Below are 144,179 nucleotides of genomic sequence, written 5' to 3'. Positions count from 1 at the left end.
GCCAATGAGGTAGAAAACTTACACGCAGTTAGTTTCCACCACTACCCTGAGTAATCTCGCTTTAAGAGCAGAGTCCTCTCAAGGGCCAAACTAAAACAAAATTGACTCAGATTGTCGTGAAAGATTGGGCCTTGCCACAACAGTCCCTGCCCACGAAGAGGGAGTTGCCATGGATCCCCCATCAGAAGGCAACACAGATCCGTGTACCACAGCCTGTGCAGCTAATCCGAGCCCACCATAAGCACTATGCCTGGATGTGTTTTGCAATAACCGGCCAATCATGGGCCACAGTGGAAACACAGTAACTTCCCCTACGGCCAAGACTAAACTGGCACATCCCTTGAACATCCTTGGTCCAACTGTAGAATCTCTCTACTTTTGCATTCCTGCAACTTGCCATTAGATCCAGAAAGTGATAACCCCATCAATCCACAATGAGGTGAAAATTCTCGGGAACCAACTCCCATTCTCCTGGATCCAACTCATGACGACTGAGATAATCCACCCACACATTTGTCAATTCTGCTATGTGCAATGCTGTCAGTGACTACAAATGAAGCTCTGCCCACAGAAGAACATCCATTTCTAGAGAGACTTGCCGACTTTGAATCCCCCTTGGTAATTTATGTAAACCACTGCTGTTGTGTTATCTGACATAACTCTGACCGCTTTTCCTTCCAACGGGTCTGCAAACTACAGGAAGGCTAACCGGATCGCTCAGGCCTCTAACCTGTTGATTGACCTTGACGCCTCTTTGGGAGCCCACTGGCTTTGCACCACCAACTCCTGACAGTCTGCTGACCAGCCCTGGAGGCTCGCAACTGTGGTGATCACAAACCAGTCGGGAGTCTCCAAATCCATACCTTTTTTTGAGATACTCCATTCGTAACTACCAGAGAAACTTTCACCTCAACTTTGGCAGTAAAATCAATGTCGCATTGTACTCCTGAGACTCTGGATTCCATCGAGTCAGGAGAGACCGTTGCAGATGACAGGGATGAGCATGCACCCAAAGTACAACCTCTATCATCACAGCTATTGATCCCTATGTCTACAGATATGACCCAACGAACTGACTGATTGCTGACTGTAGGGTCTGGACCTGACCCCAGCTCTTCTTGATGTGAGGTGCCAGAAGAAACACCTTGCCTTGAACCATATCAAACCAGACACCTAGGTACTCAAGAACCTGAGATGGCAACAGGTTGTTCTTGGCTAAATTCACTACCCATCCCAGATGCTCAACACCACCCAGCTCTCCTCTTAACGACTGGGCTCTGATTAGCCAGTCTTCCAAGTACGGATGAACAAAAATGCCCTCCTTTCTGAGGGCCAGAGCGACGACTAACATCACTGTGGAAAAGGTCCTGGGTGCTGTGGCCAAACGTAAGGGCAATGCGTGAAACTGGTAGTGCCGATCTAAAACTGCAACATGCAAATAACGCTGATGGTGCTTGTGAATTGAAATATGCAGAGGTCCAGAGAAGTGAGAAATTCTCCCCGCTCCCTGCCACGATCACCCATCTTAATGTTTCCATCCAAAAATGACTAACTTGACCCCTTTGAGATCTAGAATAGTTCAAAACAAGCCCTCTTTCTTGGGAACCACAAAGTAAATGGAATAACGTCCTGTGCCCTCCTGATCCTGAACTGGAACCATGGCCTTCAGAGCAAGCAGCTGCTGCACCGTGGACTGGACCGCTGACATTTTTGCTACAGAGTGGCAGGGAAAAATTATAAAAGCATCAGAGAGGACGGATAAGTTGCAAGGTTGATCCGTCGTGCACCACTTCAAAAACTGGTTGAAAGTGATGTGGGTCCACCTCCAATAAAATTGACGCAGGTGTCCGCCTATCTCTGGAACTAGCAGATAGACCCCCAAAACGTCAGTGAGAGGAGCAAAAAGTTCCAGATCCAGAGGTGACTTCCTTACCGGGCTTCTTTGACCAAAAGGACCAAAACCTACTTGAACGTACAAGACCTTTGATTACTCGAACCTCCAGTGGAGTAAAAATGCCAAGAGCTCCAAAATCACCCCTTCACCTGAGAAAACTTGGGAGTTAACTTATCCTCTGGTGAGGAAATTAGACTCACCACCCACCAAGCTGCCATCTTCTCTAACTCCTCCCAAAAAATAAATGCCCCTTAAAAGGTAACTTGGTAAGGTTTGACTTTGAAATAATATCAGCAGACCAGTTTCACAGCCAAAGGAGTCTTCAGGCTGCAATCACCGAAGCCAACCCATGATGTGCCGTACATGCCAAATCATAGCCGGTATCCAGGAAGGCAGCTCCCAGTTCCCAGCATGGGCCATTCTCTCCCAGAGCTTCCTGGGCCACCTGTAACCCAGCCTTTGCCACCATACAACAGGAAGCACAGATTTGGAGATTCATTTGCCATGGCTTCAAAGACCTGCTTCGAAATTGCCTCAATCTTCTGATCTTGAGTGTCCTTTAAAGCCGCACCTCCTCCTATCTGAATGGTGGTCTGCATCATCACCATACAGACCAAGGCATCCGCCTTAGAAACCAGAGCTGCTGCCTAGTTTTAGGATCCACAGGATACAGTCTTGCTAAAGAGCAACCTTCTTTAAAATTAGCCTCAGTGTGCTCCGATCCAAATCTATCAACTCCTGGACACCCTCGTGCAGAGAAAAAAAAAACAGGATACCTTGCACAAGCCAAACATTACAGGGTTCTTTTTCAGATCTGTAGCCGCTGCTGGCAAGGTCTCCTCGCACCCAAGGGTCTTCAACGTCTGTAAAATTAAACTGGACATCTTGTCCCTGTGAAAGAGCCAAAGCATCATTCTATGAGGCTCAGCAACTGAGGCAATCTCCCCTCTTCCAAGAATAGCTCTTTGGGATCCTTCACCCGAGTCTCCTGAAGGATCCTTGTCTTCACCTTCTCCTCCTTCAGTCTGTCTCCTCTTCCCCCTCCGGAGAGGGGACAAGGACTCCTTGGGATGCTTCCTAGGACCCGAGGAGGGAGACTTCTGAAGCGGGCAATCCCTTGCTTCCTCCTGGGGCCCTTCCTGCCCCTGACAGAAAGCCTGAAGGCTCTTAAAAAAAAATTCCACCCACGAAATAGTGGAAAGATCCATCCCCAGGGTAGGCAAAACTTTCTCTGCGCTCATTCCCGAGGAAATCGGTAGGAGAGGTAGTGGAGAAGACTCCTCACCCTCCCTGGTAGGAGCAGCCACCATACCCTCTTCCTGTAAAGTGGGAGCTTCTGAAGTACCTACAGGAATAAATTCCCTTGAGGAGAATTCTCCCTGGGCCTCAATACACTTCTGGCAAAAACTGAGGGACCTACTGAGACTAAGGACCCTCCCACGGCATGCAGAGCAGATGTGAAGCTTCTTACTGGGGGGCGCCGCTGACATCATCTCTCTCTCTCTCTCCCCCAATAGAGCTGAGCAAACGCCCCCAACCACATCTCCTGCAAATCCCCAAAATGGTGCCTGCTGTGTATCCCTACATAGCCACGCTAATCCTAGTCTGTCCAAAAATAGACCCACAGCATTCTTTGCCCTTGTGGCCGATGTGGTAATGATCACAACTGCCTCTTTGATCGGCCCTGTGAGAAGCACATCAGTACCTGATCTCTGCACTGTCCGACGCACATGCTTTTTTTTTTTTTTCCAAAACTTTCCTGGCCAGTCATGCTGAAAAACAAAACAAAACATGAGCAGCCTGCAGCAGCAAGAACAGGAGAGGGAGGAAAGAAGTACCAGACAGAGGAATATGCAGTAGGGCTGAGCCCAAGGCCACCTTACACTACTAGAGCTCTTCTGTCAGAAGGACCAGGGCCTCAGCCTTCACCTCACTCTGGTCCTGATTTATCTCCTGAAATTTTCCAAACTCTCAACTGAGGGAGGGGTGTGAATGCTATCACCACAGGAGGTCAAAATGGCCTGTTCAATCCTGGCAGGCTGTACTCCACAAGTTAGGATGCATGTCCACCATCTGCTGGAGACAGAAATGCTAGCTGGTGCTTGTGCTGAACTATATGAGGGTGACCTCAGCAAGTCATAGTTCTCAGTCTCCATCTGCTGGTTGGAGTGCACAACCCACTGGTGTGGACAGGCTTGTGTGGCTGAAGAGGAAACAACTATTTCATTTCTCCCGTTAGAGCCTATGGACCAGTTTTGCAGAGGGATGACTGTTTTCTAATCCAGTTGCAAAACTGCCAAACGTTCAAATCCTGCTACTCCCATTTAATGCTCTGTGTGACCTTGGCCATGTTACTTTCACCTCTGTTGCCCAGGTACAAATTTAGACTAGACTGTAAGCCTTCTCTGGGACAGAGATCTACTACTCTTTCTGAATTGTAATTAATCTTAGGCAAATCATTTGGTTAAAAAATCCAGAGCTGAATTGCTGCCTGCCATGGAAACTTCAAGCTTCAACTTTCTGAAGGTCATGGATTTTCTAGTATTATTGTATTAAGTGCAGTGTTGAATAGCACCCAGCGTGCAGAAGTATAGTAGACTTAGATAAGAGTGCCAAAGTCTATTTAAAATAATTTGAAGTTTGGTTGTGGTTCCCATGCCAATAACGTATAGCTGAAAGTGTTGGGCTTTTAAAATATTTTTGTATATTGTATGTAAATGCTTATTGGCATATGATGTATTTTATTAAACTCTTCTGCTTTTATTCTTTAGCTGTAGATAAAAAAAGTTGCATAGATCATGTTCTAGAAACAATGACTTGTATTGCAACTGCTTCAGACATATGAAGCTTGTACAGGAGCCTGATGTAGCTCTAAATAGAATCCTGAATATTTACTCAATCTTTATAAAGCAAATTTAATAAGTTTTTACCCCCTGAGCAAGTTTTCATAAGAATTTGTACCAAAGTTCAGCATGGACTGTTTTCATCCCTTTGTCTTCAATAAATAGTTTTATTTTATAAAACATCCATCTACACTGTATGTGATTGATTGCAAATTACATAGGTTCAATAAGTTTAATATTATCTAAAACAAAATATGCACTTAATAGAACCTGCAGCTGTCCTTTATAAAACTAGATTCTTCTGTAAATGGTACTGGGTAGGGCATCTCTCTCTCTCTCCACTGCTGTAATTTTTTAATAAAGTTGAACTTTTGTTCAAGAATGGGTGCAGTGTCTTGGTGCAATGGGGGAGCAAACAATTTTTCATTGTGTGGGGGAGAGATAGGAATAGAAGTTTGTAAAGGTGCAAATAGTTGCTAACGATTCTACAAAACTCTGCTGCAGGATTTTCATGCATTTTAGATATTACAGTTAGACCCAAGCCCACTTGTATGTTGAATATCTTCAGTTATCAATAGGGGCTGGAACTGTGGAAGAAATGATGCTCATTACAAGTGCATTGTTATTAAATTCTCTATTCCAGTGAAACTCCCAAGACTTAAAAGTATTCCGGTCACATAATATGAATAGTCCCCCCACACGCACACGCTGTTTCGGCATGAAGGCTTTAGCGGGAGGGACGAAAAAACTGGCGTTTCCTAGCGTGTAGCAGATGGACTCAGGACCAATGGGTTATGTGCTCTTCTGCTAGCAGATGGGAGACTGAGTCAGATTTCAAAGCTGACCTCACTCTAGTTATACCCCTGCAGTAAGCTCAGCTCTTCAGTATCTCTCTGTCTCCTAGCAGATGCGGACACTATCCCACACACTAGAATAGGGTTAACAATTACAGCAAAGAAGAAAGAAAATTTATCTTGAAGATTGAGCCCCGTTCTCCTGTGGTGAAACCTAAGGGTCCCCTCCCCCAGTTGAGAATTCCTGAGGTGATTTCCGATGTCCCTCAGAGGTAAGCCTTGGTCCGGAAGCCGGTTCTTGGCGTGGACTTAGCCCCTAGTGGGGCTGAAAGGCAGCGGGTGCAGAACTGAGCGCAGTAGTGAAGGTAATTCCCTCTCCCCTTGCAGCTGGAGACCGGCACACGATCGGTAAGTGCCGAGACCAGGTAAGAAAAAAATCTCTTAATTCTGGTCTCCGGTCTCCAGAGCTTGGATTGCCATACCAAATTTTTCTTCCGGCGAAGTTTAAAGGGAGCACCGATTGGGTTGAGCAGCCCTGGTTGGGCTAGGCCCCAATCCGGTGCAAGGGTCCACGTGGAGACCCTATGGGGCGCCATCTTACGTACAGGGGTCAGCGCCATCTTCCCTCCTTAACCGGCGGTATGCGTGGGGCAGGCCGGGTGCCCAATGTGCCCAACTTGCGCACATCCAATAGAGATGCGCGTATAGCCATACACAACTGTGTGCACAACTGGGCTGCGCGCACAACTGGGCGCACAGCCGCAACTACATGCGCACATTGAAGCTAGAGGCGATGGCACTGGCACCCAAGAAGGCACTCTCTCTCTTTGTACAGCCTGCCACATAAGAGCCACGCAGCCTGAACGGGAGTCTTGCCTGTGCCAGCATTGCGAGGAAGCCCAGGGGGAACCAAAATCTGGCCCCTCACGGTCTGAGGATGGGTCAGGAACCACTACAGACGATAGTTCCCCGGCTCTTTGCATCTCTGAGATGACTTCTCCACATGAAGGCACCTCAAGGGCTCCTAGGCCAACTCCACCTGGGATTAACATGGACCCAGGGACCTTCTGGTTAGAATTTTTCCAAGGGCTGCAAGCCTTCGTTCAGGCACAATCAGCCCCGGCTGCGCCCCACACTCAACCCCGGCAGGAGGCATAAGATCCTCCTGGCCCTGCCCCGATGCCTCGAGACATGCCTTGCCTAACCAAGAATCCCCCAGACAAGGACTCAGACACCTCAGATGAGGATGGCAATTCCCTGGAAGGAGAAATTCCTCCAGGCCTGGAACCATACCGAACCATGCTTCACTTCTTCCACAGGGATGAATTACCAGCCCTTGTTTCCCAGACTCTGAAGACTCTGGGAATTCCAGGTACGGACCCAATGGCGGAATCAAAGAAGAACTCCATCCTGGTGTCCCTTCCTGAAGCTGCGCACTGGTGGTACGTTCCTGCTTGATCTTCTCGAGAGGCAAATAACTCCAGAACGTATACCGGTGACACGATGGAACCTGCAGAAGCCTTCCTGACGGACGCAAGCTCAGATCGGGTGCGTACCTCAGCCAGAGGCGTAGCCTTGGTAGTGGGAGCCAGAAGACAACTATGGCTACGGAATTGGTCTGCTGACACGATATCTAAAGTGAATCTCACAAGAATGCCCTTTAAAAGATCTCTCTTGTTCGGAAGCGAATTGGAGAAGTTAGCCAGCAAGTGGGGAGAATCCCCAGTGCCTCGGCTACTGGAAGATAGGAATAAAAGATCTCAGCATCCCTCTCCCAGAAGAATCAAGGGCAGAGGCTCACGATGCTTTAAACCCTACAGGAACTCACAGTTCCAGGCACCTCACCCCTCCAGAAGGTCCCAGCCCTTTTGGAACCGACAGACCAAAAGAGGAGCAGGACCGGGCTCCACAATGAGAATGGGCCGACCCATCCATTGGAAGAGGAAATAGGGGGTCAGCTTGCCCTCTTCTACCAAAGATGGGTCGAGATCACGTTGGACAAATGGGTACTAAACATCATTCGAGAAGGTTACTCTCTGGAGTTCCGCAGCATCTCTCGAGACAAATTTATGATGTCAACCTGCCACTCCCACACCAAGAGACTGGCAGTGGAAGCCACCCTGACAAGCCAGTCTGAAGGCAATAACTCCGGTTCCCACGCCCCAACAAAATATGGGGCGTTGTTCCATCTATTTTATCATTCCCAAGAAGGAAGGATCATTCCGACCAATCTTGGATCTCAAGAACGTCAACAGTCATCTGCGGATACTACACTTCCACATGGAGACTCTTCGCTCAGTCATAATGGCAGTACAACCAGGAGAGTTTCTGACTCCCTAGACTCTCCGAAGTCTACCTTCATATTCCAGTCCATCAAGATCACCAGCGTTTTCTACGCTTTGCGATACTGGGTCACCATTACCAGTTCCGAGTGCTACCTTTCGGCCTGGCAACCGCCCCCAGAACATTCTCCAAAATTATGGCGGTCGTGGCGCAACACTGAGGAAGGAAGGGATCTTGGTGCACCCTTACCTGGACGAGTGGCTGATCAGGGCAAAGTCTTCGGAAGAGAGCCAACAGGTGACCAGCAGAGTCAAGAGCCTACTGCAGGAACTCGGTTGGGTTGTGAACATGGGCAAGAGCAGTCTGCATCCCTCTCAATCCCTAGAGTACCTGGGGGCCCGTTTCGACACCAAACAGCACAAAGTCTTCCTCCCTCCCCTGAGGAGAAGGAAACTGATGGAACAATTACAACGATAGATGACCAATGCATGCCCCAAGGTATGGGACTATCTTCAAGTCCACTGCCTCATGGCATCAACCCTGGAGGTAGTTCCGTGGGCAAGGGCCCTCATGCGACCACTCCAGTGCTCTTTACTGTCACGATGGAACCCACTGTCCCAGGACTACACAATTTGCCTCCAACTACCAGCAGAAGTATGTTCTCAGCTTCAGTGGTGGCTACAGGAAGACCACCTAAGCAGAGGAGTAAACCTATCCCCACCAAACTGGATCTTGATCACTACAGCTGTGAGCCTGCGAGGGTGGGGAGCCCACTGTCAAGAACCGATGGCCCAGGGAAAATGGAACAAGGAAGAGGCAGAATGGAACATAAACCGCCTGGAAGCTCAAGCAATCAGAGTAGCATGCCTGCAGTTCCGCCACAGACTCCAAGGCAAAGCGATTCGAGAGACGTCGGACAGTGCTACAATGGTAGCTTACATCAGCTGCCAGGGAGGAACCAGCAGGTGCCGTTGGAGATATCCCTTGTAGGTTTATCTCTGCCCATGCCATGAGAGGGTCTATTGGTCTCCCACGTCGCAGGAAAAGACATCTCAGCAGACTTAACCTGGACCCAGGGGAATGGACACTGTCGACCACAGCCTTCCAGCCATGGATCTACTTGCTACATATCTCAATGCCCAAGTCCCCAGGTTCTTCAGCCGCAGACGAGAGCTACACTCCCAAAGGATAGATGCTCTTGTCCAGAGGAAGACTTACTGTACGCCTTTCCCCCGTGGCTGCTACTGGGCAAGATCATCCGCAAGATAGAACATCACAGGGGACTCTCTGTGTCTACCTCCACACAGGGTTCTTCTCTGACAGGGCCCGATTCTTCACAAAGAACTTCCTACAGGACAGTATGAAGAAAGTGTTGTCACTCTACTCCCTCAAGGTCCAAGTAGCCGTACTGTCCTGCTTCAGAGCCGAAGTGGACGGTATCAGACTATCATCTCATCCGGATTTGTCCCACTGCCTGAAAAGGATTAAACAACTCAGACCACCCCTAAAGTGGCCGGTGCTGCTATGGAATCTCAATCTAGTATTAGACTTCCTAGCAGGGGCTTCCTTCAGACCAATGCACGGTCTGTCACCACACCTCTTAACATTGAAGATGGTATTCCTGGTGGCAATATCTTCAGCTCGTTGCATTCCTTAGGTTCACTCCTGGAAACATACAGCTGTGCACCGTCCCCTCCTTCCTACCGAAAGTGGTCTTTGAGTTTCATTTGAACCAGGCCATCTCCGGATGAACATAAGGACTCTGAAGACTATGCCTTCTTTGCCACTTAAATGTCGACAGACTTCTATTGCGATATCTGGAAAGATTGGAACCAGTACGCAAAACGGACCGCATGTTCGTTCTTCACAGTGGGAAGAAGCAAGGAGAAGCTGCCTCGCGGGTGACCATAGCCCGCTGGATCAAAGAAGTAATCAAGGCAGCCTACATAGAGGCAGGAAAGCCCTTACCACTACAGGTTAAGGCTCATTCAACGAGGGCGCAGGCAGTCTCTTTGGCAGAAACCAAGCTGCTGTCACCTGCCTAGATCTGTCAGGCGGCGACGTGGTCCTCCATGCACACCTTCTCTAGGTTCTACCACCTGGATGTGCAGGCCCGAGAAGCAACAGCCTTCGCAAGGGCAATATTAAGTGGGCCACGGGCAGCCTCCCGCCCTGTCTGGGGGTAGCTTTTGTACATCCTATTGGTCCTGAGTCCATCTGGCTGTACGCTAGGAAATGGAGAAATTACTTACCTGATAATTTTGTTTTCCTTAGTGTAGACAGATGGACTCAGCATCCCACCCACGGCTGCCCCAGAGAAGGAGAACCTCTGAAGCAAACCGCGAGACTAAGCAAATACGGGTAAGCTGCGGCCTACCCTTAGTTCAAGACACCCACAGTTGTCCAGTGTCAGCGTTAATTGGTTAAGTGCACTGGCGGCCTCCAGTTTTGAATCAGTTGAACCAGGTTTAATCAAGTTTATTGGGCAAAGATATATCCACAATAGCTTTTCGAAGAGAATACTGAAGAGCTGAGCTTAGTGCAGGGATATAGCTAGAGTGACATCAGCTCTGAAATCTGACTCAGTCTCCCATCTGCTAGCAGAAGAGCACATAACCCATTGGGCTGGAGTCCATCTGTCTACACTAAAGTAAACAAAATTATCAGGTAAGTAATTTCTCCCTTCATATACTCTTCCTATTGGGCCAGATTTTCAAAGGGTTACGCACCGAGCCTATTTTGCATAGGCCCGGCGACGCACGCATGTCCCGGGGCTTTGTGGGCGGGGCGGGACAGAGGCTTCCGGCACAGCGGCCATGCCGGGGGATCACGCGCCAGCACTCGGCAGGCATGGACAACTTACGCCTGCCTGGAGGCAGGCGCAACTTAGTAAACAAAGGTTTTGGGGGGGGGTGGGGGGTGGAAGGAAAGTTCCCTCTGAGGGAACAAGGAAAGCCATCGGGGCTCCCCTAGGGCTCGGTGCGTATGTTATAAAATTGGCGTAGATTTGTGCGTGCCAGGTTGCATGCAGCTACTAAAATCTGGCCCATTATGTGATTGGAATACTTTTAAGTCTTGGGAGTTTCACTGGAATAAAGAATTAAATAACAATGCACTTATAAGGAGCGTTATTTCTTCCACACTTCCAGCCCCTGTTAATCATTCATTTAAGTGTGGAACTGTTCTCTATTTTCCTTTTAGAATATCTTCAGTTAAGAACTCTTGAGCACCTCTTTTAATGAGAATAAAGGAAAACAGGTCTCGTAATAAACAAGTTCCATCCTTAGAAAATGGTACTGCCCCTTTGGAAAAGGCAGGGGTGCTATATCCCAAACTTGCATTTTTTTTTTTTTTTTTTTTAAATAAAACGTTATTGTATTTTCAAGACATAAGTAACAATAGCAAAGGTATCCAATATCCACTCATCCAGAAATTATTGAACATTTTCAAAACAAATATAACACACTATACACTGTCAAATATCCCCTCCCTGTCCCTGTTCTCTGCCCTTACCAGTCCCTTCCATGTGCATGAAAGAAGCTCAAGTAAACTTTAGCAGTGAAGGTGATAAACAGAGCTGAAAACCCTGCATTTTTTATTTAAGATTGTAATGAACAGATGTAAGAATAGTAGTTTAACTAGTCTTTTGTTTCTCTTTGTGTGCATGGGATAGTGCAGGTCTAGGCCACGAGCTGAATGTTGGTGGGTGCTGAGTGTGTGTTCTCAGGCTCAGGGGCCAGGATTTTTAATTTGATGTGCTGTTATTGTTCAGCTTCTCTTTTGATTCCTCCTCTTTTTCAAATCCAGAACAAGAAGCCGATGTTCCTCTTGGTTGTCGAGCACAGCACAGACGCATCTCCCTCATGACAACTTCACACTTACTTTCCATGTAATTGTTAGCTACAATTGGGGGAAAAAAACACACCGTGAAACTTAATCATGAATTAGTAAGGAAAAGTCATAATGGGGATGCAATATGTTGTACATCTCCCATCTCCTCAAGGACCTATAGTGCCTCGTTTAAGATGAAGGTCTGGGCTTCAGGTAGTTGGTGCAGAGAAAGGGCCATACTGAAAATTCCCACATGGCATTCTAGCTTTAGACTGAATAACCAACCTAAGCACATGAAAAATTGTTCAGGCTATGCAACTGAGGCTGTAATAGCATAATAAACTTTTCTCCATCGACAACAGGGCCGAACTAACCATGAGCTATGGCTGTATGAGGTACTGCTGAACAAAGCCATCTATGTGAGCTCATCAGAACTCAGTGCTGGTGGAATTCTGCACTACTGCAGCGCACAGAATTCCCTCCCTGTGCAGAATTACCAGATTCTGTGCAGAAAAAGGAGACCCCCAGCATGCCATGAATGGAGTACATGCCATTTATGGTGACCATGAAGGCCCCGGCCTGCCACAGGATGCACTCCGCTCGCAGTGAAGATGAAGGGCCTGGTGAGAGTGAATGTGTGTAGAGAGGTAGGTATGTGAGAGCAGAAGGGGGGGGGGGGAGGGGGGGAAGAAATGCGCAAGAGAAGGAGCCTATATCAGATTGAAGGACTGATGCGTGAGAGAGCTCGTGTATATGAAAAAGGGATTGTGTATATGTGAGGGTGCTAGCCTGTGTGAAGATGAGTGAGAGACATAGGAAGCCTGTGAGAGGGACTCTGTATGAGGGGATGTGTGAGAGTGAGGGAGCCTGTATGAGGGGATGTGTGTGTATGTGTATTACAGTGAATTTCTAGGGCAATTCTCAAAATATTTTAAATTCTTAATACAGAAAGTTTTATTACAAAGTTGATTTAAAATGTAATTAGACTTTCATGTAAATTGTGTTTTGACCAATATAAAGTATGCAGAACTGCCCCAGCTGTAAGATCTGTTACTTTACTGAGCATGTGTTAGCCTCATGAGATCCGCAGTTTGTTTTTTTTTGTCTTAACTTCCACAAGGACATGTACACTCTCGCTCTCTGCTTTTTGGTACTTTGAACTACTGCTTAACCTTTTTTCTTCCAAACCTGCTGCAAGTTGCATTGCTATCTCACACAACTAGTCAATGCTGCTTAAAAAAAGAAAAGGCCATACAGCTCCGAGAAGGCCAGCTCCGTGGCTTCAGGGATGGCAAATGTGGCTGCAAGATGTCCAATACAGATAGCCATGATGTTTGTTACAGATGCCTGGAGCCAGACCACAGCTCAGCCAACTGATATTTCTGTTGCTAGAGGTCACATCAGAAGATGAAAGAACTTTGTAGGTCATGAAAAGTTAAGGGTCGTTACTCCTCTGTGCCAAGTCACACAGGAGCTTTTCAATCAAATCTCCCCACTCTGTGGCGCTGGCTCCTGGATCTGTCAGTGCAGGGGTCTCAACCCCTTGCTGCATGCCTTGCGAGCTCATTGGTATAAAGAGGAAGAAGTGGCACGCGTCTGAGCCGAAGGTTGCATTGTACCGGGCCTCGGCTCCCTACCCATCCATACATCTACCAGCAGTTTTAAATGGAGGTGGTTTTACTCGTAGTGTCATGCAGGCTATATCACAATGGCAGCAGATGCTGAAGCTGCCACACGCACTGCTGGAGTCAGCTTCCTTAAAAGTTCCTTACCTAGGAAAGTGGTGGTTCTAGTTGCCATCACTTCAGCTAGAAGACTCTGAACTATAAGCACTGGTTCATTCCTCTCCATACTGCAGTTTTGCAGGACAAAGCAGTGCTCCACCCTCACCCCACGTTTTGCCAAAAGTAATTTTGACTTTTCATCTGAATTGAGCCATTTTATCCACTTTCTTTCCAGGATCTTATGCGCATAAAGGGGCTTGGCATTTCAAATAAGGAAGGTCTCCTTGCTCTGTGGCAGATGTTTTTTCTGATGCAGCCCATGCAGGGCACTGATCCACTGTTGAGTTGTATGGCACTCTATATTTAAAGCCCATGTGGTTCAAACAGCTGATGCGTGAACCATGCAGGCCCCAGAAGAGAGGTGGCAGCAGCAGTACACTATTACATTTCTTTTTCTCACTATATCTTGGCTTGGTGCCTGGCTTTCACATGCCTTGTGACAGCCCTGACTATAGCTCTCTCCCCCATCAATCACTCTCTTCTTCCTGGCCCAGCCCCATCAGACTCTGCTGCTTGCCCTGGTTCAGGTTGATTCAGCATCAATGTTTTTCACCATGTGTGAGTGTTCATTTCCGCCCACCCCCCCATTCTCGATTTCCCCTAAACATTTCCATCACAATTCCTCCTAATCCCTAGACTTGGTAGACTGCTGGCTTTTGCCATTCCTGCTGTCACTTCTGCAGTTCAGTAGCTGAAGGTTAATATCATAGCCAGTATGCCAAATGTCTCGGCCCTCCTCAGCGGCAGTGGATCACAAAGCACCGAGACTCCTGTTGCTGATTGCTAGATCTTAGGCTGAGGTTTGTCATTGCTGTGGCCCTAGGCCTCAAATCAAGTCTCGCTGCAACCATGCCAAATTAATGTACATGCCTGGGTCAATTTGCCTTCATAGCTGTTTCTGATGGTGTGGCACCCATCTCCTGCCGCTGCCATATAGTCCTAGAGCTCCTACTGCAGATGATATCTGCTGCTGGCCCTGGTTTGGGCCATCTCACATTAGTTGCATGCTCTACATGTTTCCGCACTTCGACTCTGCAGACAGACAGACTATGTATAGGCACTGCAACCCAATGCTGTGTGAACATTACCCAGAACAAAAATTACCGACTCCCGCATTTTGGTATATATAAATTTACTCCAGATTTAACAAGGAGTTTAGGATACAAATTTAAACTTCTCTATGCATAGGCTTCAATCATGTTTTGTTCAGGCTGGACATTTAACTCCTGGTCAGAGGTGAAGTTAAAAGTATCTGGAGCTAGTGTTAGGCCATGAGGCTGAATTTCGAGTTCAGAATATGCAGGTCCTGTGGTTGGGACTTACCTAAAGTGTTGCCTTTGACATGGTTAATGCAAATACATCATGCTTTATGTGTGCTAAGCATTGTTGTGTGCACCTTTTCCTGCTAGCACGCTTCTTGTTTTAAACTCAATTTATTAGCATTCCATTAGCTTACTGCATAGGGAATTAACTTTTTTTTTTTTTTTAAAGCACTTGAGTAAAGAAAATGTTTGCTCAACTTCAGTGAACATTTTTACCTATGGCTTACTTACCTGGGGGGGACGGGGACTGTGTGATACATATGATACTACTGGCACTACTACAGCCATATAGGAACCAAATTAATACACTGACACGTAACTGAACCATGAGGCTGTACTAAATGCTCCATGCTGAACTACAGCTGAAGCAAATAAAATAAATGCATATATTACCTTGCAGGCATTTCTGTATTTGACAGGCTTGTTTCTGGCAAGGATCTTTCTGGCCCATATCAAAGAAGCTAAATACAGAGAAAGCTCAGATGGAAATCTTGATTGAAGTCTTTCAATGTTTTATGACTGAGTCATCTAGGCAAAGAAGCACAAGGGTAAAAAAAGGGATGGACTTGTAAATAAGTTTTATATCTTAAGAAGCTAAGACATGAAAAATACAGTGCTTTGCAAAAAGTATTTGAACGCCTAAAAAAAAAAATGAACAGGTGTGTGGATTACAAATAATACTAATACTTACTCAGATTGTTCCAGATAGTATATTGCTCCGAGGACAAACAGGATGGAAGTCCTCACACATAGGTGACATCATCAGAGGGAGCCTCACTATGGAAACCATGTCAGTTTCTAGAACTTTGACAAGGTACACTGAGCGTGCCCAACATGCCCTATATCACACATCCACAAGGGGTCCCCTCTTCAGTCTCTTCTTTTCTGCGGAGCTACAAGACTCGTGGTGTGATTGAGCCCACTTTGGCTGTTTTTAGCCTTGTGGAAAACATTTTTGCTCTTTGCATTTTCACGGTTTTTTCCCTTTGATTCTGTGGCCGGATCCCTCTCAGTGCCTTCCCATAGTGTCTCTAGTCAGGGTTTTTGGCGTTTCAGGTAGTTTCCTTTTGTAGTCGATTCCCCCCCCCCCCCCATAGTGGCGGTGCCTTGGTGCCCACTTGCCAACTTGCCATCGTTGCCCGCCGCCATTGCTTTCAAGTTTGCATCCCTTTTGTTTCACCCGTCGTGGCCACGTCCAGTTTTCACCTCTGCCCCCGGACCATGTCCATCAGTGATCCTCAAAGGCAAAACATCTGGAAGTAAGCGCAGAAGGTGGCTGAGCAGCTGCCTCAACAGCAGCACGACACCCTCATGTTGCTGGTGCTCAAGGGGCTGGAATGCGGAAAACATGAGGTCCATGTGACCTTGAGTAAATTCTTCCCACTGATCTCCGCACAGAGCCCTGCCAGTACAAATTTAGGAAAAAGCTAAAGACCTGGCTCTTTCAGCAGGCATTCCCAGCATAGGTCTTCCAGCATCTCCCTTGATTACCCTCCTACGTTATTATTATCAAGCTAATTTATTATATTATTGTCATCTCGTTATCTTCCATGTGATTATCATTATGCTATTTCATGTTTATTATTATACCTTTCATTATATAATATTATTTCTCTTGTTAGTTGCATCCATTACACTTCTTCTGTTATGCCTTTACCCTGTTATACCCCCGTTTCTTCCACTCCCCCCCCCCCCCCCCCCCCCCCGGTTCACTGTATTTCTCTTAGTTCCATGTAAACCGATATGATGTACCCACGAATGTCGGTATAAAAAAAGGTGTTAAATAAATAAATGTGACCTACGATATTTTTGAAACGGCATAGTCTCTGCAGCAGGAATCTGCGCCCACAGCATGGCACAACTGCGGGCCTTGGATCTCCATCAGAGGTACAGGAACTACTAGCTGACGGGCCGTGTACTGGAGAGAATCTCTTTGGAGATGGGCCACAGCATCCCTCATCCTAACTTCGGAACCACCATGAGACCCTCAAACAACTCTCCACCAATACTTTGGACCCATCCTCCTCATCCAGGAGGCTGTCGAGACCAGGGCCAAGGAAGTCTCTTTCGCCAGAAGTACTATCCTCCGCCTCCTTGCTCCCGTCAACACCATCAGGGCTCCGGCAGCCGTACCAGGCAGCAGAGAACCCCCAAAACCCAGCCAGCTCCTCAGTCAATTCAGAAGATGCAGTTTTAACTGGGCCATAGACAGCGTAAGCTAGTTGCCTGTACCCAGGACAATGGACCCTCCGCTCAGAGGCAGGCTGCAGTTTTTTTGCGAACCAGTGGCCCAGTATAACCTCTGACCATGGGGTTCTGTCCATCAACCGCCAAGGGTACTAATTGAATCTACTGGGTGTCCCACCAAATTGCTCTCCATGCCCACATTGGGGGCCAGTAGCGCATCAAGGAGGTACTGCAGATGGAGCTCTCCCTCTTAACAGCCGGGCAGTCAAGCCCATACCACCAGGGCAAAGAGGGTGAGGATTTACTCCAGGTTCTTCCTGATTCCAAAGAGAACAGGAGGACTCCAACCAATCTTAAAGGTAAGGGCCTTGAGCAAGTTTCTAAAAAGAGAAAAATTCAAGATGATTTCCCTGGGTACCTTGATCCCATGTTTGCAAAAGGACGCATATACTCATATCGAGATTTTCACAGGTCAAAGGAAGTATCTCCTATTTGTGATAGAAACACAGCACTTTCAGTACCGAGTGTTGCCATTCAGGCTGTGTCCGCCCCATGGGTCTTCACAAAATGCCTGGCCATGGTGGCAACACACTATCGCAGCCTAGGAGTGTATGTCTTCCCATAACTGGACGATTGGCTGGTCAAGAGCATGTCTCAGGCAGGGCTATCAGATCCATGGGCTTGACCATTTGGGTGTTGGAGTAACTAGGGTTCATTCTCAACTACCCAAAGTCCCATCTCAGCCCGTCACCTCAATTGGACATCATAGGAACCCTGCTAGACACGGCTCAAGTAAAGGCCTTTCTGCCCTGCCAGAAGGCGGTTGCCGTGGTGACCACTGCAGCAGAAATTCAACAGAGTCAGCAGGTGTCAGCCTGGCACATGTTGAGGCTGTTGGGCCATATGGCCGCAAATGCCCATGTTATTCCCTTGGCACATTTACACATGTGCAGAGCCCAATGGACCCTGAGGTCACAGTGGCACCAGACCACTCAGAGCATCCAGGATTACATCAGTCACCCTGTCTCTCTGGGTCTCACTGACCTAGTGGCGGGTACTTTCCAATCTGGAACAGGGGATCGCATTTCGAAGTTTCCCCACTCAAATTGTCCTAACCACAGATGCATCTACCCTGGGATGGGGAGCTCATGTAGATGGGTTCGGTAACCAGAGTCTTTGGTCCGCTCAGGAACTCTTGTCAAATCAACTTTTTGGAGCTTCGGGCAATCAGGTACGTGCTATGGGCTTTCAGAGATCGGCTGTCCAATGAAGTTGTTCGGATCCAGACAGACAACCAGGTAGCCATGTGGTATGTAAACAAGCAGGGAGGCATGGAATTGTACGTCCTGTGTCCGGAAGTGGTCCAGATCTGGTCATGGGCTCCGTCCCACAGGATGGTGCTAAGGGCCATGGACCTGGCCAGAACAGAGAATGTGGTAGCAGATAAGCTAAGTCAAGCCTTCAGACCCCATGGGTGGTCCCTAGACCAGGGGGTAGCAAATTGGATTTTCCACCTCTGGGGGAGCCCAGATGTAGCTCTGTTCACATCCCCTTGCAACAGGAAGGTGCCTCTGTTCTGCTCCCTGTAAAGGTCAGATGGCAAACCAGCCTCGGATGCCCTTGCCCATCATTGAGGCAAGGGTCTCCTGTTGCATATCCTCTGATTCTGTTGGTGGCGAAGAATTTCTTGAAGCTTTGTGAGGACAGAGGGACTATGATCCTCATAGCCCTTCATTGGCCGAGACAGGTCTGGTTTCCACTGTGGGAGTTGTCCATCCAGAAACCGATCACTGTGAGGAGTTGCCCAGATCTCTTCACGCATGATCAGGGCAGGCTATGGCATCCCAACCTCCAGGCCCTGTCGCTCACAACCTGGATGAAAGGTTGATTCTGTAGCCACTTGATCTTTCAGAAGATGTGTCTCGGGTCCTGGTAGCTTCTAGAAAGCCTTCCACTAGAAATTCCTTTGGACTGAAGTGGAAGAGGTTTTCTGTGTGGTGTGAGCAGAAGGCCTTAGATCCATTCTCCTGCCCCACATAAAAACTGCTTGATTACCTTCTACACCTATCAGCGGTTGGTTTAAAAACAAACTCAGTTAGAGTTATCGGAGTGCAATTGGCGCATACCACCATGGCGTAGATGGTACGCCCATCTGTGTACATCCTATAATTGTGTGTTCCATGCGGGGCCTGCTTCAGTTGAAGCCTCCCATAAGGCTTCCCGTTGTGTCTTGGAACTTCAATGTGGTGTTAGCTCAGCTGATGAAAGCTCAGTTTGAGCCACTGCCTACCTGTGACCTGAAATACCTGACCTGGAAGGTCATATTTTTTGGTGGTGGTCACTTAAGAATGCAGGGTCAACAAGCTCCAGGCCTTCGTGACTTATCCACTTTATACTAAATCTTAATACAACAGGGTGGTCTTGTGTACACACCATAAGTTCCTGCCTAAGGTGGTGACGGATTTCGATCTTAACCAGTCAATCGTCTTGCCAATATTCTTTCCCAAGCCCCATTCACACCAAGGCGAACAAGCACTGCCCAGTTCAGACCGCAAGCGAGCCTTAGCCTTCTATTTAGAGAGAACTGAAGCCCATAGATAGTCCTCCGAACTTTTTATTTCTTTTGATAAGAATAGATTGGGCAATGCCAAACAGACAATACCCAGTTGGCTAGCAGAGTGCATCTCCTTCTGTTATGCCCATGCAGGACTGCATCTTGGGGATCATGTCAAGGCTCATTCTGTCAGAGCCATGCCAGTGTCTGTGGCCCACTTGCGAGCAGATCACATGGAGGAGATCTGAAAGACTGTGACATGGAGTTCTCTCCACATGTTCACATCACATTACTGTCTGGATAGGGATGGCCGACACGACAGTAGGTTCGGCCAGTCTGTCCTTTGAAACTAGTTTGAGGTGTAGAACTCTGCCAACCTAGGGCCCATTGTTTGGGTTCAGGCTGTTTCCCCCCTCCCCCCATGTTACCAACAGCATGGGTGTTGTGCCCGTTGACACCTGGTTAGGTGTCTGTTGCTCCCCCTTTTGTGTTGGGGAGCAGCCTGTAGCTAGGGATTCACCCATGTGTGAGTACTACCATCCTGTCCTTGGAGAAAGCAGAGTTGCTTACCTGTAACAGGTGTTCACCAAGGACAGCAGGATGCTAGTCCTCACGAAACCCACCTGCCACCCTGCGGGGTTCGGTTTTTCCTTTTTTTTTTTTTTTAATGTAGTTCTATATTACAAGACTGAAGAGGGACCCCACATGGATGAGTGGTATAGGGCATGCTGGGCATGCTCAGTGTGCCTAGCCAAAATTCTAGAAACTTTGACATAAAGTTTTCTGCATCGGGGCTCCATCTCATGATGTCACCCATGTGTGAGGACTAACATCCTGCTGTCCTCAAAGAACACCTGTTTTAGGTAAGCAGCTCTGCTTTATTGGAAACCAGTATGTTCTTAAACTGTCAAGTCACAATTCATTATTTCTCTGCATTTTTGTGTACAATAAAATTAAAAACTGAAAAATGCTGTGGAAGCTCCAAGTTTACACATATGAAAGACACTGCCCTAACAATTGGCCTTTACATGTGAATCATTAAAAAAGGTCAGCTTTTCTGGATAAAAGACCCCCTAATTCCAGCACCCACTGGTCAGGCTGTGAAACTGAAGACCAAAGAGCATTCTAAGGAATTTAAAGATAAAGTTTTAGATATGCACAAGATAGGAAAAGGCTACAAAATAAGATCCAAGTGCTTGGATATCCCAGTGAGCATTGTTGGCTCGATTGTGAGGAAATGGAAAGTGCATCATATCACCCAGCCACTGCCTAGACAAGGCCGCCCCTCAAAACTCAGCATCAGAGCAAGGAGGAGACTTGTGAGGGAAGCCACGGAGAGGCCAACAATCATTTTGAAGGAGCTACAGAGTTCAGTGGCTAAGACTGGAGTGGAGGTGCACTAGTGAACCATATCAAGAGCTCTGCATACAACTGGCCTATATGGGAGGGTACCTAGAAAGCCATTACTGAAGAAAAACTACATCAAAGGATATGTGAAGTTTGTCAGAAAGCATCAGCATGACCCAGCTAAAATGTGGGATAGGGTTTTGTGGGCAGATGACATGAATGGAGCTTTTTGGCCAAAATTCAAAATATTATGTGTGGTGCAAATCTGGTATGGTGTTTGCGGAGGACCAGGTAATACTAACAGTAAAGGATGGGGCTGGCAGTATCATGTGGGGATGCTTTTCCTCAGCAAGGACTGGGCATCTTGTTAAAATTGAAGGATGGATGGATGGAGCAACATACAGGGATATATTGCAAGACAACCTGCTTCAATCTGCTACAAAAACTAAAACTTGGGAGAAAGTTCACCTCGCCGCAAGCCAATGATCCCAAGCACAAGGCCGAAGCAACACAGGTGTGTGTGAACAACAACCGGGTGAATGATGTGCAATGGCCAAGTCAAAGTCCAGATCGCAATCCAAGAGAGAATGTTTGGCACTATTTGAAAATTGCAGTCTATAAGTATCATCCAACCAATCGAACAACCTAGAGCAAATCTGCCAAGAATGGGCAAAAATTACTCCTAAAACAGTGTGCAAAGCTGGTACAAACTTACTGGTCTTATTAAAGCAAAAAGGTGGTTCTACCATGTACTAGTTTGAAGGGTTTGAATACCTTTGCAAGCAGCATTTTTCTTTTTTTTATATAGAAATGATGGCAGAAAAGGTCCAAATGATCCAACCATTCTGCACAGCAAGTTTATGCCAGTATGTGCTGCACTGTGCAGATCACTCTCATGCTTATCAGTTTCCCAGACCATAAAAGTCAGGGCCCTTGTTGGATGCTGTTTGAATCCAATTTCCTTTTACCGTGGAAGCAGAGCGTTATGTTGGAGCTGCATCAAAAGTATCAGGCTTATCAGTTAAGGGTAGTAAAAGCCACATCAGCAAGTTACCCCCATGCTCATTTATTCCCCACACCATAACAGTTGGGGCCCTTGTTGGTTGCTGTTTGAATCAGATTCCCCTTTTCCCGCTGCTGTTAATGGAATACCATCATTCCTCTCTGCTTCAACAGTATGAAGGCTTATTGGTTAAGGGTAGTAACTGCCACACCAGTGAGTTACCCCCATGCTCTCTTTTCTTCTTTTCCATCCTCAATCATTTAGGAATCCACAGTGTTATCCTCTGCCCCTTTGAATTCCTTCATTATTTTAACCTTCACCATTTCCTCCGGAAAGGATTTTATATAAAACTTGCTGCATTATTCATAAAGCAATTTATAGTCATAAGTCTGACTGGCTAAATTTTTCCATCCGCATGCACACACCACACCGTTCCTTAAGATCTGCTAATAAAGGACTTCTTTCGGTCCCATCACTAAATACCGCACATCTTGATTTAGTTCGTGATAGAGTTATTTCAATAGCTGGCCCAATACATGGAACACTATACCATCTGAGCTGCGGCTTGAAATTGAATTTAAGAAATTTAAGAAAGGCTTAAAGACCTGGCTCTTTGAGCAAGCTTTTGCATCCAGAGCCTGAACTATATTTTCTACGTGATACATAAATGAAGTTTTGATTTGATTTGTACTGGTTAGCTGTTTAAAATGTTGATTTTATTGTATTTTATTATATTATATAGAAAACATTGTCATTTTAGATGCAAATATTTGTACACCGTTGTGCTGTAACCACGAACGATGGTATATAAAATCTTTTAAATAAAAAATAAAAAAAATGCCAGGCATTCACCACTCCCTCCATGAAGAAATATTTCCTGACATTGGTTCTGAGTCATCCTCCCTGAAGTTTCATTTCATGACCCCTAGTTCTATTGATTTTTTTTCCAATGGAAAAGGTTTGATGTTGCATCATTACAACCTTTCAGGTATATGAAGGTCTGTATCATATTTCCCCCCTGTACCTGCTCTCTTCCAGGGAATACATATTCAGATCCTTCAGCTTCTCCTCATACGTCTTCTGATGCTGACCCCTTCCCAATTTGGTCATTCTTCTCTGGACCGCCTCTATCCTGTCTATCATTTTTGAGATACATGCACCAGTACTGAATGCAGTACTCCAGGTGAGGCCTCACCAAGGACCTGTACAAGGGCATTATCACCTCTTTTTTCTTACTGGTAATTCCTCTCTTAGGCAGCCCAAGATTCTTCTGGCTTTAGCTATCGCCTTGTCACATTGCTTCATTGCCTTGAGATCACAACACACTTTCACACAAAGATTCCTCTACCAGTCTGTGTGCATTAGTCTTTCACCACCCATCACACATACAGCTCTTTTGATTTACCGCACCCCAGATGCATGACTCTGCATTTCTTGGCATTGAATCCCAGCTACCAAATCCTTGATCAGTCTTCAAGCTTTCTTAAATCACTTTTCGTTTTCTCTATTCCTTCACGTGTGTCCATTCTGCTGCAGATCTTAGTATCATCCGCAAATAGAAAAATTTTACCTTCTATTCCTTCCGCAATGTTGCTCACAAAGGTATCGAACAGAACCGGTCCCAAAACTGACCCATGTGGCACTCCACTTAACACCGTTCTTTCTTCAGAGTAGGTTCCATTTACCATTACACACTGTCTCCTGTCAGCCAACCAGTTTGCAATCCATGTTCCTACCTTGGCACTCCCAAGCTTCTCATTTTGTTCACGAGTCTCCTTTGCAGGACCGCATCAAAAGCTTTACTAAAATCCAAGTAAATCACAGAGCACTCTTCCCTGATCCAATTCTCTAATCGTCCAAAATGCAGAGCAAAAATGAATTGTTACATAAAATGCAGAGAAATAATGAATTGTGACTTTGAAAGTTTACTTTAAGTGCATACTGGTTTGCAATAAACATATTGTCTGGAACAATCCATGTACATGTCATTTGTAATCCACACATCTGCTGACTTTTTAAGGAATTGAATACTTTTGAAAGCCACTGAATATGCTCCCATTTCATAAGAAATGATTCAGTTTTCTTTTAATCCATTTTGGGAGGCAAGAACAGGAACCTGGTACATCGCAACTGGGGCTGGATTTGCCCTGCTGCTGCCCATAAGCAGCTGGGAGGCAATATCCAACCCAGCCCACCTTTTGATCCCATGGTGGTGACAGCAGCAACCTAAAAGATGAAATCCAGTGCAAGGCCTGCAGCCAGCTGCTGCACACTCAAGGCCCTGCCACCTCTTCCCACTTGGGCTTTCTGTTACTACGGAAACCCCTGTGAGAGACAGGGTCTTGAGTGTGCAATGGCTGGCTCCAGGCCCTGCACTGGATTTCATCTTTTAGGTTTTTTGCTACCACCACCCACAATCGAGTCACTGACATTGTAGGTAAGTGGTTCAGAAGCAGACCCAGATTGAAGTATGCAGCAGCAAAGTTCCTGCGCCTTTCAAAATTTGGCATCATAGGCAGTTTATGCCTAAATCCAGGCCTGATTGCAACAGAATTCATTTAAACCATGATCTCTTCTACCTAAATAAGGCCTGGTCATACCGGTGGATTCTGGATTTCATAAGGAGACTCTGGAGAAATTCCATCAATCTCCAAGTATCGGCTGAATTGACCCTGGAAGATGGCAGAGGCAGATGAACAAGTGGGAGGGTTACAAGCTTATGTGTAGGGTTGGGGGGGGGCATGGTCTCTGTCTTGCCTCTTTGGGTTTTGGGAGAGAAAGTTGGCACACCTCCATCCATCCAAGGTGAGCAGAACTCAGAAGTTCCAATGTATGGGCTTGAGGAGAGCCTGCTGGAAACCATCAATAACGTGGTTAGAGATTTTCAGCGGATTTCCCATATCCAGAATGGCCTCTGAGCTGGATCACGCTATCAGCAGAGTATAAAATCAAGAGATAGTCTGCCATAATTGTACTTTACATTTACATAACATCAGTTGTTCACACAGGAATCTAATGCACCTCATGGTTTAATATTTGAGAAATGTACAGACATCGTTAGGGTATAAAATCTGCATAACCTGATGACATCCAACTTTTTTGACTACACCTCCCAAAAGAAGATGAAAACAGGACTACTAAATGACTAGTAAGATAGAAGTGGCCATGCAGTACTTTGCATCCATTGCTAACCTGAGTAGCTGTTTCACTCACAGATCTCTCTAACACGGTTGGAGGTGACCCAGCCAGTGTTGCCAGATTTTTAATTGGATTTATAGGCCAAAGTAAGTCACTTTGGAGTCCAAAACTAGCCCAAGTAACCAGGGGAAATAGAGGTACAAAGTAGCCTAATCTTCAAAATAGACAGCAGTTAATACCCTTAACAATAGCCATGGGCTATTCTGCAGGAAACAGCAGTTGTGTTACCCTTAGCAGAACATGCAGGTTAGGATGTGGCGCGTACCGTGGTTAGGAGTGGTGACAGCAGGATGCTTGCTTTGCTTGCGCTTTCTGGTCGGTGCACACTATCGCCGGGTTCCAGTGGTTGAAGCCGTCTTTTGCTCGGTGTCCAGATGACGAATACCTGGGGAGATTCTAAGATCCCTCGTTCTCAAAGGACCGTTTTCGAGCGTCCAGGTGGTTTGGCCAGAACAGACTCCCCCCCCCCCTCACTTTTCTTCCTTTCCGCCTTCACTTGTTTATTCTACTCTTGACACTGCACAAGTATCCCCCAGCCAACCTTCTCTGTCTTTGCCGTCTTTTCATGCTGTTAGACATTATTTCTCCTCCCCCGAGCTATGCTTTCTTTCCCTTTTCGGGCACAAAAAAAAAAGAAAAAAAAAAAAAAAGCGGCTTCTTCCCTTCATCGCACTTCTTACCTCTCTTTCCCCCTTCCCAGGAAGGAGTTGGGCTAGGAGTCTTCAGCAGATAAAATGGGGAGATCAACAGCTTCAGGGCCCAGATGAGGGAAGAATTCAACAGAATCGGAGATGAAAGCTGTTTCCTAAAAAGTTGAGAGCAGCTGATATGCTGGAAGAGCGCCCCCCTCTGTCCAGCCGCGTTCGCCTCCTTTTGCTTTCCCTACTCTTGGGCAACAGTCGCCTTCTGCAACTGCCCTGCTTTTTTTTCTTTTTCCTGTCACCTCTGATTGGCTCTTGCCGAGGTGTCATCACTCTGCGACTGCTCACTAGACTGCGCAGACCGAGGCAAAGGAAAAAGGCGTCAGCAACATAGAGGGCTGCCAGCAGCTGCTCGGTCGCCCTGCCTAACCCGCACGCCAGGAAGAATAGTAGCCCAGTCTGGGAACATTGGGTCACCCAACCTCCTTCTGGCCCGAGCCTGAGTGTCACTTAAAGCCGTTTCGGGCGGAGGTGGCCGGGCGGAAGAGGCTTGGGGGTGGTTTCCTGCTTTGAGTTGCTGGAGCTTGCCGTACTTCTTTTTCTCTCGTAGTCTGTCGTTTGTGGCCGACGGTTTTCGGGCAGCCATGGCGGTGCAGGCGGTGCACCTGGAGTCCGACGCTTTCCTGGTGTGTCTGAACCACGCGCTGAGCACCGAGAAAGAGGAGGTGATGGGGCTCTGCATCGGAGAGGTAAAGACCGAGGCGAAGCCAGCCTCACTTTCCTTTACCTCTACTAATGCTTATGGTTTCTATAGCGCTGCCAGACCTACGCATAAGAGACAGTCTCTGCTTCATAGAGCTTACAATCTAGTGCAGTGGCTCTCAACCTTTTTTCTAAGAGGACACACCTGAGAGATGACACATGTGTGACACAGTGAACACATGACTATCATGGGACTAAATATAAACATAGTGAGGTAGATCTTATAAAATCTGGGGTCAGCGAGCGCAAGGCTGCGCAAAATCGGCAGCCTGCGTGTGCCGAGCCGTGCAGCCTGCCTCCCTTCCCTTCGAGGCCGCTCCAAAATCGGAGCGGCCTCGGAGGGAACTTTCCTTCCGTGTCCCCCACCTTCCCTTCCCTTCTCCTATCTACCCCACCCCCCAGCTCTACCTAAGTCCCCCCCTACCTTTTGTTGTGCAAGTTACACCTGCTTGAAGAAGGGGTAACCTGCGCGTGCTGCCTCGGCATCCCCCGGCACAGGCCGCAGTGCCGGGGGACTCAGGACTGCCCTCCCGGCCCGCCCCCGAACCATCACCACGCCCCTGGACTGCCAACACGCCCCCTCCCTTTGCCCCTATGCAAAATAGGCGTGCCAGCGCACAGGGCTTTTAAAATCTAGCCCATACTCTGCATCCGCGGGAATCTCCCGCTTCCTAGCAACCAATGCAGAGCTAAGACAATTCCTTGTACAATTCATCATATAAAAAAGATATTTTGATTCTGGTGTCATCTCAATAACAGCATCACAAACGCCCTCTACTATTTGGTGCATTGTAAAATAATACAAAACCTGGAAAAAAAACCAAACTCCAGGCTGTACACGTTTATCAAACCTGCCATACCGAAGCAGCACAAATACCAAGAAATGAAACAGCAACAGCCCTACCCATGAAAAGGCAGTAGTTCACCACCAGTGCAATATTATATTGAGAAAATATAAATAAGACTGTTACAAATCCCTACATGTTACATCTCAGTCACACACATACAGACTACAGACAGACCTACCTTCATTTAATATAGAATAAAATACCATAAATTACAAATATGGAAACAAAAACTGGAATGGAAACACCAAGACCTTCTGTATGCAGTGCAAAACTGCATACAGAAACTAGAAACAGAATTATATTTCCTCCTACACTAAACAAAGTTCAAAGATAGAAGACGTGCATATTCTCAAAACTGACATATTATGGATCTTGTACCCCTTCATGCCCCCATCACCCCTCACTTCTCCCAACTATTCAATCATCCCTTCATATGCTCATATCCCTGTCCAATAATTTCGATACCCCCCACCCCTAGATCCTCTTCCCTGTGCCACCTATCTCCTCTGCTCAACTCTCCCTGCCCTTCCCTCTCCTCTTCCATACCTAGCATACCTCTGGCCACCTCTTTCCCCAACCCAGCAGGCCCACTTCCATCTCTCCTCCCTGCCCAGCAGTCCCAGCCCCTTCTCCTCCACCTCTCCCTACCTGGCAACCCCAACCTCCTCTCATACCCCTTCCAACCCAGCAGACTCCTGACTCCAGGCCTTTCTACCCAGCACATCCCCCTCCCCCCCCCAAACCTGGCTCCCAGCCAGCATAAGCTTTTAGTCCAATCCAGAGTCTCCCTCCCTTTTTCTCAGCAGCAGATGAGAGAAAGAGATGAGGCAGCAGCGGACGTCAGCAGTGGATCTATAGAGCACGCACCTCTCTCTCTCATGCTCCTGCTTTCATGTCCAGGCCCCATGGGGTAAAGAGAGCATCAGCAGCCGCACTACCAAGCCAAGCACAGGAAGATAAAGTTGGTATCCTGCCAGGCCCATATGAACTGGAGTTGGTGATATCTCACTCTGATCTGGGTGAAAGAGAAGGGAATACCCTCCCACTGGGTCAGGAAGAGGAAAAGGAAGCAAAAGTAGTTTCCTGTCATACCCAATAAAGGAGAAATCAGCCAACTCCTGTCCAGACTGATGAGGAAAGAGCAGCCTTCTGCTGGGGTCTGTGACACACACCTTCTGTGACCTCGTGACATACTAGTGTGTCCACTGGTCTAGTCAAACATATAGGGCAAATAAGAGACTTGGGGAACTCATTTATTTTAGAAAATGATTCAAGCCCACAAAGTTATCAGGGGAAAACCATGGGTAAGGATTTGAAAGCAGGCTTAAAAAAAAAAGTGGATTGGAATAAGGCCAAGAGGAAGTATGAAGCTAACCAAGGTAATCTGTTTTCAGGCATACAGTACATCAAAGTGGAAAATGCAGTCAGGCATGGCGATGGAGAAGGGCACAGATGGGTGACTTGCCCTATCAATGGATGTCATTCTTATCTATGTCCTTCCTTCCAGGTCCTTGGGCTATTAGCATCATATCATAATGCATGCCCATTGTCCTGTTTCTTCTCTGTAGACTTACACAATTTGCACAGTTAATAACTTCCATTAAAGAGAAATGAAATGCTTCAAGTTTGGAACCTGGTGTCCTGCTACCTAGTAAAAGCCAAAGAAGCTGCACAATATTAACACTTAATTCCCTTTCTTATTTATACATGGGTTAATAATAGGTATCATGGTGATGTCTAATCACATTTTGATGTATTGGTTTATATTTTGAGATCTTTGCTTGGACATGAAGATCTTTGCTTGGACATGTTGATATTTTTGGAGTTATCGGGACACATGCAGACAGAAACCCCAAATATTTACAATAAATCCTTTTACATGTAACCTTTGAGGTTCTGTTTGCAGTACAGAAAGTTCAGCAAAAATGTACATGGATATTTTTTACAATGTGTGTATTGGTTTATTTAGCCAATGCCGTGTTGTTTAATAATTAAAAAAAATATATGACTGGGATATGATCATCCTGGGCTATAACTTATTAAGGAAGAACAGAGAGGACAGGAAAGGGGGAGGAGTAGCTCTTTATGTCAAAAACAGTATCCAATAAACAATAACAAAATCTAATCCATGACAAAATATATCATGTATAAAGAAAGCCCACAGGTAATTCCGTTCAGTGTGAAACACAAATTATATTAACTCCTTTGAGACCATTATAAATCTATTGAACATATAATATCTCACGTATTAGAGGCTATATCAACATTGTGTCAACCACCCAGATGATATATTGCTCATCAGTTTTAATCATAGGTCTCTACAAATTTTTCAAAAATATTTTTTGTGTATATAAAAAAATTTTTCCTGGAAAGTCAAAACTTATCTGTGTATTTAGGGTACTTTGAACATGTCATCAACAAACACTGTCCCGACATGAATCATATTTTGGTGCTTCTTCAGAGGCTGTGTTGACCAATTATCAATGTACCACTTCTCTAAAAACATAAAAAGTTCTGTGTTGTTAGGTTCCATATTAGGTGCTACCACCCAAGAAAGAGATCTAGGCATCATAGTGGATAACACATTGAAATTGTCGGCTCAGTGTGCTGTGGCAGTCAAAAAAGCAAACAGAATGTTGGGACTTATTAGAAAAAGAATGGTGAATAAAACGGAAAATGTCATAATGCCTCCATGGTGAGACCGCACCTTGAATACTGTGTACAATTCTGGTCGCCGCATCTCAAAAAAGATATAATTGCGATGGAGAAGGTACAGAGAAGGACTACCAAAATGATAAAGGGGAATGGAACAGCTCCCCTATGAGGAAAGACTAAAGAGGTTAGGACTTTTCAGCTTAGAGAAGAGACTGCTGAGGTGGGATATGATAGAGGTGTTTAAAATCATGAGAGGTCTAGAACGGGTAGATGTGAATCTGTTATTTACTCTTTTGGATAATAGAAAGACTAGGGGGCACTCCATGAAGTTAGCATGTGGCACATTTAAAACTAATCGGAGAAAGTTCTTTTTCAGTCAACACACAATAAAACTATGGAATTTGTTGCCAGAGGATGTGGTTAGTGCAGTTAGTATAGCTGTGTTTAAAAAAGGATTGGATAAGTTCTTGGAGGAGAAGTCCATTACCTGCTGTTAATTAAGTTGACTTAGAAAATAGCCACTGCTATTAATAGTAACGATAACAAGGAATAGACTTAGTTTTTTGGTACTTTCCAGGTTCGTATGGCCTGGATTAGCCACTGTTGGAAATAGGATGTTGGACTTGATGGACCCTTGGTCTGACCCAGTATGGCATGTTCTTATGTACAACCTTTAAAAATGGAGGTGAAGCCAATCTGAAAGTCAGTGCATCATACAAAGTAACTAATCCCAATGATGTTTGGGAAGTCCCACCAATTAACATACCAAAACACAAAAAGAAAAATATATGAAAAAAAACAATAATTGAAATTGGTTACTTTGTATGACACATTGACTTTCTGATCGGCTTAGTCTTAATTTTTAAAGGTTGTGTTTAAAATATGCGGATTAAAGATGGTGGATCCAAGAGACACGTGCTCAAGAAGTCGCTGAACTGTTATTTGTTTAAGAGTTTCTATTTTGGAGAAAAACAATATCCAAGCAACTGAAATGCAAAGGACATGAGTTAAGGAAGAAGCATTATGGGCTGTCCTAAAGAAAGAAGATGGTGCTTCCATTTACATTAGTGTGGCCTACAGGCTTCCAGTTCAGACAAGAGCTGGACACAGATCTGGTCGAAGACATCTATAAGGTGGAAAAGAAGGGTGAAGTGGTGTTGGAGATTTTAATCTGCTGGATGTAGATTGGTGGATCTCATCGGCAGACTCTACAAGAAGAAAGAGCAGATGCCTTTCAGTGGGCTCTGCTCAAACAAATGCTAATAGAACCCACAAGGGATCTGACCTAAGTCCTCACAAATGGGCATAATGTCTCTGTCTGCATAGGTGACCACCTGAGCACCAGTGATCATCAGATAGTACAGTTTGATATCCCAAATAAGATACAGAGAAGTCACATAAAGACCCAAGTTTTGAAGTTCAAAAATACAGACTGTTAAAATGGGGATGTTCCTGGAAGAAGAACTGGAAAACTGGGAGAAAATGGGTGAGGTGGAACAACAGTGGGCCAATTTAAAAGGCACCATTACAAAGACAACAAATCTATGTGTTAGAAAAGTAATTAAAAGTAAGAGAAAAAAAAGAAACCGATCTGGTTCTCAATGGAGGTGGCTGAAAAACTAAAGGAAAAAAGAACAGTTTTCAAGGAGTACAAAGGATTACAAAAAGAGAACAATACCTGGTGAAGCTGAAGGAGACGAAGGAAGAAATCAGGAAAGCCAAAGGTTAAGTTGAAAAAAGGATTGTCAGAGGTAAAGTGAGATGACAAAATAGTTTTCAGATCTATCAGAGAAAAAAGAGAGGCCTGAAGTGGTATAATGAAATTGAAAGATGACAAAGAGCAATGTATAGAGAGAGACGAAGAAATAGCAGAAATATTACACAAATACTTCAGTTTGGTGTTTTCTAAAGAAGTCCCTGAAGAAGGACCATCGCTAGTTAACAAGACATTGGATGAGTTGGAGTAGACAAAACTGTTTACAGAAGAGAATGTATGGGAAGAGCTAGGAAAACTGAAAGTGGACAAAGCCATGGGACCTGATGAGGTTCATCCCAGGATACTGAGAGAACACAGTTGTGCTGGCGGGTCTGCTGAAGGACCTGTTCAATAGATCCCTAGAAACAGGATTTGTGCCGAGTGATTGGAGAAGAGCGGTGGTGGTCGTGCTTCACATGAGTGGGAGCAGAGAGGAGGCTGGAAACTACAGGCTTGTTAGCCTCACCTCCTCGGTGTTGGAAAAATTAATGGAGACGCTGCTGATACAGTCCCATAGGAGGATCATGAATAAAAAGAAGCTTGGGACTCTGTGCCAAGATAATGGAGTGAATTACAAACTAGTTGACTGACAGGAGACAGCATATAATGGTAATTGGAACCTACGATATTAAGTGGAGTGCTGCAGGATCTGTTTTGGGACCAGTTCTGCTCAATATCTGTGCACGATATTGCGGAAGGAATAGAAGATAACGTTTTGTCTATTTGCGGATGATACTAAGATCTGCAACAGAATGAACACGCCTGAAGGAGTAGAGAGAATGAAAAAGTGACTTAAAGCTTAAAGAGTGTTCAAAGACTTGGCAACTGGGATTCAATTCCAAGAAGTGTAGAGTCATGCATCTGTGATGCTGTAATGCAAAAGAGCATGTTTGTGATGAGGGATGAAAGTCTAACATGCAAGGACTGGGAGAGGTTCCTTGTGGTGATAGTGTCTGGTGATCTGAAGGTGGCAAAGCAATGTGACAAGGCAATAGCTAAAGCCAGAAGAATGCTGGGCTATATAGAGAGAGGAATAACCAGTAAGAATAGGAGATGATAATGCACTTTTATGGGTCCTTGGTGAGGCCTCACCTGGAGATCGTATCTCAAAAAGGATAGTGAGAGGATGGAGGTGGTCCAGAGAAGGGCAACCAAAATGGTGTGGGGTCTGTATCGAAAGACTTATGAGAAGAAGCTAAAGGATCTGAATATGTATGCCCTAGAAGAGAGAAGGTGCAGGGGAAACATAATATAGACCTTCAGATACCTGAAAGGTTTTAATGATGCACCATCTTCAAACCTTTTCTGTTGGAAAGCAAACAATAAAACTGAGTCACAATAAGAAACTCAAGGGGGGACAACTCAGAACCAATATCAGGAAATATTTCTTCTTGAAGAGGGTGGTGGATGCCTGGAATTCTCTGCCAGAAGAGGTGGTGACGATGAAAACAGTAATCAAATTAAAAACATGGAATAAACACTGTGGATCCCTAAAGGCTGGAGGTGGAATGAAGAAAAGGGGGCACGGGGGTAATCTGTAAGGAGCGGCAGCTGCTACTCCTAACAGAAGGCATGGGGCTTACTACCTTAACCAATTAGCTTTCATGATTTTGATGGAACTGCAAACTCGCTCTCTGCTTTGAATGGGGGGGGGATTGGATTCAAATATCAGCCAGTGCTGGACCCTGACATTTATGGGCCAGGGCACTGATACACAGACATTAGGGAAAAAGTACAGGATTGCTTCTACAGTCAAGTCCAAAAGTAAACCACATTCAAGCAGCAACATTGAATGAATTATCAAGAAGGCTGCTCACTCTGTAAAAAGTTTGCTAGCAGTAATTTTGTTATGGGTTTGTCAATTGCTTGGTTTTGATTAATATCACTACCCTTAACATGAGGCTTAGGGGTAATGAGCACAGAGCGGCAGTTACTACCATAAGAAGCTTGCTGGGCAGACTGGATGGCCCATTTGGTCTTTTTCTGCCATCACTACCATGTTACTATGACATGACTTTAAAATACCCATGTCTAAACAAGGACTCTTGAATATTAACAGATTTCTCAGAATGTTTGCAAGCAAGCATGAACTCCAAAATAATAACCAAAATGTTGCACATCCACAGTGAAATTCCCTGCCATCTTAGTTAAAGGAGCACATTAAAACTCCCAGGTAAATCCATCCTCCTGCAACTCTGCCTGAGATCAACTAGGGTTTATGGCAGGAGTAGGCCACTCTAGTCCTAGACTGCTGCAAACAGGTTTGGTATTCAGAATATCCACAATGAATAAGCATGAGATATATTTGTATACAATGGAGGCAGAGAATGCAAATGTTTCATGCATATTCATTATGGATATCCTGAAAATCAGCCCTGTTTGGTGCACTTGATTCCTGCCCTGGTCTATGGAACTGGAATAATAGATAATTTAGGCAGACTAGGTAGATCACATGGTCCTCATGTAATGACATATTCTGTGTGTTTGAGATGTTAACTACCCATGGGTAACTTTATTTATGTACAGTCTAACAACTTAAATCTTGAATAAAATGCATTTGTTCCGTTAAATGAAAAATACAATAAATTAGGACGATAATGTGTGTACAGATCTAACCTCCTGGCCTTGTGCTTTCAGAAAAGAGGAATACTTATTTCTTTGACTCTTTTTCCTAGGTTGATACCAACAAAATTGTGCACATTCACTCTGTCATCATTTTGCGTCGCTCTGATAAGAGGAAGGATCGCGTGGAGATTTCTCCAGAGCAGCTTTCTGCAGCTTCTACAGAAGCAGAGATATCCTTTCATTTGGTAGACTACAAATGAGGAAGATGGGGGGAAAAAACTGTCCTAGACGAGGAGAAATCTGACAAGCAGTCAAGCTTTATGATTGGCATCTGGGATATAATCATTGCAGTGTGAAAAGGAGTGACTGGGCAGATTGGATGGTTCACTTGGTCTTTTTCTTCCAACATCTACTACAGGGGTCGACAACTCCAGTTCTGGAGTGCCACAGACAGGTCTGATTTTCAGCATATCCACAATGAATATGCATGGGGTATATTTGCCTCCAATGTATGCAATTGTGTTTAATTTCTATTCATTGTCAGTGTCCTGAAAAACCAGACTTGTTAATGGCACTCTAGGACTGGAGTTGTCTACATCTGATCTACTATTTTACTAGTGAGACAGGGGTCTTCTGTTAGAATGTGTTGCACTGGCCTCTCAACCCAGTTGGCAATCTCTTTTCAAGATTTACAGTTTTTGGCTACCTCTCTTTCTCCCCCCACCCCCTCCCCCTGAAAAAGTCTTGTAGGTCTCTTTATGCAACCACCCCTAGTTTGAGACTCTCTGAAATAGCTCAAATATGTACTCTCATGTCAAAGCTTAATTCATTTTAAAAAGGTCTGTTTAAGCAGACCTATCCAGAGGTTATTCAGAAAGCCTGCAGTAGCAGGTCTCTCCTTACACTTTTATGTAGCTCAGGTCCAGTACATGGACACTTCCTGTAGTGTTGAACAGAATGTGTTTCCTTTCCAGCAAAAGGCCACGTATCAAAAAATGTCCAGGAAGTGAAAAAGGAAGTACCCTGTCAGCCTGCCAATTTGTTTAAAGAAAACTAGTGAAGTAGTTGGACAGAGAAACTTTTTATGTCCTAGCTACAGCCTTTTAAATACTTTTAAAGTAGTTATCTCAGGCATAATGTATAGAATAAGCTGAAAACAGAGGATGTAGTAAGGCCATCGCCTGACTGTGAAAGTGTTGGAGCTTCTTGACTAACACACAGGTTAGCAGAGACAACAGGACGTCCCATGAGGGTTGTGGGCTGGTATCACTCCCACCCACACATAACAGTCTGGCCTTCTCACGTTGGTAAGTTGTTGGAACCTACCAGCATATTGTGAACATCCTGAAAACAATGTAAAATCACAGATAATTTACTAGCTGGTCACATTCACTTTTCAAGAAAATTAAATACAAAACAAAAAAATTAGAAGAAACACATCAACTTTTCCATCCAAAGTGTGTGCACCAAATAAAATAATGTGAAATGCTTCAGTATTGTATTGGCTTAATGAAATAAGATAACCACAGGTTTAAAATATGGTAAACAGAATATGGAGAAATAAATGTTACATACGATAAACTCCAGAATAGATTTTTCCTTATCCTGCTACACCAGTCCAGACCAGTCGGTTATCTCTGCCTACTAGCAGATGGAAACAGAGGACACACCCTTTTTCAGTGACAGCATAACTTGGTATATAGGCTGGTGCTGCACTGGTAATAGTCAGTATTTCTTTGTCTCCAGCAGATGGTGGATACATGCTGGACTGGTGTAGGTGACTTCTTGGCTCCCAGGTCCCCTGCCTTTGGGACTGGTGGAGCTGGATCTTGGCTGCTAGGGTAACAAGTTTTGTAATTGTTCTCATAGTGGATCATAGCCCTAGGGTTTTCTTTAGGGCTTGTTTGAGCAGGGCCTGGATTAGGAATCCTTTCAGGGTTCAGTTGAGCAAAGGCTTGGATTATGACTCCTGGGTTTCCTTTTGGGCCTGGTTGAACAGAGCCTGGGAAGTGACTGCCATGTTTCCTTTGGGCCCTAGTTGAGCAGGGACTGGCAGGTGGTTCACTACCCTGTGGGTGGCATCCAGACCTCCATCTGATCCTGATAGAAACTTGAGAGATCTGGCAGGGGAAGTCTTTGACAGGCCCCCTCTATCTGAGGCTTGGTTGTAAGTGTAGGGCCCTTCTCCCCCCCCCCCCCCCCCCCCACACTTCCAAATCTCTACACCTGAATTTAATTCCGTTACTTCTGGACTGACTTATGCAGCAGCAGTAAAGCTGCTTTTATAAAAAAAAAGTATAGCCACCTGTGGTCCTTCAGTGGCTGCTGTGGCCTTCTTTATGGAGACCCTCTAGACAGGTATAAGTGTTTACTTTCGTGACAGGACCTGCAGCTGTCTGAGAACTCGGCCTGCCCTTTTCCTTTTAAAGTCAAATGCCTTCAGCTTTTTTCCCTCCCAGAGTTAATGTTTGGACAGGAGCCACTGCTGTTGTGGAGATAATCAGCTCTCAAGAAAAGGAAGCTCCGCAGCCTGGCAGGCTCTGCGGCCATTCAAAGAGAGCTGGAATTTTCAATTGTTTATCCCGCACACAGGAAAAACCGCAAGGCAGAGGGAAGCGTGTGGTCCTGCTGCTTTGGCAATCTGCTCTGATAGCCCCAGCCACCACTTTTGGGTATCCCATGCAGCCCCGTATTTGCCATTCACATTGATACTGGTTAGAGGCCCTCGGGTCTAAGCATTACCCTCCTTTCTCTCAAAGGTTGTATCTCCGTTCCATTTTAATCAAATGGTGGAGCTTCCAGCCTTTACGGGTTTTGATTCATCCGCGCTGGATGTACAGCGGGCGTTGTTCAGGTACCTCGAGTTTACTAATAGTTTCCATTTGTCAGATCACCTCTTTGTGCTTTTGAATGGTTCGAGGAAAGGGCGTAAGGCGTCTGAAGCTACAATTGCCTGGCTTACATTTGTCAGGGTTGCTTCATACCAGTAGGTTTGAGGGCTCACTCGCTCTCAGGCGACCTCCTGGGCTGAGTGAGAACAGGTGTCCCTCCAAGAGATTTGGAAATTGATGTACATTTGGATGTCTGGGCTCCAGATTCCATGGGATTTGGGGAGAGTGGTCTACAAAAGGAACTGTCTCAGTCCCAACCTATGTAGGGGAGGCTTGGGTATATTTCAAGAGCCTAGACTGATCTGGGTATGAACAGGAAAGGAAAATTGGTTCGTTCCTGTAATACCACAGATCAGTCCAGAGCAACACCCGTTGGAGGAGTCCACTTGTACTGATATTTAATATATAATGCAGAGTTGAGGGATTTGATGATCTCCTTGACTACTTTTGGAAGGGATTTCTGTTTTTGAGGCTCAAACAAGCCCCAAAGAAAACCCTGGAGCTATGATCTGGGACTGCTTCACTAGGAGAACAATTACAAAACCTGTTACCCTAGCAGCCAAGATCCTGCTCCACCAGTCCCGAAGGCAGGGGACCTGGGAGCCAAGAAATCACCTTCACCAGTCCAGCATGTATCCACCATCTGCTGGAGATAAAGAAATACTGACTATTAGCAGTGCAGCACCAGTAATATACCAAGTTATGCTGTCACAGAAAAAGGGTGTGTCCTCTGTTTCCATCTGCTAGTAGGTGGAGTAGCCCACTGGGCTGGACTGTTGTAGCATGACTTAAGGAAAGGAATTAACAGATAAGACTACATTTTACCGTTGGTGCCTTGTTCTGCCTTACTGAAAGACCTGAGCTATACTCTACTGTATCATGGGGGAGCCCCAAGTTAGGTATCCAGTCAGGGTATCCTCTGGCTATAACATCTCCTGGCTTTTGGGAAGTAGGGCCAGATGGTGTTTGTATAGCAATATGCTTTGACTAGACCAAAGAGGCCTATCTACTAATGTGCAAATTTTTTCCACAAAATGCACAAAAACACTGAAAATTTGCATTTTTTTTTTTCATGTGGCATCCGGTTTGCAGAAAAATATACAGGTTTGCCACTTTGCAAATAGTAAACATTTTGTACATACCCAGCTGCACGTGAACATTTATTTAAATTCAAGAGTTAATGAGCTGCTGTGATGCAAAGTATGCTTTGTTTGATTTTGAAAACCGGCATCTTCACATGCCGGTTTTCACAAAGATAACTGCGCATCAATGAGGTGTCATATCTTTTTTTTATATTTTTTTTCAGCTCAGCCCTTTAGCAAAGTTTCACGTGTGTTTTTTCTACTCAGCTCATTTTCATCCACAGAATACTTATTTATTTATTTTATTTATTTATTTAAGTTTTTTTATATACCAACATTCAAGACGATAGTCCCATCATGCAGGTTCACAAGAAACAGGGGTGCAATTAAAATTGTATGTGAAACTGCTGCTAACCCATGGGAAATCCCATGGTTAGTACATCAGTCCCTAAAAGTGATTACTTTCCTTGCTGTAATAAACACAAAGCAAATTAGTCTCTTATACCCTGAATTATCTTTTTCTACACCCTGGCTTTTCTTGATTGGCCTGCGCTTTTAAGCTTCAGACTTGCTTGAATTAAAAATGTATCATGTTTCTCTTGTTTTGTCTTTTGAGATGTTCGCACCCAGGCTATGTACCAGATGATGGACCAGGGTTTTGTGGGGCTCATATTCTCCTGTTTCATTGAGGACAAAAATACAAAGGTATTAAAAACTATAATTCATCTTAGTTTGTGGCATCGGTCTAGTCCTGTGCAGGCATTTGTTCAGCATGCACAGTTACTCTCTGAACCAGGATTGGGCAGTGTCTGTCCAGGAGAAGTCCACGTCAGCAGTAGGTGAACTTTAATAGAATTGAGGCCTGTTGGCCAGGCCTTAGAACAAAAATATAAAGTTGCCTTGGGCACCAATTTTTAACCTGCCATTTGGCTGCTTAATCTTTGGAACTGATCAATGCTATGGTATTTGGAGGTCTCCATGCCTGCAGTTGGTGAGTAATGGAGATATTCAAGGACAAATAATCAGCATGTACATTTCTTGCAGTGATTCACCGAGTGTGCTTAATGTTTTCTCCTTTAGTATTTAACCTATATTGGAGGATGGGTAGGAAGGCTACACTATTACCGATTATGGCCAACACAGTCACTTGTAGTGCTTTGTAAATGCAAAATAATTGATATTCTAATAATTTTAGCATGTTAACACCTAAGTTCATTAATATTGTTGCAAAAATTAGTGTTTTGTTTTGTTTTTTTGTTTTTGTAAAGAATATTGCTTTGGGCAAGGGGGGCCAGTAATGAATTCCTACAGATATAGACAGTTCATCTAACTGCTTGGTCGCTTGTCACCTTTGAGTTGTTATAAAAGTGGGAAGGATTCACAAGTAAATGTGCAATAAACTCTGCTGCAGACTCCCTCAGAGCTAAGGGCAGTTTGGAAGACTCTGTTAGGATGGCATTGGGTGAGAATGAGGCAGCAGAATGTTCTGGGTGCCCTGTAAATGGGTCTTTGAAGGTTTCAGATACCGACTTTGTGCCTTGAGCTCTTTTGAGAGGGCTTGTTTCTTGGGAGCCCTGCGACATAAGTAGAGTATCTGTCCCTCACAAACAGTATTTGGAAGCATTATTATGAGCGCTGAGAACGCTGCCTGCAGTGCCAGCATACGCAGGCTTTACTGAAGAGCATTACTGATTTTTCTCTCAGACAGGCCGGATTCTCTACACTTGTTTCCAATCTGTACAGGCTCAGAAGAGTTCTGAGTAAGTATGAAATATTTGTCTTCACTTTGTGTGTACCTTATTTTCTCTTTTTATTTATTAAGTTTGCAAATTTACAGTCAAAATTTAAAAGAATATCTCAGATAAAAAAAATATATATATAAAACTGGGCCAGCATAGTGGCTGAGCTGTAGCACATAGTACTGCCATATCAGGACACTGAGCCCCAGGCTGGCTAGCGTGGGAGGTGCTGCAGAGTTCACAGTTCCTGGGGGGAGTCGAGCTTAAGCCATTGCACAACAGAGACACCTAAAAACCAGACTCGAGGTCCACAGTTACACGTGGAAGGGGAGTGTGGTTGTGTGACCATTGTCAGGACCATTGCCACAGTGACTGGCCCTAAGTGAGGGAGTTGAATATAAAATAGGGTAATATATACCTGGGGTAGTTGGGAATGAAGGCTGATGATGCTAGATCCCAGCCCTGGTTCTAATTGAGCTGGAAGTACAAAGAATGTAAAAAATGTGTAACTGTGGTCCTTGAAGCTGGTCAGTAGGTGTCACTGTTGAGCAATGACTGAATCTTCTCTCCCCACCACAGACTGTGAACTTGGCATCTTCTGTCAATCCAACCCGATGCACAGAAGAGTCAAACCCATATATAGATAGATATATAATAAAGTTAATGAATGACAGACAGTCTTTTGAATATGAAAGACTTATTTATAAGGTCTCCTTAGCTTGCTAGTTCTGTATTGTGTATCAGGTTTTTTACACCCTGGGAAGACACACTTTATAGTTTCAGAAGGGAGTTTTGCTAGATTTCTCTTAAAATCACATATATACCCTGTACATTATTTCACCTGTAACAGTCTACTCCCTGATCTTAACACAGTTCAGTTCTTAATATAACCTACTGTGATTGATAGGTTTGAAAGGATTGAGATTCCGATTCATGTGGTTCCCCATGACACCATTGGAAAAGTGTGCCTGGAATCTGCTGTGGAACTGCCCAAGATCTTGTGCCAGGAAGAGCAAGATGCATATAGAAGAATCCACAGGTAAGGGTGGAGAATGAGAAGTGGATCCAGTGCACAGGAGCATAGCTAGAGCTGAAATTTTTTTTTTTTGGGTGGGGGCAGCAAGTTTAACATGGGTGGGCACTATGGCCATCCCCCAGTGCCATCCCCACCCCATCCCTTACCCTATCCTATGTGGGTGTTCATGGCAGTAGCTACAAAACCTTTTAATTTATGGCAACATTCTGTCTCTTCATTCTCCCTGCCCTTCCTCACTCTCCCTCACTGGTTAAGGCAGCTACCTTTTACAATCGTTCTACAATCTCTCATGCATTCTTCAACTTTCAAGGCTAAGAGGAGGGGGGATAATTATCTGCCAAAATATTGATGGCCTCAAACGTTTACAAGTCTAGACTAAGGGCAGTGGTGTTTTCCCTTAAAGGTTTAGAGCACTGGTTTCCAACCCTGTCCTGGGGATCTCCCAGCCAGCAGGGTTTTCAGGATATCCACAATGAATATGCATGAGAGAAAATTTGCATGTTATGGAGGCAGTGCGTGCACATTTCCTCTCATGAATATTCATTGTGGATATCCTGAAAACCTGACTGGTTGGGGGGGTTCCCCAGGACAGGGTTGGGAACCACTGGATTAGAGGGTCATGGACTGGCAGTGATTCCAGTGCCTCCAGGCCCTCTAACTGCCACACCTTGGATGGGATGTGACTCTGCTGCCAAGGGTGGGGGGGGGCATGAGTCAAAAGTGAAGGGTTTCAGGCCCCTGAGGCCCCACCTATGGCTAGGCCCCTGCAGTGCACACCACCTTGTGGCTTAGAAAAGGTAATCTGAGTTTAAACTAGGGTCCTGTTTATCAAAAGAACAAAACGCTTCATGTGTTGTTTGTTTGTTTTTTTATCATTTTTGTACATATGGAAATTTCCTGGAGATGCAGTAGTTTAACATATTGTTAAATCTGCTTAATCCCCTGCTTCCTTTAATTAGAAGAATGAATAAAGTAAAATATTGTCTAGTGTTATCAGAGGCCCCTACTTCTGGGCAGTAAAAATACTTGAGAAACACTAGGAATTTTGACGGCTGGCCAATACCTCGGAGGTATTCGCATAGGAAAGAAGCTCATAATTTTCTCCGATTGAACAATTTCTAACACATTTGGTTGTTTACTCATGGTCATCAAGAAGCTGTCTTTTATGGGATTTGGGCAGGGTGACAGTATGGTCTTTTTCTGCACTAATGTGTGGCACAGGAACACCAACTGCACAGAAGAGAGAGAATAAGTAAGGAAATTGGAGACCTCTGTGTTCTAAAAATATTCAGCATGGATTATCCATCTGACTGTCGCACACGTTTGTGGTTTGCTAATTCCTGTGTCTGACAGTTCTCTTTTTGTTCTTCAGCCTCACACACCTGGACTCCGTAACAAAGATTCATAACGGCTCAGGTAAGAGTATAGATGTGGGGGGAATTAATGGGTTAGGAAAATGCAGCTGCCCGCATTATCACCGACACAAGCCGCCATGATCACATCACTCCAGCTCTTCAGTCTTTGCACTGGCTACCCGTGGCTTACAGGATAATTTATAAATCTATGTCGCTGATACACAAAGCCATTCAAAACAGAGAAATGCATTGGTTCACAGATCAACTACAATTCAAAACGTCTTCCCACCCAACGAGATTCCAGAATTTAGCCAAACTAAATATCCCAGCACCCAATCTGACTAAACTCTCTAGTACAAAAGAACGATCTTTCATCATTGCTGGATCAACAATATGGAACACCATGCCCTCTGAATTACGCCAGGAACTCTGTCACAAAAAATTTAAACAAAACCTTAAAACCTGGCTATTTAAAAAAGCCTACTATCAATGATCTGAATCCTCAACTACTCTTCCTAACTTCCACAATCTATCATATATTGCTTATATTCTATTAATACAAAGTTATATACTGTATTGTATTCGTTCAGTTACCATGTTATATTGTAAAGCGCAATGCTGAATTACTGTTTGAATGTAAACCGAGGTGATGTTATTTACATACCCCGGTATAGAAAAATCTATCTATAAATAAATAAATAAATAAATAAAATATCACTCCTTTACTTCTACTGCCACCACCAGGAACTTGAGCCAATCTTTCTCCCTCATTCTCCATCTTTATCAGCTTCCGTTTCTCATTCCCAGCTTTTCTCACATCTTTCAGCTCTCACACTTCCACTCCATTCTCCTCTCTTCTACCCTTCTAATCTTTCTCTCCCATCCCCTCCGCTGCCACATTATCCTTCATCTCTATGCCTTTCCCATCCTTCTCTCTTGCTTCCACCAAATCTCCATTTCTCTTTTCCTCAGCATCCTGCCCTTCTCAGGGTAACCTGAGTGGTGGGAGCCCACCCCACTGTATATGGCCTGTACCATGATGGCCAGCACTTCCTGGCTGCTGATCTCATGCGCTGTGAGATCCGTGTAGTGTCCCAGTGTGTATTAGAAATCAGGACCGAGGCTTGAGACTGAACTAAACGCATTTATTAGCATGTGCTGTGCAGTTTACAGTCGGAGGTAGTTGCTGTTAATGCTTTCTTAGCTTGTGTGTGGATTCTGGCCCTTTGATCCCTGGCATCTTGGAGTTGCTGTCCCAAAAGCTTGGAGTGGAGCATAAGCAGAACCTAACTAGCAGGAAGCATAAATAAATCCTGCTCTGGGCTACGAGGGATTTCTCTCTTAAGGACATTAGTCAGCAGCCAGGATGAGCTGGACCGCGATTTTTGAACATGCACACGGTTTTGGTACAAGAGCACAGGACAGGCGCCCGCCACTCCTTCTGCCACATCCTGAATGGAGAGAGAGCAGAAGTCTGCATGGTCAGGTTTTTTAGCATGTGAACATTATCCAGGAGCCCAGCACAGGAAAGGGTTGAGTAGTAGAGGCTCTGCTCTTGTTGGACCGGTCAAGAAGCAGGAGGCAGGCTAGAAACAAACACTGAACCAGTCAGAGATCAGAACATACATGAGTGGTGTATGATAAGAATTAGAAGATGGTGAGGAAATGAGTTATGTTCCTGAAACTATTTTCAGAATAATTTTTTAAAAAATTGATCAAAAATTTTTAGATGTCCAGAACTCCAGATGCTTTTTAACATAGTAAATAAATGATGAAAGTTCTGCTTTGTTCTTTTTTTTTTTTTTTCCTGGTGCCATTATGAAATTTAGGATTAGAAATTGAAGGTAAGACATAAATTATATAGTTTGATTTGTCTCACAGAAACAGCTTTAACCAGGGTCCGTGTGAAACATATCTCTCTCCACGTGTTTAATAGTTACGACAATATAGTGTCATAGCCTATTACCCATTTTACATCGGTGCATTTTTGTTTAATTTGTATAAAATTTTCTTGATATAAATAATGTTTTAAAATAGCTTTTGAAGTCAAAACATCAGGTATATAATATACTGGAAACAGGAAAAATGAGATAAGCAACAAGGAAATCATTTTGTGATAAAAATCGAAACAAATGGCAATAATAAAAAATGTACAGTCCATCTCAATTGAGGGGAGAGCCAATAGAAAAGGTCCTAGGAGCCAATCCTAAAGGTAAGAAGAGAAAGGAAACAAAAAATACGGTAGAATAAGACAAGCAATCTTCATATCTGAGCCATCGTTTAATGCAACTAATGTGACCAACCAAAACCTAAGCTAGGGATTCCCACTTTAGTGTCTGTCTAATAACAATTGAGAGGGATCGAAAAAAAAAGAGCCAGCTTACCTTTGCAATTTTCATAGATGTTTACAAGGAAATTACTTTGAAAAAGTAGCATCAAGATAGATGTATTGCCCCTGGCACTAAACAATACATTTTTCTCCGTTTCTGAGTAGCTTTACAAAGGTCCGTCCAGAAAAATCCATTTTTCCTGCCCTAGAAAAAAGGCCCGTCTGATGTGAAAGAACGATTCTGTCCTGTCTCTGTCCTGTGGCAACCCAAAGAGAGCCAGTAGCGTAGCTTTTTTACCCTCGTCCACCAATGATTCCTGTAAAAGCCCAGTTGGGTCCAAAGTGTCTCTGGTTAGCCTCCCAGTCATAGCTTTCTCCTTGATCCCTATATCTTCTCCTGGAGGCCAAGAAATAAATCTCACTAATAAGTGGAATTCAAAGCCTCTTGCAGAAACCTTTTTTTTTTAAGAGGTGTAAGGAAGGAGTCAAGCAAATGTTGGGAAGGTTCACTCAACCAAAATGTAGCTGTCTTGCTGAATTCTCTCTCTTTTCGATCTTCTGGTGAATCCCAGGTTTATTCTGTATTAATCTCAGTCGTACAGAAGACAACGGGGTCAACTGCTTTTTTTTAGTTTTTCTGTTTTCTTAGCATGGCTCCCTAAAACAGTTTCCTGGGCCGGTACCGCTGTACAAGTGACAGAAGTAATGACTCCAAAGGGGGAAATAGATTTCTCGAGTGAGACCAAGGCAGGCCCAGTCGTTTAAAGTTATGAAGAAAGGTCTAATTTAGAGGAGGCCTGTCATGCATGCTCGAGATGGATCCTGAGATGAAAGAGGGGGAGCTGAAACTTACTCTGAAGCAGATCCTGAAACTCCTGCTGGAATTGAGTCGGCCACCAAGCCTCTCCCCTCGACTACAGGTCCAATCAGCAATATCTCCTGCAAACTCCCCATCTATCAACATGGTGCTCCTCTGTCCCGCCAAGCATGCAGCCTTGTCTCCCCCAATGGATGCCGTGCACATTACTTTGGGGTCTTTAGATGTGCCCGGCGGCACCTTGACTGCGTGGTTCAGCATCGCCCAGACTGGGATTCAATTAAACCATTCTCTCTTCGGGGCCCAGCTGATCGGCTGCTTCCAAGTCAGCAAGAGAAAATTTGGCTGGGCTGACAGGGATTGTCCACAGATGTTCCAGAGGCTTGCCAGAGTTGCATCGGCTGAAAGGAATTGGAGGGAAAACTCCCGCATCTTGCCTTTGTTTGCGAGTCCTGAAGAAGGAAAAGGCTCCAAAGAGGTAACTCAGCAACAAACCACAACTTCATGGTTTTGCAGATCACTCTATAGCCATCTTAGATCTGGTATAAATAATTTTATGCATCAGATTTCTTCATAATTATATGTATATGCCATGCACTATAGTGCTATTAAAGTACAATTATTTCTTCCCAATTTTCCCCTTTCTTCCTGTGTTTTTTGTTTTTTTTTTCCTATTTCCCTTACTTCAAAATTCAGGGAAATTTACATCTCTAGTTAAGTTATGTACAGAGAAATGAACACTGGGCCAGCTTGAGGAGGAACGGTTCTTTATCCTTTTGGGCAAGCCTATTTCACTCCCCCCCCCCCCCCCCCCCCCCCCCCCCCCGTAAAAACAAAAGGAATTTACTGGTTATGACATGGTAAGGACCAAGCCGCCATTAACCAGAGGCATAAAACTGTCAATCAGAAAGACAGGGTTAGCGCTTGCCTAGCACTTCTGGTCACCCCCAACTCAAAGAGGCGTAGTGGAGCTAGAAACAGTACAGAGAAAGGTAACAGAAATGATGGAGGATAGGCAGCACCTTTATAATGAAGGGCTGAGAAGAGTAGATTGAGATGGGATATAGGAATGGGATAAAACATAAATAGGGAACAGTTATTTACCCTTTGAAATAGTATTAAGACTAGGAGGTAGCAAATTTAAAACAAATTGGAGAAAGTATTTTTTTCATTTAGTGCACAATTATGCTGTGGAATTTGTTGCCGGAAGATGTGGTCAAGGCATCTAGCATCGCTGAGTTTAAAAGTGTTTTGCATAAGTGCCTGGAGGAGAAGCCAAGTAGACTTCCCTGGGAGTGTGCAGCAATGGAGCTATTGTTTGGGATCTGCCAGGCACCCTCTAGTGATCTGGATTGTTCACTGCTCGAGGCTGGACTCTGTATGGACCTTTTTGGTCTGACCCAGCATGGCATTTATGATGATCTTTCTGTTTGGAGAGGGAGATCTCTTCTGACCTCTTTGCATCTAGGAGCATATCCACACCAGTAGTCCCCACCATGTAGGTTAGCCCTGCCAGTTTGTGTTAACAATTCAGGTCATTTGATGCTGGAAGTAGAAAATTCTCACTCTTCATTATGTAATGTATTTTAGCAGTGCATTTAAGAAGAATATTCATTGACAAGATAAGACTTTTGTTGAGCAGGATGGTATGTTAGTGCAGAAGACCTCTTTTTTTTTTTTTTTTTTTTTTTTTTATGTTCAGTAGAAAATGATCTGGGAATGCATTTTATAAGCAGCATAACAACTAAACTTGGCATAAGAAAAATCTTGAAATTCAAAATAAGTGGTTTTTTCCTGATGTCTCGGTTTAAAGATTTAAGCATTTATGTTGACAGACATTTTCAGGGAATATATGTACATTTGGTGCATCTCTGGTTTGGTTACAGTTGAGTTATTCTGCAGGGCTAGAATTCTCGTGAGATCGTAGCTTTTCAGCAGGGTTCAGATAACTTTTTAACTTGTGACATTTGCTCTCACTGATGATGAGTTTTAATTTGCTCTTTTGATTTTTGCAGTGTTTACGAAGAACCTGTGTAGCCAAATGTCTGCTATCAGTGGCCCCCTCTTGCAGTGGCTGGAGGACAGGCTGGAGCAAAACAAACAACGTGTGCAGGAGCTGCAGCAGGAGAAGGAGCAGCTCCTGCAGGAACTGGCAGCCTTGGAGTGAGGAGATACAGAGGGGAGAATTTACCAAAATCCCTTGTGAACTTTTGTGGTTCCTGCAGTGTATGGGGAGGGGATCGCTCCCTAATGGGAGGATGCACTTCCTGGTCTGAACAAGACAACTCTGAGCAATTTCTACAAACTCGGATCCGTTCCTGTCAGACAGACAATGTTTCAGTTGTCAAAGGAGAAAGAACAGGGCCACGGGTCAAATATTGATCTGAGTTGTAAAGGAAAAAGGGGGAGGGTGATAACTCTAGAAAAGATCGTTGTTGAAATAATAGCGTTTCAAGAGTGAAAAACGTTTCATTTTTTATTTAAACCTTATTGAACGTGATGATGTCAAATGTGATAGAAACCTAGCCCGCTGCTGGTGACCTGTGATGTGCAAGGAGCCGCCCATCCCATAGTCTTAGCTGGCCGAGTAGCCAGCATGCTTGGTGTCCACTTTACATGCCAGTGAGTTCAGTGATGCTTGTCTGAAGCTTCCTAGGGGGCTGCTCTACCACTATTTAACATCTTTTCCTCCTTCTAGTTTTTGAAAGGGCAGAACTTGATTTTTACAAGCCTGGAACTGGAAATGCATTCTGTTCCAACAAAGAAAAAAAGTAGAGCTGTTTAGTTGACTTTTTAATTCCAGGATCACATGCAATTGCATGTAACCCCTCCGAACACCCTGATTCTATCCTAATCTTTTTAAAGTCATGCAGTTTCTCAGGTGATAAGATTTGAAGCTTGCCCTCACCCTTTTCAAGCAATCTTTGATCACTGGGTTCTCAGTGGCTCAGCTGTCATTGTCTACTCTAAACAATGTCATTGGAGCACCATTTTGTGATTTAAAGGGGAGCTAAAATACTAACACAGCTAGACATTTTTGATCCTTTGTTGGGAACTTGTCCTGTAACATTGGGATCTACTGACAATCATGATCCTGTGAAATGATACTGGCTGATAAAGCAAAAGTGTGTGTGTGCCCGCTCCAGAAACGTTCCGTTTCTAAATGATGTATCGAAAAGGGGATAGGAACCTTTAACGTCAAACTCATTTCTTCACCGAGTATTAGAATCAGGTTGCATCGTAGCTTCCCCTGCCAGTTTATTTCTTGTACAGCTGCTTTATGATATACTTTTACAATTCTCTGTGTATTTAGCACTGTACAAAGTAAATTACATTTTTATAAGGATGCTGGTGCTGACAAGTATATTTCCCAGTATGTTTAAAAATCAGTGACACATTATCAATTGCTGGAAAATTCATTGCAGATTATTTTGTATAGGATTTTTGTTTGAGAAAAATAACTGAACAGGCAGAGCAAAATATCGTGTTAATTATATTTGCAGACCAACCTCTCAATACACAGTGAGAATGAGAAGCTAAATAACTTTTTCATTATTTCTGCTGTTAAAAAAAAATTTGGAAATCCCATGTGATTTGTTACTTGAAACGTCATTAGATGACAAGCAGGCAGGAATCCACAAGGCCCTGAAGGTTAATCAGAGATCAACAAATCTGGAATCCAACCTCCGTTTCCAGTCTTCACTGCTCTGGGCTGTAATTGCTACGCTCACTGCCAACTGCTCTGCTGCTGCTTCATGCCAGTAATAGATATTTAGCATTCTGAGTATGTGGGGTCGTGTAGATTAATGTACACAGGTTGAGCAAATAAAATTATAAGGTTTAACTCTCTCATCTGTATGTTTAAGAATGTGATTTTATTCTAACTTTTTAAGTACCGTAGCTTATAAACAAGATACTCGGAGAGTCAGGCCCACTGGATGGTCTTTAATGAAAGCAGAGCTTAATGACAGCCTCTAGTATGCTTTGCAAACTGGCCGTATTAGCACATGGAGCCAGTTGGGGAGGGTCTTAAGAATCAGAAATAAGATAGCTGTTAAATAAAATCGGGTGGTGGAAGTGATGAAGGGATAGATCAGTTCTGGATGACATGAATTGTTAAGAGCATCTCTAGTCAAACTGTGGTCTCAGTTTTGACTTTGAATCATAAAAGAGAAGTTCAAAAAATAAACTAGAATGCTTACCTTGGTCAGGGCAGCCATTCTTCAAAGTGCTATAGAAGCTGCCACTTCGATCAAGCCAGAGAGGATAATTCCGTCTGGGCTTTTTCACACTGCATGCATGAAGTTGTAGTTTTAATTTCCCTAAGGATAGTCAAGACTACATCTCCACGAATGCAATGGGGCAAAACCTAGACTGGAATAGCCTTTCCAGGTTGACCTGGATGAGGTGGCAACCCTGTGAGCAGCTAGCTGGACCCCATCCACAGAAGAGGAAACGGTTTATTTTTTTGTAGCGTCTTGTGTTAAAGTGCAATTGCACCACCAAAATATCTGTTCCTTTTAATGAAAGGACTGGATCTGTGTAAAGAGGTCTGGGGGTCTTACACACTATCTCTCTCCCCTGTTGGAGAGATGATAGGTACTCGCTGAATTGCTGTGTACAGTTGGTGAGGACAGTTGATCTTTCGAGGAATAGCAGCGTGGCTGTCACCAGACCCTGAAGCGTGACTAGCTCAGTTGCCGTGGGGCTGATGTAATAAAGTGCTCACGTTTTTTTTTGTGCGCAAACTTTATTACTGATGCAGCAAGGAGTTTTATGCTCAAAAAAACGTGCACAGGTTAGTGCTCTCATGCAAATGCTATGCTAATGATGGTATTAGCTATTACCCTCCTCCAATGCAGAGAGGGTGTGCTGGCATCTCTTGTGTTTTCTTAATGATGGAAATTTAACTTCTAGTCCAAGGTGGAATAAAGTTTCCAGGGCTAATGTTAGTGTAAGTGCAGCAGCTGGAGGGCTGGTGCCAGGACTGGTAGTTAGGATTTTGTGCACAGAAAACATGGTTTTTGAGCATAAATCATGTCTTTATGCACATTAAGCCTTTTGTTTCCATACATTCTGGGGTTTGTGTCCATTTTTAAGCTCCTGAGGCATTAGCGTACCATTAGCTTGCTGCATTGGGAGTTAAAAGAGATTTTTAGTGTTAAGAAACCGTGTGCAAACATTTATTGCAGCCATGGAGCCAACCAAGTGCAAGGAAAGGAGGGAACTCTGCCTGTGGAGCGGGAGTTGCAGCTGGTAGAGAGAGACTTTTCATAGCTGGGAGGCGATGTTGCTGGTGCTTGCCCGGGACACAGTAAAGGAGGAGGTAGGGTGGAGCCAGAGAGATACAGTTTGCCACTACAAGAGAAATAAGGTGGGGGGAGGTAGTCACCACCCTGACGCATCACTTATTTGGTGGCCCACTAACCACAAGACTATAATAAGCCAGGATGTAGTTTCTTGCCTAGTATACACAAAAGCTTAGAACACGCCTATCTGCTTTTTTAATGACCACTGGCCAACCGGTTTTAACATGTGGCTGGAAACAATACAGAAAGCGTTGGATTATAATTATTTATGGGATTCAGTGTCACACCAGACTTGAGCTAGATTATAAATATCAAAGCAAAAATACTGGGAAACAATTGTCGTCATTTTGTTCTCCTTTTTTCCATTCTGATTTGTATTGAATTCCTGAGAAAATGGTAGCGGAGGTTTCAAAAGGGTCTCCTACTTAACCACTCCCTTCTGCCACCATTGGGTGCTGCTGCTCCTTGGAACTTAGGTTTGGTTTGACATGTGGACCCACATCTTTGCCAGAATCCAAGTATTGCTCCCTGGGTGAAGTTTCTTGACTCTTGGTGAGAGATCACAATATGAACCTAGGGTAATAAGCCCCAGGTTGTATTGGTCACCGTGCTTGGCCTAAAGCTTTAATAGTGAATGCTGACTTTCAAAATGTCAATGCGAAAGACGAAAACATTTTTTTACAGAAGGAAGCTGGAAATGCTGCTTAATTCATGCGTCGCCTTCAGAAGGTTTTTGTAATCTCTTGGTCATGAGGTAGCAATTCCAATGTGCATGTTTGCAGTCAGAAGCTATGAAAATAACAGCAGTCTTTCATGGACTGAGTAAATTTGGGTCTTTAACGAGGGTGGGTTGAGAGGCATGTTAGCAGCTGCTAGCAGTTGTAAAGACTTAAATTATTCTACTCTTCTCCACCTCTTACACACACAAATGAGGAAGAGTCTGGAGTGTAAGGAGCACATATGGCATGGCCAGATGCCAAATCCCCTGGGGATGGGGATAATCCTTTGGTATGGGGTCCTTGCTTGAGGACTTGTCACTTACAGCAGGAGGCCTCTCTTGATTTGTGATCCCTTTTGCTGAAAGCCTGTCCCTGAGGTCTGCTCAATGCAGCTGTTTCCCTAAGGCCTCTATAGTGCCCAGTACAAGAGAGACTATTTTTCAAAACTCGTCACAGCATCCGTCCTAACAATGCGTGTGCTACGGAATGATTGAATTGGCTCTTGCCTCAGGCTGGAGTGATTCACCATGTTTTTGTAAGAAACCTCACTGCTTAGCTCACTGAAATCAATGGGAACTCCCCCCCCCCCCCCCCTCATGACAAAGATTCCGCTCCCAGGACCTTCACTCATTCCTTCTCCCATCCTTTCCTTAAGGTGCTGCTTTGAAACAGCATCTGCAGCCCTCTCCCCTGTCTTCGTTTCCCATTACCCTTGCATCATTGCTGTGCCCTCTTCCCACTGTCATTTTCTCTTTCTCCTCCCCCCATTAACGGGCCGATACAGTAAAAATCACGCGTGATCCAATAATTTAATTTATTTAAATTAGGGCCGGCGGTAAAAGAGGCGCTAGGGACACTAGCACGTCCCTAGCGCCTCTTTTCGGACAGTAGCGGCAGCTGTCAGCGGGTTTGACAGCCGATGCTCAATTTTGCCGGCGTCGGTTCTCGAGCCCGCTGACAGCCACGGGTTTGGAAACCGGACGCCGGCAACATTGAGGCCTGCGGCTTGAAAACCGGATGCTATTTCACATTTTTTTTTTTCTTTTTACTTTTTTTAAACTTTCGGGACCTCCGACTTAATATTGCCATGATATTAAGTCGGAGGGTGCACAGAAAAGCAGTGTTTACTGCTTTTCTGTGCACTTCCCCGGCGCCAGCAGAAATTAACGCCTACCTTTGGGTAGGCGCTAATTTCTTAAAGTAAAATGTGCGGCTTGGCTGCACATTTTACTTACTGAATCGCGCGGGAATGCTTAATAGCGCCCGCAACATGCATTTGCATGTTGCGGGCGCTATTAGGTTCGGGGGGGGGGGGGGGGGGGGTTTGGATGCGCGTTTTCGATGCACTATTACCCCTTACTGAATAAGGGGTAAAGCTAGCGCGTCAAAAATGTGCGTCCAATCGTGGGTTAACAGTGCGCTCTGCTGGAGCATACTGTACTGTATCGGTCTGTAAGTGACCCACCCTGTACCTTGGGCTTCCTTTGTTCCCCCTCCAAACCCTCAATTTCTTTTATACCCTTATCCCACCTTGTCCTTCACACTTGTAACCTTATTCCCCAGCATCCTCCTCCACATTTCTTCCTTTCAGTAATTAGGACATTGAGAAACTCTCTGTCAGCACATTGCACATTTTCATTTTTTGGCTTCGCTGTTCTTATTCTCTGATAAGCTTTCACTGCTGTAACCTAGATTAGAACAATGGATGTACTATGTGATGGGCTGTATTACTGCAGACTCGCAAATTCCTTTCCAGAACTGCAAGTCCCAGCAGCCTCTCCTGCAGAACATGGGAGAAGTTTCACGAAAGTTCCAGGGTGTCTAGGGAGGGGGTCAGTAGCCCCTTCAGCCGGAATATGCTTGCTCAGCAATGCTTAGAACGCATGTGTAAAAGATAAGAACTGTAAAGTGCATAAGAGTCTGCTCCTGAAGGGGAGGGGCATGCAGTTGTACTAAGCCTTTGTCTTAGCTGCATCTTGCTGGCAATAAAAGTCTATCTTTACGGATCAGTTGTCTGGACCTCCTTACTGACTAAAAGAGACGGTTACATTATGAGTGCCTTTTTTTTTTTGCTTGGACGGGACAGCTTCCCCCAGCTCCTGCCCTTTGTATCCCATCAGCACCGGTCTCAGCGCGTCTGCAATTACTTGGGATGCAGGGGTGGGGAGTCCCCTGTGTTTTTTTTTTATATATATATATATATCCCCTCCAGAGGGGTAATTAGGATTTGTCCAGCTCCCTGGACAGAGCAAGAAAAACTTTTCTTTTCACCTGTCCCTTTCCAGTTTGAAGTGCTAGCACGGCAACGTGGCTTAGGGTCAGGGAGTACTGCCTAATTGCCTCCTCGTTAGCCTGGGCTTTCTACGCAAGGGCGCTTAGCACTCCCCTTTTTTTTTTGAGCGCGCATCTTGTGAGCGTAAAACGTCACGCGGCATCGAGAGCAGGTACAGCTGTGCATTTGGCTCGGGGCACCTTTCTGCATCGGCCTAGGGGGTCTGCCGAGCGATGCCCGAAGCTCCCTCCCCGGCAGCGAGAGCGAACGCTGCTTCCACAGCCGTCTCCAGGTCCGCCTGGCCCGGGAATCGACGTCAGCACGCAGCACTGCCATTGAACCGACGCCCTAGATGATGTCAGTCGATGTTTTATGAAGTCATTTAACACGCCACAAAATATATGGAGTTATTTTGCAGGCCAACATTCAATTCTTGGAGAAGAAAACATACGAAGTATTCCTCAGCCCTTAATACGAGAAGAGGTGACAATCAGAAGCATTACATTCGTTTTCAATTTAAAGCCATTTATATTTCACCAATCTTAATGTAACCGTCTCTTTTTAGTCAGTAAGGAGGTCCAGACAACTGATCCGTAAAGATAGACTTTTATTGCCAGCAAGATGCAGCTAAGACAAAGGCTCAGTACAACTGCATGCCCCTCCCCTCCAGGAGCAGACTCTTATGCACTTTACAGTTCTTATCTTTTACACATGCGTTCTAAGCATTGCTGAGCAAGCATATTCCGGCTGAAGGGGCTACTGACCCCCTCCCTAGACACCCTGGAACTTTCGTGAAACTTCTCCCATGTTCTGCAGGAGAGGCTGCTGGGACTTGCAGTTCTGGAAAGGAATTCGCGAGTCTGCAGTAATACAGCCCATCACATAATACATCCATTGTTCTAATCTAGGTTACAGCAGTGAAAGCTTATCAGAGAATAAGAACAGCGAAGCCAAAAAATGAAAATGTGCAATGTGCTGACAGAGAGTTTCTCAATGTCCTAATTACAGCTGTATTGCAGACTGTAAGTAAACCCGTCATGAAGCAGGGAATTCTGGTACATGAAGTCCTTTGTCAGGTTGAAGCGTTCAGACCCCTTCATTAACATCAGCTATCCTCAGTGAATTGCAAGAGTAAAAGCAAAACATGGAACAGTATAGACAACATTCAATATGGTTTGCAATTGCAGCTTAAGAACAGCAATAACCTGTAATAAAAATAGAAAAGATCACCACTATACCTTTAAAAAAAGAAGCTTAGGGAAAGCACACAATTAGCAGCAAATTATCAGTTCACAATGTCAACCCTTTGAAATGCTTGGGAAAAAATAATGAGCCTTCCCGCCTTTTGCTGAAGGCTAAATAACTTTCTTCATGTCTCATTTCCATGTGGAGCCAGCAATTGAGAACATCTTTGATAGGGCCCCCGTTAAATAATTTTTTAAAAGCGGAAATCAATAAGAGATGCTGGCTGGAGGGGTGCAATCAGAGAAAACCGAGCTGAGATTTTTACATAGGCTATCTGTAATTATAAGAAACAGAACAAACAACATCCATATATATATATATATATTAGGAAATCTGGAAAGAAAAAGACACAACAAGCAAGGTATAAGAATTAGTATCTGTGTTCATTTTTAGCAAAGGTGCCCAAGCTTTATTGATTTTTTTTTTTTCTCTAGCAGCTATAATTTTTCTGAGTGTGAAGTTCTAGCCATTCCTTGAATAGGTTGTTTTGGAACAGTTTTCCACCTGGCCCACCCATGTCATTCTTTTATGTGTCATCTATCCAGTCGTCGAGATCACATCTTTATCGGCACTGCTCCGAGAGCCCCTCTGGTGAAACCAAGCCTCCTCCCTGGCAGCAGACCTATTTTGTTCTGTTACGTCAAGTTCCTCTGAAACTTGTGCCCGGTTTGGGTGGAAGAGGCTGTGCTCTGGTGATGGCTGCTCTGTAACACTGATTATATTTATGAACGTTTTACCTGTAATAGTGCATCTCACATGGAACGACGGTATATAAAACACTCAAATAAATAAAGAGCAGACCTTACTCTAACAGTTACTCTGGGTGCTGGGCTGTGCAGCAGCCTTGCTGTCTTTCAGACCAATGCTGTCATGTTTGGGGTTGTTTTTTTTTTTTTTTTGGGGGGGGGGGGGGGTTATCAATAATCTTTGAGGCAAATGTGGAAAGGAATGCAGGAGCAGCGTCCATCTGGAACCTGGAATGTGTAGGATGCTGCCTAGGGTGGGGGAAATGACCTCCTTAACAGTGACAGCTGTGCCCAGTTGTTAGGTCTTCTCTTTTAAAGAGGGAGAACCAGATCCCCTCCCCCCTTCATTGTAGGCAGCCCCACCTTTTGAGCAGCAAACTGGGAGGATGGATTCCAGGGTGGGGGAGATGTAGAGGCAAGGAATGACATGTATTTAAGGAATGTACTTTCTTAAAAGATTTTCTCACACCTCTATGGATACCCATTTCTTAAAGTCACTACTCTGGTATTTTAATGGTGGCTATTAATGTTACCCATAAATTTATTTTATTTATTTTACAGTTTTTTATACCAACCTTCATAGTAAATTACCATATCGGATCGGTTTACAATTTAACAAAAGGGAAAAAACTAGAGTAACAAATTCACGTAAACGAAAGATAACAATAAGTAGGAATAAGTCAAAGTTACAATCAACAGGGGGAGAGAACTTGGAAGCTTGCAACAAGCTGGAAAGAAGATAGGCCGGTAAAAGAAATTTTACCATAGAGTGTACAAGTTAAAAACTTAAGGACGGTGCTTTAACCTGAATGTCTCAGAGTCCATTTATTTTTTCTTTGAGAAACAGAGTGCCAGACCGGGTAGGAATGAAGGCCAACTAGTGATTGTCTGGTGGTTCAGGGAAGGCTTGTTGAAAGAGCCAGGTTTTAAGTCTTTTTCTGAAAGTTAAAAGGCATGGCTCCAGTCTGAGGTTTGATGGGATACTGTTCCAGATCGATGGGCCTGCTATTGAAAAGGCTCTGTCTTTGGTCGTAGCAAGGCGTGTGGCTTTAGTGGGGGGAGCATTAAGAGTGCCTTTGTAAATGTCTCTAGTTGGTCTGATAGAAGAGTAGAGTTTGAAAGGTATTTCCAGGTCGAGTTGAAGTTGATGATGGATGGTTTTATGGATTAAGGTGATTGATTTGTATAGAATTCTGTAATTTACTGGTAACCAGTGTAGGTTCCTGAGAATTGGTGATATGTGATCGTAGCGGCTGGTACTGGTTAACAATCTTCCTGCCGCATTTTGAATCATCTGCAGAGGTTTAGTAGAGGATTTGGGAAGTCCTAGTAGAAGGGCGCTGCAGTAGTCTATTTTGGCGAACAGTAGCGCTTGGAGGACTGTCCTGAAGTCGTGGAAGAATAAGAGAGGTTTAAGTCGTTTTAGGACCTGTAATCTGTAAAAGCAATCTTTCGTTGTTGTATTGACCATTTTCCTTAGGTTTAGTCGGTTGTCTAGAATCACCCCAAGATCTCTAACCTGCTTACATGTGATGTGAGAGTTGAGTGGTGTTGGTTGGTGGATATTGTTATCATTTGAGGAGATGAGGAGAAGCTTTAAACTAAAGTAAAAGCAAAGCATTGCATTTCATGTCATGAAATGATTTTCTCCTTCGCAGCCCTGGAAAAGGAAGAGTTTGTGCCATCGCTTGCCCTGCCATCAACGCTTGTCTTCTCTCCTCCTCCAGACATGCCCCAGGCAGATATATCATTGGTACTCATCGCAACTGTTTGGCTAAAATGCTGGTTCATCTACGACTCTTCCTTCAGATGGGAGTACTTTGTCCTCTTTGGCAGGCTGTCACCATGAGTCTGCAAATGTTTCTCTAATTTATGGACTTGTTGATTGAATTTATGGATTTTTAATAGCAAAAAGCATATGCAATCTTGTACTTTAGGCAATTATGTTGAAGTCAAGTAAACACTTAAAATTGTACTGGTGGGTTTTTTTCTGGTTTGAAACGAGTCATGGGCCTTTCTTCTTGTGGTCTGGGATTTACCAGCCAGCCTGGAAACCTCATACATGACACTCACTTATCTCCCACATTGTCACTATCTACCTTCAACAGATAATATCCATAAGAAATAATACTTTACATTCAATCCAATTTTACTGTTTAAAGTTGTAGGGCATGAATGTTTATTGTACTATTATTTTAATGTTAATTTTAATTTGTCTTATTTTTTTTAAGTTTATTCATTATGTATGTTTGGTTGTAAACCATTTTGATTAATTCTTTTGAATTGTAAAGGCGGTATATAAAAATTTTTAAATAAATAAATACATACATGGCTAGGCCCCTGCTAAGAGGCATGGGCCCAGAATCCTTGGCCCAGAGGTTTCCAGGCCTGTGTTTCCAGAGTGTCACAGACCCTGCATCTTGGGTCAGAATTTTCCAAGACTGGTGTTTAAATCTCTGGCCCAAGGATGTAGGGCCTGTCATTGAAATACAGGCCTGTTGTTTTTTGGGTGTGATATTCTCTGGCCTGAGGATGACAGGCTTGTGATAAAATGGGGTCACATCAATGAAGAACAAGACCAGTCTGTCATTAAAAATGTCACTTTATTTAAATCATATTTAAAAGTGTAACACTTTAAAAACAGGTACATGACCACAGTGTGTATTTCCTTTGGCATTTATCTTCATTTGGGTTTGTGCCAATCTGAGAAAAGACAAATGTTGGGGTTAGATCTCTTCCATTCAGCCCCTGCTCCCTCGTGTAAAAACCATACCTGGGAACTTTGGATTTCCAGTCCCCCCTGAGATTGTTGTGGATGAGGGGCGGGAAGGTGCCATGAGCACAAACTTTCTCACATGTGCACACTAATCACTTGCATGTTCACGCTTCTTCCCATTCACACACATACATGCTCATTCTCGCACACAGACTCACTCTCATTTCTCTCATTCATCCCCAAACAGACTCTCATGAATGTGCACACTTGCTCTATTCTCCTCCTTTTCTATACACACTCATCTCAGCAGGGGTGATATCTTTTCAAAAGCGGCCCACGGGGTATCTGACTTCCTCATGTCAAAACAGGCCACAAACATCTAATCATTTTAAAATGTCACTTAAATTTGTTCTGATATTTTCCAAATACCACAAAATTATTTCAAAACAGCAGACACATGAAATAACACCCCAAAATTTAAAATAGGATTAAAAAATCTCCAGCTCTCTGTACCACAGAATAAAGAAAATCCAGAATCTTTTGATTCCCACTCACCCAGAGGTTGTTGTGGATTTGGGGGTCAGGGGGGCCACACAATCTTTATCCCCTGTCTCTCCCCTTCACGCACCACAGTCTTTCTCTCATACACACATGCATGTGCTCACTCTCAAACACTAATGCAGGTGCTCTCACACATATGTAGGTTCTCTGTCTCTCATACACACATTCAGGTTCACACAGGAAGCTCTCATAACACTCATGCAGGCGCTCTGTCTCTCATACACACATGCAGGCTCTCTCATAACACTCATGCAGGTGCTCTCTCAACACACATGCAGGCACTCTGTCTCATGCACATATGTAGGCTCTTTCATGCACACAGGCAAGTGCTCTCTATCCCATACACTCATGTAGGCTCTCTCGCTGCCTCTCATGCACACACACACATGCATGCATGTTATGGAGGCAGTGTATGCAAATTTTCTCTCATGCATATTCATTGTGGATATCCTGAAAACTCGACTGGCTGAGGGGGTCCCCAGGACAAGGTTGAGAACCACTGTTCTAAAGCATCTGCTGCCCTAATTCTTTGGCTCACCCACAAAATGTACCAAGCCATCAACCCCCCCCCCCCCCCCCAAAAAAAAATAAGTAACCTATGTTTGCCATAGGGAAGCACCTACACAGAGCACCACAACAGACTAAAAATGCCACCAGAAATGTGACTTAACTTTTACTCTTGCCCTGACCCTGGCATTAAAGGTCCTGTGTTAGAAAACACAGGCTCAATGTCTCCCTGCCAACGCAGCTCTCTGCTTTGCTGAAAAATGCACCTGACTAACAACCTGCAGTGAATATTCATTTCTATTTTCTTCTTTTTCTTTTCACCTCCCCTTGATGTGGTGTAATGGATGGTTGGACATTTTTTTCTTTGTTAATATCTTTTTCTTTATAATCTGGAAACTTTGTCACATTTTCCATGCGTTTCCTGAAACAAGGGTCTCTTGTAGCACTATTTTTTGAAATGAAATAAAGGGATCCCCAAGGGGGTAGGCTCAGTGCCGCTTATGACATTGGCTCCCTAGGTGAATACAAGCACTGACGGGCGGCTCTGTGAGTTTATGTGGCTGTCAGGGCCTGCTTTTTTCACCATCACTTCTGCTGTTCTTTGCCACCCTTCAGAAGCTGGCTCCTAGGCCATTCCTCTCTCATCAAACCTGCCAGTGTCCCCAGGCCATTCAGGCTTAAATGACACAAGCGTTGACTTGTCTAATTTGTTTATTTTTTTAATTACATTTTTATATACTGAAGACCACTCAAAGCCAGACATGAGGATCCTCTGGTACTGGGTGACAGTATAATGCCTTTGAGCATTAGAGCTCCTGTCAGTCATATTGCTGCCCCTGGGGACGGGAGACATCCAATACAGGCAATATTTCTTTTTTGTGTGCAGTTAAGTCGTGTGTGTGCATTACAAACCCCCTCGGAGGTTAAGGTCTCACAACATCACAGGGCAGCTCTATAGATTGCATTATTGATTATCCCATTAAGAGTTATTGCTCACACACAGGAAGCGTGACACGGGTGGAATTATCTCTCAGCAATTAGATGGTTCCTTTGCAGCCGTCCCTGAGAATACGATCTTATTTGTTTTAATTTAGAAATAAAAGAACAGCTCAGCAGCCTTTCCGGTGCACTTTGAAGGTTCCCCCCGGGGTTCCTTGTCATTGAATTGAGCCTTCATTCACCCGCTCAGGTCTGGGATAGAGGAATGGAGGGTTGTTCTGTTCTGACTGGATCTGAATGGCTGCCAGGGCACCTTATCGTTCAGTTAGGAAGGTGCTTTGGGGCCCCCCCCTGTCTGCTGCTTCAGCAGGGCCAAGCACTTGGGAGGATTGCCTATGACTTTGGAACAGGGCTGACCTGTGTTCTCCCCCCTGCTTTGTGTGCCACATTGTGAATATTTACCAGTGAGTCTGCAACATTTTTTTTAAATGGCCTCTGTCTTCGTTTTGCGGCTTTAGAAACGCCCAAGACCGGAGGTCCTTGCTAACGAAAGCTGCCTGGATGAGTTCCTGAGACTGAAGAGCACACTTGCCCTTTTAATTTAGAGTTGGCGTAGTGCGGCTCCCTGCCATGGCCACTTGCCCTTGGTTGCAGACGAGGGTGAACATTTCCCAGCCTCATCCCCTCCCCAAGAAAAACTCCAGCAGGCTAATCCATTTCAGTCGGTAGATGGATGTGCTGGCCTCTTTTCTTTTCTGCCCTCTCTCATCCCAGAGCTGCTGCTCTTGGCGTGCTGTGGCGGAGCTTCATTTAAACGCAGTGCACTGCAGGACTATTTGAAGAACATTTTGTTTATCTTCTTGAAGGCCCTGGCTTCAGAGTTCTTCAACCCCCCCTGCCCTGTTTGCAGGGAATTTTGGTCCCTTTGCTGGAAAGCTCCCTGCCTTTTGTTTGGGTGGTTTGCAAACACTATTTTCTGGCTTCTGCTCACTCCCTACTGTGAACAGCCAGGTGTTTGTCACGTGGCCTGCTGTTCACTGGCTTTCAGTGGCATTCAGGACTTTAAAAAACTGCTTACAAAAAAAGCCCAGCTCCCAAGCCAATCTGCTCAGTCCTAAGATCCCACCAGGCCTCTGGGCTTTTTGTCTGTTGTCAGCTGATGCATGTTTATCTTTTTCTTTCCCTATTGTTTAGTCAACCAGCTGGCTAGAGCTGAGTTGTATGCTCCCTGACTGATACCCTCTGCTGAATCCTCCTCATTCTAGTTTCTAAAGGACACACACACACGTGGGTTAATAATTTTCCTTTTATTTTAACCTCTTATTCTCTAGAAAGTTGGGGGTTGGGTATGCTTCTGGCATTTTACACAGTACAAAATTGAAGTATAAGGCATGCTTTTGATTTAAAAAAAAAAACAGAGAATCAAGAATTGGTGTTGTCTTCAGAAATATTTCATTTTTGTTCAAGTATACATCATTCACATGGGAGTGTGATCAAGCAGAGCAATGAACCTCAAATAATGAAAGACTGTGGATTTTTAGTTTATTTTACATCCTGGATTGCCTATCCCACAAGCTGAGAGTCATATATAAACAAGAAAAACAAAATACAGAAAACTGTACTAACAATGTCAATACAACAACAAAATACTGTACAAGACTGTAAAAACTACATTTATACAACATTAGAATAAATAATATAAACCCACCCTCCCAAAAAATACAACATTTAAAATTAACCCTCCTAAACCCAGTAGTAAAATAAAGTGACTGTGTAATAAATGGGAGACTATCACTCATGAGGAACTGAACACCTTTTCTAAATAAATAAATCTTTTAACAACTGTAGGTGCTGATTGCTTTTCCTCCCTTCCATCCAAACTTCTACTCACCTCAGGCTCAAATCTTAATATAATCAGAGGACTGGGACAAGCTTCAGTGTGGCTACCAATTAATGGCCTCACACAAAAGTGCATAATTGCTTGACACCGACCAAAGTTTCTAAGAAACAGTCCATTATAGGTGATCTGCAAACTGAGTAGTCAAATTAAACTAAGCTACTCTATGATACCTAACTTCAATAGCATATCAAAAGATCCTGGCTCTCAGAGAATGAGTCCAATCTCTATAAACCAGAATGGCAGACCTGGAGGAGCACAGGCAGACAGAGAGGTATATAGAGGGACAGAGTAGAGTGGTCTCAGCTACAGCCTAGTAGATTCTGTACTGCTTTGGAGGAACAAGGTCAATGGGAAGGAGATCATCCCCTCAGAATGGCAGGAAGTGATCTTTGCAGCTAGGACCTGCCTCCAGGTGATGCATTATTTTCCTACATGGAGGATGTGTCTCCAGGGGTCGGTGCCCAGGAGGGAAGGGTTAGGATGATCATTGTAGTACTAGGCAACTCAATTATTAGGCATGTGTATAGCTGGGTGGCTAGTGGGCATAAGGACCACTTGAAAACTTGCCTGCCTGGTGCAAAGGTGGTGTTCCTCGCCATCACCTGAATAGTGCTGGGGAGGAACCGGCTGTCATAGTACATGTGGGTACCAATAACATAGGAAAGTGCAGGAAGGAGGTTCTGGAGGCTAATATTCTGTTATTCTATTTGTCAGCTGTTTTGAAATATTATTTGTATTAGTTTGGTTTTACTTCTATTAATGATTTATATTTCCTGTTTTTATTGTTTGATGTTTTCTGAGGAATTTTAATATTTCTGTTTTTCCATTGTTGCTGCATAATAGTCTGGCCTGTTGCGGTAACTTAACAGTTCAGTTTTTGTTGCGGAAGTGGACCCTTGGACCAAGGAGAGGTTGACGGTACACACAGAGAGAAGCCTTGCAGGTCCTCATTGTTGGCAGATGGAGCTGGCTGAAGCAGAGGCCCGATAGGATCTTCACCAATACTGGCCCTCATTCCCCTTAGGTTGAGCCCTTGGGTGTTGGGGCCAGCTGGAGTTAGGCGCTGGCCTCTGTGAAGAGATGAATCCATCGCAGATGTTGATGATCGGTGGGAATAGAATGAAGTCAGTCCAAGCAGTGGTCGGGGCATGCAGCAGACCGCAGAGGCGAGAGCAGGCCGAGGTCAGGGGCAGGTAGAAATCAACAAGACGAGGAGGAAGCAGAGGTCACAAGACAGGCAGAAGTCAAACACAATCAAGAAGCAGTCCGAAAACAAGCCAGGAATTCGAATGAAGACAAGCCAGGGATCCGAACCGAGGTCAAGCCAAGATGTCAATCCAGGGGGAAGGAGGCAAGGCAGGACAGGAGGAAGACACTGAAGACGGACGAGGAGCCACAAGACAGTAACACAGAAGCAAGAAGGATCCAGGAACACAAAGATAAGGCTCTGGAACGAAGCAGGAACAGGAACCAGGAACGCAGAGGCAAACAGCTCCTCCGAGGAATTCAACCTATTGCCGAGGCGACTGAGGCAGGGCAGAGCAGGCCTTATATGGGGAAAGGCCTGTGATGTTATCCAGAGGTGCAGCGGTGGATTTCCCGCCGCGGGCCCTTTAAAGGTGCCCAAGCTGCGTGCGCGCCTAGGGATGCCCCGCTCAGCTGAGTGGCATTGCTAGCTTTGACCAGGGCCCAGACACGGCATCGGCGGGCCCCCTTTGAGCCGGGGCTGGAGGTAAGAGCGGCGGGTCGCGGGACAGATCCGCGGCCGGCCAAATGCAACATTTTTTGTCTGCACATTTTTATGAATACTTTATGGTTACTTTATTCTGCATTTGGTGAGGATCTGTTTCTGTTTTGCGCGTGTGACTGAATTGACGTATTCTGCTAGTGTGTCGGGATCTATAGCAGCTTGGCTTTTTCTGTTTTCCTAATAGTAGATGTATTGGTGTTTTAGGGCTTGGTGTAATAATTGCAGTGTTGCCTTTTCATAAGTAGGGCTGTTAGTGCTTGGGTGCTGGCAGTTATGGGTTTTAGAGCACTGCATGTAAATATAATATACATATTATAAGTGATATTTTTACCTCAGAAGACTGTAGTTAAATATTCTTGTTCATGTAAAATCTATTATTATAAATGCTTAATTTTTAATTGTGTGTGTGTGTGGCAAGGGTGTGAACCAGGGGTAGGGGGCAGGCAGTAGGTTTCACCTAGGGCACCTAATACCCTTGCACAGGCCCTGTATCTCATGCATATTCCTTGAACACATCCTGAAAACCAGACTAGTTTGTGGCACTCCGGGGCCGGAGTTGCTTACCTCTTCCATAGTGGAAGAGGTTTCCATTAGTAGGGTTTACAGCCAGGGTGGGCAAAGCCAGTCCTCAAGGGCCACTCACAGGCCAGACTTTCAGGATATCCCTATTGAATATGCATGAGAGAGTTGCATACAATTGAGGAGCTGTCCATGCATATTTATTAGGGATATGCTGAAAACCTGACTGAAATTGTCCATCCCTGGTTTTACAGCTAGGGACCTTTATTTTAAAGTTTTATTTTTATATTCCTGGGAATTTATCAGTGTTAAGAATAATTACATGGCAGAAAATCAATGGAAAAAAATGTCTCTTTTTTTTTTCTCCAATGATTTTCTCCTGTTTTTTGCTGATTATGATAAAACACTGGTAAATTAAGAAAAACCCCAAAAAACAAAAACTGAAAAGAAAGGTGCCTATTTACGTACCTAGACTCACTGTTTGTCCATTGTTCAGTGATTTCAGCTCAACTAAGTCTATGATCTGCTATTTCAGGTTTTGTCCAGTTTAAAGAAATCTTTACTTTTATCCACAGAGCTAAGATCCAGACAAAATGACAGAAAAAGAAAAATACAGACGCATCACTTTACCCAGCCCCTTTTCTAAAATTTAGATACCCAGGGGTTTCTAATTAGTCTTTGTCATTCAGAGTGAGAATGCGGACTATGTCAGATAACTGAATGTGGATTGACTTGTCCGGCTAAGTAGCGGCAGCCAACTGTGGCCAGAGAGCCAGATGAGCCAGTCCTTATCCAGCTAAGTGGCAGAGGATGTCAGATGAACTCTCCCGCTAGCAGCTCTCACCCCCCCCCCCCCCCGCCCTCCCCTCGTTTAAATGTACATCCAGCCTATGCTGAACGCATGGCTTAATTTGGTGGGCAAGCATTTTAACTCCAGATGCATTAGCATGATATGAGCTTATTGCATTGGGCGATAACTATTTATATTCACTTCATATTTATTTCCTGCCTTATCTTCTTTCCAGCTTGATGCAAGCTTCCAAGTTCTCTTCCCTGTTGATTGTAACTTTGACTCATTCCTACTTACTGTTTATCTTTCGTTTACTTGAATAGTTACCCCAGTTTTTTATTCTTATTAATTGTAAACCGATCCGATATGGTTATTTACTATGAAGGTCGGTATATAAAACTGTTAAATAATAAATAAATAAAATATTAGCCTGCATGGAGCTCGTTTTGGCCTGCAGCAGAAGAAAGGAAGCTCATGAGGTTTTTCCTGGGAAGACAGTGGAGGGATCAGGTCTGTGGCATGGAAGAAGAGAGTGTGTAGCGATGGTGCCAAGGAGAGAGAGAATGTGGAGGGGTAATTTGTACCTGGATAAAGGAGGGAGAGAGAGAGAAAGCAGAGGGGTGGGGTCTGGGAAGGGGTCTTCTCTCCCTGTTGTCCAACCTTGGAGGTTGGGGGGAGGGAAATGGAAGCGGAAGTAACAGGGGGGTGAGAGCACCAACAGTACCTAGGGGTGTCAAAATCCTAAAGCAGTCACTGAGAGAGAGCATGGGCAGGGTTGGGCATGGGAGGGGGAGGGGGAGGTTGCGGGAAGACAGCAGAGGAATTAGTGGTGTTGGCAGGTAGAGAAAGTGGAGGAGATTGAGCTTTGGAGGTTGGAGAGAGAGGACAGAGGGAGAGAGAGGAGGGGGTTGGATCTGGGTGGAGGGAGAGAAGACAGAAGGCTTCAGGCCAAGGGACTGAGGTACTCTAACAGTACTTCTGAGCGAATTCTGTGCAAAAATATTACACATTCTGCATCTCTTGAGTAATAGCTTTTTGTGTTATTTTAAATTAAATTACTCAGTGATTTATGCTGTGCTATTTGGCAAATATAAACATGCACTAAATTTTAACATATCATGCACAGAATCTTTTGTTTGCACAGAATTTCCTCAGGAGTACACTGGCCCCCAGCCTTTCAGGGATCAGAAAGCACCCCTGCTATCCAGGGAAAAACATGCTTCACATGAGGTCTGTGGAGGTAAATTTAATTTCAGTTTCTGAGAGAATCTCCATCTGCTCAGCTGTTAAACTGGCTCTGTCTCTTTCACTGTAGGGTGACATCCACAGCTCCTGTTGTCACTCTGCGTAATTCTTCTCTCTGAGCAGGATTCTACATTCCTCAGTCAGCTGCATAAATAAGTCAGAAGAGCTGGCATGGGAAAGGTACTTGAGGCATTCCCAATCTGTTCTAGCATCACAAAATGGTTTGGTTTAATTTATTTAGCTTGGCAGTTGGAGCAGATCTCATGCAAATAAATAAATAAAAAAAATAAAATAAAATAAAAATAATAATAAAAAAAGGGGATGTTACATCAGTAAAAGCAGCCAAAAATTGCGGACCAGAATAAACCTTCAGACAGACGTAAACAAACACATGACAGAGAAGAACAAAGAAACACCTCTGCAGGTGGAACATTTCCCAAGGGTTGATCCCTTGATGACCTCACTATTGAAAGGAATTTCAGATCTACAAAAGAATGCAAGACATTGGAAATTTAGATAATCAAATACTTTGGAACAAACATAAAGATGGCAATTTTCAAAGCTATTTACCCAGGAAAATTGGCCTCCTCTGTCCAGCCTAAAGTATTAGATCTGGAAAGCTAATCAAGCAATGCATTAACCTAGTCCAATCAAAAGATATCACCTGATCTAGATATAGACAAAGTTCCTCATGAGAGGCTTCTAGGAAAAATAAAAAAGTAATGGGATAGGTGGCGATGTCCTTTCGTGGATTACAAACTGGTTAAAAGACAGGAAACAGAGAGTAGGATTAAATGGACAATTTTCTCAGTGGAAGGGAGTGGGCAGTGGAGTGCCTCAGGGATCTGTATTGGGACCCTTACTTTTCAATATATTTATATATGATCTGGAAAGAAGTACGACGAGTGAGGTAATCAGATTTGCAGATGATACAAAATTGTTCAGAGTAGTTAAATCACAAGCAGATTGTGATAAATTGCAGGAAGACCTGGTGAGGCTAGAAAATTGGGCATCAAAATGGCAGATGAAATTTAATGTGGATAAGTGCAAGGTGATGCATATAGGGAAAATTAACCCATGCTATAATTACACAATGTTAGGTTCCATATTAGGTGCTACAACCCAAGAAAGAGATCTAGGCGTCATAGTGGATAACACATTGAAATCGTCGGTTCAGTGAGCTGCGGCAGTCCAAAAAGCAAACAATATGTTGGGAATTATTAGAAAGGGAATGGTGAATAAATCGGAAAATGTCATAATGCCTCTGTATCGCTCCATGGTGAGACCGCACCTTGAATACTGTGTACAATTCTGGTCGCCGCATCTCAAAAAAGATATAATTGTGATGGAGAAGGATGAGCAAAATGATAAAGGGAATGGAACAGCTCCCCTATGAGGAAAGACTAAAGAGGTTAGGACTTTTCAGCTTGGAGAAGAGATGGCTGAGGGGGGATATGATAGAGGTGTTTAAAATCATGAGAGGTCTACATCGGGTAGATGTAAATCGGTTATTTACTCTTTTGGATAATAGAAGGACTAGGGGGCATTCCATGAAGTTAGCATGGGGCACATTTAAAACTAATCGGAGAAAGTTCTTTTTTACTCAACGCACAATTAAACTCTGGAATTTGTTGCCAGAAGATGTGGTTAGTGCAGTTAGTATAGCTGTGTTTAAAAAAGGATTGGATATAAGTTCTTGGAGGAGAAGTCCATTACCTGCTATTAATTAAGTTCACTTAGAAAATAGCCACTGCTATTACTAGCAACAGTAACATGGAATAGACTTAGTTTTTGGGTACTTGCCAGGTTCTTATGGCCTGGATTGGCCACTGTTGGAAACAGGATGCTGGGCTTGATGGACCCTTGGTCTGACCCAGTATGGCATGTTCTTATGTTCTTAGACTGTATATATGTTTTGTTTTGCTTTAGTCTTGGTTTTGTGGTTGAGAATTGGGGCTCCTTGTAAGCTGGGTAACAGCTGAATAGTAGACTTTAGACTTAAATGAGTTTGAATAATTAAAACTAATAATTATTGGGCAATAGGCAAGTTGTGAGCCTAGCTGAGCTGTAAACTCTAGTAAAGAAAAGCTCTCCTGCAAAGGAAGAAAACTTCAGAGGTTTGGCTAGGCAGAAGCAGGTTCACCCAGGAGGGTGTGGACCCCAGTAGCTGATTCAGAGAATGGCGTAGATACCCCAGGAGGATATGGATCCCGATGATTGGGAGGCAAATTGGGTTCTCCAGGCAGGTATGGACCTTAGTGGCTGAGTGGGAGGCGGAGTTGGGTACCCTAGGTCAGTGTAGATCCCAGTGGCAGATTATGAGGCAGTTTTGTCCTCCAGAAGAGCATGAACCCAGCAATAGAGCAGAGGTGGAGAAGAGGAAACAGCAGCAGCAACAGTGGCAGTCTGGACCCAATGAATTCCCCCCATCCCACACAATCCCCCAATGCTGGTGATCTCCACCTGACCAGTTGCATTTCTTCACATGGATGAGACTTGTGGTATAGAGGAGGGAAGGAAAAAAAAGGGGAGGGTAATTACTGAAGCAAAGGGAAAGCAAAATGTAATTTCTTGGATTTATGGTCATATCTTGTGGGGACTACCACCCCAAGTAGTTAATGCTGTTTGATGTCTTGTAGAAATGTCTATGGTTATATACTCTAATAAAACTTGTGCATACTTGAAAATACTGCTAACCCTATTTACAGTCCTTTCTTTTTTGGGGGTTTTCCTGGGCTGAAGAGAAGGAAATTCCACCCACTAATACCTTCTTTTCCAGGTGGAAACAGCAGGCATCAAGCACCCATGGATTGACAGAGCTTACCTGAGGGAGGGCCTCATGCCAGGTGGACCCTCGACCCAGGAACACCCTTGCAAGGCAACTGAACACAAGAGTGTTACAATCTTTTCCCAGAGACCCTGGTGGTATGACCGTCAGTCGTAGACGGCCGTGACTGACTCAACTCACATCATGTGTTGCCCTGCTCTCCTCTCCGAGTCAATTCGCGGCTGGGGCTAGCCGCTGCTGCCGCATACCTCCAAGTTCTTGAGACTCCTCATGGTGACCAGGACGACACCACCCCCCATGCCAACTCTGGGCCTTCCTAGGCGCGTGTGCACACCACCGGGCCTCCTTTTAAAGGCCCAATGGCGGGAACCTCAGGGGCGCCCCAGATTGATGACAAGGTTGGGATTCATAAGCACCTTCCTTGGCCTTTGCTAATTGACTTGGCAACGGGTTCCTTCGCCTACTGATGCTTGTTCTTGTCTCCTCGGACCCGTGGTTCCTGCCTTGGATCTACCTACGGCTCTGGACTCTGTCTCGGGTACTCGCTCCTCAGGGGCCTGCTTGCGCTCCAGTTGGAGACCTTGTCTCCAGGTTTCCTTGCTCCTCGGGGTTACCCCATGAACTACCTTACTGCTTTGGAGACTCCACTCTGCGCTTCCTTGCTCCTTGGGGCAGTGCCTACATTTTACACCAGTGACTGTTCTCCTTGCTTCCCCGCTCCTCGGGGCAGTGCCTACGTTCTATGCCAGTGACTGTACCCCATGCTTCCCTGTTCTCCTCGGGGCATTGCCTATGGTCTACACCAGTGACTGTACCCTGTGCTTCCCCGTTCTCCTCCAAGCAGTGCCTACATTCTACACCAGTGACTGTACCCCGTGCTTCCCCGCTCCTCGGGGCAGTGCCTACGTTCTATGCCAGTGACTGTACTCCGTGCTTCCCCACTCCTTAGGGCAGTGCCTATGGTCTACACCAGTGACTGAACTCCGTGCTTCCCTGCTCCTCGGAGCAGTGCCTACGTTCTACACCAGTGACTGTACTCCGTGCTTCCCTGCTCCTCGGGGCAGTGCCTATGTTCTACACCTGTGACTGTACTCCGTGCCTCCCCGCTCCTCGAGGCAGTGCCTACGTTTCTCTACCAGAGATTCCACCATGCACAGCCCGCTCCTCGGGCATACATCACTACTTCGGAGATTTGACTTGGGCTTCCCCGCTCCTTGGGTCAGCCTGCGTCATCACACCAGAGCCTCTCTCACTACGCTGTCCCGCACTTCGGGACAGTCTCTGCTGCATTCCTCCAGAAGTTCCTGTCTCGCGCTCCCCGCTCCTCAGGGGCCTGCCTAGCACTTCTCTGTCGGAGGCTCCTGCTCTGGTATTTGCATCTCCTGTTCTGGAGTACTGTGTGTCCCCTTTGAACTGTGTCTCTTGCCCCGCTCCTCAGGGCACCTCATAGTACTCTCTCTACAAGTTCCTGCGATCATGTGGCTGTGATACAGGATGTTCTATCTCTCTACCACTATTACCGGGTCCCCTGCTGCAGCTGACCTCACCTCCCGATGGTGAGGACCTGTGGGGCTCCTCCCTGCAGGTTGCATCAACCCTCACCTTAGGCCAAGGGTCCACGAATCCTAACACCTGGTTTTCTGAGGCATACTTTTTACGATTCTGTGGCAAGAATTAGCAAATTCTGTGATTTTTTTCAAAATTTGGTGGCAAATTTGCCTAATTTTGCATAAATATTTATGCCTCTAACTATGCAAAATAAAGTCAGTTTTTAAATTGAAAACCGTTCACCCACTTGTGGGCCATTTCTACCCAACTATTTCTTCATCACACCTCTAGTGCTTAACTTACTTCTTAACTCTCTCTCTCTATATATATGCATTTTCTGTACCTACTTAACAGACATCTTCATGCTATTTAATGTATCCCATGTGCGCCTATTTGCTTGTATCACTTATACCAAATATACCTTACTTGCAATCTATCCCATAGCTGCATGTCATACCGTTAGGTCTTCTTATATACTCAATGTTCTTCTTAAATTTTATATAATCTACTTTGTGCCTTCCTTTAGGAAAAGGCAGAATATTAAATGATTATAATTAATAAATAAATGAAATACAATCAGATATAATGTACTATGTGACTTTGAAAATTACCCCCAGAATGATTAAAAGAAAAAGGGGAAAAAAGAAAAAAAAGAAGACCAAAATAACAGGAAAGTTACAGGTTACAGAAAGTACAATAAGAACATGCCATACTGGGTCAGACCAAGGGTCCATCAAGCCCAGCATCCTGTTTCCAACAGTGGCCAATCCAGGCCATGAGAACCTGGCAAGTAGAGATGTGAATCGGTACCGGAATTGGTTTGGATTCTGGTTCTGATTCACATGTGGGGTTTTTTCCATCGGGCCCGATCGCGGTTTTGCTTATCGGCTGCGCCCAAGCCGATAAATAAAAAACCCACCCCGACCCTTTAAAATTAATCCCTTTGCTTCCCCCACCCTCCCGACCCCCCCCCCCCAAAAAAACATTTTACAGGTACCTGGTGGTCCAGTGGGGGTCCCGGGAGCGATCTCCCGCTCTCGGGCCGTCGACTGCCACTAATAAAAATGGCGCCGATGGCCTTTGCCCTTACCATGTGACAGGGTATCCGTGCCATTGGCTGGCCCCTGTCACATGGAGGGAGCACTGGATGGCTGGCGCCATCTTTAAAAATGGTGCGGGCCATCCAATGCTCCTACCATGTGACAGGGGCCGGCCAATGGCACAGATACCCTGTCACGTGGTAAGGGCAAAGGGCCATCGGCGCCATTTTGATTAGTGGCAGCCGACGGCCCGGGAGCGGGAGATCGTTCCCGGGTCCCCCACTGGACCACCAGGTACCTGTAAAATGTTTTTGGGGGGGTCGGGTGGGTGGGGGAAGCAAAGGGATTAGTTTTAAAGGGTCGGGGTGGGTTTAGGGGTTATTTTTGTGTGCCGTTTTTCCTGCCCTCCCCCAAAACAATAAGAGAACCCCCACGATCAATATCGTGGGGTTTTCCTATCGTTTCGGGGGAGCCCCCGATTTCTGACGATTTTGAAAATATCGACGATATTTTCAATTGTCCGAAGCCCGATTCACATCCCTACTGGCAAGTACCCAAAAACCAAGTCTATCCCATGCTACTGATGCTAGTAATAGCTGTGGCTATTTTTTAAGTCAACTTGATTAATAGCAGGTAATGGACTTCTCCTCCAAGAACTTATCCAATCCTTTTTTAAACCCAGCTACACTAACTGCACTAACGACATCCCCGGCAACAAATTCCAGAGTTTAATTGTGCATTGAGTGAAAAAGAATTTTCTCCGATTAGTTTTAAATGTCTCACATGCTAACTTCATGGAGTGCCCCCTAGTCCTTCTATTATCCAAAAGAGTAAATAACGGATTCACATTTACCTGTTATAGACCTCTCATGATTTTAAACGCCTCTATCATATCGCCCCTCAGCCATCTCTTCTCCAAACTGAAAAGTCCTAACTTCTTTAGTCTTTCCTCATAGGGGAGCTGTTCCATTCCCCTTATCATTTTGGTTACCCTTCTCTGTACCTTCTCCGTCGCAATTATATCTTTTTTGAGATGCGGCGACCAGAATTGTACACAGTATTCAAGGTGCGGTCTCACCATGGAGCGATACAGAGGCATTATGACATTTTCCGTTTTATTCACCATTCCCTTTCTAATAATTCCCAACATTCTGTTTGCTTTTTTGACTGCCGCAGCACACTGAACCAATGATTTCAATGTGTTATCCACTATGATACCTAGATCACTTTCCTGGGTTGTAGCTCCTAATATGGAACCTAAGAATAACAAGGACAAGTGTCAGGTTTTGGTGCTGGTCTGTATTGTCCCTGGTCAGATTACATTTCTGGCCTGGAGGCAGTATGCCCCATATTTTCCTGCTATGGCTGTTGTTTCTCCTCTTTCCCCCAGGGTTATACAGAATTTTTCCACTTTATTCTTTTGTGGGAAGTCCTTGATTTTCTTTGTCACCTTTGCAAAATGTGCATCTTTGATGTCTTTGGAGTTTGTACAGCACAGGAGGAAATGCATTTCAGTTTCTATTTCTACAGTGTTGCACTGCATACGGAATCTGGCTTTTTGGTGTTTCAAGTTCAGTTTTTGTCTTTATAGTTCTGTATTTTGGTGAGGGTCTATCTTTTTTTTTTTTTTTTTTGCATGTGTTATTTATTTAATTGCACTTATTAATCGCCACTATAAAATACTTACAGAGATGTACAACATTCAATGATGCATGTAGTGGGGATTAGAACCTGCCTAAGTATTTTTCTCAGAGTTCATTTTGGGATATTTGATATGGACTTTTTGCATATTCTGAGCCCTGCAAAGCTTTCGTCTGTCTTTTTTTTTTTTTTTTGGGATGGGTCTCCTGGGATATAAACTGCCACTGAGCAATTAGTGAGAGGGTTAGTGATGAAGTAGAGATCATTTTGGGATGTCATAGTGGAGGAGAGTTTTTTGAGCAGGTCCTGAAGGCCTAGTCATTAGAAGAGGTTTTTAATCAAGAGATTTGAGAAGGTTGGAGAGTGGTTTTGGTATTCTGGACCAGGTCCTGACTGAAAGGATGGACCCCCTGGAAGGAAGGGCTGGAGTCCTGCTTTTGCACCTTGCACTCAGTTGAGAGTAAGGTGGAAGACATATTGGATTTTTGAGAGTTTTGGGAAGTGTTTTGGAGAATCCATCTAATTTTGAAGCTAGGAAATTTTTTTGCCATCACACCCTGGTGTATGTTAGTCATGGCGGAAACATTTTTTTGGCAAGAGAGTCTTGGAGGCCATCACAACCTCATCCCATCCAATGTAGGTACTGCTTAGGCACACGTCCCACTAGTTTGGATTGGTGTGACAGGATGGAGAGGAAAATGAAATGTAAACTTACTGGTTAATTTCCTTTCCTTGAGTCCTGACAGACCAGTCCAGAACCCACCTGGGAAAGATAGCCATGAAAGTAGGGGAGCAAAAAAATGGAACAAAAGAAGAGTTGAAGAAAATTGTTTTTGTTTAGTATTTTAGTGTTCTCTATGTCTTCTGTTGAATTAGCAAAAAATAAATAAACAAATAAATAAAAGGGAAAAAGAGAGAAAAAGAAAATCTGTTCCTTTTTCTTTCATAGGGCAAAAGTAAGAAGACTGCCAGAAAAGGAAGAACAGAAGGTCTAGTTAATTTGTATGAGTATATGTATCCATTGTTTCTTTTCTTTGGATTAATATTGGGGTTGTAACATATTAAAATGGCAATAGGAGCTAAGCTAGGGCAAAGAGGCTACTGAATTCCTATCCTACTATACCAGGATATATAGGCACTGTGACATCTCTGACTCCACCTGCTGGTGAACAAGCATAAGCTGCATAAGCTACTTATCTGTTCTGGTGTGTCAGTACTCAAGGACAGGATATTAATCGGTAAGTTTAAATTTCACCTTCACTGACAGCAGTGCCCCAGTTATAAAATGTTAATCCACCCACCTGTTTCCTCCCAGCTTTCAAGGCCTTGATCTGCCACTGACCCTTATTAGGCCCCTATTGTCATATATTCCTCCCGTACGCCTCCCCTTCTCAGCCGCCTTACTTCTCTTTGAGTTGGTGCCTGCTCCCAGTGCTCTCTCTTGCCAGCCTGATGTGAGTCATCCCATCCCACAGTGCCTGCCTCTTCCACATACTCCCTGCTCTGTGCAAGATGATCACCAGGGACCTGTCTTCTTTTATTACATTTCTCTTCTAGAAATTTTGTCAAAGTAAAAGGGAGTTTTAAAAAACATTTTGTGACATTTTACCCTCCTCTTGTCCTGTATGTCTGCTCTTCTCCCTATCCTTCCTGCTTGTGTCTCTTCTCTTTGCCCTTGCCCCATGGACCTCTGTTTCTCTCCCCTCCTTCCATGTGTGTGTCTCTCTCTCTGTTCTCTCTCCCTTATCTTCCTGTACATCTCTGCTCTTTTCTCCCCACCTCCTTATACTGTATTTCACCCCTGTGCTTGTCTCTTCTCTCCCTGTCTGTTGTTATGGCTGTCGGTCGCAGATGGCTGCGACCTCTATTACTCACTTCGTGCCTCACTGCCCTCTCCTATTGGAAGACTCTCGGCTGTGGCTAGCCGCTTCCGACCCTCATGGCTCCATTTCAGGACTCTCCAGGGCGGCGAGGATGCTGCCAACTGCCATGTTTCTCCTGGACCTTCCTAGGCACGCGTGCACACGCGCTCCATGGCCCTCCTTTGAGGACACCAGGGTGGGAACCTCAGGGGTGTCTCTCCTTGATGACATCACTAGCCCTGGACTCTTAAGCACCCTCGGGGCCTGATTCTAATCGACTTGGCAAGGAGTCCCCTCCTTGCTGAACCCTGCTGCTCTCTCTATGGACGTCGGTTCCTGCTTCCTGCTTCCTGTGGCGTGAGACACTCTCGGGTACCTGCTCCTTGGGGGCCCTGCTCCAGTCTCTGGCTATCCGCTCCTCGGAGGGCTCTGCGCCTCGGATGCTGTCCAACTTCCCCCACTTCTCGGGAGCAGCTTCAGGAACTACTCTGTTCGTGAGCCTCCACTTCAGTGTACCCCGCTCCGCGGACCACTGCCAAACTACTCTACTCGTGAGCCTCTACTTCTGTGTACCCCGCTTCGCGGACCATGCCGAACTACACTGCTCGTGAGTCTCCACTATGGTGTACCCTGCTCTGCGGACCATTGCTGTACTACTCTGCTTCGTGGAGAACCAGCGCTGGTATACCCCGCTCTGCAGGCCACTGCCATTGCTAGGGACCAGCTGCGCCTCCCGTTCCTCGGGTCTGCGCTTGTGAACTGTGACTGCTTGGTGCTCTCCCACTCCTCGGGCCGACGCCTTGTTTCTGCTACTACATCTTGCTCCCCGCTCCTCAGGGTAGCATTCTGTCTACACTCTGAGACTGTACCACATTTCCCTGCTCCTCGGGGTAGTGTTCCCTTGCAATGCCAGTGACCCCTGTGCAAGGGCGGATTGGCCTATCGGGGGATCGAGCATCCCCTGGTGGGCCGGTCGCTCTAATCACGTGGTCTGCCAAGCGCGGCTCTGTCACAAACCAAAACTTCAAATTTCCTTTATTACAACCCCCCCACCATCTCGATCCCTCCCCAAGACTTACTAAAAGCCCTGGTGGTCCAGCATTGGTCCCGCAAGCGATCTCTCCCTCTCGGGCCATCGGGCCTGCCAGTACTCAAAATGGCACCAATAGCCTTGCTTTTACTATGTCATAGGGGCTACCGGTGCCATTGGTCGGCCCCTGTCACATGGTAGGAGCACAAGATGGCTCCTACCATGTGACAGGGGCAAAGGATATTGGCGCCATTTTGAATATTGGCAGGTCCGATGGCCCGAGAGGAAGAGATTGCTCGCGGGACTTCGCTGGACCACCAGGGCTTTTAGTAAGTCTTGGGGAGGGATCGGGATGGTGAGGGGGTTGTAATAAAGGAAATTTGAAGGGTTGCGTGTTTTTTTTCACGATTTGTTTTCCTGGCCCGTTTCGCTGAAAAACGATCCGCAGGAAAACAAATTTTTCCCCATGCAGCACCGGAACCAAAACCCGACCTGATACCCAAAAATGAAGTTCATCTCCTGGGCCGGCCTGGGCTGCAAATCCCCGGGCCGGTCGTCATCCGGAATCCGCCCCTGTTCCCGCGCGATACAGAAAGTAAAATGTGCAGCGAAGCCGCACATTTTACTTTCAAAAATTAATGCCTGCCAAAGGCTGGCATTAATTTCGGCTGGCACTGGGAAAGTGTACAGAAAAGCAGAAAAAACTGCTTTTCTGTACACCCTCCGACTTAATATCATAGCGATATTAAGTCGGAGGCCCCAAAAATAAAAAAAAATTAAAAATCTGCCTGCGGGTTGGAAGATGGACGCTCAATTTTTCCGGCGTCCGTTTTCCGAACCCATGCCTGTCAGCGGGTTCGAGAACCGACGCCGGTAAAATTGAGCGTCGGCTGTCAAACCCGTTGACAGCTGCCGCTTTTGTCAAAAAGGAGGTGCTAGGTACGTACTAGTGTCCCTAGCGCCTCCTTTTACCGCAGGCCCTCATTTAAATACTTGATCGCGCTCCCAGGAGAGTGGCCTGGGCGCGCGTCAGGAGAGCGGGCGCTCGCCTCAGAGCACCGGCTCTCCCGCGGGTTTTACTGTATCGGCCCGTATGTGAGGGGAATGGAGGGAGGAGACTGAGAAGGTGAGGGGATGGAGGGGCAAGAGAATGAGTGGGGAGGAATGGGGATACAAGAGTGAGTGAGGGGGCGTGTGGAGAGGAGCAAGAGAATGAGCGAGTGACTCAGAGGCTCAGATGAGTGACTGAGGGGATTGGAGTTGCTACAGGGGATCGGAGGGGGAAGGTGGGGAGAGTGTGAAAGGATCAGAAGGGGCTGTGGTAGGGTGGGGAGTGAGGGGATTCGTTCCCAGAACCATCTCTCTCTCCTTACTCCCCTCCCTTTTTTTCATTTCACTTTCCCTTTTCTTTCTCTGCTCTTTGATTTCTCTATCCTCCTTCCCTGTGTGCCTCTATCCCTGCTTCTGTCCCCTATCTCTCTGCTCCTTCTGCCTGAGTTCCCTTCTCTGTTTCTGTCCTCGGAGACCCCTTTCCCATCCTCCGAGATCCTGTCTCTTTCCCTATTCTCATCCCCAGCACCAATCACTAAGATCCCTTCCCTCCAAAAAAAGGTCCATTTATATTAGCAGAACCCATTAAAAGACCACAAACTTAATATGCAAATATATGCAAAATTATGCAAATGGACCCTCCCCTTGCCTGGAACATTGGAGGGTGAGGCCCCCCCACCCCAACTTCAGTCAGCAAAGTACATTTTTTTCCATTGCGAGCTGACATTGAAATGAGTTTGTTGTTTCTGATTTAGTACTTTCCCTCATGGCTGATCAGACTATTTGCATAATGGATATTAAAGAAATGGGAAACATAGAATGATTTACAGTCACAGAATTATTAGCCGAGGATAAAGGGCTTTTGCCTGAGTACTATATTATAGCTGCATATCATCCGAAGAGCAGATCTTAGCACCGGCCATAGGAATCCATCCCTGGGAAAAGGAACTCTGGCTTACACAGCGAATCTGGGAGCCAGTGCCTCCAAGGCAGAGAAGTCACAAGGGTCATCACGGGGGAACTGAGACAACGTCTTCTACTCCTGGTTATTCTTTGGTGTTGGGGAATTATTTTCTGAGTAATGCAATATGGGTGTAATTCTTGTAATTGAAGCTAATTGAGCTTTAACCTCAGTCAGCTCCGTTTTCAAAGAAGAGAGCTGTGCACAGATCGGGCAAGCTCCAAGTCTCCAGATGCTTTTTTTTGACAGTCTTTGTAATCACATTTTCAATTAATACAGAAAAAAGTTAGTATTTAAAGATGCAGAATTTTAAATATTTTGAGCAGAATTTCCCTAGAAATTCACTGTAAGAGTGTCCCTTCCACTCGCTCTCCCTACTTAAAGTAAAATGTGTGGCTTGGCTGCACATTTTACTTACTGAATCGCGTGGGAATACCTAATAGGGCCATCAACATGCATTTGCATGTTGCGGGTGCTATTATGTTCGGGGGGGTTGGATGCACGTTTTCGATGCGCTATTACCCCTTACTGAATAAGGGGTAAAGCTAGTGCGTCAAACGCACGTCCAAACGCAAACTGTACTGTATCGGCCTGTAAAACAGTTAAACGTAAAACCTATAGATCTCATATTGCTAAAATGAAGAGCAAGTCAGGGACAGACCTTCAGACATTAAGAAAGAGTTTGTTAACTTCTTTCAAGAGTTGTATGCTAAGCAATCTGGGGTCACTTAGGGAGAACTTTGCCAGTCCTTAACTCCTCTCAAGCTCCCTAAACTTCATGTTGATCTGGCTGCTAAGCTGGCGGCCCCGATTAGGCTCATGGAACTTCAAGCTGTGGTGACGGCACTTCCTAGCAGCAAATGCCCTCAACCGGGCGGGCTACATGTTGACTTTTATAAGAAATCTCTCCCTGAACTAGCACCTTTCCTACTTAACTTGTTTTGGGCTGCAGGGACACAGGAATCCTTACCTGGAGATATGCCGAACCATTTTTTTAGAGTGGGTACATGCTCTGTATGAAAAGCTCAAGGCTTGGCTGCTTACTAATAACTCTATTACAGCCCCGTTTGATTGATATTGAGCGGGGAACTAGGCAGGGATGCCCACTCTCCCTGTTACTATTTGATCTAGCCATTGAGCCCCTAGCAATTGCAATAAGACAGAGAGAGCGAGGCTATCAGGGGTGTTCAGTTGGGTGGCAGAGAGCACCGATGATGTTCTTTTGTATATTACTGATCCTGCCTCGTGTGGGCCTGCTCTGATGGACATAACTCACTGCTTATAGAGCTATCCCAGGGTACAAAGTTAATCTCGACAAACTGGAATTGTTCATCTTTGGTAGTAAGCTATCACTCCCTCCCTTTAGAAATGTAAAGCAGGGCTTTAGATCTCTTGGCATTTTTGCGGCAGCTGACTTTGAGCGTATGTATGAAGCAAATTACTCAGCTATAATTTGTAAGATCAAAACGGAAATTGCCCTGTGGGAGGACCTTCCAGTCTTGTGGTCTGGGCAAAGTTCCTTGCTGAAAATGAATATACTGCCTAGGCTGCTATATGTTTTCCAGCATGTCTCCTGTTAAAGCGTTTGCTGATCTTTTACAAATTAATGAGTAAATTCACCTGGAGTTGAAAACAGGCCCGAATTAAATTGAATTGGCTGTAGTGGGCAAGGAGGCAGGGAGGGGTTTCAATGCCTAACCTGCGAATATATTATTGGCAGGGTGAAGTAGGTGGCCGCCTAAGGCGCCAGCCATTAGGGGGTGGCAAAGAGCAGAGTCTCAGAGGCCCATGAGCAGCACCTCTGTTTGTGTGTGTGAGAGAGAGAGAGAGAGAGAGGGAGGGAGCCTGTGTAAGGGTGTATGTGTGTGAATGAGACAAGGAACGTAAGTGTGTCTGAGTGAATGAGGTCGGGCCGGAGGAGGGAGCAAGGCAGAAGGTTCACCTAGGGTGGCGTATACCCTTGCACCTGCCCCGGTTACTGGGCAGCTAGACTGCTGAGTGTAAGACCTGGTAGGATAATGTGGACACCTGTTGGCCTCCCCTTGAGAAGGAGCAGGCAGGCACAGTGGAGCTACTCTCTCTTCTACGCATGCCAGTCTCTTCCCCCTTTCAGTTCGACAATGTGTCGCAGCAGGCCGATATGCCAATAAACTTTGACCATTTCTTAAATGTTTCAAGTTGTGGATCTAGTCTGTAACTGTGCTGATTTTTTTTTTTTTTTATAACATTAGTACTGTTGGTTTAAAGTATTTATTTTGGGGGAGTTTGAGGGCATTCATTTGAAATAATGTACAACCAAGAACCTCAGGAATACTCAATACAAAATCTAGAAACCCAACTTCTCCCTCCTTCCAAAAGATACATACTCGTCTAACAGTGTCAGCCTTCCCAATTAAAAATACATCTGTCTGGTAAGAGCAGCTTTGCAGGCAGCTAAAGGGCAACTTCAGATAAAGTAACCATCCCAGGTGTTTGCCCTCCTTCTAAGAAGTTACGGTCGCGCTGCTGTGAATTTGGGAGGAGGGTGGAGCCCTTGCTCCCTCACAGCAGCAGTGCTGGGAAAGTGAACCTGACGGGCGCTAGGACTCAGCAGCGCTCCGGCGGGACTTTGGAGGGCTCTGAAGTGCCGCCGTCTCCGTCTCCCGGTCACTTTTTTTTTTTTTTCCCGCTGAAGGCTCCCAGCGGGGACTGCACGCACGGAGCGAGAGACAAAGGGAGAGGGGTGCGGGTGCTTGCATTTCTTTGCTCCCCTCCGGGTTTCTGACGACAAGATGTCCAGCGAACGGCTTTCCGTCTTTCGGCCCTTCCAGCTCATAGCTCTGTGCTGTGTCTTCATTGCTTTGGCCCTGGACGTGGTCGCCGTCCTGAGTCCGGCCTGGGTCACTTCGGATCACTTTTCGCTGTCCCTTTGGGAGGCTTGCAGGCAGGCCCTGGATGGCTGGCACTGCCTGTCCACGCTGAGGACGGGTAAGTAACCCCGCTGCACGGTCGCCCTAAGTAGAGTTGAAGGCTGGCGACTTTGTTCCCAGTGGCTTAACTTTAAAAAAAAAAAAAATGATTGAGGGCGGGGATGCTAAACTGCACCCAGATGATCCGTGCCTGGACGACGGGAAGCTGTTTGCCTGTTATTGGGGGCGCACAGGGCTGCCACGAGCCCTGGAGTAACTTCTCCGCCCAGGAGGGGAATGCACTTGCAGTGCGTGCAGTTTGTTCTTTGGAGGGTGACTATGAAAGAGACTTCTGTGAGCAAAACGGGCTTTTATGGGCAGAGATAGCCTTTTACACAACTTCCCGCCCGATATGCCGGTAAATTCATGCAGGAAGGTTGTGTTCCCGTGGAAGTTTACTCCGAGTGAGTGTAGGCATTTTCGGGGGGGGGGGTGGGGTTACACTTATGCACTGATGTTTGTATTTTCAGATGCCTGCGTGTAAAGTCTTCCAAAAAATTTCTGCCCACAATATAGCCAGGGGCAATCCTGTGCTGGTAGATTTGGTGGGGTAATTTCCCTTTTAGATTTGGTGTAATTTATGCCCCTTATTTGCCATCTAATTTATGCAGGTTGCTACAAAATTACCCCTTTAGCAGCTTAATACCACATTAAACGTGTGAGCATGAGATCATGTTAGAGCCAACTTTTACTGCTCAGTGAGAACACAATAGGAAAGTAATCCATATTTATTCTTCCAGCCGTTTCATGGTTTGAATAAAAGATTAAATGCATTTTAACTAATCTTGCACTGAAGATTTAAGATGAATCCAGTTGTGAGGAAAGACAAGAGGTTCAAACAGGATTTTGTTTGCACTTTCTGAACATGGGCTGAGTTTTCACTAGATTTGACCCATTTTAATGTTTTGCAGGGATGGATTATGGGTGTCTTGGGCTTCAGGGTCGTGGGCTCCCCCTGCTCTCATTACTCTTTTCCATTACTCTTAATCCAACCCTGTATAGGCTCTGGATGATTGACCCATCTACCCCCTTTCCCAATCCATGTTCAGGTCATGTATGTGAAATGGCATTTGGGTATAAATCAGTTTATTTGATACAAATGGAACTTTAATATATCTATATATCTCTAATTATATCTCTATTTATAAATTATCCTCAAGGTGGTTTACAGAATTATTAGACTTGAGATACAGTAAATTCCTTCCTTAAATAGCATACAATCTAAGTGAAGTATGTATTTTAAATATTCCCTAGATTGGAGCAAATCCATTATGTAAATCTGTTTTGAGTGAAAACCAAGATTGTTGGAGGAGGTAGATTTTCAAAGGGTTACGCGCGTAACCCTCGAAAACCTACCCCTGCCTCCCCCCTGCACGTGCCGAGCCTATCTTGCATAGGCTCGGCGGCACGCGTAAATCCCGGGGCTTGAAAAAATGGGCGTTCCAGTGGTGGGGCCATGGGCGGGGCGCCGGCCCGGGGGCGTTCCGGGGGCGGGACTGAGGCCTCCGGAACAGCCACCGGGCCGGGGGATGGAGAGCTGGCGTGCGCAAGTTACGCCTGCTTAGGTAGGTGTAACTTCTTCGACAAAGGTCAGGGGGGGATTTAGTTATGGCTGGGGGGCAGGTTAGATAGGGGAAGGGAGGGGAAGGTGCGGGGGGGGGGCAGAGGGAACGGAGGAAGACTGCTCGGCACGCGCAAGTTGCACAATTGTGCACCCCCTTGTGCGCGCCGACCCTGGATTTTATAACGTGCGCGGCTGTGCACGCATGTTATAAAATCGGGCATAGATTTGTTCACGCCGGGTTACGCGAACAAATCTACGCCCATGCCCATGTTATAAAATCTGGCCCTTGGTGTCTCAGGGGATTGATAAATGGATGCAGGGACTTTCACTTCTACATTGTTGGTGTGACTCTGTTCTAGGCTGGTAGTGATTAAATGTGCTACCATCTGACTACTGCTCCATAACTTTAGTAAGACGAGTTAGTGATCTCATCCAGTTTTCTGTAGGCAGGGCTCATACCACTAAAACCAGTACCAGAGTGGGCACAATTCAGCACCTTCAATGTCATTTTCAATGGAGGCCAATAACTGAATTAAATTACATTCACCCCACTCCAGTTTGAAGTTTTTCAAAGAAACAAAAGTCTGGAAAGTACAGATGCCTAACAGGGTATATCAAGTAAAGGTAAAGATCCCAAATGTCCTGAATAAATTTATTCAAATAACTAAAGACTAACAGGCCAATGCAATATCGGCATGGGGAAAATGGGCGTTCATGACTGAGCGCCCACTCTCCCAATGCGCGTTGATCGAGCTCTCCGGGGTGCCCGATTTAATATTTAAATCAGCTGCCATGGTAGAAAGGAGGCGCTAGGGGAAATTATGCACCCCTAGCACCTCCTCGGCAGCGGGCACCCAGGAGAGGTTGACTGTGCACAGGTTAGGAAAACAGACGCTCATCAAATTGAGCATCCCTCTTCCTAACCTGATCACCGGCATTTTTTTCTTAATAATTTTTTTAATTGTTGTCCTTTTTGTTCCTCTGACTTAATATTGCCATGATATTAAGTTGGAGGTAGTATAGAAAAGCAGTGTTTTTCTGCTTTTCTGTACGCTTTTTGGGCTGCTCAGAAATTAACGCCTGCTCCTGGCAAGCGTTACTTTCTGAGAGTAAAATGTGCAGATCGGGCGCACATTATTATTATTATTATTTTTTTTTTTTGAATGAGGGGAGAATAGCTAATAGCCTCATCAACATGCATTTACATGTGGTGAGCACTGTTAGCTTCGCGAGGGGTTTGGACACATGTTTTGGACGCTCTGATCCCTTATAGCATAAAGGGTTGTGGGCGCGCGTCCAACCACGGGTTAAACAGTGCGCTCGGCTAGGCACACTGTATTGCATCAGCCGGTAAGAGAGATTGTGAAAAGCTCCATTATTTTCAGGTAAGTAAAATAGCTGAGTAAGAGAGAGAACACAGGCACGTCAAATGCATCTGACATATTTTAGAGCTGACATAGTCTAGTCATCAGAGAGTGAAGGTTAGTGGTTTCTAGTAGGGATGTGAATCGTTTTTATAATGAATTGAAATATCGTATGATATTTCTTAATTCGTTATATATCTGTTAAAACGCGAAACGAACACTTTTTCCCTTGAATTTTCGTGAAAATCTTTTTTCGGGTTAGTGCGTGCTAACGGGAGTTAGTGCGCTCCCGTTAGTGCGCACTAAGCCGAAAAATGATTTTTTACTAAAAAAAAAAAAAAAAAAAAAGCCAATCCGCGGGAAAACGAACCCGAAAGCGCAAACTATCGGGCACCCAATTCACTTCCCTAGTTTCTAGTTGTCGATCAGCTAATTTAAATTACGCAATGGTTTCAAGTAGTATAACTACTTATATAAATACTACATAATAAAGCCATACCGTATTATTTAGATGCATTACATTTTTCTATTAAATCATCTTTACATAACTAATATTAAATCTAATTCATAAAGTGTATCACAAAGAGTAAATTCTAACCAGCAAAATTAAATTAATCAAATACAAAATCAAACCAACAAAATAGTTAAATAAGGGCCCATATATAGACACACAGGCACAAGACAAAAGGAAAAAAACACTACCTTAAGAAAAACAAAACGATAAAAAATGAAAATAATGAAGATTTTTGTAACATATAAAAGTTCAGAAAAAGCAGACAAGAACTTCCTTATAATGACAGTGTGCATTGGAGATCCTCTAATTACCATAATGTTAATTAAAAAAAACCAACACAATTTGATGGAACATTCCAAAGTCCAGTCAGTCTTCACCATTAGTGACCTCAAATATGTAATATCAGAAACGGGTAACAGATGCTGTAGATCCCCAGATGTTAATGTTCAACAAGACCTGACATGGCTTCATTAGAGGTGTTTGTATTGTTGTCCAAAATACATCAGTTATTTGTAATGTATTAACGACCTCCACCAGTATCTTCACTAACAATTAATTTAAAAACATATAGCTATAAAAACTACAGACTAATTAATTATGTGCCCATGTAATTTAATTTATCTGGGTAAGGCTATGCGACCTAAGATAATGGAACACTGCAGTGGAATTTGTATGAATCATTTGGAAGCCCCGCTAACGGAACATTGGCTACGACAAGGCCATGTTATATCAGATATATGTTTTTGTGTTTTACAAATTTTAAGTAAGAAGGGGGGTGGTGATAATAGTCTTACTATTTCAGAAAGAGCAGAGATGGATTATGAGCTGGGTTCTCTTGTACCAAATGGTTTAAATACTAAGATTGAGTGATATCTTGGCATTTCATCATATACTATATAAGCTATTGCGCAGGCACTGCATCTGAATGGCTATTTTTGAACGCAATTGCATGAAATCAGCGTTGAGTGCTTTTTGTTATGGTGAGTTTGTTTTGTGGTTTCTTAGGTGTATGGGTGTGTTTGTGTGTTGTTTTTTTTTTAGTCTGAAATTTTTTTAGCTATATGTTTTTTAAAATTTATTTTCAGTGAAGATGCTGGTGGGGGTTGTTAATACACACAAATAAGCTGATGATGTATTTGGGACAACAATGCAAACATCCTGATGATGCCTTGTGGGGCCAAACATGTCCTGTCTTAATGAAGATTAACATCTAGATTTCTACAGCGTTTGCTACCTGCTTGTGATATTAAATATTTGACATATTTGAGGTCACTAATTGTGAAGATCGACTGGACTTTGGAATGTTCCATCAAGTTGTATTGTCTGACAAACTTTATGATATTTAGAGGATCTTCAAAGGACATTGTCATTATAAAAGAAATTCTCTTCCACCTTTTGTAATCTCGAATGTTTACATTTGGTTTTATATAAAGTAATTTTTTTCTTAGGTAGTAACTTTTCCTGTTGTCTTGTGTCTGTGTTTGTGTGGGCCCTTATTTAATTATTTTGTTGGTTTGATTAATTTAATTTTAGTAGTTAGAATTTACTCTTTGTGATACACTTTATGATGTTATCTGATTTTAATATTCTGCTATTTGGCATTGCAAAATGGTTTACATTCAGGTACTGCAGGTATTTCCTTATCCCCAGAGGGCTCACAGTCTCACTGCTTGATTCACTTACAGGTGAATTTTCAAAGGATTTACATGAGCAAATGTAACAAACTAAGGGGCCGATTTTAAAATTTAAGCGCATGTTATAAAATCCAGGGTCGGCGCTCGCAAGGGGGTGCACACTTGTGCACCTTGCGCGCGCCAAACCCAAGGGGAGCCCCGATGGCTTTCCTCCTTTTTTTTTTTTTTTTTTTTGCTCCCCCCCACCTTTCCCTCCCTTCCCCCCCCCTACCTTATCTTGATGAGTTAGGCAGGCGTAACTTGCGCGTGCCGGCAGGCCATGCCCCGACACAGGCTGCTGTATCGGAGCACTCGGCCTCGCCCCTGGACTGCCCCTTTTTCGAAGCCCCGGGACATATGCGCGTCCCGGGGCTTGTGTGCGACGCCGAGCCTATGCGAAATAGGCTCGGCGCGCGCAGGGGTAGGTTTTCGGGGGTTACGCGCATAACCCTTTGAAAATCTACCCCTAACATAGCAATTTTCAAAAGCCATTTACTTGAGTAAAATGCACTTACATGAGTAAGTTCTGTGGACGATTCAATGGCAAATATTGTAGCAATTTTCAAAAGCCCACTTACTCGAGTAAAGCCCAGTTTTAGGTTTGGATTTCAGATTTAATTACTCTTCTTTTAAATTCAAGCTCAAGAGGAATTACAAATTCAGGTACAGTTGGTAGGTCCCTGTGCAAGAGGTCTCATTTACTATTCATTTTACCAATTGTTACAGAATGGGAGAAAAGCCTTAGTAAATCAGGCTCGAAGATTGTACCTGGGGACGTGACTTGTCCAAGGTCACAAGAAGCATCAGTGGGAGAAGTGACTTGAATCCTGGCTTCCCTGCTCCTCTTCCCATTGTTCTAACCACTAAGATACTCCTTTACTGTTTATGTAGTTTTTTTGAATATTTGAAAGATGGGTTAAGTTTTAGGATGTATCAACCTGTGTCCCATTTACTCCACAGAAAGTGGCTTGACTCTGGATTCAGGCGTTTAACACGAGGGCAAACTGTCATGTTGGATATAAAGAGGAATAAATCTGCAACAGCACAAGACATAGAGGAAAGACTAAAGAGGTTAGGACTTTTCAGCTTGGAGAAGAGACGGCTGAGGGGGGATATGATAGAGGTGTTTAAAATCATGAGAGGTCTACATCGGGTAGATGTGAATCTGTTATTTACTCTTTCAGATAATAGACTAGGGGGCACTCCATGAAGTTAGCGTGTGGCACATTTAAAACTAATCAGAGAAAGTTCTTTTTCACTCAATGCACAATTAAACTCTGGAATTTGTTGCCAGAGGATGTGGTTAGTGCAGTTAGTGTAGCTGTGTTTAAAAAAGGATTGGATAAGTTCTTGGAGGGAGAAGTCCATTACCTGCTATTAAGTTGATTTAGAAAATAACCACCGCTATTATCAGCAACGGTAACATGGAATAGCCTTAGCTTTTGGGTAATTGCCAGGTTCTTGTGACCTAGATTGGCCACTGTTGGAAACAGGATGCTGGGCTGGATGGACCCTTGCTCTGACCCAGTATGGTATGTTCTTAAATCTGTGTGCTATTTAGAATACTAATAATAACCAGAAATATGTCCGCTTCCTAACAGTGATCTCTTTCCAGTAGCCCTTGATTTGCAGTGACAGCAGAAAACAAACAAGAAAACTCCTTATTGAACAAGCAGAACACTTTCGACCTGATTTAGAAAAGACTTTTCCTCAGTCCTGGAATAGGAGAAAACTCTTGGTACAGCAGGCCCATTACCGCTTCAGATGGTTGGATTTAAGCATGATAAATGGTTACAACTCACATTTTGTTTCTGTGTGCCTGGGAAATCCACTTTTTCAAACTGCTCTCTTTAATCACACACTATAATAAAACAGCACGGTTTTATGGACCTTTTGTGTGTGCCACCTACCCTCTGGCTTTGACTGCATCCTTCTCAGTGTCCTTGGGGAAGTTTTAACTGCTTGAACAGTTTGCAGTTTGTTTTGTAACAGAGGGTATGTCCAGCAGTAAACCCAGCACCTTGTCTGTTGCCGAATTAGCTTCTGGAGATCATTCTTAGCTGTGCAGCTTAGCTTCATACTTAGGATGCTGAGGTGCTCTGAAATCAGTTACCATTTTTGTGGTTGTTTCATAATGCCTGCACAGCAGGGTTATTTTACTCCTGGGGGAATTCTGCAAACTTTATATTGGTCAAAATAACACAATTTACATGACAGTAATTACATTTTCAATTAATACAGAAAATAGTTATTACTTAAAGATGCAGAATTTCCCTAGAAATTCACTGTAAGTTTCCCTTCCACTCGCTCTCCCTACTCCCCTGGCCACTTTGCCCTCTCAGGCCCCAACTCCTCCACCTGCCATATCTCTCCCCCTCCACCTCTAGGCTCAACCTCTTCTACTCTATATTGCCACTCCTAGAAGTTGACTCCATTCTCAGTACTGCCCCTCACACAGGCTCCCTCTGTCCCTCTCTCTCGCACACACATGCTCCCTTTCTCTAGTGCACATACACCCCCTCATACAGATTCTCCCACTTTCTCGCGCACACACACACACACATCCCCTCACACATGCTCTTTCTCTCTCTCTCTCGCGCACACACACACATCCCCTTATACAGGGTCTCTCTCTCTCTCTCTCGCACACACACATCCCCACATATAGGGTCTCTCTCTCGCTCGCACACACACAAACATCCCCACATATAGGGTCCCTCTCTCTCTCGCGCACACATACATACATCTCCACATACAGGGCTCTCTTTCTCTCTCGCGCACACATACACACATCTCCACATACAGGGCTCTCTTTCTCTCTCGCGCACACATACACACATCTCCACATCAGTGGCGTAGCCACGGGTGGGCCTGGGTGGGCAGCTGCCCACCCAATTTAGACCCAGGCCCACCCAACTGACACCAGAACTGCAAGGCTGTTGCGGGATCCCATCCCCGCGACAGTGAAGAGGAGAACCCATGCTTGGCGCACCATCACGGCACACGTGGGGAAGTGGTCCTACAACCATATGGCCGACAGATCTTCCTGTTTGCGGGGGGAGGGGGGAGCGGAAGCGCCGCGCACAGCTTCCACTTCCTCCCCCCAGAGCAGGAAGATCAGCTGACCTCTCCTGCTATCTTCGGGCCGTATGGCCGACCGATCTTCCTGTTTGGGGGGGGGGAGGGGGGAGCGGAAGCGCCGCGCACAGTTTCCGCTTCCTCCCCCCAGAGCAGGAAGATCAGCTGACCTCTCCTGCTGCCACTGGCCTCCTGCGTACAGCCGACCGATCTTCCTGTTGGGGGGGGGGAGAAGAGCGGAAGCGCCGCGCACAGCTTCCGCTCCCCCCCCCCCCCAGCAGGAAGATCAGTCGGCCATACAGCCCGAAGATAGCAGGAGAGGTCAGCTGATCTTCCTGCTCTGGGGGGAGGAAGCGGAAACTGTGCGCGGCGCTTCCGCTCTCCTCCCTCCCCCCCCCCCCCAAACAGGAAGATCGGTCGGCCATACGGCCCGAAGATAGCAGGAGGCCAGTGGCAGCAGGAGAGGCCAGCTGATCTTCCTGCTCTGGGGGGAGGAAGCGGAAACTGTGCACAGGCTTGAATGTGTATGTGAGGATGAGAATGGGAGCCTTGTTGTGTGTGTGTGGCTGAAAATCGGACCCTGGGTGTGTATGGGAGTGAGAATGGAGTCTTGAATGTGTGTGGGTGATAATGGAAGCTTGAATATGTGGGTGAGGATGGAAGCTTGAATATGTGGGTGAGGTTGGAAGCTTGAATGTGTGTATATATGGGTGAGGATGGAAGCTTGAATGTGTGTATATATGGGTGAGAATGGGAGCCTGGGTTTGTGTGTGTGGGTGAGAATGGAAGCTTGAATATGTGGGTAAGAATGGGTGCTTGAAAGTGTGTATGTGTGGGTGAGAATGGGTTTGTGTGTGTGGATGAGAATGGGTGCCTGGATGTGCGTCTGTGTGTGCATAAGAATATAAGCCTGGGGAGGGGTGAGAAAGTGAGAGCTTGTATGTGTGACTGCAGAGAATGTGAGCTGGGGGGGGGGGGAGGGGAGAGCATATGAGAGTGAGAGCCTGAGTGTGTGAGGGAGTCTGTGAGAGAAAGCATTTATGTATATATGTGTGTGTGTATGGAAGGGAAGAAGACAGTAGTAGAAAAGACACTGAAGAGGAATTAGGAAATGAGCGACAAGGGAAAAAATGGGAAAGAGAGACCAGGACCAACTGATTAGAAAAATACAAAGATCAGACAACAAAGGTAAAAAAAAAAAAATATATATATATATAGAGAGAGAGAGAGAGAGAGGGAGATGTTAGCAATTTAAATATGTCAATTTCCAAACAAACATCAAATAAGCCAACAAACTTTGCTGAAGTAGTGTAATAAATTGGCGAGACCTCATACGTGTGGCGGGCTATTCAAAGCACAAGCCCAACTGCCACTATTAGAAACAATTGCGGTGATGTTATTAACTTTAGCACCGTCTTAACGTTATAATCATTGGTCTCGCTAAAGTTAATAACATCACCGCAATTGTTTCTAATAGTGGCAGTTGGGCTTGTGCTTTGAATAGCCCGCCACACGTATGAGGTCTCGCCAATTTATTACACTACTTCAGCAAAGTTTGTTGGCTTATTTGATGTTTGTTTGGAAATTGACACATAGATTGCATCATATCTCAACAGTCATTTAAAATAAAGAGCAATTTAAATATGTCATCTTTGGGAATGTGCATTCTTATATTTTTGTATTTTGCTCTTTAAGTATTCTACTGTTCAGTCATTTTAGTTTCTCAGGCTTTCTATTTTGGCTTTATCTACATGTTTCTGTTTCTAATTTATAGTCTCTTATTTCTATATTAGGTAAGGGTCGGTCTCAGTTTTGCCTGTTTGTGACAGAAATGAGTATTTCTAGCATATAGTTTCTCTGTAGTAGTAGTCCAGCCTGTTCTGTTATTCCCGTAGTTGATGTATTAATGTTCTAGGGCCTGGTGTAGTATTTGCATTGCTGCTTTTTCATAAGATTGCTGTTTGAATCCTGAGAGTCAGTGCTGTGATTGTTTGGCAAGGTTCCAGATGCCTCTTTCTTTGCAAGAGTTTGTTACTTCACAAAATAGCAGTGGAGGGTTATTTTTTGCTGAGATTACACCAGAATTTGAATTTTTTTTTTCATGTTACTTGTAATGTGAATTGCCCTGGCTCTGCGCTGCACCTGTTCTGATGATTAATTATATTTTATTGTATTTATGAAGATTTCTGGGTTTCTGCAAAGATGGTTCATGAAAGAATACATTAATTTTTGTTTTATTATATGATTGGATTTGATTGTTTTCTATACTTGAAATAATTGAAGTAAATTATTTTAAAGTTTCATACATGACACATAATGGCTGTTGCAAACTACTTAGAAAGCCATTCTAGGGTGCAGTATATGGCATTATTTATCAGTAAGAAAACAACTAGTAGACCTGCATGCCTTGTGCCCACCTATGTTAACCTTGTGCCCACCCAAAAAATCAATTCTGGCTACGCCACTGCTCCACATACAGGGCTCTCTTTCTCTCTCGCGCACACATACACACATCTCCACATACAGGGCTCTCTTTCTCTCTCGCGCACACATACACACATCTCCACATACAGGGCTCTCTTTCTCTCTCGCGCACACATACACACATCTCCACATACAGAGGGTCTCTCTCTGTTGCGTTCGTGCCTGTTCTTGCCCTCGCTCCACCCTCTCTACCTTTGTGGCGATTCCCTTCGGCTCAGACGGACAGTTGCTGCTGCGGCTTCTCCCCGCCTCTTGGTTCCGGTATCCCCGGGCTGGCTTGATGCTGTGGATCCGCCATGTTCCTGATGATGTGGGGGTGCGCGCGCGTGCACGCTCCAGACTTTGTACCAGCGGGGGCGTGAACCTCTCGTGGTGACGTCATCCGTTTTCAATTTAAAAGGTCTTTGTTTGCTAACTACAAGCGAGTTAGCAAGGAACTCCAACGGGACTTGCTTCGGCCGTCCATGCTACTTGCAACTACATTCCGAGTCAGCAAGGGGAATTCTTCCCCACTGCTCGGCCTTTTCAAACTTACCAGGAAGCATTTCAGAGAATGCCACCCTGGAGGTTCTGGATTTCAGCTTCCTACCTAAAATCTAAAATTTTGGCTTCCAGAACCTCTCTCCCACATTTTCCTATGTCGTTGGTGCCCACATGTATCACGACAGCCGGCTCCTCCCCAGCACTGTCTATAATCCTATCTAGGTGACGCGTGAGGTCTGCCACCTTCACACCAGGCAGCAAAGTTACCAGGCGGTCCTCACGTCCACCAGCCACCCTGGTATCTACGTTTCTAATAATTGAATCACCAACTATGATGGCCGGCCTAACCCTTCCCTCCTGGGCAGTAGTCCTGGGAGATTTGTCCTCAGTGCGAGAGGACAATACATCACCTGGAGAGCAGGTCCTTGCTACAGGATCACTTCCTGCTACACCAGGGTGATGTTCTCCTACTGGGAGACCTTTCTGATCCAAGGCAGCACTGGGGCTGCCAGAATGGATTTGGGACTTGGCTACTATGTCCCTGATGGTCTTATCAATGTACCTCTCTGTCTGCTTCTCAGCTCCTCCAAGTCTGCTACTCTAGCCTCCAGAGATCTGATTCGTTCCCCGAGAGCCAGGAGCTCTTTGCACAGAGTTCACACACAAATCACTCACCAGTGGATAAAAAAATCATACATGTGACACTCAATGCAAAAGACTGGAAAGCCCCCCGCTTGCTGCTGGACTGCTGCCTTCATCTTAATTTTATTGAGTTTCTAGGTAAGTTTAGGATACTAAGGGAGTTGGAATTAGAATATTTTAAATTTAGAGGTGAATTTACTAATTAACCAGCTAGTGTCCTACAAGGGGATGATTAAACTTTCGGTAAGGGCTGGTACAATAGTATGATTTAGATAAGAGCCTGATTGATTTTTAATGAGAAAGTATCTCTTGCCAAAAATCAAGGGTTGAGTGGGTGGGAAAGACAGACACTAGAATTAACTATCTCTGGCTTGCTTATTACCTCAGACACACACAAACTCTAAAGAATATATCTCACTATTTCACCTTTCTCCAAACTTTTATAAATCCAAAGATTTCTCAAAGCTATATTTACCAGTCCTCTTTAACTACCATTAAATTGCTCTTCACTCAAAGAATTGAAGGGTTTGAGATAATGGCGCGTGCTTCCGGTCCTCTTCTACTGCAAAGGGTGCGGGGCCTCTGGAAGCTGGGGCTGTGGAATTCAATCCCTGGATAGCTTGCAGTGACCTCTGGCCTCCTCTCCCAGGGGATGCTGGGAGCAGTATGCAGATGAGCCTTCCGGTCCTCTTCTACTGCCTTCAATTGTAGCTTTGCTATACTGCATTATGTACCCCAGGGAGTGATGATGGGAAGGATGCAGAAATCTTTCTAAATTGGCTTGAGGTGATCCCACTTTATATTGAGATATGATGATCTCAAATGTTCTCAAATCTACATCAATGACTTCCCCGCAGCAGGCCTGATATAGGTGTACGCAACATAGGAAACTGCCTATGGTGCCAAATTTTGAAGGCACAAAGTATCCAGACCAAAGAAAACCCAGATTCTGCTTGATTTAGGGCCAAGCACCAACACAACTTTTAAGGGGTGCTGCCATGACATTCTGCCTTTGGGCACCACAATCTTAAATCCAGTCCTGCCCCACAGTTCTAGAGAGCAACATAGCTCCTGGGCTAAAACTGAACAACACAGAAGTCAAATGTCTGCTAGACATGTGCATGGATTTGTAACACATACCAAAAATTCAATAAATGAGGCTAAAATGAGCTCCTGTGATACCTGAAAATTTTAGGGCATTTTCATACTCGTGGCATTAAAAAAATAAATAATAGGGCACCTGGAAGTTCTGGTTGTACCTTCCCAACTGAAAAATTACCCAGGCTGGCCATTGGGACCAGGGCAGGGCAGGGCCTAGGTCCAGGCCAGGCCCAACACCAAGGCTTAGGCACAGGTAAGGTGCCGAGGCTTGGGCCCAGCACCAAGGTCTAAACATGGTGCTGAGGCCTAGGCCTGGGCCAGGATCTTCAGTTGCAGCTGAAAAATGACACCATCTACGTGAAGGGTGGTTTCAGAGTGATGCACTTCAGTACCTTCCTATAAAGTGGACACCATTTTTTAATGTACTGTAGTAGAAATGTACAGCAGCACTTTTTCACCATCTTCCAGGCAGATGGCATCATTTTTCAAGCACCGGGACACAGGCAGCAGGAATTGGAGGCCCCTGCCTGGGTCTAGGCCTCAGAGGTGGGCCTGGTCAGGCCCAGCCAGGACCACTAGAAGCCCCTTTTGGTTTATCGATTTGATTTTTGTTTTGTTTTTTTTCCCCCTTGTATGTTTGTTTATTTTTTTGGTTTGGCAAGTGAACTGAACCAAACCCCCCCCCCCCCCCCCCCCCCCCCCAAAAAAAAAGAATCATTAACTGAACCAAATAAATATACCTCCCTACCCCGGCCCCTGAAACAAAAACAAACTGAACCAAAAATTTTGGGGCTGGACATCCCTATTGCTATATGCAGATAATTTGGTCATTCTGTCTCCCACTGCAGAAGATGTACAAGAGAATCTACATCTGCTAAAGACCTTTGCAAATCATGGAGTGGACTAACATACATGAGAGGGAAAAGGCACTGCTCAGACTGGGGTCTCAGCATTAAAAAAGGATTGGATAAGTTCTTGGAGGAGAAGTCCATTACCTGCTATTAAGTTCACTTAGAGAATAGCCACTGCCATTAGCAATGGTAACATGGAATAGACTTAGTTTTTGGGTACTTGCCAGGTTCTTGTGGCTTGGATTGGCCACTGTTGGAAACAGGATGCTGGGCTTGATGGATCCTTGGTCTGACCCAGTATGGCATGTTCTTATGGCATTTTCTTATGGCCCTACAATTAAACCTAGAGAAAACAAAAATTGTGATTTTTCCAGAAAAGGCCAAAATAAATTCAAATTCTTCCGGAATAAACAAGACCATTTAAAAAAAACAAACAAACAAAAAACCCCAACAAAAAGTTGGACTTTGAGTGTAATTCTAGGGGAGTGGTGGGGAAGGGTAGGGGGACAGAAGCATTGTGTTATGGATGAAGTCCATAGCAGACCCCCTTCAGTACAAGTTTAATTCCTTTTAGCACCTTCTCAAACACTCCCTCTGCAAAGATTTATGAGGCCGTTTTTTTTTTTGTCTCCTCCTCCCCTGTCCTAGTCCACCTCTCTTCCTAGCAGTGCCTTCTCCTGGTCTGCTCCCTCCATCTGGTATTCCCTCCTCTTCAGAGCTCTGAACTACCCATGTATCCCCTTAGTTCAGATCTCCTCTTGTAACCCATCTGTTCTCTTTTGCTTCTGCCAGCTGACCTTTTCCCTTTCTCCTTACTCATTAATAGCCATTCCGTCTTTCTTCCCTTTCTCCGTGGCTTCCGTGACTTGCCTCTGTGCCGCTGCTGTGGTAATTCAGTCGCAGCATTCGGCAGTGCGTTTCATTTTTGGTTTTGCTCATCCTGCCTACATTTAAACGTGCCTTGTCTTCAGAATGCGGAGACCACTTGTTTGGCAAGTGAAATGTTACTGTATGTGATAGATTTTTGCCCGCTACATGATGACTTGGGCTCGAAAGGGATTTCTGCTGCTACAGGCTCTGCACCAGAGGAAATGGGGTGGCCCCGTCCTGCTGGCTTCTCATCAGTGTCCCAGCCTGAGAGAGCTCATGGTGCTGCTGCTGCTTTCATTTCTTTGATAAATTGAGGAATGATTGAGGACAGTAATGAGACCAGATATTTTGCTCCATTACAGAAATATGAAGAACAGGTATATACTCTGCCCAGCACCAATGACTCTGGATTAGAATCTGTTGTAGTTATTTATTTTTTTGGTGACTCTTAAGTTACTCACTGTTGGAAGCTTTGTTATAGTGTGAAGGTCCTACTTAGTTTGTCTTGCTGCTGCTGTGAACTGAAAGCCTGAGACCCCAGTCTGAGCAGTGCCTTTTCCCTCTCATGTATGTTAGTCCACGCCATTTGAGAGGCCCAAGTGGGCAGCCATTTAATGGAGGTTGCTGGCCTCAGCCCTGTCTCCAAGCAAGGTCTCAACAATGCAAAGTTCCACTTAATGGAAGAGTTAGTAGCAGCCAGGTCAAGGTGACAGAAAATGCATCTACAACTTTTTTTTTTTTTTTTGTTAGGCAAATGTATAAATGTAGCCCCTCCTCCATTTATCCAGAAAGCAGAAGCAACAGCAGGGTAAGCTTCCTCCAGTCTGCCAAAGTGCCCTTCTGGAGATGGTATATTATAGTGCTAGTGCCCTATCACACAGCACCTTCTTCCACTGCATGCTGCTCGCTTAAAAATGCCGGCAGCTCAGTCCTTTTCAAAATTGGCGAGGCTGGCTGTGCTGATCTCACAATGCAAGAGATTAGTACAAACAAATCTGCCAAGTTTTGCAAATGCTAATTGTGCCGACATTCTTGAGGGAGCAGCGTGCTGGGTGGAATAGCACTGTAGAAACTGGATCTTGTTGCCCTCTTCTTCTCTGCCATTGGGGAAACTGGATTTTGATTGGATTTTTAGTGGTTTGGCCCCTTTTTGGCTTGGTAAAAAAAAAAAAGCTGCTGATGCTTGGTATGTAATCTTTATCTTCCATGCTTATGTTGGCTGTAAATCATGTTTTTGGGAAAGGAGAATGTAGGAGCCAGCAGCCAATCAAATCAAGTTTGGTTACCATAGCTCGCAGGATGAATTAGCCATAACATGTGGATGATGTTATCCAGTAGCACCTTAGTAGAGCTTTTGCTACTGAGCATGTGCAGGAATTCCTGCTCAGGCATTTTCATATGAGGCCCCTTAAGTCAATTTTAGAGCTAAGTCTAGCTAGGAAGTCTACTTTCCTGCGAGATGAGTGGGTATTTAGTATGGCTAATTGATCCTGCTAGCTATGGAAAACACCATTTATGGTAAGTAAACTTGCTTTATCTGTCAATAAATGAAGGATTCCAGTCACTAACTCAATTTGTGCTTCAGTTCTGTTTAAATCTTCACTTTGGTTGTTAGGGGTTGAGTAAGCTGATCCCATTGGAAATGAAGGCCCCACTGTAAGAGACGGCGCAGTCAGTGATACTATGTTGATTATTGCTGCTATGTGACCAAGAACAACTAGCACTTCTCTGGCAGTTGACTGATCTGTGTTCATCAGTCTGTTGGCCAGTGCTTGGAAAGTTTATGCTTGATCTGAAGGAAGGAAAGCTCTTTCCTGTAGGGAATCAGTCTATTCATGCCCAATTGACTTGATTTTCTGAGATGGAATCAGTTGATTCCTCTAAATTCACAGTGAAATCCAGCAAGAGACATATTGATTTTCTCCAGGGAGATTAGAACTCCCTCTTGAGAATTTGCTGTCACAAGCCAGTCGTCTAGGTAAGGGAAGACCTAAATGCCCTGATGGCGTAGATGTGCTGCTACTATAGCTAGACATTTGGTGAATATTTTTGGTGCAGTTGAGAGGCTGAAAGCGAGCATTTTGTATTGATAATCAGAAGAATCCACCATAAAAAATAGGTATTGCCAATAGGAGGGGTGGGTGGGAATGTGAGCATAAGCATCTTTTAGATTCAGAGTACACATCTATTCCCCTTTCTGGATGAAGGGGAGGATTGTGTGGAGGGAATTCATTTTGAATTTCTCCCAAAATATATGCTCATTCAGCTTTCTAAAATCCAGGATTGGTCTGGGGATAAGAAAATAGTGGGAGTAGAATCCCTGACCATGAAGATGGAGAGGAACCAGTTCTATTGCCCACTGTTCAAGGATGGACTCCACTTCCATGTGGAGCTGTGTCGAGTGAGACACATCCGAATTGAAGGCTGAGTGGTGCAAAAGCCCAGGAAGCTGGGATAAATGCAAGCGGTATCCAGACTCTGCAATCTTTGGTGATCTTGCACCTCTCTTCCCCCTACTGGAGAGGATAGTTGCTGGGTCTGAAGGGTGATCAAAAACTTGGCCCAGGCATGGGTGGGACCTGTTGTGCTGCTTTTGGTTGATGGCATTCATGCTGTTGAGTACAAGTTGGAAATTGCTGTCGCAGAAGTAGAGACAGAATCTAGTAATGCTGGAATTGCTGGAAGGGGCATCTCTGGGAAATAAGGTCTTTTAAACCAGTAGAATGAACACCTTGCAGAAGACTGTTGTTCCAGTCCCATGGAGAGGGGCTGTTCTGCCATGTGCTGTTCCTTTATTTGAGTCACTATTTCTCTAAGCTTGTCTCCGAAGAGGTTATCACTGAGTCGGGGCATGCCCACCAACTTTTCGTGGACATCCTTGTGTAGGGTACTGGCTGTCAACCAGGCCATGGTGTGAGCTTCAATAGATTTCAACAAGGAGTGTGAAGTGGAATCAAATGCTTCATAGATATTGTCTATGTCATTATCAAAACAAAACAATAGAAAAAAAATATGAAATTGTGTGTTTTTCCTTCTATTGTTTTAATGACACTATTTGGAATAGTGTTCATTATTTCTGAAACCTAAAAAAATCTGGTAAAACACCTAAACGACTTAGGGCTTTGCAGCATTCTCAGATCCATTTGACCCCAGGAACAGATGCTGGGCTCAAGAATTGAATCTTGATCTCCTGCATGGCAGTGCACAGCACAGCCACTGAGCCATCGAGCTGACCCAGTCAAACATTCTGATTAGTTTACAGCGCTCTGTGGATGATGATACAGGAGAAGGAGTCTGTCAGTTCTGCAACAGTGAAAAATAATTTCTCCCCACCTCAGAGTAGGTTATTAACTCAGAATTGCTGAATTACTACTTTTTCTCTAGTGTGTAGCGCTATTATCATACCCATCAATATCTTTCCCCTTGAAAAATGTGCCAAATTGACTTTAAATTGATTTTGTGTTATAACCATAATTACTTCTTCTGGTAAGATGTTCCATAATTTTGGAACTGTTTGGGCTTTTATTTTCTTGGATGTCATTTAAGAAAGCTTCGGGAGTTGAGTACTTGGCAGTTAAGATTCAGTGCAAAAAAAGTGCAGAATCGTGCATTTGGCGTACAAACATCCAAAAGTGCAATAAACAGGGGTGGGGGAGTGAGATAATGATGTGCACTAAACTGGAAAGAGACCTCGGGTTGACTGTGTCTCATGATTTCAAGATGGTGAAATAGTGTGATAAGGTAATGGCCAGAGCCAGAGGAATGTTAGGGTGCACAGAGAGGGGCAATACCAGCAGGAAAAAAAAGGTGATAATATCTCTGTATAGGACTTAGAATGTTGTCTCCACTTCTGGAGGCCACACCTGTGAAAGGATAAATACAAAATGGACAAGTAGTCCAGAATGAGGCTACCAAAATGGTGCAAGGTCTACAAAAAAAGCCATATGAGATGGGTCTTAATGATCTAAATATGTGTATCTTAGGAGAGACAGGAGCTATGATAGAGACATTCAAGTACCAATAAGGTAAAAAATCAGGCAAGGAAGCAAATCCTATTTTGGAAGAAAGAATGCTCTAGAAAAAGAGGGCATGGGGCTCCAAGGAAGTAGACTTAGGAGCAACATCAGAACGTATTCTTCAGATAGGGTGGTGAATATATGGAATGGCATACCAGTTGAGGAGGTGGAGAATAAAACAGTAATAGAATTCAAGAATGCTTGGGATAAATACAGAAAATCCCTATTGGTGAAGTAAGGGGAAAATCAATCCATTGCTCCAGGAATGAAATTAGGCAGGCTAAATGGGTCCTAGGATCCTTACCTGTCATTATATTCTGTTTCTATTCAATAAAGATGTTTTCCCTAGGCATAAAATTATTTATTTGAAGTAGTCTCACAGAAGCAGCATTGTACATTCAGATTTCATTGCAGTGAGTCTCTTGGTAAACTCCCTGTTATACAACTGCAAACCCCCCACCCCAACACACACACCTTCCTCTACTGTGCCAGCTAATCAACAACATTTCCATAGTGTATGGGTAGGTCAGTCCCAATAAGTGGGTTATGCACTTCTGTCAGCAGATGGAGATGGAGCAAAAGCTGATGTCATAGCTATATAGTCCCACCCCAACATCAGCCTGCCAGAATTCTCCATCTCCAGCAGATGGTGGACATGCATTTCGCTTTGGGGGATTGCCTGTGAGTAAAAAAAAAAAGAAAAAAGAGAAGAGAGAATTTGGAAAGGAGATGTCTGTTGCACTGCTTGCCTCCTAAGGTGATACCGTGTAGTCCCTCCCTCAGTAGAGTCCTTCAGTCCGGTAGCTTGACTGGTGTGGACCTAAATTCCAATTAACAGTTGCAGGCTGAGAGAAGCTCGGTGGTAAAGGCTTTTTAGCCCTCTCCCCTTGTAGCCGGGAACTGTTCCTGCTCTCAGCCATGGAGGCCTGAGCTCAGGTAAAAGTTAAAAAAAATAAGACAGCAGGAGAAGGGTCTATTTCCTCGGCATTTGGCTGTCCCACTCACATCTCTGGGGAGTTCTGTGAGCTGAGAAGAGAGTGAAGGCATGGCAGGTTGAGCAGCCATTTGTCTAGGCCCCGCTTCCAGGCTTCTCCCACTTTGGCGTGCGGTAGGCGGTGGGGTACTTTCACGTGCTTTTTTGCTGCAGACCATCGGTGCGCGATTGCTTATCCGGCTGTGCGCCCATTCTCATTTGTGCGTGTAATTGGCCATTCTTCCTTCATATCTTATGCGCCCATTTTAGATGTCTGTCCTGGGTGTCCAGTTCAAGTATCCAGTGGGACAAGTGGTCTAGGCACGTGGGCTTGGATGCACATTTTTGTGCGCCTATATTTGGTGCGCTTATACGCGCGAGAAATCTAGGCATGAGCCTTCATTGAGCTGTGCACTTATAGCATGGCACCTGCGGCAAAGAAACCGAACTGTTTCAGTAGGAACTTTCTTTAAGTCTGTGTCAGCACTATCTGGATGCTTGGGGAGAATTTCCTCCTTCCGAATTTGCCAATGATGGTCCATTTCCTCGACCTGAGTGGAGTGGGACCAAGGGAAACAATGCAGGGGTGTCTCCTTCCCTGATTGTTCCATGAGTTGAGTCCTCAGGGGACCCTGGCTCGCAGGACATCAGGTTCGGGCCTGGACTGGATCCATCCTCCTTTTCCTGGGTTGAATTTTTCCAGGGATTGCAGACATTTCTACAGAACCAGTCTATTGAAGTGACAGTTCCTAATAAGGTAGGTCGAGGTGCTCCTTCGCCTGTGTCCATAGTCAAGCACTGTAGCACAGTGCGGTCTGACAGAGCTCGAATGCAGGTGGATCAGGATGATACCGATGATGATGATGATGATGGTAGGGGATATTTCCTCGGATTTGGAGCCATGTAGAACTACATTTCTTTCAGAGAGATGAGTTACCAGGTCTGATATCTTGGACCCCGAAGACCCTCTGAGTAGCTGGGTCTGACTCCTTGGGGGTGCAGAAGAAGGATCCTATTTGGTCACCCTGCGCAAGGCTTCTTGTTTCTTTCCTCTCTTGGATGCAATCTAGGAGTTGATTGATCTGGAATGGAATGAGCCAGAAGCATCCTTTAAAGGAGGACGCATCTTAGTGGGTTTATACCACCTTGGATCCGTAGGCCAGAGGGCAGTTGCATTTCCCTAAGGTGGATGCCTTGATATGTTCTATCACGAAATGTACCATCATCCTGGTAGAGGGAGGTGCCACTCTGAAGGATGCTTAGGATAGGAGGATTGAGGCTATCCTGAAGCAAGCCTTTGAGGCAGTGATAATGAACTTGCAAATTGCTTCTTATTGCGCCTTGGTTGCTTTAAGAGTCTGGTGGTGGATCTGATTTGGGACCTATGGTAGAACTGGGGGCCACCTTCTTGGCTGATTGAGGGCTGTGACTTGATATGCATATCCACCAGTTATTGCGGCCAGGTGACAGCTGTGGCTACGCATGTGGCTTGCAGATGCTATTTCAAAGTCCAGTCTGACTAAGCTGCCTTTCAAAGGCTCGCTTTTGTTTTGCAGTGAGTTGGAAAAAATGGCAAGTAAATGGGGAAAGACCAGTGTTTGCCAGAGGATAAAAAGCCAGTTTCCCAGACTTCTCGGGCAAGTGGACATTCTCAAGACTACCGGTGTGTTTGGCCTTATAGGGGAGGTTCTTCCCAGAGATCCTGTCGAAAGGATACAGGCTCCGGAGGCATGTTTGTGGGCTCACCTGGTGGTGCAGGTGGTTGTCTATCTCGGTTTTATCACAGGTGGCCCAGATTACTTCAGATCGATGGGTTCTCAAAGTGGTTCGGAATGGCTATGCTCTAGAATTTCTTTTCATTCCTCCAGATGCCTTCATGATCTCTCCATGCAACTCCCCTCAGAAGAGGGGAGAAGTGAAAGCATCATTACAACGGCTGTTGATTCTGAAAGCGGCGAAACCTGTTTCTGAATTGCAGTGAAATATGGGCTAATATTCCATTTATTTTGTTAGGCCCAAGAAGGGAAGGGTCATTTTAGCCCATACTGGATTTCAAGGGTATCGACCAACATCTACGAGTTACGCATTTCAGGATGGAAACAATGCTGTCTGTCAATGGTGGTTCAAGCAGGGGAGTACCTCACATCTCTGGATCTGAGGCGTATGCATATTCCCATCTGGCAAGAATATCAGCAGTTCCTCTGATTTGCCATCCTGGATTGTCATTACCAGTTTCAGATTAGCCACAGCGCCCAAGACCTTTTCCAAGGTCATGGTAGTGGTAGCAGTGTCCCTTTACAAGGAGGGCATTCTAGTTCACCCCTATCTGGATGACTGGATGATTCGAGCCGAGACATTGGAAGAGAGTCTTTGCGCTTCCCGCATGATGGTTTCCTTGCTACAGAAACTAGGCTGGGTGGTGAATCTGGTCAAGAGCAATTTACAGCCATCAAGTATCTCAGGATTTGATTTGATACAAGGCAGGGCAGAGTTTTTTGAGTTTTTTTTTCAATTCTTTATTTATCCATTTTTAACAGTTTTTATAAACAGAAATTTTTTTCCATCTAATATATGACTTGTATCTTACATTCTTGCTAAATTAAAGAAAAATATTATAAAGCAATTATTCATACATATCAAAAAGAAAAACTACTTTTACTGTTAATCTGTATAAGGTAATAAGGAGATCCAAGGGTTACAAGAACAATTTCTTTACACGGGAAATGGGAAAAAGAAATAAAGGAGGTTATATTAACCCTATTACTATACCCTGAATTAGTTAGATAATACTAGCCTCAACTCTACAGTTAAACAGGAAATGACGTAGCTGTGATGGCTCAAAGAAAATATATCTATTATCTAATTTCATCGTACATTTACATGGATATCTAATATTGTTCTGAGCACCTAATTGTCTGACCTCCTGGCACATGCCCAAAAACAATTTCCTACGAATCTGCGTAGATCTAGTGATATCCGGGTAAATCCAAATTTTCTGTCTGTAATACAACTTATCTCTGTTACGAAAGAAAAGTCTCAAAACTGCATCTCTGTTAGCTGAAGAAACAAAAGATACAAGTAATGTTCCACGAAAATCTACTTGCTCCTCAGTTGATGATTCCAAAAATGCAGTGAGATCTGTGTCTATGTTCTGAGGGAGGTCAGACAGAGCTGGATCATTCATTTTCTTTGTAGTTGCAGAATAATAAATCTTAGATATTGGTGGTACTGCTTCTGCAAGTAATTGGAGAATATCCCTCAGATATCTTTTAAATTGTTCTCTCAGAGGTATTAATCTGACACTTGGAAAGTTTAATATTCTGAGATTCAAATACCTCAAATTATTCTCCGTATTTTCTATTTTTTTTTCAGGTAATAACTTCTGATTGAATCAGTTTGGTTTGGACTTCTTGTATAGAAGAAACTTGCACAGTCAGATCTTTAATTTTAGTATTGTGGGAAATTAACATAGGTTCCATTACTTGAATAGATTTCTGTGAACTATTTATAGCCGCAGTGAGCAAAGAAATTGATTTTTCTAAGGTAATAAGAGCACTCCACACCTATTCCAGAATAAATCTCATGAGGTTTAGATATTTTTTGTATATTGAGGTTAGAGCTTACCCCACTTTCTCGGCAAACTTCTGCAATCTGCTTGGATTCGTTTGACGAGTCCTCTCCCCTCCTTGCATGATGGACACTCCACTTGGGCTTGGTGAGGCCTGCTCCTCCAGAACTTTTCTCCAAGTCTATAACAGCTTTAGTTGTAAAATCCACTGTTAAGCCTCCAGTGTCTGCCTCTGCCGACGATTTCACTTCGGCCCGATACTGCCGTGGATCCCGATCCTGGTCCCGGGGATTGCTGTGGAATAGAGGGAAGGGAGTTTTAGGTGCTCCCGGGCTCAATGAAGTTTGTTCATCTAAAAGGGCCAGGGTATGTTCTCTACCTGGTTCCTCAGCGGACCTCTCTCCCAGGGTAGAGACATTAACCGGCGTGAAGAACTCCTTGATGGTAGGTTGGGAAGGAATAGAAGGGGTTGGCGTAGAGGATTCCAGCCGAATCCTGCCCTTCCTCTTTGTATGCAGCATGTAAAATCGAAGAGAAGGAAACAAAACAGAGGAGCCAAACAAATGCCGACCTTTCCTTATGGCGCCACCTTGGATCTGAGGGCAGAGTGTTTCTGAGGGAGTCTCAGATCCACTCGCTGATGCTGCAATTCCGATCCCTGCAGAACTCTGTTTGTCCATCTATGGTCTTATCTACAGATCCTAGGGTTGATGGCTGCCACATTAGAAGTGGTTCCCTGGGCGAAGGCACATATGTGCCCTCTGCAGCGCACCTTGCTCTCCCAATGGAGTTTACAGTCGCAGAATATTCGATGAGGCTGCTTTTTCCGTTAGAGGTGAAATCCCAGATGAACTGCTGGCTACATGCGGACCATCTCAGGAAGGGAATTTCCCTGATGACACCAGATTGGTTGGTACTCATGACAGATGGGAGTCTTTGGGATTGGAGGTGGGGCTCAATGTCAGAAGTTGGTGGTGCAAGGGCCCTAGAATGCAGTGGCGCAGCAGTGGAACATCAACAGACTGGAGGCACAAGCGATTCGGTTGGCGAGCCTGCGGTTCACAGAGTGGCTAGAGGCTCAGTCAATCCAGATAATGTCCGACTATGCGACGACAGTGGCTTACATCAATTATCAAGGCAGAACCAAGAGTCGACAGGTGTCAGAGGAGATAGATGCACTCATGGGATGGGCGGAGCAGCATCTCCTAAGCACATCCGCCTCTTACATTGCCAGAAAAGACAATATCAGAGCTGATTTCTTCAGCAGAAGAAGTTTGGACCCAAGAGATTGGGAACTGACGCACAAGGCCTTTCAGCTCCTGGTGGATCACTGAAGCCTGCTGGATCTAGACCTGTTGGCGAACTTCAACAACTCAAAAGTTCCATGCTTCTTCAGTCTCAGGTGGGACCCAAAAGTGATGGGCATAGATGCTCTCATTCAGGAGTGGCCAAATGGCACCCTGCCTTGGCCTTTGATAGGCAGGCTGGTATAGAAGATTGCAAGTCAAACACCATCCTTTTAATGGCTCCAGATTGAGCTCGAAGGCCGTGGTACACCGATCTCCAGAGACTTCTGGTGGGCAATCCCTTCCAGCTACCGTCTCGGATGGATCTGTTACATCGGGGGCCCATTTTATACAAGGATCCGGGTCAGTTCTGTCTTACGGTTTGACCATTGAAAGGGCTTGGCTGTTGAAGCTTGGTTATTCACGTTCTGTCATTTTCACTCTTCTTCGAGCCCAGAAATTTTCTACTTCTCTAGCTTATGTTAGAGTTTGGAGAGTCATTGAGGCCTGGTGTTTTGAGCAAGGTACTCCAGCACTCAAGGTGGATATTTCTTTGATTTTGGAATTTTAATGCCTTGAAGGTTGAAGTTGTGGCACTGCCTTGTTACAGGGGAAGAGTCAATGGAGGTCCTTTGTCTTCCCATCTGGATGTGTCCCTTTTCTTGCAGAGAGTTAAACATCTTCATTTCTCATTGCGGCTTCTGATGCCTTTGCGGGATCTTAACATGGTCTTGAGTTCTTGACAGGTCTGATTTTCCGACGTCAGCATACTCTTTCCTTGTGGCTACTTACTTTGAAGACAGTTTTTCTGGTAGCAGTCTATTCGGCTTGTTGGGTCTCTGAGCTGCAGGCTTTTTCCTGCTGTGAGTCTTTTCTCCGGGTGTAGTTCAGCTTCGGTTTGTGCCTTTTTGCCCAACATGGTTTCAGTCTTCCATTTGAATCAGTCCATTTCTCTGCCTGCCTTGGCCAGGGACAAAAATGAAGCTGAGTACTGCCTTTTGTGTTCCTTGGACGTCAAGTGTCATTTACTGCACTACTTGGAGGTGACTAAGACTGTTTGGAAGAATGATCACCTAATTTTGCTTCATGGTGGAGGTAAGCAGGGAGCACCAGCTATGTGGGCAATGATAGTCCCCTGGGTTAAGGAGGTCATTTCGGCAGCCTGTGTGGCTGCTGAGGTTGCCTTATCGAAGCAAATTAGACTGCATTCCACGAGGGCTGAGGCGGTTATTGTGAGCAGAACTTTGTTGTTGCCTACTGAAATTTGCAAAGTGGTAACATGGTCATCTTTGTACACCTTCTCCAAGCTAGGGAGGATGCCACTTTTGCATGGGCAGTTGTGACTGGGCTGCTGGCAGCCTCCTGCCCTTTTCCAGATTAGCTTTTGTACATCCCACTCATTGGGATTGACCTACCTGAATGCCAAGGAGAAGGAGAAATTACTATTTACTTGATGATTTCCTTTCTTGAGTGAAGGGTAAGGCAATGCCAGACCCGCTCTCAGCTTCTGGATTTGGATTTTTTGGTTAGCCTTCTTAGGGCAAGCGATGCAGAATATAATTTCCGTTCTTCTTTGATAACTGGTAAGTGGCTTCTCTAGCTCTTACAAGCTGATGCAATATTGGCACACATAAAACGGGCACTTAACATAAGCACCTGCTCTTCTAATGCGCACCGAACCACCTCTCCCAGTTGCCCGATTTAATGTTAAAATTGACTGCCGCGGTAAAAAGGAGGCACTAGAGGAAATTGTGCATCCCCATTGCTTCCTCGGCATTGGGCACCCAGGAATGGTGGCGGTCAGTGTGAATTAGGAAACGGACACTCAATATGATCGTCCATTTTCTTCCGCTACCGAGACAATATTCACCCACAATATACATGGCCTGGAGTGTGTATAATGTGAGTATATATTAGGCACCCAGAAATTCTATTTATTTATTTTTTAACATGATTTTGCTTTCTGTGGTCCCTCCTACTTAGTATTGCAATGATACTAATAGGAGCAATCACAGAAAGCAGGAATTTTGGTTTTCATAATGAGCCCTCGAGTGCGGCAGACCTTAACACCAGTTCCGGACTGGCATAAAATTTGCCGCGTTGCAAGGGCGCATTGACTGCACATGAAATTTTTTGTATCATGGGGATTAGCTAATAGCTTCATCTACATGTATTTTACATGGGATGATTGCTATTAGCTACATGCTTGATTGGATGCACGTTTTGGACATGCTAATTCCTGTCTTGCATCAGGGGTTATGGACGTGTGTCCAAAACGTGTGTCCAATTGGGTGTCGAGCTGTGCGCTGGCGGCATTGCACGGTATTACATCAGCCTGTTAGTTTGCTAGATATGCTCCTTCTTTGGCTGAGCTCAGTGTTTCGGTTGGTTGAGAAACATGAATGGTTGCCTGTTGCTAATAATGTTCAAGTTTACTCAGGTTTGTCCACAGTTTGGCTTTTCCAGAGAATACTGGTGGGCTGATGTTGGGGCAGGATTATATAGCCGGGACTTCAGCTTTTGCTCCGTCTCCAGCTGCTGGCAGAGGTGCATAACCCACTCATTGGGATTGACCTGCCTTTCACTAAAGAAAAGGAAATTATCAGGAAAGTAGTAATTTCTCCTTCTTGTCAATAGTTCAATGTCAGCTTGTCATATATAGCCCCATCTCAAGTATTGAAGTCTTGGAACTACCTTAACACACAGCCACAATTTTATTCAAACAAGTTACAGGAAAACTTCATTCTTGGCACATCAGAGTGTCAAGGTAAAAAACCTCCTGTGTGTGTAGCATGGAAATACTCTGCCTATAAACCATAGACTTATAAGAAGACTTTTTCACACTATACACCCTGCTTTCATTGTGAGTTAATTAGACATGCAGAAAAATCAGTTCTAAATTAATTTAGAGAAATTGTACTAAGTTCCAAGTAAATTTGAGCATTCTCTGGCTCCCTAATTACCTTCTGGTCCATAGGATCCTCTTGCAAAGAACCATCCTTTTTCTTGTTTGTGTCATGTCTGTAATCATTTACAGTGTCATAATATGAGAACAAAAGAAGTTCCAGGCTGGATCAGACCAAGGCCCATCGAGCCCAAGCATCCTGTCTCTGACAGTGGCCACAAGTAACTGGCAGATCTCAAATAGTTGATCTATTTCTTGTATCTCATGCAAATCTTGTCACTTCCGGATTTTGAAGTTTCGCGACCAGTTAGATGTATGGTTATAAATATTTGGAGAAGATTATACATGTCTGAAGTTTTTGGGAAAACATTTATTTGGAAGCAAGCATTCATGGTGTTGAAACATTTGATATGGACGATTTGGTAGAAGTTCTCCCTGAGGAAGCCTGTTAGACGGGTGAAAAGAAGATCTTTGTTGGGGAACAGCCGTGAGTGCGGCGGGGGACAGCCGTGTGCGGCTGAAAAGGATTTGAATGAACGACATTGGGGCAGCAGTTATCAGCCGTGTATACGATGACAAATTTGGAAGAACGTTAGTCTGATAGTGTCCTGCTTTAACATCCTCTTATTGATGATAAATAGGATGAACAGTATATGTTTGGTGATTTGTAAACATTGGATTTAAATAAGTGTGATAAGTGTATCCTTAGGAAAACTTTTGCATTTACAACTGCCTACATGTTCATTGATTGATGTTTTTAATGAATGAATGGGGTTGAATGATGAATGGTTAGTTAGTATTATGTGTCTAGTTAGGATGTATTATTCTTAAACATTTTTAATGTTTATATATGTTTGTGTGATGTGATGACATTTTTGGTTCTCATTTGTGGGGTTAATATTATTGAATATTAGAGAACCTATTTATATTATTGCCCTCTGCGTTTGTATTGCCAGGGATAAGTATTGGCTTTTCCAAATCTACTTTTTATAGACTTTTCCTTCAGGAACTTGTTTGGACCTCTTTTGAACCCCACTATGTTAATCCCTTGACTATATCCTCTGGCAACAGATTTCTTGACTTGATTGTGCACTGAGTGAAAAAATACTTTCTATGATTTGTTTTGTTTTATCAATATATTTATTAGGTTTTAGATCAATTCCACAATAATGTAATGTACAGTTTCTCCCAACGGCCCAAACATATATATAGGAGAAAAATACAACAATAGAAGATATACCAACATTAACCGTTCAGAGGTCTGTCCACTTCCTTCTCCCCCATTTCCTACCTGCCAAATAATTCCCCCTCCCCACCCCGTTTGGATTGGATCAATGAGATAACATTTAAAGCTATTCACTACGTACATTTCTCACCTCTATCAAGTAAAGTAGCGGTATTATACAGTTATGGAACAATATTTCAGACTACTCAATGTATGGTAGTATATATTTCATCTGGTAACAACGATAATAATGGTTTCCACTCTTCCAAAAATCATCATTTACTTTTCACATTCATAGGCTCTACTGATTGATCCAGCATCATCAGTACAACCATATTGGCTTTCTACATTCCCACGGATGGCTCTCCCACATCCACCCATTTTAGCATAATACATTTCTAAGCTACCAAGCTAGCCTTGATTAAGAGGAGTTTATGAGCTTTGCATGCATGAATGGTATCCCCCTCTACACCTAATGCACAAAAGGCCTTTGACCACACTAGTTGAGAGTTTAACAGGGAGTTCAAATATTGCAATATAAGGTTCCAAAACTTTTGGATATGGTTACTCTCCCATAAAAAATGCAAAAAAGTAGCCTCATCCGAAGGAGCAACACAGTCTTTAAATGCCTTCACAGGCCAAAAATATAACTTATGTAATATTTTAAATTGTAGTTCCCTTAGGGCTATACTTTCTGTAACTTTAAGGATCAAAACCCCCTTTTATAAGTTCCTGTTTTCAACATTTAAATCAAGTCCCCAAACTGCAGCCATGGCTAATAATAACCTATGTTCCATAATAGAATGTAGATATTTATATAAAGATGGTATCGGATAAATACTCTCTCACCCTCACAGATCCTCCCCCCTATTCTATCATGGACTCTTCCCTCATGATTAGCACTAGTCCTTAGCAATGAACTAAACAATAACTATATTAACTAAGACTCTCTCAACATATAAAGTACCATCCCCTACTATCCTCGTTTCCATACCCTCCCATCTCCTCCCCCCCACCACTTCCTTCAGAATAATAATTCACTCCTCTGCTATTCCCCCCCCTTATAGTTTGATATCTATCTTATATATCAACCAATTTCCCTCTACATCATTTCCCCAATATTTCTTGCTATAATTTCCCCTGTTGTGTTTTTGCTTTTTTTCTATCTTATGTAATCAGTTATAACTCCAGTTAACAGTTATGAAAAAGTCCCTCCCCCCATACTATTTATTATAATGTTCTTCAATTCTGCGCTCTGTTATTTGTAATAAGCTGTTATGTCTGTAACCTACTTGTTATGTTTTCAATTTTTCAATTTTCAATTTTTAGCTCTGTTATATGTAATAAGTTGTTACATCTGTAAACCGTTGTGAAGGCTTGCTCCAAACAACGGTATATAAAAACCGATAAATATGCTACTGATATAGTCATCTTACACACTCTTCTCAAATGAAGAAATCTTTGGAAAGCACCAGAGGAACTCTCACCAAGCCCAGATTTTAATAAGCTCGAGGCATAGCTCCGTATTTGAGAATATGAGAGAAAATTATTAGAACTAAACCCTATGTGGTCAATACAGAACTGCAGAGAATGAATTGTCCCAGACCTCACCTCATAAAAAGCTTATATGGAGTTAAATCCCTGAGCCTCCAGCCTCCAGAAAAATGCATTGGATTCACTGGCTCTAAAGTGGGGGTTTCCAGTTAAGGGAAGACTGGGAGAAATCTCCTAGGGCAAATGAAGTAGCTTCCGTAAGAATTTCCAAACCTGTCACATTGTGCCAAAATATAAGGAGCGGGCAATCCAAACTGGAAGGGATTCTCTAGAAGCATGAACCATAAATTTTAAGTGCAGCGAAGATACACAATTGATTTCTATGTCCCTTGTGCTAGAGCCTTGTGACTATCCAACCACTCAGCAATGGTCACCATATGGCATACCCTGTTATAATATTTAACGTGGGAGAAGCCTATATCACCTCTGCTTTCGGACAAATTAATTTTCCCAGAAAAAACCAAACATTTTTTGATCTCCCTATAAATCTAGCACACAAGTTATTGATAATATGATTACCCTTCACAGTTAATAAGATGAGTACCATTTGTAAGATATATAATAATTTAGGGATGAGAATCATCTTTAATAATGCCACCCACCCTAAGTTCAAAACCGAAGATCCATCCAAGCCTCCGTCTTCTGACAAAACTCTTGTATTATCAGTTGTATATTGCAGGAGTACCAAAACGTAGGGTTTCTATGTATTATAATGCCTAAATATTTAATCCGCTCTCCCACCAAACATAAAGGGAATCTGGGCCATCCAGCCTCTAGAGTCTCTAGCAGGTCCAACCAGTTTGATTTATTTTGGTTCACTTTTAGTCCTGAGAACTTTCCAAACTCTGTTATTAACTGCAACACACAGGGAAGTGAAGAGGAAGCCTTTGACAGAGCAATTAGATATCATCAGCAAATAGCATTATTTTCAATTCTAGTGATCCAAATGGGATACCCTTGACAGCTTTTTCCTGCTTAATTATCCATATCAAGGGTTCCAGAGTTAAAATAAATAATAACGGTGATAATGGACACCCTTGTCTAGTTCCTCGGAACAAGGGAAAGGCCTCAGACAGCGTTCCATTAACTTGTATATATGCCAATGGATTAACATAAAGGACCCTAATTGCATCCATAATACGCCCAGTAAAACCAAAGGCACTCAGTATAGAGTGAAGAAAAGACCAGGAGATCCTGTAAAAGGCCTTTTCTGCATCAAAACTAACAACTAATGGCTCTGGATACTGATTATGCACACTCTCTTCCATTGCCAATAGCAAGCGTCTGATGTTCACGTTAGACTGCCTCCCATAAACAAAACCATATTGTTCCCTTGAGCTTAAGGAGGGAAGGATATATTTCAATCTATTGGCAAGCAATTTGGCATAAATTTGTATGTCCAAGTTGAGCAGGGAAATGGGGCGATAGGATGCCGGGCATCCAAGATCTTTGCCCGGTTTGGGCAGAACGATCACCACTGCCGCCCGAGATGTTTCTGGCATCTTCCCCCGCTGAATCGTAAAATTAAACAAACATGTTAACGGTGTTTGTACTTGTTCAAGTAGAACTTTATAAAACATATCATGTAGACCATCTGGTCCAGGAGACTTTAAAGGTTTCAATTCTTTTATAACCATTGCTATCTCCTCCTCTGTGATTGGACAACTTAATTTTGCCAAACCCTGCTCTCCCACCTGTGGCAGTTGTACCTGAGAGAGAAATTCCCTTTGAGCCACAAAATTCTCTGCTTCCACAGAATAAAGGGCTTCATAAAGTCCCTAAATAAGGTCCCAATCTCATTGGCATCTGAGTGCCACACTCCCTTATCATCCTATAAACCTTTGACATGGACAGCACCTCTCTGTGCCCGCATTAAATTGTTTAGCAATCTACCAGTTTTACTGCCATAACGATATAGCTTATGTTTATTGCAAACATTGACTTCACTGCTCTCTGGTGTAAGTGGTCATTAAGCAATTTCTGGGTGTATAAAAATTCCTCCTGTCATTTGTCATGCCCAGTAGCACTAAACTTTTGTTTGTATGCCTCCAATTTTTTGGTGAGATCCAAAATTAGCTTTATTTAGGGCCTTCCCTTTAGACGAGACATGGCTGATAATGTCTCCCCGTAAAACAGCTTTTGCCATTTCCCAGTATAATATGGGATCCTCCTTATGTATTCCACTTATGTTTTCCACTTATCCTCCAGATAAGCCCGAAATTGACCATCTGTAGTTAGCCATAAAGGCATCTGCCAGAACAGAGAACATATGCATATTGAAAAGCTGGTGGATATATGTACATTGCACTGGGCAGTGATTTGAGATCACTAAGGGGCCAATCTTAGTAGCGGAAATGTGGGGCAAGAGTGACTCACTAATTAAAATATAATCTATATGAGGCTTAGTCTCATGGGCCCTTGCAAAGTGGGTATAATCTCACTCCCCAGGATGTAATTGTTGCCAAATGTCTACAAGAGCTATAGAAGTGCACAAAAAATTCACCCCTTTATTCTCTTTAAATAATTTGGTACTGCTGTAAAATTGAAATCACCACCCAGTATAATAGGATCAGGTCCCAATTCCTGAAAATATGTAATCACTTTTGTGTAAAAAGAATGCTGATAGGTATTGGGAGCATAAATGGATGCTGAAATGACATCTCTATCAAATAATTTACCTTTAACTAGCACAAAACGCTCCGCAGGATCTGTTTTTACCTGTTCCATTCGAAAAGATATATTTTTATTAATTAATACAACTAGACCACAAAGAACACTTGCGACACTCACAGCCGCCTTCATTTCCTATGTTCTTTATCTAACATGTGCTCTTGTAAAAATACAACACTGCCTTTAAGTGTCTTCAACCGGGATAAAACTTTCTCCCTCTTTATTGGGGATCCCAGCCCCGCTACATTCCAAGATACAAATTCAGTGGGGGTACCCATCTCAAATTTCTGGTGACCAACTTAAAGAGAAAACTTTGAAACTCCCAGAGGTCCAGCCTGTCCCATTTCGAGCTCCAGTCTCCCCCTAAGACTGTAAAATGAAGTGTACCATCATTTGACTCCATGTCATATAGGAACCTACCTTGATCCAATCAAAGAAAAACAGCTTACATACTCTTCTAAAGCCAGCAAATAGCCTTCCCAACCCCCTCCCTCCCCTCTCCCTTATCCTCCCCCCACCAAGCCAAAAAGTAAAACAAACAAATATAATCCCCCAATAAAGTGCCTTGCAACAATAGAAAGCCAGGAGAACATACAGATGTGCTTGGGTGCTGCCCCCATCGTAATAGCCACAGTCAATCACAAACTCAATTTGTGCAACATGCTCTATTAACTCGATAAAGACAGAAAGTAATAACTGTGCCCCAATATCTATGAATTGCTGAACTGTTCAAACATTTATCATGGAGATCAAAGCCATAGGACGACTGCAAACCATGCAGCATACAAACATGGCGAGGTAGCTCTTGTCCAGTGATCAAAGTCCTGAACTTAAACCCCCCGTAGCTTCCTTCCCACTAGGGTTACATGCCTCAACATTGTCTCAAATAGGATCAAACTCTTGTTCCCCTGTTGCCAGCAGATCAGCCAAGAACTTTTGAGCCTCTGCCACTGACTCAAAAAGATGAACTTTATTTTGTAGCCAGACTTTCAACTGCGCAGGGTACATGAGAGCAAAGCGGATTCGCCTGTTGACCAGCTCTGAATACACTGTCGCCAATTCTTTCCTCTTAGCAGAGACACCAGGAGAGAAGTCTTGAAATGAGAGGATACGTTGGTCGCACAGTCTGAGTTCCTTTCGTTTGTGGTAGAGCTGCATAATTCCCACTTTTTGCGCATAATTAAATAGTTTAAAAATAACTACTCTTGGCCTTGTTTTTCCAGCTGTTACACCGCCAAGTCTATGCTCACACTTAATAATGTGGGCCCACTGCCAGGCGGAAAGCCTAGTTCCTTAGCCAGGCCTGTTTCCAAAACTGATTTTAGAAGCCTCTCCTCCACAGATTCCGCGATTCCAACAGCTATCAGATTAATTTGGCAAGAGTGATATTCCAAGTTGTCGAGTTTTCCGATCCAGCAGCAACTTTTCCAATCTCTCAATTTTCACTGCTACTGCAGTAGAGATGACCTTTATGACGCTGACTCTACCTTCCACCATATCCATACGGGAACCAAATTCCGTGATTGTGTTCTGCACCCCCGTTACTTGCACAGAGATAGCATCCAGTCTACCACTGAGTGCCGATACTATGGCTGTAGTAAGTGCTGCAATGTTTGTGTCTCTTGCTGCATTTGGAGAAGCATTCTCTTTATCAGCGGCCATCTTGGAATCGGAGAGACACGACTTCTCTTTTTCCTGTTTTGCAAACCTAGTGGATATAACCTTAAGGAATCTCATTATGAATCTGTCCATAAACTAAAGAGCAGTTGTCCCGTGGAAATTCAGCAAGAAAGGAGTCAATTCCAAGGCGATGGGACAAAATATTTCAGGGGCAGCACCTGGAGCCTGAACTCCACCGTCCAGTCAGGTTCACCGCATCACGTGACTCCCCCTCTATGATTTGTTTTAAATCTGCCAGTTGCTAGTTTCATGGAGTGTCTGCTAATCCTAGTGTTGTTTGAAAGAGTTAATAACCATTCCCAATTTACCTGTTCAACTCCACTCATGATTTTATAAATTCAATCATGTCCCTTCTCACTTGTCACGTTTCCAAGCTAAAGAGCCCTAATCTGTTTGGCCTTTCTTCATAAGGGAGCTTTTCCATGGAGCTTTTCCATCCCTTTATCATTTTTGTTGCTCTTCTCTGTACCTTTTCTATGTCCGCTATGTCGTTTTTGAGATGGGGTGACCAGAACTGCACACAGTACTCAAGGTGCGGTCACATCATGGATCTACACAAAGGCATTATGATATTCTCAGTTTTATTTTCTATTCCTTTCCAAATAATTCCTAACATTCTGTTTGCCCTTTTGATTGTTGCTGCACACTGAGCTGAAGATTTAAAAGTATTGTCCACGAGGACTCCAAGATCCTTTTCTTTGGTGGTAACTTCTAACATGGTACCTGTAGTTGGGATTCTTTTTTCCTATGTGCATTACGTTGCACTTGTCCACATTAAATTGTATCTGACATTTAGATGCCAGGTCTCTTACTCTCACAAAGTCCTTCTGCACTTCCTCACAATCTGCTGCTGTTTTAAAGTCTTGAAACAATTTTGTGTCAACCTCAAATGTGGTCACCTTACTCGTTGTACCCTTTCCCAGATATGAATATGCTAAATAGCACAGGTGCTATTTCAGACCCTGGGGTACTCCACTAGCAACCTTTCTCCATGAGTAAAACTGACCATTCAGTCCTACTCTCTGTTTCCTGTCTTTTTATCTAGTTACTAATCCACAACAGGGCACTGCCTCTGATCCTATGACCTTTCAATTTCCTGAGAAGTCTCTTATGGGGGACCTTGTCAAATGCCTTATGAAAATCTGAATACACTATATCAACTGACTCCTCTTTATCCACATGCACATCTACACAATGTTCTGCAGAGCAAGACGCTCTTGTTCTTACTTTTGTTATCCTGGCATTTGACATATTTTCCATATCATCTATGTGGGGTTTTTTTTTATTGATTCCAGTGTTCAGTGCTAGTGAATCACTAATGAAGGATGTCCTTGAAATATATGAAAGCTAACTGGGGAAGTTATTCTGTGCAGAGGACAGGCTGATTAAAAACCTTTACACATCTCAAGCAGTCCAGGAGAGGGGGACAGTGTTTTCAGGAAAATGAAAGGAGTTTCTCACTGCTGGCTCTCCCTTTCCCTCCCCCCTTTGTGGCTTAAGCCCTGGTTATTGTGGCTGGCAGAGAGTAAACAATAGGGCTGAGTCCATCCATTGAAGGTGTGAGGAATGGAGAAAGAGTGGGATTGAAGAGGAGGGAGGTTAACAGATACCGCAGAGGCCTTTCTTTTGTGTTCCTAGGCACATGTCGAGCCAGGAGAATCTGTGGGTAGGCATCTGAATGCAGTGGGAGAAGGGGGGGTGCCTGCGCTGAGGCCATTGGTTTCAATGTGTGCATGGAGCTCCTCGCCGTGAAGGGGTCGTTAGTGGCGATTGGGGTGGGGGAGGGGAGGGATAGTGGCTTTTCAAGCAGATGAGAAGCACTGCTGAGCACACAGTGCCGTAAAAATAATTGTCAAAGCCCGTTGTTTGAGGTTTCATCACCAGTTTACACAGTGCCACTTGCGCTGACTAGATTCCCCCGTCAAAGAAATTCTTAGCCATGCCTTCTGCCAGTATGGCTGTTTCTCCCCCATGCACACACCTGCTCATTATATGCTCCAGCTCTTCAGCCTACACCTAATCTCTCCTTTATTGCAGAGCCCAACAAATCTGTTCTTCAGCCTCATCTGGGGGGTGATGTGTCCTCCTGTGCTACACAGTTCAGTCCCTTGGGAACCTCGTGCAAAACATTCCCCTGCATTTCCTAAAAAGATATGTACCTGCTCTTAGTGCCTTAGATTAGCTCATGTTTTTAAGATTTATGCTGGCTGAACTGTTTTGACGGTGCTGGCTCGTGGTGTTTGCTTCACTGAGGTCTTCAAGGTCAACGTGAAGAAGTGCAACACGATCACCGCTAATGCATGGGAGACTATTCCACAGGACTGCTCCCAACTGGGAGAAGGGTCTCTGCTGTAAGGGTCTCAGACAGCAGCAGGAGACGGAAAAGCCAATCCCACTTAGGAAAAACACGCCCAAGTTGTGACAGTTCGTGTCGATTCTGGATCAGCCTCATCAGCCACCCTCGCACCCACAGATAGGATGAACATAGAAGGCAATCGTGCTGGACTGGCAGGAATTGGCGAAGGAGCCCTGCGCTGTGAATTGGGAGCTGTAGTCTGGCACAGTTTACTCTGTGGTACGAGAGGATGACCTCGCTTAACACGCAGCTGGTGAGGCTTTAACAGCAGTAAACCCCCACACTTTTTATAATCTGCTTTATGATTAAAAGTCTTCAGGCTGTTTCCCTACTTCTCTGGGTTCTGCTGTTTTGATATTGCACAAATAGTGTGAAGTTTGATTGTTCTAGTACATGGGATCATTAGTGATAAGCATTTGTGGTTTTTTTTTTTTTCTTTTTTTTTTTTGCCATAATAAGGTCTCGGAGCGGGTTAAAGCTAAGTAACTATAGAGCAATAGGTTCCAGTATTGGGTACTTTACATGCGCTATTGGACTGCTGCCTAATGCAAGGTGGAGTCTGCGTTTCTGCGAGGCGAAAGGGGAGCCTGGTGGGTTTTGGACATGCCACTGAACAGACTGAGTCAGCTCCTCTTGTATCACCATGGATCTGGGTTTTGCTGGAGAAATGCCTTTTTATTTTCCTGTCTTACTTGGCTAAGGAAGGAGAGCCCTGGAACTGGCAGAATGTGTCTTGCTCAATTCATCCAGAAAGGAACTGTTGCACCCATCAAGAGAGAGACCTCGCTGCAATTCATTGGCAGAGATACGCTGCCTTTTCACTGAAACTCAAGGACAGCATAATAGCTAATATAGTTGGCATGGCTATTACATAACAATATAGCAGAATTTAACATGATAAAAATGACTAATTTACAGCACAATGCGTAGCCTATGTGAAATAAAGCAAGCAGCATGTTGACAGTTTGCTTGGGACACTTGGACTCAATTTAAAGTAAATCAGGTCTCACAGGATTTTAAATGTGAGAATTAAATTACTTTTCTGTGCTTTGCAGATCTGTTTTAAATGAATCTATCTAATGAAGACTGTACTCTTTGAATTGAATTCTTTGGCAGTCATGGCCCATAGAGCAATGTGGTGGGCAGTCCAATTTAAAATTTAAGACAGAAGCAATCCTGATTATATAGCAGAATATAGTCTACATCCACAACCCAAAAGTATCTTGCTGCTCATTACACCACTCTGAATGTATAGAGAAGGTCATTTTATAACAACCAGCATAACTTAGGCCTTGCCAAGACACACAAGTAATGTCAATTTTCCAAGCAAACTTATATGCATAATAAGTTTGCTTTGAAAAGTTCCCAAAATAGTGCACACAAACCAACCTGCACAAAGTTACACTTACTCTTTGCGGCACATAGGGATTAATTTCCATGCATACTTTCTAAAATCAAACGGCTGCATGCAAATCCCAGCTCTGCCCCACGGAATACCTATTTTTTTGTGCTCATGAAAGTGTGCGTGAAATTGGATTAGGTGCAAACATTTATGTACATAAATCCCATGCAATTTTATTAGGAGCCATTTATACACTTTTTTAAATTAATATATTTAGTAAAACTTGATTACAAGCTTCTCATCATAGATAATAAAGCTTGGTACAATAAAATAAGAAGTTACAAAGAGCTAAGCATCCTCCAGTCCCCCTCACCATCCCACTACAACAATTAAAACTTATTATAGCTATGTTTGATGTGTGTAAATAGCTTTGCAAGGTATCCCCATCAAGCCCATATTTGCTGTTCCATTCCAACAGTCTGACTCACTGCTAAATACCACACCGAATAATCATTTCTCAGAACTCTTTTCAAGAGGGCGAGGAATGGTCTAGTGGCTAGAAAAATGGGCTGGAAGTCAGGGAAACGAAGATTCAAATCTCACTTCCCTTCTGACCCTGGGCAAATCCCTTTATCTCCCATTGCCTCAGGTGTCTGCTTAGACGTAAGTTCTTTGAGGCAGGGGCTTATCATCCCAGAGTAATTATCACCAGTAGCACTATAAATATTAATATAAGTATTAAAGCTGATTTAACTAATTCTGTTCAATGTATCCACATTAGGTTCCAACTAAGCCAGTGGATGAACTAGCGGATAGACACTAGAGAGTTAACTTCCAGGAGCATCTAGACATGTTGCCTGCCTGTAAATACTGCAGGCTATAAAGTCCAGAAGGAAACTCTCTTTGGCACAATGCAAGTATTAAGAAGGACAATAGTAATGCATTTGAGAGATTGAGATCATATTGAACACACCCTGGCTTATGAGTGAGGTTCGTTCCTGTGAAGTTATGTGCATTATCCTAAGAGGTTTGGTTTAAAACATATTGTAGTAGCCAGTCCTGTCTCTCTTTTTCCAGCCTTCCTTCTTTCCTTCAGGACTGCTTTTGTTTCTAGAGGTCTGAGGAAAGGATTTTCAGAGCGGCGTGAAGGCTTGTGAAATGATTTAGGGTAAAATGACTGTCCATACTGTCACTAAACTGGTCACTGAAAACAAAACCTGCCCGTGCCTGTCGATCACTGGGCAAGTCTCAAGAACAATCAAGGTTAGCTCTAGGGCAAATTGTGCCCCGGTGAAAAGGATCAGTGTCCTCCCTTCCCTGCCTGCCTCATCCCACCCATGATGCATTTCTCTAAACCCGCTCTCTCTTCTCCCTCGCACACACTTGCACCCCCACACTCTCCCCCCTTATCTAGACCTTACTTCTGCACTCTCGGCTGTAACTGTTCCCAGGGGCCATAAGGCAAGCGTGGGAAAATATTTAGAAAACTTAGGTGCCAGCCAAACATTTTTAGGAGCCAGGGAGTTTTTTCCGTTTTTGATCTTGCTATGTTTGTTGCTTGGTTTGCTGCTTGTTTTGGCATATTTTTTAGTTTGCTTTTTATTTTGTATCTACATTTTCATTTTTCCCCTTTTTCTTTGCTTTTTTTCCTTTCAGGACCTAATCCCAGCTCTCCTTGCATGCCCTCCTGGTTCCTCTTCCCCCTTTCCTTCCCTCCCCTCTCCAGAGATTCTCTTTCTTCCCTCCTCCCTCCCTCAATTCTGTTCCCCTTCTCCCACCTCTCCTCCCTTCCAACATTCTCTCCCTCCTTACCCCAGCCGCAGCCAGGCATTCTCTTCTCCTCCCACCTCCCCTTCCTTCCTCCTTCCCCCAGTTCTTCCCCCCCCACCTAAGCTTTCTCCCTCCTTTTTACTGGCGGGGCCACCAGTCCTAGTGTGCCTGACTCTTCTGCCCCGGGTCATTGCACTGCCTCCTTGATTTCGGTTGTGGGCAGCCTGGCATGCAGGCAGGTGAGGAGAGCAGGAGCAGAACCAGAGGTAGCATCATGGGGAGAGGTGGTTGGCCGAGAGTGGCAGCTCTGCCCAGGCAGATGCAGCTCCTTCTGCCCCGCAGATCTGGCCCCTCCTGTTCTTAATTTTTGGTTGTGCTGGAAACGTAACAGGCACATCAGCATGGAAGCCATGTGGCTTGGGCTCCAGTTGACCGGCATAAAGCATTCGACCAGTTATGTGCTGGTCCTCGTGGCTTCAGTGTTGGTGTACTTGTTGCTGCCTTTCCTGCTGCTGGACTGGGGGAATGTGCTTCATGCATGGAGCTGCAGGGCCCTGAGAAATGACCTTGTTTAAACCCCCTCCCACACCCACACACACACAAGGGATGCCGGCAGCGCCCCTCCACTCAGGGTGCTCCGGGCAACTACCCAGCTCCCCCTACCCCAAGGCTGGCCCGGAGAACAATTCTGGAAAACTGTTAATTTGGCCCTGCAAACCATCCCAGCAGCTCTTAGGCCCGCAGGCTCAGCTTTAAACTGGGTTTAATAGTTAATGAATCGGAGTATCTTGAAGTTTGAGAAGTTCCCTGCATCTTGCCTTCTCAAAAGCAGTTTCAAGACCTGCCTCTTTCAATAGTAATATTATGAAGTTGGACGAGAGAACTGTGGCATTAGGAGTTTAGTGATTTAGGATTCCTTTTCGCTCTCTGAGCAAGCACCGATCGCTGTCAACTTTTCAGGCCGATGCAATATTTGTGCGTAGAAAACAGGTGCTGAATGTTAAGCGCCCGCTTTCCTAACGCACGCCCCCAGCCACCTCTCCCGGGCGCGCGATGCAATGTTTAAATGGGGGGGGGGGGGGGGGTGTCACGTTAAAAAGGAGGCGCTAGGGGAAAATTGTGCGTCCCCAGCGCCGCCTCTGCATTGGGTGCACGGGAGAGGTGGCTGCTGCCAGAGCTGTTGATTTGACTTCCAGGGACAGGGCCGGCGCCTCCCATGAGGCGAACTAGGCGGTTGCCTCAGGCACCAGCCATTAGGAGGCGCTGAAGAGCAGCCCCCCCCCCCCCCCCGCACCGAATGACAACTGTGAGAGGTGAGTGCGCGAGTCCCCCCACCCCTCCTCCCCAGGCACCGGCCAGCGCTTCTGTCTCCCTCACAGGCACTGACAGCTCGCCAGCCGGGTGGCAACCTGCTCCCTCCCCCTCCCTCACCTCACCTGCGGCGGCTCCCTCAGGCCGGACCCTGGCTCGTGCTTCAGGTTTCTCTACGTGGAGGAGTGGGGGAGAGCGCACGAGCAGGAGGCTGGGAGAGGAGGCGCCTCATGTGGTCCCAGTGTCCTACATCAAGCTGCAGAGTCGGGGGGGAAGGATGATGCTACGGGGGAGGGGGAGGCGGGTGCAAGAGAGATGGTTCACCTAGTGCGTCTAATACCCTTGCACTGGCCCTGACCAGGGGGGAGAGAAGGTGGGGGAAGACTGACCCTTTTAAAGAGAGTAATGTTTGGTACAGGCTCCACTAAGGGAACAGGCTGGAATGGATTCTGGGGATGTGTCAGTGGCCATCCTAACCCGAGGACAGCTAGGAGCAATTGCAGCAGCAGCAGATTCTCCCTGACTGAGGCTTTGTGATAGACAGGAGCAATGATATTGGCAGCAAGATCTCCCCATGGCTGGAACAATGTGACTGGTAGGGAAAAAGAACTGTGGCAGCCGCAAAGTTGGGAGCCATGGGAGCAGTTCGGGGGACTCGACTATTTTAGCCTGGGCAGGTGATATGCAGACCTGGCTGGTTTGGAACAGAGTCCGCACATGCACACATGGCAGAGAGCAGTGACTGCAGCCTGTTTTACTTCTCTGATTTACTGTCATCTGGCTGCTGCTGATACTGCAGTTCTTTTGAGATGATCATCCTGCACCTAACAGTAAAATGCCACCGCACCCCCTTGTAACTGCTCAGATTTATAGCACTCGCAATTTAAATCACTCTCTTGTCCAGGTCCGTACAAAACTCGGTGAAGCAGATGTACGCTGCATTTTTTGTCAAGTTAATGATCCCCATTCAGACTGACAGCGTGACTGTGAGAGGAGAATTCATGCCCTCTAAGCTTTTGGCACTAGGTGTTGTAATTCAAGGGAAAGGCTCAGCGGTGGATGGCAGTCTCCCTGCTTAGTTGGCAGCATCCCAGTGAAGTGGATGAAGAAGAAACAATACAGCAAAATCTGCCTGTGAAAACAAAGCAGAATAGCTTAATGGGTTTATCATTTTGTGGCTCATTGATGAAGTTTCTGTATTTTATTTAAGTCTGATATCTGATCAGGAAAAAAGGATTTGTTAATTTCCGCGTATTGGTTTTGCTGGGCGCACGCATGAGAGGTTGTGGGCACCTTTAAGGGGTGGCAAGCAGGTGATTTGGCAGCTTGCACGGTGCCACTGCCCCCCCTCAGACATGCCCATGTCTCTGTTTGGTTTGGAGTATAGAAAAGATGTTTCCTGAGTATAAAGTAGCCCTAGGGACCATCTGGCAAGCAGACTACAATGCAGGTAATGTTTTGTTGTTGTTTTACAAAATTTGTTGATTTAATAATAAAAAAAAAAAAATTGGTGTTCTTGTGTATTTTTGTTACTTTTATATAGATTTATGCTGTAGATTGGCATTTTACCAATAATAAAGCAAAGATTTTCTTAACTCCAAAAAAAACAACAACAAAACTTTTGGGACAAATGATTTTTGTTGTGTAGCCACATTGGCTGTAATTATAATTCCAGTTGGCTATTTTATCACCCCTGTGATCAATATTTTTCAGCTGTAACTGGTCAGTATTTGTGTAATTGGAGCTGTGTGTGCGTGTGTACATATATATATGTTGGCAGCAGCGGCATTCCCTGCCAGGCCTGGTGGATCGTCAGACGATGGAGTCGTCCAGTTCTGGATGTCCATTCTTCGGCAATGGGGGCAATGTTGCTAGGGGTGTGCACTTCACAGCCCTTGGCTGATCTCCTTCTCTTTCCCCCTCCATCGCTGTTTCGCCTTAATGTTAGATTGTTCAACCTTGAAATGGTGCACATGTTGATAGACTTAAGTGGTGCAAAGATGAACATTTAGCACTTATTGTGGTAAATTCCTCTGTGCTTGTGGATGGCATGTTTTGGACACCTTTAGAGCTTTGGCCAGTGGCAAGCTAGAAGAGAAACCCGGTGAAGGAAGCAATTGATGGGCATCTGGACACAGTGGCCATTCCATTGTAGTTGATTTCTCAAGAACAAGGGCTTAATTGCTGATGGATGCTGCTTCATGAAGGACACTCAGCTAGCAGGTGACTGCATTGTACAAATCAACTCCTTTTCATCACCTCTGTGGTCAAAAATTCTTTAATGAGGTCAGTTTTACAATGGATACCTCTGAATGTGTCTGTAACCAATACCCCTCAACTCACCCCAAATCAAAGTGCCCCTTTATAATGGTCCATATATAGAGTATCAGACTGAGCCCTACAAACAGTCTCTCTCTCTCTGTCCCTCACGTGTGCAGTCCTTTTAAAATCTACCTTTCTGTGAGTGAAATTGCTTTAGTGTGAACAGTGCTGAAAACAATAGGAGGTAGATTTTATAAACTTAAGTACGCCGGATTTTATAAGATCCGCGTGTATCTTATAAAATGCGGGGTTGGCGCGTGCAAGGGGGTGCACATTTGTGCACCTTGCACGCGCCGAGCCCTACGCACGCTGCCCGTTCCCTCCACCCCCCCTACCGTTGTCAGCAGAGTTATGCCTGCCCGAAGCAGGCGTAACTCTGCGCGCGCCAGCAGCCTGCTGGCGCGCCATCACCCGACCCGGGGACTGGTCTGGAGGCCTCGACCACGCCCCCCCTTGCGAAGCCCCGGGAGTTATCGCATCCCTGGGCTTGCGCGTGCCACCGAGCCTATGCAAAATAGGCTCGGCGCGCGCAGGTGGCTTTTAAAGGGGTTACGCACATAACTTATGCGCGTAACCCTTTTAAAATCCGGCCCTATGGATTTTGGTTTCTTTTTATACATGCTTTGACAATTAATTGTTTGCCAAGTAGATCTTATGACCCAGAATACCAAGGTATACTTATGATCAGATTTGGATTGCAGCAGGGTGTGTGTGGTGGTGGGGAGGTGTCCTAATCCAGATTTAAAGATTTTCCTAATTTTAGGAATGACATTACATGGAAATATAATATAAGAAGATGCTTGTACGAGGTTACACGCTGTATGGAAAAACTAAGGGCCTCATTTACTAAGCATTTTTCCTACAGACACAGAATGGGAGAAAAGCTTTAGTAAATCAGGCCCTGAGTTTGCATCATGACTGATTTATGTTTGTGTTATTGTTTCAATAGGCAGTTTTACAAATAAATGAAAAAAAAAAATGACAAACCAATATCTCTGTCAGACAACAGTGGGAGCTTATATTAGTCACATATATGACGAAACATACAAACATAAAAACCAAAATATTAAAACCTCCGCCATTGCAACCAACATATTTATAACATATTCCAAAATTCATAGAAAAAATCTTATTGAAATTTTTTTTCTTTAAAAAATTACCCGTCATCAAAATGAACACTCATGCACATATATATCTACATTGGATATATATATATCCAATTGCTGCCCTATCTCTATATCTATGTATGTGTGTAGATATAGATATAGGGGTGTGTGTGTGTACATACACACACACACACACACACACACACACACACACACATGTACTGGACTCTTCTTCCTCCTTTTCATCCATGTGTTTTTAATAATTCTCTAGCATTAGATATCTCAGGAAGGAATCTATGTGGGCTTTAAAGTGCATATACATCATCATTTTTGCATGATTTGTATATTGGACTGTGATAACAGGCGAGCAGTCTTTGGCTTTATAAGGATGATGGAGGACAGAGTAGGCTGGAGTCTGGCATTTTATCCACAAAATCAGCTTTATCATTTACAACAAATCAGAAAACAGGTAGAATTCTCATACAAGTCACAAAGAGATCAGAGTTGCAGTCCTTTTCTCTTCACGTACAAATAGAGCTGTTTGACAAGGGTCAATTTTTCATTTTCCGTGAGAATAAATTTTGGACTTCCCCAAAGGGAGATCTCTAACGAGGACTCTTCTTCATAGTTCACTGACCCCCATGGTAAGGCCCCAGAATCTCAAAATCTGGGAAATCACATCCCAGTTCAACTGTATATGAGGGCCGCTGCAGAGTTCTCACGTCAAGGCTGGCCTGTCCAGCAGACATCGCTAGTCGGACCTGTGTGACAAGGCCCCGCCACTGTTCACTATACGTGTATGCTCCAGTCACTGGCAGTTCATAATAAATGTAGACTCGCTTAACTGGCTCCCTCTGAATGAGCAGTTTTCCACTCCCAGAATCAACTACAGCCTGTGCAGAGACCCCATCTGGCTCAACTGGGACCACAAAAGCACCAAGACTAGTTTGATAAGTATCCACAAAGCTATAACCATGGGGTATTGTCAGGTTGGCACATTTTCCTTTCTTTCTTGTTTATCATTCACAATAATTCTCTCTTGATAAGTTTTTTGCCATTTCCAGCATTATTCCTCTTGGCCTTCTCATCACTGGCATTCCCCTTCTCTAGGGCCTCTCCATGGCCCATCTTAAGTATTACTGGAGACGGGGGCAGCCAGGTCATGGCTGCTTGCACAGTTTGCGCTATCTGGGTCAGTGACAGCTGTTGCTGAATGAATTGTTCCTGTTGTGCCTGCTGCTGGGAATATGGGTTTTATACCACCGTCTATAGCTGCTGCTCCTCTATGAGGGCCTGGAATAAATCTTCCATGCTCATTTAGTATGTGCTCTGCTGTAGCCAAGGCTTTTTGGCTCCCAGAGGGACCACTGCACAAAACATAAACCTCTATTTTTTGTTTTTTTTATTTTGGGAAAGGGAGAGAAAACAAAATTCTAGCCTGACTCACTCTGTCCCTCACTATCCTAGGAAAGCTAGTCCCCTGTTGCGCTTGGTGGCTCATGACCTCCCACGACTCGCTGCACTCACCTCTGGCCCCAGGGCCCTGCTGTGATCACCCATCGCCGTGGAAGGTCCCTCATGGTGGATGCAGCTGACCGCTGCTGTCTCCTGCCTGTGTGGCAGGCTGGGCCAGATGCGGCAGCCATTCCAGCTTCCTCCTAGGCACACGAGCGCACAATCATGCCCTTTTTAAAGGGCAGGAATGGGATTGGGGCACCCAGTGATAACATCATCGCTTGGGGCCTACTTAAAGCTTGCTCCTGTTACACCTCCTTGCCTTGGCAATAGGTCGACAATCCTACGGTAGAGCTAATTGCCTCAGCTTTGCTCCTGCGTTCCAGTCTTTGTCTTCGGTTCCTGGTTCCTGTGTGGCTCTCTCTCAGTGTCCTGGTCTTCCCCTTGTCTCTTCTTCGTGGACAGTCTTCGGTTGTCAGCATCTCCTGTTCTTCTGTTCAGTGTTCTCTTTTGGACTTCCAGCTTGACTCCGGGATCTGGATCTCAATTTGATTTTCTTGAACAGTTAGAATACACCGTCTGCCAAGCCATTTGGTTGGGAACAGAGTTGTGCTTCTTTCTGACTATCAACAACTGAAGGATATACAATCTGTCACCCCACTTGGTTGGGAACAGAGTTGTGCTTCTTTCTGACTATCAACGACTGAAGGATATACAATCTGTCACCCCACTTGCAGGTCGATACAGTAAGTCCGCGTTAGAGTGCAGCAGTGCCGGGCGCACCCTCGTTTGCCCCATGCACTGTTCTGATCACCTACCGCTCGATACTCTATTTAAATTGCTTCAAATGCAAGCCGCGTATGCAAAGCGTTAGGCGAAGCGTTAGGCCCGCGCAACCCATTTTACTGTATAGTCGCTTAATACAGCGCCTATACAGTATCCTGGGTGCGCTGGTACCTGTCATTTCAAATGACATTTGAAATGACAGGCACCAGGAAGTGGATCCCAACTTTAACCCAGGAAAACCTAAAATCCCCTCCTCCCGAAGCGGCTCGACATGTGCCAACTTACCTTTTGTTGCTTTTCAGCCCCTTCCCTTCTCTTCTCTGCCACCCTCCGGAGGGGGCAGCCGGCGGCGAAAGCGGCTCGTAGCGGTCCCCCCGCGCAGGTCCCGGTTCTCCTGGCTCGGCAACAGCAGTACAACAGCTAGGGCTCCATCCGGCTTGCAGCGTTCCTCCCCCACCCCGCCCCAGATTTGTCACAGACCATTGACACTCCACACTCTGGACCAACCCAGTTTCCCTACTGTGCTGGTCTGCAACATCTTCACCTCTATGATTCTCCAGCAGCACAGAGGTCCGCACCTGAGGGCTCAACCTAAGGGGAACATGAGCTGGTATTGGCAAATGGAGAAATTACTTACCTGATAATTTCGTTTTCCTTAGTGTAGACAGATGGACTCAGGACCAATGGGTATAGTGTACTCCTGCTCGCAGTTGGAGACGGATCAGATTTCAATCTGACGTCAGCCCCTAGTACATATACCCCTGCAGGAAGTGCAGCTCTTCAGTATTCTCCTCGAAAAGCATTGTGGATATATGTGTGACTGTCTGATTGATTAACTCAATAATTTGGTTAACTTGAATAACTTCATAACTTGGTGGGATGTATAAAAGCTACTCCCGAACCGGGTGGGAGGCTGCCCGTGACCCACTTAGTATTGCCCTTGCTAATGCCGTGTCCTCCTGAGCCTGAATGTCCAGACGGTAGAATCTGGAGAAGGTATGGATGGAGGACCATGTAGCCACCCTGCAGATCTCGGTAGGTGACAGCATTCTAGTTTCTGTCCAGGATACTGCCTGGGCTCTGGTAGAATGGGCCTTCACCTGTAGAGGTGGTGGCTTGCTAGCTTCTACGTGGGCCGCCTTGATGACTTCCTTGATCCAGCGGGCGATGGTTGCCCGCGAGGCTGCTTCCCCTTGTCTCTTTCTGCTGTGAAGGATGAAAAGGTGGTCTGTTTTTCGTACGTGTTCGGACATTTCCAGGTATCTGGATAGGAGTCTGCCGCTGTTGAGGTGGCGCAGACTACGGGCTTCTTCCTCATTCTTCAAGCCATCCGTCGTTGGTAGCGAGATGGTCTGGTTAAGGTGGAAGTGTGAGACCACTTTGGGGAGGAAGGAGGGAACCGTGCGTAGTTGGATGGACCCCGGGGTGAGCCTGAGGAACGGCTCACGGCAGGACAGTGCTTGTAGTTCCGATATGCGGCGGGCTGAACACACCGCCAGCAAAAACACAGTCTTTAAGGTTAACAGGCGGAGGGAAAGGCCTCGGAGGGGTCTGAAGGCGGTTCCTGCTAGGAAGTCCAAAACGAGATTGAGATTCCACAGAGGTACCGGCCACTTTAGTGGTGGGCGAATGTGCTTGACTCCTTTCAGGAAGCGTGACACGTCCGGGTGAGAGACTATGCTGTCGCCCTCGCTCTTGGAGCCGTAGCATGACAATGCGGCCACCTGTACCTTGATGGAGTTGAGGGACAGACCCTTCTGTAGTCCATTCTGTAAGAATTCCAGGATCACGGGAAATTTAAATGAGCGTGGCTTGATGTTGTGGTCTTCGCACCAGGCTTCAAATACTCTCCAGATCCTTATGTACGTTAGCGATGTGGAGAACTTGTGTGCTCGGAGGAGAGTGTCGATTACCACCCCCGAGTATCCTCTCTTTCTCAGGCGAGTCCTCTCAATGGCCAGACCGTAAGAGAGAATTGAGCTGGGTCCTCGTGGAGGATTGGACCTTGTTGTAGCAGGTCCCTGTGTGGGGGCAGGGGTTAGGGGGTTCCCTGCCAGCAGTCTTCTCATGTCTGCGTACCAGGGTCTTCTTGGCCAATCTGGAGCCACCAGAAGAACTAGTCCTTTGTGTAGTTGTATCTTGTGAATGATTGCGTCCAGTAGGGGCCACGGCGGGAAGGTGTATAGTAGAGTCCCCGGGGGCCAGGACTGTACCAGGGCATCGATCCCTTGGGACTGCGGTTCCCGCTTGCGGCTGAAGTATCTGGATATTTGGGCGTTGGATCTGTTTGCCAGAAGATCCATGTCTGGTGTCCCCCACCGATTCACTATCATCTTGAAGGCTACGGACGATAGCCTCCATTCTCCTGGGTCTAGACTTTCCCTGCTGAGGAAGTCTGCCTTGTTGTCTTTCCCGGTGATGTGGATGGCAGATATCTCCTGGAGGTTTGCTTCCGCCCACGCCATCAGGGGGTCTATTTCTAGGGACACCTGTTGGCTCCTGGTTCCCCCCTGTCGGTTGATGTAGGCCACTGTCATTGTCTGACATTACTCTGACCACTTTGTTTCAAAGTCTGTGAGTGAACCGTAGGCAGGCTAGTCTGACTGCCCGGGCTTCTAGGCGGTTGATGTTCCATCCCGCCTCTTCTGCATTCCACTGCCCTTGGGTTGTTAACTCCTCGCAGTATGCTCCCCATCCTCATAGACTGGCATCTGTGGTGAGTAAAGTCCAGGTTGGGGAGGATAGTCTTGATCCCCAGCTCATGTGGCTGGCCTGCAGCCATCACCGTAGCTGGGGCCGAACTCTGTCCGGGAGTGATAGACGTACGGTGTAGTTCTGGGACCGTGGGCTCCACCGTGATAGAAGTGAGCACTGTAGGGGCCTCATGTGGGCTCTTGCCCACGGCCTACTTCCAGTGTGGATGCCATCAGCCCGAGGACTTGCAGGTAATCCCATGCTGTGGGACGAGGATTGTTCAGCAAGGTTTGCAGCTGTTTCCACAGTTTTGATCTCCTTGTGGGGGTCAGGCTGACCTTGTCCTCTTTGGTGTCGAATCGGACTCCTAGGTATTCCAGCGACTATGAGGGCTGTAGGGAGCTTTTGTGTGTGTTGATCACCCATCCTAGGCTCTCCAGTAGAGTTATGACTCTGCTGGTTGCTTGGTGGTTTTCCTCCAGTGACTTTGCCCTGATCAGCCAATCGTCTAGGTAAGGGTGAATGAGGATTCCTTCCTTCCTCAGTGTTGCCGCCACCACCACTATTATCTTGGTGAATGTCCGGGGTGCTGTGGCTAGCCCGGAACTGGTAGTGACGGTTCAGGACTTTGAAGTGTAGGTAGCGCTGGTGTTCCTGATGAATTGGGATGTGCAGGTAGGCCTCCGAAAGATCCAGGGATGTGAGAAATTCTCCTGGTTGTATCGCACTTATAACAGATCGTAAGGTTTCCATGCGGAAGCGGGGAATCCTGAGGTGGAGGTTGATCGACTTGAGGTCCAGGATGGGTCTGAATGTTCCCTCTTTCTTGGGGACGATAAAATAAATGGAATAATGTCCAGTATTTATTTCCTGTGGAGGCACTGGGGTTATGGCCTCGAGGGCCAGTAGTCTGGACAGTGTAGCTTCCACTGCCGCCCTCTTGAAAGGGTCGTGGCAGGGGGACTCTGAACTTGTCTGGAGGGGCTCGTAGGAAATCCAGGTAGTACCCCTCTCGAATGATGGCTAGGACCCACTTGTCCGAAGTTATCTCGACCCATCTGCGGTAGAATAGGGCTAGTCTGCCCCCTATGGCTTCTTCCCTTGGATGGGTCGGCTGAATCTCATTGTGGGATGCGGCTGGGGCCTGCACCCAAGCTGGTTCCCCTCTTGTTGTGCTTGGTCTGAAAGGACTGGTTCCTGCCCGTAGGGGGGGGGGGGGGGTTTGATAGTTGCTCCTGTAAGGATTGAAGCACTGTGAACCTCTGCCCCTGGAGGACCTGGGGAAGGGTCGCTGGTTTCTCTTCGCCTTATCCTCCGGCAGGCGCAGCAATGGGGATTCGCCCCATTTGTCGGCTAGTTTCTCTAGTTTGCTGCCGAACAGGTCCTTTGAAGGGCATCCTTGTGAGACGCGTTTTGGAAGATGCGTCAGCCGACCAGCTTCGGAGCCAGAGTTGCCTTCTGGCCGCCACCGCAGATGACACTCTTCTGGCCGTTGTGCGCACTAGGTTGGAAGCAGCGTCCACGAGGAATGATACTGCTGGTTCCATGTATTCTCCCGGGGTGTTGTTCCTGGTTTGTGATAAACAGGCACGTGTCACCACGGTGCAGCAAGCCGCAATTTGTAGAGACATAGCGGCAATGTCAAATGACTGTTTGAGGATGGACTCCAGACGCCGGTCATGTGTATCCTTGAGCGCAGCTCCTCCCTCCACTGGGATAGTGGTGCGTTTAGAGACCGCGCAGACCATGGCATCAACTCTTGGGCATGCCAGAAGATCTTTGGTTGCCAGGTACAGGGCTGCCAAGACTCGTCTCCCTTGGAGTGCTCCAGAGTCCACATTCAATTCCAGGTCAATCAGCTGTTGTGCTGCTTGTAACAGAGGGAAATGGCAAGAAGTCTGTCGGAGACCCTCCAGCAGGGGGTTCGGTTTAGGTTCCCCCGAGGTCCGTCAGGCATTGGTTGACCAGGTCTGGGAGCTCATCCTTTGTGAAGAAGCGTCTCATGGTTTGGTGAGGCTCCGTCCCCGGGGGGAGCTCCCCCTCTTCTAGGGGTTCGGCTTCCTCTTCAGAGATGTCCGAGTCCCCATAGGTGGTGCTTCGGGGTAGTGGAAGCCTGTGCCTAGGTCTTGAAGGGCCTGGGGCATGAGGGTCCTCCGGTGGAGCATGTGGCTGATCAGCCAGAGGTTCAGTTTGCATTTGATCAAAGGCGTGAATCCCCTTGAAGAACTCCACCCATGAGGTTGAAGCTGGGTCAAAGCTGAGGGGGCGCTGGATCCTTGGGTTCCCCGTCTGTGGGGGGGGGGGTCCCCAGACTAGGTCCGGGGTACCCCCTGAGGAGCACCCCCTGAGGAGCTAGAACTCGGCCCTGGGTGGGACTGGCCCTGAACTGGATCTCCCAAGGCCTCCTCGCACTGGGTGCACAAGGCGTCTGCCTCCTCGCTTTGTGCGGCTCTGATGTGGCATGCTGAGCAGAGGCCTTGAGCTTTCACCTCTGTTTCTGGAGGTGCCATGGCTGTCGGCGCGTAAACTCTTATGTGCACCAGTGCGCTTAAGGTAAGCGTGTAGTTGTGTGCGTAGCTGTGCGCCCAGCCGTAGATATGCGCCTGGCTCTGCGCATGTAACTTATGCGCGTAAGACCTGATGTGCGTGTAAGGCTATGCGCACACATGCTTTGTGCACTTGGGCTGCTTTGTGCGCTTGGGCCAAGCGGCGAACGGTGTGGCGAATAGGGCCAAAATGGCGACGGCGAGCACGCGGGCAATATGGTGACCCCCCCTCGGAGAGTCTCCACATGGGTAGACCCTTGGAAATAACCGGGGCCTGGCCCTGCTAGTGCGGATCAACCCGGTGGCACTGGTCCCGGCCGGCGACCTGTGCTCCTTCTCGATCCTCGGAGACCATATTCAAGCAGAAGATTTCTACCTTACCTTGTCTTCAGCGCTTCCCGGTTGCGTCCCGGGCGGTCTCCGGCTGCGGGGGGCGAGGGCAAATACCTTTATCGCCGCGCTAGAGGATGCACCCACTGCCTCTCAGCCGCGCCCGAGGGTCGGGGGCTAGGTCCTTGCCGAGATTTGTCCGCTGGACCGAGGCTCACCTCCGAGGGACCACGGAAATCACCTCGGGAATTTCAATTGGGGGAGGGACCCTAGGGTATCACCGCAAGAGAGCGGGGCTCGTCTTCAGGTAGGTTTGTTCTTTACAATTTGGATTTTCTTCTTTGAATTTGTTCGAATGCTGTGAGAGCGTGCAGATAGTCCCTAACTGCTATGGAGACGGAAAATACTGAGGAGCTGCACTTCCTGCAGGGGTATATGTACTGGGGACTGACGTCAGATTGAAATCTGATCCGTCTCCAACTGCTATCAGGAGTACACTATACCCATTGGTCCTGAGTCCATCTGCTACACGCTAGGAAAGCTTCAGTCAGCTCCGCCTGCCAACGCTGGGGACCTGTGGGGCCCCTCCCCGCAGGTACTACCAATTCCCCCTTGGTCCAAGGGTCCATTTTGCCAGTATCCCCTTGACCTGATGTTTACATACTTTCAAGGCTGCTCCTGCAGCCTAGCCCCAGAGAAAAAAAAAAGTTAGCACAGTTCTCTGCTCTATGCAGACTTTCAGGGCAGAAGTCCTTTAGCACAAACAGGCACCCCAAATTTTTTTATTGACTTTTTTTCCTAGCACGGGTCTCTGCTCTGTGCAAGTGTTTAGAACAGACATCCCGCTGCTATTACCATAAGTGATAACGTGTGAGCAGTCTTTGGAGGATAGAATAGTTTGGAGTCTGCCTTTACAGAATCAGCATTATTATTTACAGAATAACAGAAAACGTAGAAAGATTAGCTTGCCTCAGCAGTTCTAAATCAAAAGTTAGAGGAGTAGACAGTCTTGTCATAGGAATTGCCTTCTCTTCATCCTCGGGGCATCTCTGTTGCCTCCTGGGCCTGTTTTCTTATTCCCCTGCATACAGAAATGCCGTAGAACCAGAATTCCCTTCTAGGCTGTGCCTTAAGATGAGGCAGGCTAAATACTTAGTCCTGATCGTTTAAAGGGGTCCTGATCTATGCTGCTTTACAGGGTCCCATAAGGTTTTCTCAGCCTGCAGATAATCCTAATCCTAGATATTGAGACAGACATCATTTTTGAGGTAGAATAGTTGCCATGTTAGTCCACTTAGATATATTGAAATAAAGGTTAGTAAACAAGTTGGAAATGGTAACTTTTTTTTTGGATAAAATTCCTACATTGCTGAGAGAAACTCCCTTCAGATTAGAACTATGGAGGAGGATGTCTGAATCTGCAAGCCAGTTCCAGGTGCAGAAGGGTAGTGGAGTTGGAGGTGCTTGGAGCTTTGAAAACAAAGATCACCACACCACATTTGTAATGCAACATGTAATTGGCTTGTAGATTCAGGCACCACCACCCGTACTGTCACTCATTCTGCACTGACCTGATGAAGGACGTTTAACTCTTGAAAGCTGGTCACAAATATGTTGGGCTGCTCTAATAAATAGGTAGCACTTACAACTGGCTTGGTCACCTTAATTTTTTACATATCCAAGTGGACTTACCCGGCTACCACACTACTGAAAATATCAAGAAATCCCTTGTACACAAAAACAATGACTCGATGATACACAAGAGTTGAGGGCTATAGTCAAAGGCATTTAACCGGCTAACTCAGAAGTTAGGAAGCTAAATGAATATTTGGGCACATATCTGGATAAATTCTAGCTGGCTAATAAGTTAAGAGGCTAGAATTTAGTTGGATAAGCCAGAGGCATTCTGGGGGCGTAACTGGGAGGAGATGAGTTAGCCAGCTAAGGTAACCGGCTAACTACAATACTCAGGCAGATGACTTAGCTGGCTAACAGGCAGATACTGTACAGTGCACTCCGGAGTGCACTGTTAACCAGCATTTGGACGTGCGTTTTCGACGCGCTAGCTTTACCCCTTATTCAGTAAGGGGTAATAGGGCGTCGAAAACGCGCGTCCAACTCCCCCCGAGACTAATAGCGCCCGCAACATGCAAATGCATATTGGTGACCCTATTAGGTATTCCCGCGCGATTCAGAAAATAAAATGTGCAGCCAAGCCGCACATTTTACTTTCAGAAATTAGTGCCTACCCAAAGGTAGGCGATAATTTCTTCGGGTACTGGGAAAGTGCACAGAAAAGCAGTAAAAACTGCTTTTCTGTGCACCCTCCGACTTAATATCATGGCGATATTAAGTCGGAGGCCTCAAAAGTTTAAAAAAAAAAAAAGTTAAATGGGCCTGTGGCTTGAAAACCGGATGCTCAATTTTGCCAGTGTCTGGTTTCTGAACCCGTGGCTGTCGGCGAGCTTGAGAACCGACGCCGGCAAAATTGAGCGTTGGCTATCAAACCCGCTGATAGCCGCCACTCCTGTCCAAAAAGAGGCGCTAGGGACGCACTAGTGTCCCTAGTGCCTCTTTTTTCCGCAGACCCTAATTTAAATAAATTAATTTACTGTATCGCGCGCACAGGAGAGTGTCCTGTGCGCGCGCCCGCTCTCCCGCGATTTTTACTGTATCGGCCCGTAAGTCTGGTTGGGCCACAGAGCTGTCCTAAAGAAAGCTGGCTATAGTTTGTGGAATATACTGCCAAAGTTAGCCGGATAAGTTTATTCAGCTAACTTTGCTATCTGGACTGTCTAAATATGGACCTCAGCATTATTAACTCAGGAGTGATAAAAAAAGAATATTTTTTCTTATCGAGATCTATATTAACTTCAGACCTAGGCCAGACCACCTTTCTAATGTGAGAGGCTTCAAAACAATGTGCTTTGAAACATTAAGAACAACAAAAAAAAAAGAATAAAAACAGAGCCCAGAAAGAAAGTTAACAATCCAAACAACATAAAACAAAACTGGTGCCAAAGCTAATGAGCTATAAATACTCTAAGCCATTTGGGGAAACCAGCTAAACCAACTATAGAGAATAAAGCTGAGAATATCATAACGCCTGTGCATAGATCTGTGATGCGGCCACAGCAGTACTGGGTGTTGTTCTGGTTGCCCCCATCTCCAAAAAGATGGCATAAGTAGAACAAGACAACAAAAATGCTAAAAAGGAATGGAGCAGCTCCCTTATGAAGAAAGGTTTAACAGGTTAGGCCTCTTTAGTTTGGAGAAGAGATGACCGAGAGTGAATATGAGGTCTATAAAATCAGGAGTGGGGTGGATTGGTAAATAGGGAATGGTTATTTATCCTTTCAGACAGTACTGGGATTAGGGGACAGTCCATTAAACTCCGTGAAACTAACTGGTAATAGATTTTGTTTTTAAATTTTTAATTAAGAAAATATTGCTTTTTCAGTCAACACAAGCTATGGAATTTGTTGTCAGAGGATGTAGTCAAGGCTAAGTGGTATATCAGGGTTTTAAAAAGGTTTGGACACACTTCTGAAGGGCAGATTCATTAGTAGCTTGAGTTGGGAATCGGTACATCTGGGAATGAACAGCTGGGAAGGGATCGTTCCACTGGGATCCACCGGTCTGGTCAGAGACAGGATGTTGGGCTCGATGGACCATTGGTCTGAACTAGCCCGGCACTTCTGATGTTCTAATATCAAGAGCAGACAGCAGTGCCGCTGAATATATCCTGAATCTGCACCAATGACTGCGTAGCAGATACATCTGCCAGTCTGCTGATGAGGCTGCAGTATTCACAAGCTACAGTATTAAAACCCAGTTTAAAGCTTCTCTCCCAAAAGTAATTATCTGCACCTCTGTGCAATACTGTATTAGGAAAAACGATTAAAAAAAAAAGGAAAGGCTGCTGTTTAGGACAGACTCTGTTTCCAAAATCGCAGCCTCCTAGTATAAGAGTAATTTACATTCTTAGCAAGGCGCATCCCTGCCGGCCTCCCTTTTGAAACCTGTGACGTCATTAATTCGGTGGAAAGTGCAGGGTTTGGAAAGGGCACGTGTTGGCTGCTATGAATTCAGTCCTACCGCTCTTGTGTGTTTTTGCTCCTTTTAGACTGGCAAGTCGCCGCTCTTGTACTGATCCTGGCCGGGGCGACCATCACTCTCCTGGCATTCCTCGTCTCTCTGACCTGGTTCTGCAGGGGAGCGTACAGGCAGTATTACCGCATCGCCGCTCTTCTCCTCTTTGCTGCAGGTATGGTGCCAAAACAGCTGACTCGTATTACTGACAGCAATTTATATCAGTCTAAATCACCATATATATAGATATGCGAGTGCCTGTGGTTTTTAGGCCTATCCAGAACCCTCCAGAGAGCTGAAGAACACAATGTTAAAATCATACCCAATATACAGCAAAAGATGTGCAGGATAAAAGGCAGACAGGCGCAGTACAGGTCCATACCTGTTACGTGCTATTTTAAACCAGGCCTTGACAAATGTATTTTGAATCTAGGAGCCAGCCCCAAAACTTAGGAGCCAGCAGCTGAGACTGCTTTCACTCTGCCTCTGTTCTCCACACCAAGGCAGAAAAGCAAGGAGGCAGGGGGGGTAGATCCTCTTCAAGATCTGCCAGAGCTCCTTTAGGGTCTGATACACCAATGCTGTTTTCCTATTCTATGTCTATGGAAAAAGAACGTTTAATAAACCAGGCAGAAGCCAGCAGCTCCCACCATCCCCAAAGTGTGCTTTCAGCACTGTGCCGGCACCTCCCAATACCTGTGTCTGAGGCAACCATCTCTGCTTCATCTAGCACTGTGGCACCCCACCAGCCTCCCTTTTACCTTCTCTCAATCCCCCACCCTGTCCACAGCAGTCTCGCTGTCTCCATCAATTCCCTCCCATCTCAAACCTATATCTCTCTCAACCCCCCGGTCTCCAGCAGTCTCCCTCTCAACTTTGCTCAGCCCCCATCAGTTTCTTTCTCAATCCCCTTATCCCCACCATTCTCACTCTCTCTCAAACCCCAGCAGTCTCCTTCTATCAACCCACTTTGTCCACAGCAGTTTTCTCTCAACCCCTTCCCCTCTCCCCCAGTAATCCCCTAGCTAGCTAGTCATGCCTCACTCCCCCCTCGTGCACTCCTTCAGCTCGCCAGCCATCCCTTCTCCTATCTTGCAGCTTTGGTGCATCTCCCAGACTTCAGCTAGTCATCCTGCCAGGGCCTTCAGAAGAGGAAAGCAAGGTGGTGTGTTTAAGTTTTAATTGAATTTTTTGTTTTGTATATTATACATGCCATTTTACTATAAACCACTCTCATAGTTTTGCTAATGGAAGTGCAGTATAACAAATACATAAATAATAATAATAATAATCTGGTACATGGGATTTGTCAAGCCTTGTTGTAATCTACACCAAACAAGGCAGATCAGCTAGAAATCAAATTCACTTCAAAGCATAATTTAAAACAACTTCAAATACCTAAATATATTGTTTTGCCTGTTTCACAGCCTGATGTGGAAACAGAATTTAATTCAAATGCATCCCAGTGGAACAAGATATAGTTGATGGGAGGTGCATGTGTATGTGTGTTTTTTTCCCATTGAAAATGATATCAGGTTCTCCTTGTTTGCAAATGTAGAGAATTCTGATTCATTAACTGATTCATTAATGTGCACTGCCACCTTACTGCACGATAGCATGGGTTATTTACCGTGGCTCTCTTTGTTTCTAATGGGGGCCTGTTCCCTAATCACATGTGGCAGTGCACTTTAGTGAATCGGCCTGCTAGTCAACTTTATCTATAAAATGTACATATCTCTATAATGTGATTCCACTGGATTCAGAAAAGATGACAGTTTTCATAGACGTAGAGGCAGGTATATATTTTACGGAACTGTCTAGTGTTTTCCTAGTGTGCTGCAGATGTTTTACATAATCGTCTCTCTCCCTTTCTTTCCCCGTACAGCGGTTTTGCAAGTCTGCGCCCTGATTCTTTATCCAATAAAATTCATTGACAGCAGCATGCTGAAGACCTATCATGAGTTCAGCTGGGGCTACGGTCTGGCCTGGGGGGCCGCCATCTTCATGCTGGGTGGGGCCATTCTCTTCTGCCTGCGCACGGACCTGTACGAGGACCCTTACTACTAGCCTGGAAACATCAGCAGTGCCTGCTGCTGCATTCAGACTGAAACGAATGGGGGAGGGCTGATGGGTCCCCGGGGTGGGAGGATTCGGAGCCACCTGTTGCAAGGAAGCCACAATACTTCGCATTTTTTTTTTGAGAGGAGTCAGCAAGGTTGGCAAAGGAGGCGAATACAAAGACCTGGAGTCCGATACTCATGGGGGAGGGGAATGATGCTCTCTAGCATTTTTTTTTTTTTTTTTTTTGCCTTGCCTATCTTTCATACAGTGTGGTGTTTGCTAACCTGGTTGTAAATTTCAAAACACTGTATGAGTTAAAGAGGATGTGATCTGATTTTATTTTTTAATAATTATGTTATAATTTGTAAGGCTAAGACTTTTGTGAAAGGCGGCTTGGTGGGTAGCTTATTGCTTATAATTGAAACTGGCCAGTCTGTTTTAAATAGAAAAGCATGCAGAGCAAACATTAATGACCATCTCTTCCGGAAATGCACTGCGCAAGGTGTGTGTGTGTTTTTATGCTAACATTTGCAAAAATAAAAAGGGAAAATTCAGCTTGCTGTTAAAAATGAGTGGGCTTCTTTCAGAATTAAAGAATCCTTTTGTGACATGGAGGCCTGTATGACTTCAAAGTCATATTTGCTCAGTTTGTTGTGAAAATGTATCTTTTTTTTTTCAATCTGTTACTAAACAGGGAAAATGGGTTTCGAAGTTGGGAATATGTTCACTACCTAGCCAACATCCTCAATAGGTTACCAATACAACGATAGAAAATGCCAGCCAAGTACATATCATAAGGTTCTTAGATTGTAGTGCGCAAAAGATTTCATTTAGTAAATTGATATAGACCAGCAGTCCTAGAGAAGGTAACTTAAAAGTCTATGTTTTTTTTTACTTTGCTTTTGCAGCTGTTACTAGACTGTTGTGCAAGGCCATGACAACAGTTACTGGTGTAATGAAATTACATCTTTAAAGATAATTTGCAACTGCACCTTTGATCACTGATCTGATTTCATTCCATTTCTACATTGTTGATGGATTCTTCTGCCTATAATTTGAAACTTCATCATTACAAAGATCTATGGAAATAACCGTTATGTACAACATATTAAATAAAGAGTAAGATAGGAAAGGTGTACGCTCTGTGGAGTACACAAAGTTTCTAAAGATGTTCTTTACATGGAATACAAATTTAGAAATATATTTGTGACCGTGTGTGAGCCACAGGCATGGACGTCTGCCCTATTTCTACATGAAATCAGTACTCCAGCTATCCAAACGAAGCCTGGGGGGGGGGGGGGGATCAAGGACCCAGGACCCAGGACCAGCATGTGGTCTCCTTCCAGACATGGGATCCCTTGGCAGCTCTGGGGACACAAGACCCTTGTGTAGCTCACCACTGGCACGAGTGTCTCTTCTACTGTAAGAGACGCCTCACAGAGCTTCCCCGATGACATTTAACAGCAGCAAGAGGAGGGGTACAGGAGTTGCTGCTGGCTATTGTCCCTCTCCCCCTCCATGGGATTGCATTGTAACCCCAGCCTTTCCGCTTCCCCACCCAGCATTTACAGGCTGCCCCCCCCCCCCCCCCATTTATTATAGACTGCACAAGCAACACCAGCAAGGTCATAAACAGCTGCACAGTGATGCCGACGACCCTCACACCTATAGCCCACAGCTCTGAATGCTCCTGCTGCCCAGACCCTTGACCTCGCTGAAACCCGCCTAGCCTCTTTCTACATTCCTGCCACCTGCCTTTCATCCAGATCAGTGGCGCATGTGCAGTCTGCTGCATTTCCTTTGCTGTCAATTCGTAACCATGTTCTGAGCACATCTGGTTTCAGGCCCCCAGACCGGGGCTGGATTTGAAATGATGGCGCCCATAGGCTGAGGACTCAAAGGAGGGTAAATCTTCCTCTGGAAATCAGGGTGGGGGGTGGGGATTCCCAGTTTTCAGACACTTTCAAAATTTGGCACCCTAGGCACATGGCCTATATTGCCTGCACCTAAATCCAGCCCTGCTCCTGACCCAGGGCCGGTGGAAGCATTAGGCAGGGTAGGCAGAGGCTTAGGGTGCCAGAAGGAAGTGGGCGAGGTGGCAGAGTAGCCAGTGAGGGCGGCAGTGTTGAAAGGACGGACGAGATGAGAAGTGGCGCGGGTGAGGTACAGAGCTGGAGGGCGTTTTCTGTTTTTGGGTTTGTATTTCTTTGAGGAGCTGGAGTCTGTTGCCTGAGATATAGACATGATCTTCTCTCAGGTGTTGTATCCTCCTTTTCTTAAAAGATGTCTAAACAAGAGTGTGAGGAATCGACTGCTGTAAAATATGCCAGGCACATTTGTGCTCTCTCCATCCTGGCCTTTAGGAGGTTACAAGATTGATCCGAGACCTCCCTACCTTGCCCGCTGCAATGTGTTGATGGTTTATCCTGGCAGGTTCCTCCCTGTTCCTTTTTTATTTGGAAGGGAGAGGGGCTTCCAGCTCAGTCTGAATAGGCCCATGAGCCTTCATTCGGCGCAGCCCATGTTTAACCTTTTCCTCCTCTGCACATATTATGACTCTGGCCAGAGACTGTGGCTTCCTTCGGAATCTGCACCCTGTGCCCGGCTAAAAGGAGTCACCGCAGTGCAATTACATCCGGATTTTGCAGGACCTCCAGAGCCTGACAGCCCGAGGAACTCAAACCAGACTCGGAACGGCAACCCGAGTCACCCGCGTGGCAGCATCGCTTATTAATGTCCTCAACGTGCAGAAAATTGTCAGCTTTGGTCATATTTAGGGCTTTTGATTTTAGCAGATTATAAATGTAGATGTTTATTTTCCAGCGAATTAATGGTTCTTTGGGGATAGAAAATATCGTTTTTTTATCAGTAATTTTGCAGTTCAGGTACTATTGTTGGGTACCTTTTCCAGCTGAATAAAATACAAACATTTGTGCAGCCGAGGAATTGTTAGCATGGAAAAGGCACAAAAACAAATGATGGATCCAGGGAGAGAATACTAGGGGGGAAGTGGAGTTTCCTGGTGTTTACCTAATAAACCTCTGTGGCATTTTTTTTCCCATCATGGTGTTTTATCAGGGTTTATTGGTTAAAACCTAACATCAGAAGCTCTAGATCTATTATCAGCTAGACTTTGGTTTTGTAAAGCTCACAGGCTAAAATTTGGAAAACAGACTGTTTTTAAAACTGCGAGGGGGAGATTGATTTGATTTTCTCACGGGTCCCATGCTCTTGGTCCAATGAGAGAGACTTCAGCTTTTGGCGATTCTCTTTTGAGGCTGAGCTTTTATATACCAGTCTTCAGTAGCCTGCATTTGGGCCAAACGTCCCAGTTGCTGCAAGTGCTATTTTATACTTAAAAGGGAACTAATCCAGGTTTTTGCACAGATAAACGCAAACATTTCGTCAGAATATTGTCCGTTCCCCCCCCAGCCCGTGAGGGTTAAAGTGTACAGTGTGCGTACGTTTATCCACATGAAAAAGGGATGGGAGATAGTGTGGGAGAGTGGAAGCACGTGTGCAGAGTTCACTTTGAAATCGCACTTTCACTCATGTACTTGTGTAAAATACCACAGGGAAAAATACTACAGCCTAGGTGACCCAAAAAAGGTCGTCAAGCCACGGCAGTCTCACAGCCCAGGGCCACCATCCTTTAAAGGGCTCAGGCAGCCCGCATACTGCCTGCCCTGGTGGAATAAAAGCCTCTGAGAGTTAAGGAGGGTCTGTAGAGAACCCGTTGTACTCCCCTGTGACACAGCCAAAGTTAAAAAAGCTGAAAGCCCCCAGCATCGCCCTCTAGGAATAAAATTAGTAACCCACCCCGCCCCTCAGTATCTGGTGGTGGAGTCCCTAGGGCTCCAGGTCTGGTGCTGCCAATTGCCCATGTGCACACTTTTGCCCCATCA

The 144,179-nt window shown here is 45.1% G+C and overlaps 3 protein-coding genes across 6 annotated transcripts; 2 read left to right on the top strand and 1 right to left on the bottom strand.

Annotated features, from left to right (window-relative positions):
- Window positions 1-11,121: 11,121 nt before the first annotated feature.
- CMC4 (C-X9-C motif containing 4) lies at window positions 11,122-26,890 on the bottom strand. Of its 4 annotated transcripts, XM_029607194.1 has the most exons (4): window positions 25,721-25,973; window positions 25,306-25,436; window positions 15,145-15,279; window positions 11,122-11,714 (listed from the first exon to the last, which is right to left on the bottom strand). In XM_029607194.1, the coding sequence occupies exons 3-4, from the start codon at window positions 15,200-15,202 to the stop codon at window positions 11,560-11,562; spliced, it is 213 nt and encodes a 70-aa protein (XP_029463054.1). In that variant the 5' UTR covers window positions 15,203-15,279; window positions 25,306-25,436; window positions 25,721-25,973; the 3' UTR covers window positions 11,122-11,559. The 4 variants fall into 4 exon arrangements, with proteins under 4 accessions (XP_029463054.1, XP_029463055.1, XP_029463052.1 ...); XM_029607195.1 differs by lacking the exons at window positions 25,306-25,436; window positions 25,721-25,973 and adding an exon at window positions 26,868-26,890; XM_029607192.1 differs by lacking the exon at window positions 25,306-25,436.
- BRCC3 (BRCA1/BRCA2-containing complex subunit 3) lies at window positions 26,057-49,368 on the top strand. The gene is made up of 8 exons (XM_029607190.1): window positions 26,057-26,430; window positions 34,378-34,497; window positions 35,487-35,574; window positions 38,857-38,945; window positions 39,945-40,000; window positions 40,887-41,018; window positions 42,388-42,431; window positions 47,532-49,368. Exons 1-8 carry the CDS (start codon window positions 26,326-26,328, stop codon window positions 47,681-47,683), a joined length of 786 nt encoding a protein of 261 aa, XP_029463050.1. The 5' UTR covers window positions 26,057-26,325; the 3' UTR covers window positions 47,684-49,368.
- A 31,862-nt stretch (window positions 49,369-81,230) lies between these two features.
- LOC115094288 (transmembrane protein 47-like) lies at window positions 81,231-140,843 on the top strand. Its single transcript, XM_029607189.1, has 3 exons — window positions 81,231-81,621; window positions 138,248-138,388; window positions 140,099-140,843. The coding sequence occupies exons 1-3, from the start codon at window positions 81,426-81,428 to the stop codon at window positions 140,278-140,280; spliced, it is 519 nt and encodes a 172-aa protein (XP_029463049.1). The 5' UTR covers window positions 81,231-81,425; the 3' UTR covers window positions 140,281-140,843.
- Window positions 140,844-144,179: the final 3,336 nt, after the last annotated feature.

Source organism: Rhinatrema bivittatum, chromosome 6 (assembly GCF_901001135.1).
Source record: "Rhinatrema bivittatum chromosome 6, aRhiBiv1.1, whole genome shotgun sequence".
NCBI lineage: Eukaryota > Metazoa > Chordata > Amphibia > Gymnophiona > Rhinatrematidae > Rhinatrema > Rhinatrema bivittatum.
This window is presented reverse-complemented; position numbering and strand designations above follow the sequence as displayed.

Bases quoted from the DNA above. Each gene is read 5' to 3' on its own strand.
- CMC4 (XM_029607195.1), bottom strand. From the start codon at position 15,202: ATGGGCCAGAAAGATCCTTGCCAGAAACAAGCCTGTCAAATACAGAAA. The intron at 11,715-15,144 runs GTAATATATGCA...CCCCAATTGTAG, and splicing joins AATACAGAAATGCCTGCAAG to CTAACAATTACATGGAAAGT.
- BRCC3 (XM_029607190.1), top strand. From the start codon at position 26,326: ATGGCGGTGCAGGCGGTGCACCTGGAGTCCGACGCTTTCCTGGTGTGT. The intron at 38,946-39,944 runs GTATTAAAAACT...TTTTTCTCTCAG, and splicing joins TTGAGGACAAAAATACAAAG to ACAGGCCGGATTCTCTACAC. The intron at 42,432-47,531 runs GTAAGAGTATAG...TGATTTTTGCAG, and splicing joins AAAGATTCATAACGGCTCAG to TGTTTACGAAGAACCTGTGT.
- LOC115094288 (XM_029607189.1), top strand. From the start codon at position 81,426: ATGTCCAGCGAACGGCTTTCCGTCTTTCGGCCCTTCCAGCTCATAGCT. The intron at 81,622-138,247 runs GTAAGTAACCCC...TGCTCCTTTTAG, and splicing joins CCTGTCCACGCTGAGGACGG to ACTGGCAAGTCGCCGCTCTT. The intron at 138,389-140,098 runs GTATGGTGCCAA...TTCCCCGTACAG, and splicing joins TCTTCTCCTCTTTGCTGCAG to CGGTTTTGCAAGTCTGCGCC.